This window comes from Nothobranchius furzeri, chromosome 2, assembly GCF_043380555.1.
Source record: "Nothobranchius furzeri strain GRZ-AD chromosome 2, NfurGRZ-RIMD1, whole genome shotgun sequence".
Lineage (NCBI taxonomy): Eukaryota > Metazoa > Chordata > Actinopteri > Cyprinodontiformes > Nothobranchiidae > Nothobranchius > Nothobranchius furzeri.
The window spans coordinates 75,065,687-75,209,865 of NC_091742.1; the positions used below are offsets into that span (position 1 = coordinate 75,065,687).

General features: G+C 42.3%; 4 protein-coding genes and 1 long non-coding RNA gene across 9 annotated transcripts in view; 3 read left to right on the plus strand and 2 right to left on the minus strand.

Moving 5' to 3' along the window:
- Nucleotides 1-21,463: 21,463 nt before the first annotated feature.
- On the minus strand, nt 21,464-95,070 carry LOC107377035 (galactose-3-O-sulfotransferase 3). 2 transcript variants are annotated; one of them, XM_015946409.3, is made up of 3 exons: nt 94,955-95,070; nt 31,449-31,547; nt 21,464-26,586 (listed from the first exon to the last, which is right to left on the minus strand). In XM_015946409.3, the coding sequence occupies exons 1-3, from the start codon at nt 95,005-95,007 to the stop codon at nt 25,275-25,277; spliced, it is 1,464 nt and encodes a 487-aa protein (XP_015801895.3). In that variant the 5' UTR covers nt 95,008-95,070; the 3' UTR covers nt 21,464-25,274. The 2 variants fall into 2 exon arrangements, with proteins under 2 accessions (XP_015801895.3, XP_054603456.2); XM_054747481.2 differs by lacking the exon at nt 94,955-95,070 and adding an exon at nt 83,317-83,630.
- LOC129165133 (uncharacterized) lies at nt 92,588-94,948 on the minus strand. The gene is made up of 6 exons (XR_011519052.1): nt 93,784-94,948; nt 93,503-93,646; nt 93,190-93,264; nt 92,996-93,117; nt 92,854-92,923; nt 92,588-92,740 (listed from the first exon to the last, which is right to left on the minus strand). It is a non-coding gene; the product is annotated as an uncharacterized lncRNA (long non-coding RNA).
- A 10,036-nt stretch (nt 95,071-105,106) lies between the features above and the next one.
- ccs (copper chaperone for superoxide dismutase) lies at nt 105,107-112,308 on the plus strand. Of its 3 annotated transcripts, none has more exons than XM_070548938.1 (8): nt 105,107-105,259; nt 105,450-105,522; nt 106,939-107,076; nt 107,352-107,526; nt 110,759-110,819; nt 110,971-111,048; nt 111,121-111,232; nt 111,898-112,308. In XM_070548938.1, exons 1-8 carry the CDS (start codon nt 105,131-105,133, stop codon nt 112,002-112,004), a joined length of 873 nt encoding a protein of 290 aa, XP_070405039.1. In that variant the 5' UTR covers nt 105,107-105,130; the 3' UTR covers nt 112,005-112,308. The 3 variants fall into 3 exon arrangements, with proteins under 3 accessions (XP_070405039.1, XP_070405038.1, XP_070405040.1); XM_070548937.1 differs by having other exon boundaries at nt 111,121-111,224; XM_070548939.1 differs by having other exon boundaries at nt 111,121-111,256; nt 111,898-112,090.
- A 3,099-nt stretch (nt 112,309-115,407) lies between these two features.
- Nucleotides 115,408-144,179, plus strand: part of rbm14b (RNA binding motif protein 14b) — a 43,319-nt gene continuing 14,547 nt past the window's right edge. The window contains exons 1-4 of the mRNA XM_054747480.2: nt 115,408-115,849; nt 118,481-118,833; nt 120,033-121,068; nt 121,216-124,860. Coding sequence (XP_054603455.1) covers nt 118,485-118,833; nt 120,033-121,068; nt 121,216-121,516 — 1,686 coding nt within the window. The 5' untranslated portion in view covers nt 115,408-115,849; nt 118,481-118,484 and the 3' untranslated portion in view covers nt 121,517-124,860. The remainder of the gene's footprint in view (nt 115,850-118,480; nt 118,834-120,032; nt 121,069-121,215; nt 124,861-144,179) is intronic.
- The window catches only part of actn3b (actinin alpha 3b), a 43,579-nt gene continuing 25,436 nt past the window's right edge, over nt 126,037-144,179 (plus strand). Inside the window, exon 1 of one of the 2 annotated variants that reach the window (XM_070547957.1) lies at nt 126,037-128,901. In XM_070547957.1, coding sequence (XP_070404058.1) covers nt 128,767-128,901 — 135 coding nt within the window. In that variant the 5' untranslated portion in view covers nt 126,037-128,766. The remainder of the gene's footprint in view (nt 128,902-144,179) is intronic. The other variant, XM_015946403.3, reaches the window with a different exon arrangement.

The following is a 144,179-nucleotide window of genomic DNA, read 5'->3' on the forward strand; positions in this document are numbered from 1 at the left end:
CGCTTCCCAAAACATCCAATTCATCCCTCCAGATAGGGCCAAATAGGAAGTGAAACACAAAAGCAGTGCAAAACCTACAAAGTCACGCAGATTTCACATTGCTTAATTAGTAAAACAATACATGATTTCCTGTAAAACCTCGGTAGCCAATTTAAACAGATCAGAAAACAAATCACAGATCCTGTTGGGTACATGCAGCTGTCTTTCTCCTTGTTTGTAATTGTGTGAACTACTAAAATCACACATGGAGTTGTAACTCTCCCGTAAGTCTGTGACATCGCAGGAACAGCTGTGTGGAAAGCTTTTGCTCCTGTTTTGTGTCTGAAACACTGATTGGATGGGAGCTTGCTGGTAAAGCTCTTGTATTTTGTTACACGCCACTCCCACATCTGGTGGAAAAAAAGGGGTGACGTGAACCAGGAAGGAAGCACAGGAACAATCCAGAAATATTACACAAAGTCACGAATCAAAATGAAACAAAGGAAAAACCAGAGTTACAAAACAGATTAGGATGAGTCACTGAGTAATGAACTCAGGTTTGTAATCTTACATTTAGTCCAAAGGTTATTTGAAGAAGATGGAGCAATAAAATTAAAAGCTTTTTACACTAACACTTCTCGGGAGCAACATATCACCCTAGTCCTCTCCTTGCTTCATTGGCTGCCTTTAAAAATCAGGATTCAGTTAATTATAACTTTTGTTTTTGAAGGTATTCATGGTCATGTATTTCTGTTTTTATTGTTCTGTTTTATCTATCTATCTATCTATCTATCTATCTATCTATCCATCCATCCATCCATCCATCCATCCATCCATCCATCCATCCATCTATCATCTATCTATCTATCTATCTATCTATCTATCCATCCATCCATCCATCCATCCATCCATCCATCCATCCATCCATCCATCTATCTATCTATCTATCTATCTATCTATCTATCATCTATCTATCTATCTATCTATCTATCTATCTATCTATCTATCTATCTATCTATCTATCATCTATCTATCTATCTATCTATCTATCTATCTATCTATCTATCTATCGATCGGTCGTCAGTTGGTCAGTACGTGGGTTGATAAGTTGGCTGAGGGCAGCACTAGAACATGATCATAATGGTTTTGACCATTTAGCAAATGGTCTTGATTTGACCTCTTGGCTCCAGAACCTCCTCTGACCTGCTGTCTTCTGCAGATCCATCATGACAGAAAAGTTGTTCATTAGGTTTCTTCCTTTGTGTTTAAGGACCTCTGGTAGCAAATGCAACACCTGGACAGTCTTAAGTATTCAGTCTAAAGGCTGAGGTTTAAAAATTCCTCATGGACTTATTTTGGTAAGATCCAGAGAGGTTCCATCAACCAACCAATCAGCCAGGTTGCACCATCAACCTAAAAATCATGTCTGCATAACATAAAGGAACACACGTGAGCTTAGAAAACACTGACTAAAAATACCCAAGCCAAGAACCAAACCCAGCCCCCAAAAAACCCCACAACTGTGACAAATACCTACATGTCATTTCATTGTGATCTCTATCTGAAATGAGCTTTGTTGCTAAACTAATTTACAACAAGAACAAAGTTGACGTCTGTATTTAGTCTGCTCACCCCCACAGAAATCTACAGAGCCCCACTGATGACATGTCCGTAGAAATCACCTCAGGTTGGTATAAGAGAAGGGCAGGACTATGTTAAAGGTTCCTGACAGAATAACTGTTTCTGATACTCCATTACTGTTTAAAGGAGGTTTTTACCCACAGATATATGCTCATATTACAATATTTCAGGTTTGTTAATCATAATAAAACTATGATGTTATTAAAACAGGGTGCTTCCATGTGGCTTGTCACATTTTTGTGAATACAAACAAGCAGAGTCCAGCCCCCCATACCTGGTGTGAAGGGCATGGTCTAAGATGTTCTGCTTGTTAGCGTAAATCCCTGATCTGACATGTGCTTACGTGTCTGTCTACAGAACAGTGCTGATAACTAAGATAAGAAATACAAAATTCATATCCAGATATCTCTGTTTTATTGCAGTTTCTGGCTTCTTTATTCAAAGACATGACATCTCCATCCGTCCATTTTCTGAACCCGCTTGTCCAAGTAGGTTCGCGGGGGGGGGGGGGGGGGGGGGGGGGGGGGGTCTGGTGCCTATCTCCTGAGGTCAATAGGCAATCAGGCGGGGTACACCCTGGACAGAGAGCCAGTCCATCATAAAGACATGGCAACCGCTGACGTCGTTAGGTCCGTTTTAATCACAAGCCCCCCTATCATTTTGGTTTATTTTATTTTATTTTTTTCAGTTAACTATTTTTTATTTGTTCACATCTACATGCTCAACAAAATCACGACATGTGTAGTTGGTACATGAGTTTTTTAGTCTGAAACAGAAATAATAATTAATGAATATAGAACTACACCGTCGCACACAGGAAGTATCAAGAAAGAACTTCCTCCACTTCCCGCAGCTTTGTTGACAAGTCAGGGGGCGGGGCGATACAGCAAAACCTATATATCGTTGAGCAAACCCTGCTCAGCACTTATGTAAGTCACTCAACATCACATTAGGGTAAGACAGCAACAGCAGCACACCGTTAATATTTCAAGGTTATAGTTCAGACTTCAAAGAGAGGAAAAACCTACTGCACCGTTATGCTAATGCTAACTCCGCTAGCATGTTTACATGCCGCAAACCATCATGAAAAGCTTTGATGTCAAGTAAAATGGTCGGAAAACTCCCCTGAAGTGACATGATTAACGAGCCAGCCAGTTCATTGAGTGACAGTGCCACCAACTTGAGCGTACAGTAATGAGTCTGCACAAACAGAACCTGCTCTGCGCTTGTGTGCAGCAGCTGCAGCTCTCTCTGTGGGCTCAACTCTGTCTCTGCGCATGCAAATCTCTCCCTTCTTTCAACAAGTAGCCTCTCCAACAGTCAATCACGGACAGCTCTGTTTTATCCAATCAAAGCATGTCCAGGAAATACTGCTTTACAGAAAAACACCAATTTAACAGCTTATTAAACTGCTTTCTGCTGCTGGTTAGCTACCAGTCACCATCCACTGCCTGCAAAATACTTTGTTGTAATTCATGTGTCATGATTAGGGTGACCATATTTGACTTCCAGAAAAGACACATTGCCCATTCCTAAAACTGTTAAATTGCACTCTTTTCAGTAAAAGATGTCACGATCTGCCCCTTCCCTCTTGACTGTGTCTCTCTCCTGCCCCGATTAGTCCAGATTGTTTTCACCTGTCCCTCGTTAACCTGCCCATGTGTTCCCAATCAGCCTCCTGTATTTATACCACATGTTTTGCTCCTGTTCCTTCGTCAGATCATTGTTGTTTGTTGTCACCGTTGTGTTTGTTCCTGCCGTTCCCGTTCTGTAATTAAATTCGTTTTTACGTTCTCCGTGCCTGCTCTTCTGCCTCCGGAACCCACCACCACACATGGTCCACCATCTCCAGCCACACACCGTGACAGAATGATCTGACCAACCTGGACCTGTGGTGAGCTACCATCTGTTTTTTGGAGGATTATTTTTTCTTTTTCTCTTTTTCAGCGGAGGGAGATTCCGGCCTGGAGTTGTGTATCTCGGCGCATCCTACCTGTTCTCGGGGTGGTCGAGCCCTCTGGGTGATTCTGGCGCATCCTAGCTGTTTCGGGGTGGTCGGAATCATTTCTCCTCTCCTGCTGTTTCGCCCCGTCCTGCTTTTTCCCACGGAAGCTGCGGATCCTGGAGTTTTGGTGAGACAAACACCCCTGCGCATGCCAGCGTTCTTCGGAGTGGTAGGGCTGGTCTTCCTGCTCTTTTCCTGCTTCCCTTCACCCGAGCCTCCGCCGATGACCCAGCAAATCGGGAAGTGCACCTGCTCCGACCAGATGTCGAGTACCTGCCGCCGAGCTGGGCTTCCTCACGTCGCTCCTGCAGTCCCACCCACTTCCTGGTCCACGCCTGCGGGGCCTACGCCTGCAGGTCCTTCTGGCTGCAGCCTTTTCTGCATCCTGCTACTGCAGCCCAAACCAGAGCTCATGAACTCACAAGGACCAGAGTTGTGCCGCCTATTTCAGAGGCCCCTGCTCTGCCATCCAGGACTGAACTCAAAGAGCCCGCAGAAGCCAGAGTTGTGCCGCCTATATCAGAGGCCCCTGCTCTGCCGACCCAGTGCTCGAGTTTCCAGTATCCGAGTGTCCGAGTTCCTGAGTCTACGTGTCCCGAGTCAAGTGTTCCTGTGCCCCGTGTTCCAGTCAGCCCCGAGTCAAGTGTTCCCGATTCCACGTGTCCCAGTTCCCCGAGTTCTCCGAGTCCAAGTGTCCCGAGTCCGAGTGTATTCGAGTCCCCAGTCAAGTCTTCGAGTCCCCAGTCAAGTCTTCGAGTCCCCAGTCAAGTCTTCGAGTCCCCAGTCAAGTCTTCGAGTCCCCAGTCACGTCTTCGAGTCCCCAGTCACGTCTTCGAGTCCCCAGTCACGTCTTCGAGTCCCCAGTCACGTCTTCGAGTCCCCCGTCTAGTCTTCGAGTCCCGAGTGTTGTGTGGCCTTGTGGGCGTCTGGTATCCGCCCCTTGAGGGGGGGGGTACTGTCACGATCTGCCCCTTCCCTCTTGACTGTGTCTCTCTCCTGCCCCGATTAGTCCAGATTGTTTTCACCTGTCCCTCGTTAACCTGCCCATGTGTTCCCAATCAGCCTCGTGTATTTATACCACATGTTTTGCTCCTGTTCCTTCGTCAGATCATTGTTGTTTGTTGTCACCGTTGTGTTTGTTCCTGCCGTTCCCGTTCTGTGATTAAATTCGTTTTTACGTTCTCCGTGCCTGCTCTTCTGCCTCCGGAACCCACCACCACACATGGTCCACCATCTCCAGCCACACACCGTGACAAAAGAGGACTTTTAATTTCAACATATAAAGTGTTTCTTCTCTGTTTGGTTAGACATAAATGAGCCCTTGATGTGTAAAAGGAAGTGAACAGTGGAAATGTCCCAGGAAAAGAGAAGGGTTAATCAACCTAATTAAATATAATTATATAAAGTCCTCTTTATCTGAAAAAAGTGCAATTTTCCTGGCAGTATTTCCTGGACATGCTTTGATTGCATGATGGAGAGCTGTGCTGTCTGATTGGCTGACGGAGAGGCTACATTGCTTTAAAAATTGCAAATTGAGCAACAGTAGGGAGAGATCTGTGCAGGCAGAGACGGAGTTGAGCATGCAGAGAGAGGGTTGCACATGACTGCAGAGCAGGTTGTGCTCCTGCTGATTGATCACTGCACGCTCCAGTTGGTGGCACAAAAATCACTCCACACTAAAAACCTGAATCAGAATATGGCCAAATGTGTATATTATTGACCATTTTTCTATATTATATATTTTTTCTATAATATATATATATATATATATAATATAGGTACATATATGTATCTATAATATAGTAAACAGCCAGTTTTATAATGTCACATATATTCAAAAGCTACATCAAAACATATATTAAAACCTATATGTTTATGACTTCTTTCCATGTGGGTTGTCAGTTGCTTAATATTTCCTATGTTTACCTATGGTAAAGAAAGGAGATATTATACTGATCTAACTTTAACATAAATTTTGGCAGCTTAATGTGACATTATGGAAAATGCCATCATCATGAGCAACCAAACATAGGCTATATTAGGCTAACAGTTGTCCATATTCTGTACCATGTATCCACCAATGGCTGTTTCAATTATTGTGAGTGAAATATAAATGGGATAGTAGAATTTTTTTGGCATTAGAAATTGAAAATGTTTTTCAATGTGTTGGCTAGATGGATATACGAAGATTTTTTTAAGAGAGTGAGTGAGGAACAGGAGAGACCAGGTGGTTGATGCTGAGGAGATCTGCATGGTCAAGGTCAGTGATCTACAGCGAAAACAGGGGCGAGCGCACCGTTATGAGCATTTACCTGAGCACAAAGTTCCCAAGCAAAATTGAACAGTTTTCTGTTTAGGAGTGAACAGGTAAGAGACATTGAGAAAAAAAACTATAATTATCATCTGACCTGCAACCTTATGTCAAGTTGTATCTGTATAGTTGACTTTCTGTATTATAAGTTCTACTACTTGCTGGATATTTTTATATATACTGTTATTTTGTCTTGTAATTGTTAATTACACACTCCTTTATTCCATATCATAGCAGTGTTATTCATATATTAAAACTGTCAACTGCACACTCATTTGGCAGAATAAAAGTTTGACAATTATTCATTTGTTCTTTATTGTCACATTTCAGTAACAGTTATAATTAAACAAGTTGTAATTAAACAAATTAAATAAATGACTACATAATTTCCCCCGTTAAGTGCAGTAGACTGAAATGAATAGCTTTATTTGGAAATATAACATATCTAATTTTTAATGGACTTGCATAAAATCTTTCTTCAACATAGACCCCACTAATTAACTGATTAAGTGTTATTTTTTATAAAAAAGAAGAGAGAAAATGCACAAAGGTAGGAAAGGAAAAGAAAGTGATAAAATAATAGGTTTTGTTAAATGTTCTTCATATAATGAATTAATTGACAAAGTTTTTGCAGGGTGTGACAAAAAACGTTCAAGGTCAAGCTCCTGGGGCTAAGCCCCCCCATATCTCAATCCTAGTGACGTCCATGATGGCAACTATACAAGATAAAGTAAAGTGACTGTCCTTTTGGGTGTCCTGAGACCATTTTTGCCCATAACACAATGGCTGATGGATTTACACCCTAAAACACGAGGTTGTTTTAATATCGCTGCTAAATAACAAACATTCCATTAAAAACATTCATGAATCTGTTCATCAATCTTTTTCTCCTCAGCTGACCTCACTGCCTTCCAGGGAATGCTCGGCTCTCGCTAAAGCCTCACAACTTAGCTCATCTATAACCAATCTTTACTATTCCTCTTGTCTTGGAGACGGAACAATTTTTGTGTGTGGATAATAAAGTGTTATTATTTTTATTGGAGATCAGAGCTTTTCTGTGTGGGCTTGGGGTGAATCTGGTGCACAGAGGCAGGATGTACAAAACTCATCATCTAAGCAAACACCAGGACTGTAGGTGGAGGCTGCAGTCCAATCAGCAGCTGAATCTTGTTTTCTGCCTGAGTCTGAAAATGATTTCATTTTCGTTTTACATTGTTTAGTTGTGCATGTACAGCCAGATAGGCGACGCAAGAAATATTTACCTCATTTAGCTGAGTGTTATGTCCAACACTCCAAGAATGACATGTTTCTTCAAAATTTTAAATGTGGACATTGACTGCTTGAGCTGTCCTTGTCTGACTTTTAGGAATGTATCTCATGGCCCACAGGATGAATATTGATAAACCTTAAAAAATATATTACTTGGATGTTTGTCTACAACGGAATAACCTTTGGTGTCATTCCAAGTCGAGATGGCTGCAAAAGCTAATCTCAAACATTCATCCATCCAGGGGATAGGTGGAGAAAATGGATAGAAGGTCACAGGGGCAGAAGCCTAAGCAGGGAGTCCCAGACTTCCCTCTCCCCAGCCACTTGAGCCAACTCCTCCGGGGTAATCCTAAAGTGTCCTGGCCAGCCGAGAGACATAGTCCCCCCAGCGTGTCCTGGGTCTTCCTTTATGTCTCCTCCTGGTTGGACGTGCCTGGAAAACCTCACCAGGGAGGCGTCCAGGAGGCATCCTGACCAGATGCTCGAGCCACCTCATCTGGCTCCTCTTGATGTGGAGGAGCAGCGGGTCTACTCCGAGCCCCTCCCGGATGACCAAGCTTCTCACCCTATCTCTAAGGGAGAGTCCAGCCACCCTGCAGAGAAAACTCATTTTGGCTGTCGTATCTGGGTCAATATATAATTGCAGGAGTTTTCATGTCCATCAGATTTTTCTTGCAAACATGTTTATTAAAATTAAATTTTAAAAGTCCACTATGTTCGTCATGATCTTATCTTTACAAATGCCATAGATACTTCTTATGGAAATAATAATTAATTTATAAAAAATAACTAGATATCCCTGAAATGTCAACTAAATAACCGTCCGAAATGAATTACAATCACCATCTTATTTGCTAAACAACAATTTAAAATACTCATTCAAAAACTGTTTTAATTGTATTCTTTACATTAAGTTGAGGTAATTATGACATATATGTTTTTGGGCAATATGTCACATTTTAAATAGAAATTAACAAATTGAACTTGTGTCTGAGAAGTCACTGTCATCCAAGTTACCCACAGCAATACACCCCTCAAGGAAGAGTGTTTATTCCAAATCACATAACCTGCTCCACATGATGTAATTTCCTCCTGAAGAGACAACTGGAAATACTCCAAGGTATGTTCTCTCTCCACTTCTTCAAGTAAATATTTAGAAACTGAGTAACAGTCAAATATATACCTCAGCAAAAGTTTGTCAAGAAAATCATCATGGATCTAAGCAGTTTGAGGACAAAATATAAAGACTGTTTACTTCATTACTTGAAATGCAGGGTTTCAATTGAACAAAATATGTATTTTCATAATTAACTGGGGGTTTTCGTTGAAAAGGTAGGCAAATAGACACATATTCTTCCAAGAGTAATGATTTTTTTAAATGTATGACATTTAATAAAAGTTCAAACTTATAGGTTTTGTCCGTAACATGGTTGACAAAATAGTGAGTAAACATCTCGTTTTTAAAAATAAATATCTGAAATCAATTATGCCTGGGCTTGGCAATGACTAAAAACAAAATATTTCAGAGATGCTTTATCAGGAAAATTAATAATGTTTTGTAAAGAAAGATGTTTTTTTCCAAAAATTTTCTAACTCTAAATCTCCCAAAATTATACATTGACCCATCTGCAATCTCGTTCCTTCAGTCACTACCCATAGGTGACCATAGGTGAGGGTAGTAACGTAGATAAACCGGTAAATCGAGAGCTTCACCTTCTGGCTCAGCTCTCTTTTCATCATGACAGACCGGTACAATGCCCGAATCACTGCAGATGCAGCACCAACCCGCCTATCGATCTCACGCTCCAGTTTTCCCTCACTCGTGAACAAGACCCCGAAATACTTAAACTCCTCCACTTGGGGCAGGACCTCATCCCTGACCCTGAGAAGGAATTCTACCCTTTTCCAACACAAGACCATGGTCTCGGATTTAAAGGACCTGATTCTCATCCCAGCTTTGGCCACCAAAACAGATCCCCTCAACACCTTGGCTGCGTCTAGAAATCCTGTCCATAAAGGTTATGAACAGAATCGGTGACAAAGGGTAGCCTTGCAGAGTCCAACGCTCCCCGTGAACGAGCTCGACTTTCTGCTGGCGATGCGGACCAAGCTCTGACACCGGTCATACAGGGACCTAATGTATGTGTCAGTTTTACAGATTTTGAGCTATCATTTCAGAATGCTGTGGACAAACTAAAAACGTCACATTATTGCTACGGTGGTAAATTATTTAAAAAATAGATCCTACAAGTCCTGTCCAACAGCTGATTTTTATCCAATGATCCATCGTAATGAAATGATGAAATTATCTTTTTCATTTATGAATTTTTTTTTTGCTTCTTTAATTTCTTTTCACACTTTTTTCTTTTTCATAAGTTTTTGTTATAAAGGGGTGTTTAAAGTGTCAGTTTTGCGAATCAGGTTTTGAAGCACGATGATAACAATAAGCTCACCTGCACTACAGGTGGTCAAGAACAGAAATCAGGACTGAGAAATTATTTTCCTTTACTCGTTTAAGGGTGGAGGCTTTGAGTTCACACATATAACTGAATCTGGAATAAAGCCAGGTTTTTCTTTCATCAAGCTATTTAGCTTATTTATGAGTTTAATTCTGTCTTTACCAGACAGGTTTGAATACACCCCAAGAATTTCATAACTGATCAAGCTGGTGACCGAAATCAGACCTGATCTCTCTCCCTTCCTTTTCATATGTAAACAACAAGAAAACAACATCATCTGTCCCTCCAGCAAGAACAAATCTTGATCATGGTCTCGACCATCTGGTGTGGGTGATCCGTTTCCTCTCATCCTGGATCCTCCTGTTTCTTCATCACCGCATCTGTTAACATGAATGAAGTTTTCCACAGTGAAAAAAATCACATCACAACCAAGCAGAAAAAATGAAAACAAGTCATTGTTAAAGTAGCCGTGTGGTTTTGATCTGAATCCTCTCTGTTGGTGTCACAGGTCACATCACCATGGAAACAAGCAAAGAAAAAAAAAGAAGATTTTAGCTTTGGTTCAGCTTAAATAAAGAGTGCTATTAATTAGAAATGGGCAACAAATTTATGAGATCATGAAAAGATGCAGGTGTGGATGGGAGAAGGCAACCACTTTCAGAGGTCTGAGGATTCACCAGGGAAAGACGAAGTAGGAAAGGATTAGCCATCAGCAGCATTGCACTGCAAAGAAGAGCCTGAAGCCAAAGTGTTAAGCACATTGCTGAGCATTCCCATGTTGCTGATGGAAGGCAGGTGGAAGAAGAGGAATAAGAAGAAGAAGAAGAAAAAGAAGAAGAAGAAGAAGAAGAAGAAGAAAATATCATTTCTATAGCGCCTCTCAAGATAAAAATCACGAGGTGCTTCACAAAAACAAAAATAAAAAATATAAAAATTGTAAAAATAGAAAAAAAGCATTTTGAAAATGTTTAAAAATATATTTAAAATGAGCAAGAATAAGCAATTGCGATTTAAAAGAAAAATGTTAAGAAAGAGAGATATGGAATAGGAAGGAGGGAAATCAGTGGATCCTGAGGAAGGTGGAATTGGTGGGGAAAGCAGAATAAAGAGAGAGTGGTGAAGAAGGTCATACAAAAGCCAGCTTGAACAAGTGAGTTTTCAGCTGCTTTTTGAAGGAGACCACTGAGTCCACTGATCTCAGGCTCAGGGGGAGAGAGTTCCAGAGTCTGGGGGCCACAGCAGCAAATGGTCTGTCACCTTTGGTCTTTAGCCTGGTGCTGCACAACCAGTAGACTTAAATCACTGGACCTCAGGGACCTGCTGGGGGTGTAGGGACTAAGAAGATCACCAATGTAAGATGGTGCTTGTCCATGTAAGGCCCTATAGACCAGAACCAGGATCTTGAAATGAACCCTGAAGTTGACTGGCAGCCAGTGAAGCTGGAGGAGAAGCGGGGTGATGTGGGTGTGTTTGGAGGACTTGGTCAGAAGCCGAGCACAGGAATTCTGAACCACCTGTAGACGGTTCAGGGAGGTTCTGCTCAGAGTTGCAGTAGTCTAAGCGTGAGGAGATGAAGGTGTGGAGAACTTTCTCAAGTTCAGAGTGTAATGATCTGAAGTTTGTATATTTATACACTGTAATTAGATCTAAGTAATTAATCAGAAGTGGTTGTTTTTATCATCAGGGAGTTTACTTAAACACTCTGTATTGACTGAGAGACAAGAAAAGAGAGAGTTGGGATCGTTTAAGAATCTTTAATTTCTATAATTATAAATTCTTACAATCTACCAGGACTATCTCAATGATGAATGCATATGGATTTGGATGTTTCGTGTTGGTGTGTGTGTGTGTTTTGTTCAGAATCTCTAGGCTGACGTAGCGAATCTGGTTGTTGTGACTAGGCTACCACGAGGCTTCAGAAGCTGATGACATGAGCCGCCATATTGCCATGACCACGTACCGTATATGGAGCCTCCCGTGTAGATCAGGAATTGCCAGGTCCTCGGACCTTCAGAGGTACTGGAGCTGGTTGAAACAGCAGTCACAGCACTACAAAGCCCGTCTGAGGATAGCTCCGGTAGTAGTCGGCAGGCGTCAGCAAGTTCACTCTTATTTTAAAGGAACGTCGTCTCGTTGATTCAAACGACGGAATTATCCAGCTTGACAGTTCTCAGCTTAAAATAGGAAGTACAGCTGGCCAGCCTGTACTCCTCTTTGCGGTGATGGATTGAGAGCTGGTTGAAAACAATGTTGAGAGTATGATGTAACTCCTTTGGAGCTCGGATCGAACAGAGCTGATGTTAACGTGGAACCGAATATAAAATGGTGTTGCCTTCTTTTATATCTCCCAGCTGTTTATAAATCTTAGTAAACCGGATTGGACGACTTTCATTAAACAACCCAGATTCTGCCCTACCACAGACGAAAGTTCTGATTGGTTGGGAATAATGTGTCATAAGTTTCCATGGTAATGTATATCAGTCTGTCTGGTGCAGTCCTGTTTATTCATTCAACACATAACTCATGACAACTTTATTTCACAGATCATTCACCTGATTATTAATGATCAACATATGCTTTGATTAGCTTATCACAAATAAAGTACTTTAATTAAAGGAAAGCGTTCTTCTTCTCTTCTTCTGTCTCTTCTCCTGGAATGTAAACATACTGAACCAAGCGTCCGACCTTGGCGATGTTACTGTGTGAAGGGGCAGCTGTTAAGGGCAGACCATTATAAGATCCATAACGCTACAAGAGCGAGACAGAATGGGACTCAGCTTAGCAATGTTCCTGAGATGGAAGAAGGAAGAGCGAACAAGAGAACTGACATGAGAATCCAGGGTGAGAGCTGGGTTAAAGGTCACACCAAGATTCCTGACGGAAGGTTTGGTGTTGGAAGCAAGCTGACCAAGAGAGTCTCTGACTTTAGGAACCAGCTTGTCTGGGGCACAGATGAGGATCTCAGTCTAATCTTCATTCAGCTGAAGAAAGCTCCCAGCCATCCAGGTTTTGATAGAGTCTAAGCAGGTGTGTAACAGCTGCAGTTTAGACATCTCATGGGGCTTAAAGGAGATGTACAGTTGGATGTCATCTGCATAAAGATGGTAGGAGATTCCTTTGAAGGAGCTCAGGATGTGCTGAAGAGGAAGCAGATAGAGGAGGAAGAGTAGAGGCCCCAGCACAGAACCTTGTGGGACACCATGGGTAAGAGAGGTGGTGGAGGACCTAAACTTGGAGACGGCCACAGAAAAAGAACGCTCAGAGAGATAAGAGGAGAACCATTCCAGAGCAGATCCTGATAGGCCTACCCAGTCTCTCAGCCTCTCCAGTAGCAGGTGATGGTCAACAGTGTCAAAGGCTGCAGTCAGGTCCAGCAGGACCAGAACAGAACAGTCCCCTGCATCACTGTGAGTCAGAAGGTCATTAGAGACCCTAAGAAGAGCTGTTTCAGTAGAATGAGCTCTACGAAAACCTGACTGGAAGCAATCATAGATGTTATGTTCATCAAGAGCAGCTGTGAGTTGTTTAGTCACAACCTTTTCCAAGATCTTGGAGATGAACGGAAGTTTAGAGATGGGTCTGAAGCTGCTGTGGAGAGAGGGGTCGAGACTCGTTTTTTTAAGAAGCGGGTGGATTACAGCGTTCTTAAAGTAAGCAGGGACCTGACCAGAAACCAGAGAAGCATTAATTATAGAGAGCACGCTGGGACCGATGGACTGAAAAGCACTTTTAAACAAAGATGAGGGTAAGATGTCGAGAGGGCATGCAGAGGTCTTCATAGAGTTAACTAGTTTGGTTAACTCAGGCAAAGAAACAGGAGCAAAGCTATCTAGGATGACGGGTCGGGTTGGAGTCGGGAGAGTCAGTGATAAGGCTGAAGGAGAGATGCTTGATCTAACCTTATTGACTTTGTCCACAAAGAAAGACAGAAAGTTCTCACAGTCTGTAACAGAGTGGATGGAGGCTGTAGGAGAGGCAGGAGAGACAATGCTGCTGATGGTGTTAAACAGCACCTTGGGGTTCCCTTTGCTCTGGGACACCAGGTTGGAGAAATAGGAAACCCTAATGTCTCTGACTGCAGAGGTAAAGGATGTCAGAAGATCCTTTAGGTGCAGCAGATGGACATGGAGATGGGTTTTCTTCCACAAACGCTCAATTTTTCTGCATTGGCGCTTCAGGCTGCGAAGGCTGTCATTAAACCAGGGAGTAGGGTTCACTGCAGGAACTGATCTGGTTCTGACAGGACAGATATTGTCCAGAATGGAGAGGCAGTGCTCATTGAACTGAGAAGTTAAGGAATCTGGGTCGTTATCAGAAGAACAGGGAGGATCAAAAGCAGCAGAAAAATTGCTAGCTGTGCTCTCATTAAGAAAACGAGAACTAACCATATGGCGAGCAGGAGGTGGGGACGCAGAAACTGACAAGTTAAAGAAAATGCAATGGTGATCTGAAATATAAACGTCCTCAGGACAAACACTGTCAGCATTTAGACTCAGGGTAAAAACAAGGTCTAGCGTGTGCCCCCTGGTGTGTGTGGGGCTAACATGCTGGGTAAAGCTGAAGGAGTCCATAAGGCTGGAGAAATTCATGGCAAAGTGATCAGAGGGATCATCAACGTGGATGTTAAAGTCGCCAACAATCACCAATCTGGACAGCTTCACAGTGGAGGACAGAAAGTCACTAAACTCCTGAAGGAAAGAACTGTTTGGACCAGGTGGATGATAGACCACAGCACAGTAGAACGGGTCCTTACGCCCGACTTTAATCAGCTGCAGTTCAAAGGAAGCAAAGTGACCAGAGGTTGTAGAGCTACATGGAAGATGGTCTCTGAAAACAACAGCTAGGCCTCCACCATGACCAGAACCCCGGGGCTGGCTAAGAAAAGATTAACCACTCAGGCAAAGTTCAATCAGACCAGAATAATCAGATGTTTGCTGCCAAACTTCAGTCAGAAACAGAAAATCCAGGTTTTTAGACAGAATTAGATCATTGAGCAGGAAGGTCTTATTGTTAACAGAGCGGGAATTTAATAGAGCCATACTGAGTGAGGTGGAGGAATCAGAAACTACAGAAACTGCTGGAGTTAGTGGACGTAAATTAGCAGGGTTAGATCCATGGTGTTTATAAAAACCACTTATGGAGGGAACAGGAGGAGAAACCACTGAGGAATGAGGATAAACTGACCTTAAAAAACTTGGACGGAGAAACTGCGCTGCAACGCGGCCTGGCAGAAATGCGGAAGTGGCGCTCAGGTCACCAAACAAAGGACAATAAGCTAGAAGATTGCGCTGATGTTTACCAGATAAACCACGCTTTAAGAGAAGTCTTATTTTCACCTGGATTCCTGCTTGTTTACCTCTTTTCCTCCTACGTTTTCCCGGGACGGGACAAACATCGCTAAAGGTGTGCAGCTCTGGATCTTCGATTGCTTCTGGGCCAGCACGCCGCTCAGGTAAACAAACAGGATGGTAAATCCTCGGTGCATCTAGGGCGATCGTGAACGAACGGAAGGACAAAAGAGTCTGGCGATCATAGGGGATGGTAGCAGAGACACTACTGAAGAGGATCCCAGACAGGAGCAAGGTGGAAAAGAGGAGGTTAGTGGAGAAAAGTTTGAAAAAGTGTCCGGTGACCGCGGCGAAGCCAAGCACAGACGCCATCTTGCCGACCGCAAAGTCGGCAAGATGGCGGTTGGAGGGTGCAGGATGGTTCCTGGTGGAAACTCCTCCCTCTGAAGGTGGTACAGGTAGAAATATAGCCCCAGATCATCAATGAGTGGCAAACCCCAACAACCAAGAGTGAGGTCAAAGAAGACCATTCTGTTGGTTGAGCTCACAGTTCTGTGGGAGGATCCCAATGAATGGATTATTCCAAAACCGATGGCATTTTCACATCAGGCCCAGTGCTCTTCACAGCAGTGTATCCTCGTGCTGCTGCGGCTGGAGGTGCAGCCAGAGTAGATGTTTACCCCACTGTATGCAGACTGATAATGACTCACGCTAGCAAGTAGCCACCGCTGGCTGACTCTATCTGACAATCAGAGGCTCGTTTTATAGGTAGGTGTGAATTTCAACCGACCAGTCAGTCGGTAATGGGTGTGTTGGGTCGGCTTCACACGGAGCTGACAGCCAGGGAGGAGGTTTGAAAACAAGAAACACACACATTACCCAGATGTGAAAGCCCTACTAGTAGAGAGTTGGCTGGAAAGCCATCATGTGCCCAGTTGAAGTGGGATGCAGGGGCTTTGCTGGGTCCTCAACGGTTTGTCTGCTCTTTGACGGGATGCACAGGAGCAAGGTGACAGAAAGCCATCAAATAGCAGGCAGAAGGAGAAAGGATCGGAGTTGGGGGTCAAAGGGCATCAGAGGACGTAATGGGGTAAAGGAGCGAAACATTGATGACTGTTGGTCTTCAGCTGATGACCCACTTATGCCCAGAGAGGTGGTTAGAGGAGTACACCTAAGAAAACGGGCCATAATGGTCTACATTTTTTAAGCTAAGAAAGAGTGGCTGAAATTGCAGTTCCACCCTCATCCACTAAGGGCTGGCAGCGTAAGTGAGCAAATCCTCATCAGAGATGCGCCGAGCTGCGGGGAGGGGACCATACCGATAGTCGGAACCCAGCTCCACCAGCATGTTATATTTCAACCCATTTTCTAAAATGCAGCTTTATGTTAAATGCACTGGGTTATACCCTATTACATTGAAATGTCATGGTTAAACAGTACATGTTAAGATCGAAGCTCAGCTAGTGCAAGAGCGGCAGTGACCTAAAATACATAAATATAATTTTACTTACCGAAAAAAATGAAGTGGAGACTCCTTGGATGCTCTATTAGTGCAATTAATACCACAGCAAGTCATTTTGTCCAACAATTGCACAAATAATAGTCAAAAAAGAACGCACAAATGCTACAACTAATGGTCTAAGTTGAGGGATTGAAAATCGCGCAACAGTTTTCAGGCGAGGCCGAGGCTCAGGCTGAGGCCTTTCCAAGGAGCTAGCTCTACGGTCAGGTGGGTCTGATGCTCATTAATTAGTCAGAATTTTAGGCATTTAATACACTTAAACAGAAGAGGGACAAAAAAAATTCACCCCCCTCAGAGTTGTCATGAGTATAAACTAGATCTATTAAACATAAAACATGTTTTGGAACCAGGCTGTAAACATGTTTATTTCTGCTATGAAAGTGGTATTTTTAACATGGGAGTCAATGAGGATTTGCTCGCTTCTGACACCAGCCCCTAGTGGATGAGGGTGGAACTGCAATTTATTTCATTTCCGCATTGGCCTCACTTTCAGAACCGAATTGTGGGGGCTTGGTTTACATTCATGACAACTCTGAGGGGGTGAATTTCTTTGCCCCATTTCCCAGGGCAGCCGACGCACGGGCCGGCTCCGATGCCATGCTGGTCATTTGTGGATTTCTGAGGGAGATCACAGAAACACTGCAGCTTTTAGTTGATGCTGCTTTACTTTTGAGTTGCTCAAACGCATTTTTCTTGCTAATAGTTTGCTGGTAGAATGGGAGAAATTTCTATGTGTTTACATTAACACTGCTTGGTCTAAGATGGGTTGAAATTGGTTGAAATATAACGTGTTGGTGTGGCTGCTGGGTATCTGACCGAGGATCAGCGAGTCCGCCGTTCTCGTCTCCAGTCGGGAGTGCAACACGATACTGTGAGCCAAGTCCCAGAGGCTCATGCGTTGACAACGATGGGCTCGCGAATTTTTGACCATGGTGGACGAGTGAAGCCCAATATCCTTGGTCAGCTTATGATTCAACACATTCTCACACCCTAAGTGTCGGAAACAAACGCTTGGTCAGCCACCCTCCACGTCAGACCCCAGACGCCAAAAGTGCCCTTTTTCGTTACTTATGTGCGAAAAGGGGTTTTCCCCTTTTGTAACTGCAGATCCCAATGCAGCGTAAAACTGACGTGATTAGATATCCGCTGATGCGGCACAGAATCAGCTCATTTAACTGCACCTAAACCTTAACGTTTCACTATTTATAACCTTCCCCTCACCCTCATCCTAACCTTAACCCTCTTGTTACCTAAAACGTTACTCTCACTGTGATCAAGCGTTTGTTTCCCATGCATTCTGACTCTGACAGTCAGAGTCTGACTGTCAATTTTCGTATTTGCCGCCCAACTACTTTTAACCTCCACTGTGGTAGTTGAAACCTCCCCCTTGCGTTGGCTCGATCCAAACTCGACCAATGACGAGGCGGCTCCCGCCGTTCACTTCATAGAGCCAGCTTTTAGAGCGATCAACTCATCACTAACGTGTTCACTAGCCAGATGGTTAAGGTTAGGATAGGGGTGAGGGGAAGGTTAAATAAGAGGATAAGGTTAAATAAGAGGATAAGGTTAAGGTGAGGTACATTGAGCTTGTTTGGTGCCCTGGCTGCGGACATCCCATCACATCAGTGTAACGCTGCATTGGGATGCAACGGTAGCAGACATCCCATCATGTCAGTTTTATGCTGCATTGGGATCTGCAGTCAAATAAGGGAAACCCCCCTTTTCGCACATAAGTAACGAAAAAGGGCACTTTTGGCGTCAGGGGTCTGACGTGGAGGGTGGCTGACCAAGCGTTTGTTTTTGACGTGCTGGGAGTGAGAATGTGTTGTATGATTTTATTAATAAGCAGACTGGAGGTGCCTTTAAGTTGGAGTCGTTCTACCGTGCTTTTCTTGCAAAAAACGCCCAGAAAAACTCTGCTTCAGGTTAGCATGTAGCTAATGTCCCGCTGATCTCTGCCCGTGGAGAATTAGTTGATCTGAAAGGCCAGGGCTCCTGGTCACAGCGGTCTGGCTCTGTTTGTAATTTAACCGTCCCAGTCCATATTAGATCTCCACAGGCAACCAGCATGACTACAGCCTCGTACTGAAGCCGGTTGGCCGTGCAGGTGGGCTACCCCGCAGCCAGGGACCGAACTGTTTTAAATGAGCCACAGGAAAAAGGAATCAGAAAAATCAGGGTTTTACTTACCCAATTTAACAAAAAATACAAAAATGACAAAATGAGGCCCCTAAAAGAGGTCAACTTAAGTAGGTCCCCGGTGCCCTTCTTAACTTCTTGGGTTAGCAAAGGTAGCTTAGCTAGATTGGTTTAATTTGTTCCTACCCTGTTCCAAACACAACAGCCCCACCCCCAGCTCCACCTCTTTACCCATTTTTGGATTGTCTGGGCATGACTCAGTCAAAAGATCTGAGGTGTGAACCTCCCATTTTTGGCCCCAACTCTTCCCCCAGCGGAGCAATGGGCGGCTTATATCCATATTTTTATATGTCAGTGGGCGCGACAAGCAGCAAAGCTTTGCAACCCATACCTGCACTAGTATATTTGAATACATGAATCTGATTGGTCAAAGCTTTGGGGCTTCATAACGGGAATGTGCGGCTTCCTGGACTCCAGTAACCTAAATGCTGCTTTGACTGCTGAGTTCACATCAGAAAAAGTTCTGATTTATTTTAAGCAGCAAATGAAAATGCTTAGCTGCATTTCCTCCTACTGTATTTTACTCCTAAAACATGTTTGGAGTTGATTTCAGGACCTCCTTCTTCTTCTTGTGCTTCAGAGGAAGAACTCATATTCCTGAAGATCAGATGCTCTAACAGCCCACCCTACCAGCCTCCTGTGATCCTACTTTTGTTCCAACACACTCTGACTCACAGACGGCAGGAACACGCTGAAACCTCTGTGCTGCCCTGCCTCCTTTTGCTGTGTGACTCACAAAGCTGGACCACTTTTAGCTTCAGTCACCACCACAGCAGGCAGAAGAGCTGCAGAGCTGAAATGAAGCAAGAACGAACAAATCAGACTAATAACTGTCATTATGTAGAGACACCTCAGGAGTATGACGCAGCAAACCTGCTCTAGGTCAGAGTGATCACTATCTACCAAAATGACCCTTGGGTGGGGGTTTACCCCTTTTATTCCCTCTAATCCTGCTAAAGTCAAGAAATCAGGTATTACGTACTTTAGTCATTTTAATTTGTTTTTTAGATTAAATCTGATGGTAAAATCACTAGAAAAGGACTTTTCATTTGTCCTTTTATATCCTTTTAACTCTGATTCCACCAAACATTCATCCCGTTATTTCTGTTGCTACCTGATGTCCACGTTTACACAACTTTTCTGCTCCAACTCTGCTTCATTAGAGGTCATTGTTGGTATGAGTGTTCAGTTTTATTGTAGCTCCTCTTCGGAACAATAAAAAAATAACAGGTAACATTCAGGTGGTCTGTAATAGTGCAATCATTTATTCTTTTTTTTACCAAACTAAAGCTGTGAATAGTTTAAACCCAGAGTTCCACTTTCTCCTTTTAATCAACTATAAAACAAACAGCAGCTAAAACAAGTTTTTATCAGCATCAATCTCTGGTGATGGATCAAAAACACTAATTAAAAATACATTCTTCATAAAACATCTTCACTCAAATTACAGTCTGTGTGTAACGGCTGTCTGCCTATCGAGGGTCGGGTTCTCTGAGGAGGTCAAATTCTCCACACAACTGTGTCTTTGTGAGGCGACTCAGCAGCTACAGGTGAGCAGCAGTGTCATGGGAACTAGCTTCTCAGATTTTAGGACTTTGAACCTCAGTTTGGAGAAACAGAATTCTTCTGAAGGGATTGATGAGCTAACGGCTAGTCACAGCAGGGCCAAGACCATATCATGGTTGCATTAACCCTCTCAGGCTCAAAATAATTTTTGATAAAAAGACAAACAACTAAGTCCTTCGGGGGTACTACTGAGTTAAAAAATACTCATGAAATATGTATGTGGAGTAACCAGGTAGGTAGGTTTTAACAGTTGCAAATCTGCAGCGCCTGCCTCCAGAGGGTTAATGCAATACTAATTTAGTTTTCATAGTACCTCGAGCAAAATTGATTTTACAGTTGTCAGTTTTTTTGTTAAAGTGGACATTTGCTACCAAAAACGTTATTTAAAATTAGCAGCTTGCTGTGGAATTCTGACAGCAGCAAAATAAGCTTTATTAAACAAAAATAACATTTGCATGAACATCAATGGAATATTTTAAATTTAAGGGCAGTAATCCACTTTTGGTCTTTGACCTGATCAAAACCAATCTTGTCTTCTCTAAACTGAGGTTGTTGAAGGAGCTATTTTTGACCTTAACATCCATTTCTATTTTAAAAAAGCATTAAAAGTGTGCAGTGTTTTATTTATGAAAAAATAATGCATAATTTAAAGAGTGTTACCTCTTATTGGTCATGTGTCATAAAACCTGAGCTTTGACTAATGCTGTGAAAGTTTGGTAGGGAAGAACAGTGGTTTAATAGTCTACCCATTTCATTTATCCTCTGGAATTACATTTGCAGTGAAAAAAGTATTCTTTATTGATTAAATAATATGTCTGTTTAGTTTCAGATGAGACGATTCCTTACTTTAGAGGACATGCAGCAAGCCCTATTGGTGAGCTAAATGTAGCTAAATGGAATAAACAAAGCATAAAAATTGTAATGAACATCTTATTGTCTAGCAATTTGCTAGTTAATGGGTATAATTTTAACTAAACTGTGAAAAGCAGCAGAGATGTGAGAAAAGACAACCACCTCAAATTAGCATTGTCATGGCAACAGCAAGCCATAGCAACGTGCTGGTGGATGATTGTTTCAGTCTCTGCCGTATCAAACAGACTGCTTAGTATTTTGTTTTTGAGAAAAAGCAGAGATTAAAGTCTCCTTTGGTGCCTTTAAACATGCTGAATAAATCAGCATTAAATAAGAACATTTGCATCACAAAAAACACTCATCACCAATGAATTCAAATGAATCCAACTTTATTCATACCATCCATAATTACAAAGTTTTGTGACCCCTTGTTCTGATTGTCTCCAGCCATTTGTTCTAATTCACCTAAAAACATGTAGTCCATCAAATATTTAATATATTAGTAAATAGTCATTAAACAAAAGAGGTTTTTAATTCACAGATAAATCCTTAAATCTGAGAAAAGATGGTCATGAGAAATAAGGGAAGACAAAATGTAACCGCTTTCCAAAACAAAATAACATTCTTTTTCTTGTCCACTTTAGCTCCATTTTTCATGCACATGAAAATGTTCCGATATAAATAGAAGAAAAAAAAAGATTTTTACTGGAGACAATATAATCTGAACGTAGCATTTTTAAAATCCCTTCAAGCATTTTCATAGAACCAGTGTCCATTTTCTAGAGATTACATCAGAATTATCTCATTCTTCAGATGGGGATGGGGGGGGGGGGGGGGGGATTATAAACAAAAAAAGAGAAAAAAACATTCTTCATTATGAGTCCCAGTCAGACAGACATCTACCTTCTTTCATGTATTTACCTCCTTTTTGCATAAATTACAATAAAAAGATTTAACAGGCGTTAGAAAGCATTTGTATCAGTAGTAATCCCCTACACACACAATGGCAGTACCTGAACGTCGCTTTTTCTATAAACACAGACCCAAAATGTTCAAATGACTTAGTACGACACATAATAAACTGGTTTGGTTATCATGCAGTTGTTTACAATGTGCTTATTGCAAAAAAACTGTTTCTCAAACTTTTTAAATATATTGAGCTGATTAATTTTGAATCTGTGCAGTAATGTCTTGTGGAATAAAACAGTTTCAGACAATGTAAACAATAAGTTAGCATCAAACATTGCAAGTCCTGTCATTTTGAAATCTTTGGATTTTTATTTTTATTCATACACACCAAAAATATACCAGTGTTGCAGATTTACAGCATTTTCATTTAATGTAGTTTTACAACAGATTCACATCAGAATGAATAAATTCAGTTTTACTAGAAAACAAAACAGGTTTGAGCTCACGGTAGTGAACAAATGGCAGAGTATCACCATCAGGATGAGGACAGTAGTAAGCATCTCTTTCTTTCTGTCAAATCTCACAAAAAGAACAACAGAAAGGTGTCCAGCCGTGAATATCCTCGTGAGCTGATTTTCCTCTAACAATGAAAAATCGCTGTGTCATGGTTTACTTTTGTAGTCATCCACAGCTAAAAATGGTCCCTCGTGTAAATTTGTATACCAACCTAGTTGAAAGCTGGTGACTTTGTCCTTTAAATGAGATTAATTAAGTGTAAGAGGAAAAAAAACCAAGCCCCATCCTTCCCAATACAGTGTTGCGTACCTTAAAGAAAACAAATTCAAACATCTAAAACCATTGTGTTTTTAAATAAATAAAATACATTTCTGTGCATCTTCTATTTTCAGAGCTGAGGTTTCCCAGTTAATCACGTATGTGTCCATTTAGCGTCTCCATCCCAATCCCCCTCACTGGCAGCAGTGGTTGTTGTAGTTTTCGGTTAGGGTCTTCTGCTGAATGATAGACGCCAACCACAATATTATTGTGTGGTCGAGCCATTAAGAGCCGCTGCTTTCAGATGAGGTCTCTGTAGCTGTGCATTATGTAAAACATGTACAGAATGAATATTTGATACTGCTGCCATATGCCTTATATTTAGTCTGCGCTGCCTGAAGTGGTTTATGGTAGCCAACGTGTGAGGGCATTTTCATTTTCTTCATTACAAAGGTTAAAAACACCATGTGACTGATAATAGCACATTGTGTAGTTTTAATAAATCTCACATTTATTTGGTGCCATGCTAAGATGGCAATGTGCTGGTTTCAAGGTGTACCACACTTTTAATAACAAATTAATTCAGTGGTTACAGCTTTGCTAAGGAGACCATGCAGGGAATTCATCTGTTCACACCTGCTTTATTTCTATGAGCTGTTAGCTCTCTATTTATGATGGCTCAATGAGAACCCCTTTGGATATTTCTCGTTTTGAAAGGCCCCAGAAAGGTGTTATTTCCTGTCCTGAAGCCAGCTGATGTCAGCTAGCTAAACAGTTGGTCAGGTTCCTGAACTCAATTCCCACAGAGCGAAACTTTTAAACGTTCTGTATTTTTAAAAATGGAAAGATTTCATCAGGTTTTCCCAACATGTGACCAATTAAGACCATACCATTGAAATATACGTAACTCTAGACAAGGCACCTCTGCCAACTTTAGTGGTTCAATAGTGATGCTGCCATGTTGAGTTTATGGAACCAGAGTCCATACATTAGCGTTGTAGGGATAAAAGTTCCATCTACTCATCACCAGCGCACACTCATGTGTGTATATGTAAAAACAACCCGAAGGATGGGGTACTCCCTTTTTAGCACCTTAATATCGGAGTTTACCTTCGTTCCCTTTCTTTTTGTTCTACACTTTCCAAACTTGTTAGGTCTCGTGTTTGATGAACATAAAGTACTTACAAAGTAGTCAAACTTAGGTTTTGTATTCACACTAGCTGCACAATCAGGTTTACAATTATGACATGAACAGACACACACACACAAACAATCAAAAAGCCAAAAATACTAACTGTATTGTTATGGCTGGAAATACTAGAACATGTAGATCACAAATGCACTCTCCACCTCTAAAACTATCTTAGACCTAGTTACATGTTTGTGTAGGAGCAGAAAACATGGAGTACATAAATGCCAAGGTAGGCAGACATGTCGTCTAGCGTCACCAGGCTTTGAGCAAACTACCAATTGTCTGAAAGTGCTTTATAGCTTAGGTTGAGCAGCTTCTACTTGGTTACGCATGTTCTTAATGCCATATAACCTTAGAACACGGGCCACAGGAGTTACTGTGAGAACACAATTAAATATTTAAACACTGTGGCCCACATGCTTCAAGTCTTTGTTCTGTTGAGTTCTTGTTTAGCGTGACTTTGCTATGGGTTTCTAGGGAGTTGCTGGTTTTCTGATAATTTCCTATTAGAAACATACAAATTTTATTGCAGTAACACCTATTTTAAAAAAGTAAACCCCAGACAGAGAAACCATGGTTTTTTTTTGTAAGTAAAGTCTTTTGACAGTGCAAGACGTGATCACAGCTGATGGCGCCGAGGAAAAGCAAGGAGCACTAATGGTTTACGCTTTAGAAAAGAAGAAGAAAAGTTGTTTTGTGCAGTTGGGTTTAATGGTTGGAGGTGAACTCATTATCTGGTCTTTGAAGGCCTGACAGCTGATCTCTTTGTGTTACTATGTCTATCAAGGACTTCAGGTGGCATACATTACCAAGCAATAGAATGAAACTACGGTCAAGAAACAGAAAAGAATAAGAAGCAAGTAATATGACACCATACCCATCTACTCTGCATTACAAAAGAACCAATGTCACCATCTCTTCATTGATCCCTACATGCACATACTGACTTCCTTCAGGGAACATCTTTTACACAAAACCCACATTGATCCACTGTAATCGGACTGCAGAACTACGTAAATTAGTTAGATTCCTGTGTAGTTCAAGTTGTGACTTCTTCTAGTCTTCCATTGCTAATACTGTCTCACAGACCAGACGAGGAACGGGTTATGGCTCAAGTCCAGAAATGACAAACCCTTTGCCTTCATTTAATTGTATGACAAAGGGTTTCTGGAAGGAACAAGAAAGACACCACACATTTGCTTCATTCTCCTAAAAGAACATTTGGTTTCCAAAGTTCTCTAAAAACCAAGCATCATTGTCTTGTGAATCAGGATGAGTAAAAGTATGTAGTCTGATGGGCACTTTTATTCAGATCTGAAAGGCATTGGTGTTTGAGGATTGATGCACTGACTTTGAGATCCCAACACCTGGTTTTGAAGTAGATTTGGACTTGCTTGTTGAGGTGGGGCCTTGAGCATTTGAGGGCAGCGGCAGGTTGCGTGGAACCTGAGTGTGACGAGGCAGGGTTGTGTGTATGGTCTGCTGAGCATTGTTTAATTTATGTGGAGTCCGATTTTGAAAGCTTAGTCGATGCCGGAGTAACTGGGACTGAAGAAGCTTAGGTGTATAAGATATCTCCGGCATGATGTACTTTAGGCAGAGCTCCTTTGCCTCCTGGCTGATATTTGATGGGAGGTCATAACCAACTATGCCAACTTTTTCACTGGGCTGCCAGGGGCGCAGTTCTTTGTTTTTTATCTCAGAGGCTGAAAGCTGCAGTGGCGTTTGCCCACCAAAACAGCTCTTCATTAGCCTCTCTTGGGCTTGTTGAAGAAGGTGCACCTCCTTTGCCACGCAGTCTAGTCCCAGTTCTGACAGTTTGACCCACAACGAGGCATTAAAGTAGTCATAAAGATGTGCATCTATGGAATTCCAGTCACGGATCTTTTCAGGAAGACCCGGTGAAAGACTCTTCTTAGAACTTTCCATCCGCATATTAAGTTTAACATACAGAATGTCCTCCAAATCCCAAGAGAGGAGATGACGAAGAAGAACTAGAGATTCATCAAAATACTCAGAAATCATCACCAAAGAGAAAACTCTCTCCACCTCTGCCACAAAGGCTTGTGCATAAGCCACGTCTCTTTTTGGCCGATCTTTGTTACCGCCCAGGTCAAAGGTCAAAGTGTTATGTGCGTACATGGAATACATCTCTTCTGGCCGGTAGTACCGTAAGGGGTCTGCTAAGAAGGCCTCTAGGGAGCCATTGGGGACCCTCCTGAAACTTTCACAGTGGTGGCTGTAATAAGTGAACAAAGATTCAAACATAGAAGCTGGCTCCCGTAGGATAGTGATGTATATCGTATTGTTTGGCATCAGGTGCTGGAGTGCAGTCTTATTGAAGCGCATGTGGCTGGTGATCATATTTGGTGGCAGCGTATGTGGATGTACAAAGTGAGATGAGAAGAATTGTGGGTAGCAAAACTGGTGACCACAGTTTGGTTTAGGCAACGCCATCATCAGGTTGTTGAGCTCAGCGAAACGAAACAGCATGTTCTGCATGGTGGAGCTGGCCGTCTTGTGGGTTTTAAGGAAGACTATGTTAGTATGCTTAGGCTTCAGACCTGAGGCAAGGCGAGCATGAAGTGTTGGGCAACCAAGATGCAGATCCTCAATGGTCCTTAGGGCAGAGATAGAAAAGAACATGAAGTCATGGTAGCAGCACAAAAGAAATTCCAAACACTGGAAAACAATGGCAGGTTGGACAAGGTAAGAGTTAGAACACACAACAGGTATTGATAGAAGGTAAACACAATAAGATATGGGGAATAATAAAGGCAGCATTGGCTAATTAAGGTCTTCTATGCAGTTGCACCTGAACATTTACAAACCCTTAAGCAATGTTTATTTTTCTGCATTTAAAATAGCCCAATGAATGGAGATAGAAAATAAAATGTGAATTACAGTTTGAAAATTACAATTCAGTCTACTCTCCGTTAAAGGGATATTCCACCCAACATTGACATTTTGTCTGTTGACAGTTGACATATTTTGTCTGTTGACATTTAGAGTTGTGGTCTGTTGGTGTGCAGGCAGCTTTGACTGAGACAGGAAGAGACTGAACAAGCTAGTTCACAAAACTAGCTCAGTTCTGGGTAACCCACTGAATACAGCTGAGGAGACGTGTGAAAGGAGGATGCTGGTGAAGATGACCTCCATCTAAAAATAAAAATAAAAAAAAAACCTCCCACCCACTGCATTCCACTGTGGAGACCACGGACAGCTCCTTCAGAGGCAGACTGAGACAACCCAAATGTACAACAGAATGCTACGGTAGATCTTTCATCCCCTCTGCAGTGAGTGAATAACTCGTCAGTTTAACCGGTACTGGCATTTTCCTGTTACACAAGAACATCATCCCACTGTCTTCATGACCCCGCGGGGTGAGGTGGTGCTCACTCCTCACCCCGCCACATGGACCTCAAGTGATAAACCATCAATCCTGCTCAATGGTCAACTTTCTTTGCGGGTTCACCCATGAAGACAGTGGGAGGGTTAAATACTTGTGCACCACCGGATTTACATAGTATTTCTGTGTCTCTTGCAGTGTACATAGATGTACCTTTGCTGCTGTAACAAGTGATTTTCCCCATGGGATCAATACAGTGTTCTATTCTATTCTATTCTATATTTCCTAGCATTAGATAAAAAGGGAAAAAAACAAATTTTAACCAGCCCAGTCATTCTCCTGACCCAGCTGTGCTCCTTTCACTTTAGCTTAGCATAAAACACTGTAAGTGGGTCCAAGTAGCATTGTGAGTAAAAAAAGTCTAAAAATTACTCAGTGGTGATCCCAATTCTGCTTGAAGACTTAATTAGACTGACTGGAAGTGAAAATGATCAGTAACGTAAAATAATCACAGGCACCATTTTAGACTTGGGAAGCATGGTTGAGGGGAAAATCTTTTGTTTATTTTTTTATGTTGATGGTCCTGGAAAAGGCAGTTCAAGCAAGCTACAATTTGATGAAACAAAATTCTGGTCCAACCCCCTTTCTTCAGAACTCCCTCCAAGTCACACCTTCAGAATGCAGGAGACTCGATAGATACTGTCAAACTAAAAGCATAAGATTATCCTAACTTTTCAAACTGTTGTTGACAAGTTTTCTGCCTTATTTGCTGCCATATGTAACGCATTTAACAGCTATGTCCGGGCTTCTGGCGTATTCGTCGTTGTCCACTGCTAGTCGGGAGTTCTTGTGGACTCTGTCCCCTCTAAAGGTTTATGAGACATACGCCACTAGGATGTAGATTGGAGATCCAATGGGCTGAGTTCAGGTTACGTAAAAGGATAAAAATGTAGTAAGCTAACCAATATAGCTAGCTTAGTTGTGGCTTTGCCTCCTATTAACTGTCGTTTGTGCACAAAGGGGTACACGTAGAGGGGGGGAGGGACAGTCTGATTGATGGATCAAGATCTCATCATTAAGAAGAGGACCTTCCCAATGACTGGATGAGGTTTTCCCAGGATTGCTCATTTCAGAGATGATTACAATTATTTATTTTATTTATTTATTTATTTATTCACAAAACGTTTAATTTATTGGTTGCCATCGGAAAAAATAGATAAATAAAACATTCCAAGCAATATGGCAAAAATGCTCCAGAAGAACATCTCCTACTCCACCTTAATATTTTAATATCAAATTGATATGCCTGTTTCTAAGAGCTTTACTTCTTTAACAAGATAAGTACATTAGTATATTAGACATAGTACATTCGTACAACCAAAAAGACCTGTTGTGATGAATCCTATGCATGTCATTTACAGGTTGTAAGGGCCAATTTTTTATTAATATTTAAAATTCAGAAATGAAATTTAGGGCTGCACAATATTAGGAAAACCTGTGATATTCGATAACAGTGCTTAATACTGCGATATCGATATTACTCGCGATACATGAACAAATATTAAAGTATGCAGTGTTGATGTCGTCTGGCGTGTGACGTCTGCTCTGGGTTCAAAGCAAACAAAAACTAATGTATGAATTCCATTACAACATAACATTTTTAGTGCAAAAATATGCAGATGCACCTGCTACTGTATTAGCAGCAAAACAACAAACTGCATGCAGGCAGTTTCTCAGTGACTTTAAAACATCACCATCACCATAAAACTTTTTCTGATGCTCCAAATACAGAAAAACATCCCATACCAGTTTTTTTTTGAATAAATAAAAAAATCTGAAAATAAGTTTAAATGTTAAATAATAGTTAACATCACTTAAATGCAACAGCAAATTCTCTCATTGCTACTGAACATTTTCTCCACTTATGTGGTTATGATATAAGGCTATTGGGAATTATTGCTGCAATTGGGAAGTGATCTGTGCAGGCCCAAACTAGGAGAATATTAAGATTTTCTGAGGGAAAGAGAAAAACAATTGTCTACCTTTCAGAAGAGGAACTGGCAAAAAAAAACTACATGGAAAATATGTGAAAACGTTTGTTTTTAACCCTAAATTGAACAAGTTTACCTAGATCTTAAAAAGCAGCTCAGATGATGAAACTGCAACTATGATTCTGATAACAAGCTAACAAATTGAACTAGCTCCTCTTAAGATAACCGGCTAGCAGAGCTTCTTACTGACAGTTTATGTGCAGCAGCAAATCAACTATCCTGATTAACAAGGTTATAAAAGCTCATAAATGAAAAATCACTTTGATGTGTGGGGGACTTTTCCAGGCCCTCTTTAGCAGGGTGGGACTGGGAGGAGAGTGCTGTAGCCTTTTAGCTGGAAGCTAACCGGAGCCTGGGACTAACATCACCACCCGGTGGAACACTAGCGACACGAAGGTGGGTTGGTTCACCGGCACGTGTCGGAGTCAGCCCGGTAAAAATGATTAACGGCACCGAGCGGACTCACGTTCACATTTGAAAGCAGCGCTGATTCCAGAAACCTCAGCACAAAGTGCGTTCGTTGCTCTGAACCAACATGACGAACAAAGGAACGGCGCCGCTAATGTTCGGGTGTTGCTTTCCATCCTAAGGTCTAGGTAGGGGGCAGTCGTATTACGTGAACTGACCCATCTGATTGGCCGCATATCAGAAGGGCTACATTTGATTGGTCAAATAATACTTCTGCGTAAAAAACAGAGCTGGTTTACAAAAAGTTGATGTATGACACGGATGGAAATGTTGAACCAAACATTTATTGCCGTTTTTGAAGTGCTTTGCGATGGGCCTATCGCACGTCCTGTTATCGCGATGACGATAATTTTTCAATATATTGTGCAGCCCTAATGAAATGTATAATTAATGTATTACCATGGCCGTTCCTCAATACCCAAGTACGCTAGTACATTCTTGTGTACTTGAAAAGTATATTCGTGGCAGGTAAAGCAGGAAGTGGGCTGCATGGTGGTGCAGTTGTTAGCACTGTAGCCTTGCAGCAAGAAGGTTGCAGGTTCGAAACCAGGCTGCAGCCTTTCTGCATAGTTGCATGTCCTCCCCACGCATGCGTGGGTTTCCTCCGGGTACACCGGGTTCCCCCACAGATCACAACATCCCCTATTGGTTAACAATTGTATATCGCTTTGGATAAAAGCGTCTGCCAAATAAATAAACATAAACGTAAAAATAAATTCCATTCTACTGATTATGGGAGGACAAGGACGGAACTGTGTCATGGCAACAAGTGCTGCGTGTTGCTACGGTTAAAAGCACGACCTGACATGAAAATAAAAGTCTACTTTAAACCTACATTAAGCAGAGGAGGAAGCCTCAAGTTTCACATTTCCAGCACCTACAATGCAGCTCTAATCCTAATTCCATCACAGTTTCAAGCTAGGAACCAAAGAAGTCCAGTTGCCTTTATTTGAACTTCTTTGGATTAGCATGCCTGTATGACAGAACCTTAACCAGCATAGTGGGTTGGCTAATTAGGATTTTGAGGGATCGTATAGAGTCTGAAAACAAATACACACAGCAAACTTTACAGGTTACACAAAATTATTTACAATATCAGACAACTTAGTATTTCTTTATTTGTATTTCTGACTCAAAACTCTACAGTTATGAGCATTCTACTCTACCGTTTGGAGTATAATGGTTTGCAGGGCATTGCATTAATGGATACTTTGCTGCACCAAGTCTACAGAAGGATGCATTGATGCATCCTCAATACAATGGGTGAGACAACACATCACATCACATCCAGGGACTTTGACTGAACTTGCTATGATGCATGCTTAGGAATGGAACATCTCTTGGGCCATCGTTGATGACGTTTCACGAGGACATGAGTACACAAGTTCAGACAAGTACACATATTGAGAAACAGCCTATGATTATTGCATAATTATCTAAACCAAAAAATGAACAAGGTAATATATAAATTTACTAAATGACTACCAGCACAATGGTACCATGACGGTAATGCTCCTATATGATTATTATTATCATCATGAAAGAAAATGACATACACTGCCACTGACTGTGTTCAGCTATTTGTTGAAATGTTGGGGTGTGTTTGTCACTCACCAGCTGAAATTATGCAGCAGAAGACTGACAGTACAGATGAAAAGGAGGACCAGAAATATCTTCTTCTGTGACATCTTTAGCCAGCTCATTTCATTTGGACTGTGGAACACAGAAAAAACTGGTCAGATGAGGGAGAAAACAAAAGTTGTAAAAAAGCATGAGAATAGTAAAGATTAGAGTCAGCTGTGGTTAATGTTTATTAAAAAATTAACCAGATTAGAATTGAAAATACAAACAGGAGAAAAGATGAAAAAGACAAAAACCAGAAGGGTGAAGATGGGAGGTGAAGTGAACAGGGAAAGAGCAAACAGGATAGATATTTAAACAGTGTGATGAGAATTTATTCAAGAATGAATGTTGGGATCCATTAGCAGGACTGTAATGACACTTGGCTTTGTTACTCAGTAACAGCATGGTAAATTATACCTTTATAACTATCCAGTGTTATTATTGGCCTTGTGCAATTACCTTTAATTCAATACAAAGGTGTGCCTGTAAATTAGGTTTAAACAAGAATAAAAGAATAAAGACTCCACTTCTGGAAAAAATCTGCATCATTTTAATCTGGAAAGGTTCCACTTAGATCCCAAATGCATGACAGCAACGACGGTCATCTCTCTCTTGATTAAACTATTCTGTTACCATCATTGCCTATTGATGAGAACAGAAGCTCTCCTTTTTCCTTACTCCTTGATATGCAACTAAGTGGAGAGGCACAGTGCATAAATTTTACTCATCGCTGCACAGCTAGGACCTACAGACCATAGAGTACCCTGGTTTACTGACATGAAAACTGTTAAAAAAACTGGTGATAAATTGACCTAACATAACCAATCTTTATCCGAAATGTTGGTATGTCAGGAAACAGACTTGTTTTAGATGTAATTGCCGTGGTGCTAGAATTTCAGGCGTGGCACTGCTTTAATGCTTCACTTCTATTCAACGACCTGATCAGTAGGTAATTTCCTTGTCTTCTCTGTAGCATCCTTGCGTTTTCACTGCCAATAAATAAACGTTCAGGTGCTTGTAGATTAACCGTGTGTCTGTCTCTCCCGAGACTCGTACTCCCGCATTTGGGTCTATCTGACACGCTACAGCCGAACCTGCTAACCAACCCTGGTGACTCACAATCATTCCCGACACGGACATTGATCCTTGTGCCACTCTGTCACATCATCCCGCCCACCAAACCAATAGAGCGCTGTGATTGGCATGACAATACTGTTCAGGCCAATGGCAGGCCTACTGAGGCTCATTTGCAGCATGGCTAGACCATCATGCAGAGCCAATTCATTTTGCTTTGGCAACTGACGTTCCAGATTTCCAGGCTAGGAAAGCTCAGTTTCAAAATAAAACCACGAGTAAAATACATTTGAACTTTGGCCAGAAATTATAAAGTAAATATGTATCGGGTCATGGGGGCAGTAGCCTAATGGGCCATTCCCATCTGTACTGGGTCGGCCCGGGCCGGGTAGCCCCAGTCGGCCCCAGCCTGGCCCGGTTGATTCCACACATCCTTGCCTTAAGCCCTTGTGGGCTGATTCTACCCACCAATCAGAGGCTTGCTCTAATGGAAGGGGTGAATTTGCTGTCAGCAGTGGGTGTGTTAGCCCTGGTCGGCCTGAAGCAGACCCCCTAGAGAAGAGGGATGGGAATGAGCCTTGGTTGGCCCGGAAAAATACCAGGCCACCCAGATATGTAAACAATCTACGCTACCCGGTCCGGGCCGACCCGGTACAGATGGGAATGGCCCATAAGACTTCCCTCTCCTCAGCCACTTGGGCCAGCTCCTCCGGGGGAATCCCAAGGTGTTCCCTGGCCAGGTGAGAGACATAGTCCCTCCACCGTGTCCGGGGTCTACCTTTAGGTCTCCTCCCGGTTGAACGTACCCAGAAAACATCACCAGGGAGGCGTCCAGGAGGCATCCTGACCAGATGCCCGTGCCACCTCAACTGGCTCATCTGGATGTGGAAGAGCAGCGGGTCTACTCCGAGACCCTCCTGAATGACCGAGCTTCTCACCCTTATCTCTAGCCACTCTGGAGAAAATTCATTTTGGCCGCTTGTATCCGTGATCTCGTTCTTTCGCTCACTATCCAAAACTCATGACCATAGGTGAGGGTAGGAACGTAGATCGACCGGTAAATCGAGAGCTTCGCCTTCTGACTCAGCTCTCTCTTCACCACGACAGACCGGTACAACGCCCACATCACTGCAGACGCAGCACCAATCCGCCCATCGATCTCACGCTCCAGTTTTCCCTCACTCGTGAACAAGACCCTGAGATACTTAAACTCCTCCACTTGGGGCAGGACCTCATCCCTGACCCGGAGAAGGCAGTCTACCCTTTTCCGAATCAAGACCATGGTCTCAGATTTAGAGGAGCTGATTCTCATCCCAGCTGCTTCACACTCGGCTGCAAACCGCTCCAGCGAAAGCTGAAGATCACGTTCTGATGAAGCCAACAGGACCACATCATCTGCAAAAAACAGAGACCTGATCCTCAAGCCACCAAAACGGATGCCCTCCACACCTTGGCTGCACCCAGAAATCCTGTCCATAAAGGTTATGAACAGAATTGGTGACAAAGGGCAGCCTTGGCGGAGTCCAACTCTCACTGGGAACGAGTCCGACTTACTGCCGGCAATGCAGACCAAGCTCTGACACTGGTCATACAGGGACCTAACAGCCCGTATCAGAGGGCCTGGTACTCCATACTGGTACTCCATACTCCTGGAGTATCAAAATCCAGGTTGATATTTCTAATTATAAAACTTTATTTTGTTCCACAGGACTAATTAAGACAAAAGGGACTTTCCTCATTCAAAACCATGAGTAGTCTGTCTTACTGTAAACTCACATGCTGAATAATGACTCAGAATTTTTTTATGTCACTAGTGAACAACACGCTCTTGCATAACATCAGCCGTTTCCTCTAGAAGCACAGACATACGAGAAGGAAGACATTGAGAAGAGGTTTGTCACCTGAGCACTTTTACCATCACAACTATTGTCCTTTCCGACTGTTTGTGCAATCAAATATAATCAGTTAGACCTGTTCTTATTGTGTTACTGAAATAGTTAACACACCGAAACACGATTCACCAACTAACTGTTCAAACATACCGGGCTGTGAAGCCAAGGGTGTTAATGCAAGTGGGGCAAAGTTACACTGATCTGTCTAGGAAGGCGTGTCCTGACCAAGCCCCCACAATGCGGGTCTGAAATTGAAGCCTATGCGTGAGTGAAAAAAATTGCAGTTCCAACCTCATCCGCTGGGGGCTGGTTTCAGAAGCGAGCAAATCCTCATTGACTCCCATGTTAAAAATACCAATTTCACAGCAGAAATAAACATGTTTTTGGTTTAATTGATCTAGTTTACACTAGGGTTGTCACGGTAACCGGTGTAGCGGTAAACCCTGGTAAAAAAGTTGACAATAAAAACAACAGTCTTGTTTTTAAAAAAACTAAATTATCTCGGTGGGTTTACCATGGCCGTGGTTTAGGCGCAGAGACCCTTACCAGCCACCGTCGCTTCTGCTGAAGTTCCCGCGCACACGCACTTTTTAGTTTGGACACAAAACTTTGAAGCTGAAAAAATGGCAGAAGGAGGAGACGGCTAAATAGGAAGTATGGGCATATTTTGGATTTCTGAAAAATGCTGAGGGACAGTTAATAGAAGACTGCTATCCTGTTTAAAGAACGTGCAGGAAAAAAAGTGTCTGCAAAAGGCAGCAACTCTTCGAATCTAATGGCACATCTGCGTGACCATCACCCACGTCTCTACAGCCAGTGCAAGGTAAGTTAACATTAGCATTTTAGCTTAAATGCATGACGTGAGGACTTTTGGTTGAGGGAGAATGCAACGAGTCACTACATACTGCAGCCGCAGCGTCCTCTGCCAGCATTTAAACCGTGTCACGGACACCCCTATATTAAAATGATGTTATGCATTATGGCTCCCATAGCGCAGATGAGTTGGTCGCCACTGCTCACCCTATTATTATGAATTTAATAATAGTTACTGCTTGATGATATTTTCCCTAATCTGCAATAATATGATATATCAACGTGAAGGACACAAACCAAGGACGATAATTTTTTCCTGATTTTAGTTGTCTGAAACTGTAACACATTTCTGGCACTATAATTAGTACATCGCCTATAGGCCAGAATGGCCTATTTTGCAGACATCATTGAGACAAACTCCAATAATCCTAAGATTCTCTTCAAAACGCTAAACTCAGTTCTGGTTTATCAGGAGCCTTGCACCATGTCTCCTACAGCTGCTGGAAACTCTGAAGCTTTTCACAAATTCTTTGTTGATAAAGTGTCGGGCATTAGAGCAGTCATTTCTGATAACTCTGTTGACCCTGTTCCAGTTCCTCCATTACCACCCACCCTGAGCTCCCTCAATACAGTTTCATACTCTGAGCTGAGTAAGCTAGTTGCGAGGCAGAAGCCATCTGGCTCTCCACTTGATGTTCTACCGCCTTGTCTCTGGAAGGCTGCCTTTCCGTGCCTTGGCCCTTCACTTGGTCAGATTATCAATGGGAGACTCAGCACAGGTGTGGTCCCAGCTGCTTTGAAAGCAGCAGTTATTCGGCCGACCCTGAAGAAACCTGGTGCTGATGTCACTGTGATCGAAAATTACAGGCCCATCTCTACCCTGCCCTTTACATCTAAACTGCTTGAGAAAGTCGTTTATCAGCAGCTGGTCTCACATTTAGCTGACTCTGATCTGTTTGAGGTTTTCCAATCAGGGTTCAGGTCTGGCCATAGCACAGAGTCTGCTCTACTGAGGGTCCTAAATGACATCTATCTATCACTAGATCAGGGAACATCTGTGCTGCTTCTGTTATTAGACCTGACAGCAGCCTTCGACACAGTTGACCACGTGATTCTACTCGATCGCTTGGAACGATGGGTTGGGATCAAAGGGTCAGCTCTGGACTGGTTTAGATCGTATCTCCAAAACAGGACATTCTGTGTTAAACTGGGTGATGTTTTTTCTTCTTGGGAGGGGCTCCGGTGGGAGGTCCCGCAGGGGTCGATCCTTGGTCCACTTTTGTTTGCCATTTATCTGCTACCTCTGGGGTCAATCTTTCGTAAACATGGCCTATCATTCCATCTGTATGCTGACGATTGCCAGATTTACTCTCCATTGTGTCAGGAGAAAGGTCACTCTATTCAGTCCTTTGTCTCCTGTGTTAATGAGGTGAAGTCTTGGGTAATGTCCAACTATCTACATCTGAATGAGGGAAAGACAGAGCTCATTGTTTTTCACCCCAACAGCAGGAATGTGGATCGTTATGCTGATCTTGGCCCTCTTTCTCCATACTCAAAACCAGTTGTTACCAGTTTGGGGGTGAAACTTGATGTAGGACTTAAATTTGATGCTCACATCAATTCTGTGATCCGGTCCAGTTTCTTTCACCTGAGACGCCTTGCTAAAATCAAGCATATACTGTCGAGAGCCCACCTGGAGCGGGTACTGCATGCCTTTGTAATTTCTCGGCTTGACTACTGCAGCTCTCTCTACGCAGGGTTGTATCAGTCAACACTGCGTCGCCTACAGGTGGTGCAGAACAGCGCTGCCAGGTTCCTGACTGGGACCAGGAAACGGGACCACATCAGTCCAGTTCTGGCCTCCCTGCACTGGCTTCCGATTTCCTATCGCTCACAATTCAAAATACTCGTCTTTGTTTATCATTTCTTCCAGGGTGGTGCTCCCCCCTATCTGGCCACACTCCTGAACAGACATTCCCCATCACGCGCTCTGCGCTCCTCTGACCAAGGCCTGCTCGCTGTCCCTCGGTCTAGGTGTCGTACCCGTGGGGACCGGGCTTTCTCAGTCCTAGCACCGTTACTCTGGAACCAGTTGCCACCCTCAGTTAGGCTGTCCCCTTCTCTGCCAGTCTTTAAGAATCACCTAAAAACACACCTCCTCCGCTTGGCGTTTCCAGAACATGTTTGATTATGGCCCTCTATTATGTTGAATCCATTCCACAGTTTTCATTGGTACACTCAATCCATCCACTCAATCCAATTGTGTTTCACACATTTGTATTTTACCGGAATGTTTCATCTATCTTGTTATTTCCATTTTGTATTTTTTAATTTGTATTTTGTAATTTGAATTTCTTTTATTGTTGATTTATTCAGTATAATTACTTACAACTGTACCATGTTCAGCGCTTTGGGCTTCCTGACAGGGTTGCGGAAGGCGCTTTATAAATAAAGCTTTGATTGATAGATTGATTGATTTAATACCCTCGAAGTGATCAACAACGCATAGTTATAATGAAATATTGGAATGAATGGGAAACATGCCTTGAACTTCCTTTAAAATGCCCTGTGAGAATACATTTTTTGCCAATCCTTTTCTTTGGAGTTAGCAAAAAAAAAAAAAAGACATAGGCAAACACATCGTACTGTATGTATATTGATATGAATAGTTAAATAATGATAATGATTCAAAACAATAATGACATTGATATTTTTTATACATTTTATTTTTGTTTACAGAGAGGAGCAGTGGGACAGACAGCGAGGCAACGGAGTACCGCTACTGGATCATCAGTAACAGACACTTGAGCAAGCATTCCAAAAACAGACCGATTATGTGCCTGCATCCCAAAAGGCTCAATAACTGACTGCAGCCATCGCCTATTTAATAGCAAAAGACATGATGCCTTTCCGGATAGTCGAGAGACCTGGCTTTCTGAGGATGATGAAGGTTGGCGTACCTCATTACAAAGTGCCTACACGCAATTATTTTTCTCTCGTCTCTCTCGTCTCGTCTCTCGTCTTCCTCCGCTTATCCGGGTCCGGGTCGCGGGGGCAGCATCCCAACTAGGGAGCTCCAGGCCGTCCTCTCCCCGGCCTTGTCCACCAGCTCCTCCGGCAGGACCCCAAGGCGTTCCCGGACCAGATTGGAGATGTAACCTCTCCAACGTGTCCTGGGTCGACCCGGGGGCCTTCTGCCGGCAGGACATGCCCGAAACACCTCCCCGGGGAGGCGTCCAGGAGGCATCCTGACCAGATGCCCAAACCACCTCAACTGGCTCCTTTCGATCCGGAGGAGCAGCGGTTCTACTCCGAGTCCCTCCCGAATGTCCGAGCTCCTCACCCTATCTCTAAGGCTGAGCCCGGCCACCCTACGGAGGAAACTCATTTCGGCCGCTTGTATCCGCGATCTCGTTCTTTCGGTCATTACCCAAAGCTCATGACCATAGGTGAGGATTGGGACGTAGATCGACCGGTAAATCGAGAGCCTGGCTTTCTGGCTCAGCTCCCTCTTCCCCACGACAGATCGGCTCAGCGTCCGCATCACTGCAGACGCCGAACCAATCCGCCTGTCGATCTCCCGATCCCTCCTACCCTCACTCGTGAACAAGACCCCGAGATACTTAAACTCCTCCACTTGAGGTAGGACCTCTCCCCCGACCCGGAGGTGGCAAGCCACCCTTTTCCGGTCGAGAACCATGGTCTCAGATTTGGAGGTGCTGATCCTCATCCCAGCCGCTTCACATTCGGCCGCGAACCTACCCAGCAAGAGCTGAAGGTCAGAGCTGGATGAAGCTAGGAGGACCACATCATCCGCAAAAAGCAGAGACGAGATTCTCCTGCCACCAAACTCGACACACTCCACACCACGGCTGCGTCTAGAAATTCTGTCCATAAAAGTGATGAACAGAACCGGTGACAAAGGGCAGCCCTGGCGGAGTCCAACCCTCACTGGGAACAGGTCCGACTTACTACCGGCTATGCGGACCAAACTCACGCTCCTCTGGTAAAGGGACTGAATGGCCCTTAACAGAAAGCCACCCACCCCATACTCCTGGAGTGTCCCCCACAGGGTGCCCCTGGGGACACGGTCATAAGCCTTCTCCAAATCCACAAAACACATGTGGATTGGTTGGGCAAACTCCCATGCCCCCTCCATCACCCTTGCAAGGGTATAGAGCTGGTCCACAGTTCCACGGCCAGGACGAAAACCACATTGCTCCTCCTCTATCTGAGATTCAACTATCGATCGGACCCTCCTCTCCAGTACCTTGGCGTAGACCTTTCCAGGGAGGCTGAGGAGTGTGATCCCCCTATAGTTGGAACACACCCTCAGGTCACCCTTCTTAAAGATGGGGACCACCACCCCGGTCTGCCACTCCCTAGGAACTTCCCCCGATGACCACGCAATGTTGTAGAGACGTGTCAACCATGACAGCCCTACAACATCCATAGCCTTGAGATACCCAGGACGAACCTCATCCGCCCCCGGGGCTCCGCCGCTGTGTAGTTGTTTGACTACCTCAGCAACTTCTGCCCCCGAGATCGGACAGTCCATCCCCAGGCCTCCCAGCTCTGGTTCCTCCTCGGAATGCGCATTGGTGGGATTGAGGAGCTCCTCAAAGTATTCCTTCCACCGTCCGACTATAGCCTCAGTTGACGTCAGCAGCTCCCCATCCCCACTGTAAACAGTGTGAGCGAGTTGCTGCCTTCCTCTCCTGAGGCGCCGGACAGTTTGCCAGAACCTCTTTGGAGCCGATCGATAGTCTTTCTCCATGGCCTCACCAAACTCCTCCCACGCCCGGGATTTTGCCTCGGCAACTGCCACTGCTGCACCCCGCTTGGCTGTCCGGTACCTGTCTGCTGCCTCCGGAGACCCACAGACCAGCCACGCCCTGTAGGCCTCCTTCTTCAGCCTGACGGCTCCCCGAACCTCTGGTGTCCACCAGCGGGTACGGGGGTTGCCACCACGACTGGCACCGGCCACCTTACGGCCACAGCTAGCAACAGCCGCCTCGACAATCGCAGAGTGGAACAAGGCCCACTCGGACTCAATGTCCCCCACTGCTCTCGGGACGTGGTCAAAGCTCTGCCGGAGGTGGGAGTTGAAGACCGTCTTGACAGGTTCTTCTGCCAGGCGTTCCCAGCAGACCCTCACTATGCGTTTGGGTCTGCCAGGTCTACGCGGCATGTTCCCTTGCCATCTGATCCAACTCACCACCAGGTGGTGATCAGTTGACAGCTCCGCCCCTCTCTTCACTCGGGTGTCCAAAACATACGGCCGCAGGTCAGATGATACGACTACAAAATCTATCATCGACCTGTGACCTAGGCTGCCCTGGTACCAAGTGTACCGGTGGGCATCCTTATGTTCGAACATGGTGTTCGTTATGGCCAAACTGCGGCTTGCACAGAAGTCCAATAACAAAACACCGCTCGAGTTCAGATTAGGTGGGCCGTTCCTCCCAATCACACCCCTCCAGGTCAAGCTGTCATTGCCCACGTGAGCATTGAAGTCCCCCAGCAGGACAATGGAGTCCCCTGATTGAGCACTATCTAGCACTCGTCCCAGGGACTCCAAAAAGGGTGGGTACTCTGAACTGATATTTGGCCCATAAGCACAAACAACAGTCAGGACCCGTTCCCCGACCCGAAGGCGCAAGGAAGCTACCCTCTTGTCCCCCGGGGTAAACCCCAACACACAGGCAGAGTGTCTCGGAGCTAACAAAAAGCCAACCCCAGCCCTCCGCCTCTCACCCGGAGCAACTCCAGCAAAGTAGAGTGTCCAACCCCTCTCCAGGTCTCGGGTTCCAGAGCCAATGCAATGTGTCGAGGTGAGTCCGACTATATCTAGCCGGTACCGCTCAACCTCTGCCACAAGCTCCGGCTCCTTCCCCGCCAGCGAGGTGATGTTCCATGTCCCAAAAACTAGTTTTCTTGTCCGGGGATTGGACCGCCAAGGCTCCCGCCTTGGTCTGCCACCCGATTCGCATTGCACCGGACCCTTCATGTTCCTCCTGCGGGTGGTGGGTCCACAGTTGGACGAGCCCATGTATCCGGTTCGGGCTGGGCCCGGCCGGGCCCCATGGGCGAAAGCCCGGCCACCAGGCGCTCGCTCACGGGCCCCAACCCCAGGCCTGGCTCCAGGGTGGGACCCCGGTAACCCTCCGGGCCGGGTACTCCGACTCTTCATTTTAACCGCCATGAAAGATCCTTCGAAGCGTTCTTTGTCTCACCCTTCACCTAAGACCAATTTGTCATGGGAGACCCTACCAGGGGCACTAAGTGCCCCAGACAACATAGCTCCTAGGATCATTAGGGCACTCAAACTCCTCCACCACGATAAGGTGACGGTTCAAGGAGGAGCAATTATTTTTCTAAGACTGAAATCCCAAAAATGTACAACGCAGTCAAAGCTGATGTTAAGAAGAGTTTGGCTAAGGGTGAATTCTTTGCTGCCACTACTGACTTCTGGACCAGTGAAAGAGGGGGTGGTCTACCATACATCAGCTTTACAGTTCATTATCTCACCCCAGACTGGCAACTGGAATCCCACTGCATAGAAACCCAGTTTTTTCCAGAAGTTCACTCTGCTCAAAATATTGCAGTTTTTTGAAAATATGTTGGAGGAGTGGGCGATAAACAAGACAGATCTGGTCTCCATAACCACAGATAATGCAACCAACATGAGCAAGGCCTTTGAAGAGTTTCCAGATGTGTGGCTTGGATGCTTTGGTCACAATTTGAACCTGGCAATCCCAAAGGCTCTGAAAATACAGAGAGTTGAAACAGCAGTAAGGACCTGTCGTCATCTTGTCCAAGGCTTCTCACGGAGCTGGAAGAGAAAGAGGACTGAGAGAAAAGCAAGCTGCCCTCACCTTGCCACCGCTGGCTCTCATCCATGACGTTGTGACCCGATGGGGATCAACATACAAGCGGTTTATCAGCCATCAGCAGGCAGTCTGTGCTACACTGGCTGCAGAAAGAGGAGCTTGGCATCTGATGCCCAAGGACACTGACATAATTGTCATGGAGCAAGTCTGCCAGCTCCTTGAACCACTGAGCAAGTTTACAGATGCACTTTGCTCAGACACACAAGTAACTTTATCAGCCATTAAGCCAGTCCTTGACCACATCACTGGTGATGTCCTGGAGGAAAATGAAGAGGAACCAGCCCTGACCAAGCAGATGAAACAGGCAATGAGAGAAGACCTAAACAACCGGTACACAGAGAAAGCAAAAGATGTCATGCAGATGGCTTGTTTCATTGACCCCAGGTTCAAGAATAACTTCTTAGATGCCCTCTGTGGATGATGTAGTTGACCGCTGTGTTCAGGAGGCCTTGAAGCTGACCCCTGTACAAGTCAGGCAGGAACCACAAAGCACCAGCAGTAACTCTACAGCAGCATCAGGAGGGAATGGCCTTGCTGGGTTACTAAAAAAGATTACCTCAACAAGGCAGCAGCGATCTGAAGAGGGTTCAGGTCCAGCCACCCCCAGAAGATAAAGTGAAGGAGGAAGTCAAAGTCTACATGTCTCTGCCATCCATTCTAGCTGATGATGATCCACTGGTGTGGTGGAGGGGCCATGCATCAGAGCTGCCTCATCTTGCCAGGCTGGCAAAAAAGCTTATGTGTATCCCAGCAACTAGTGTTCCATCAGAGAGAATATTCAGTGCCAGGGGGTACATTCTTTCCTCTCTTAGATCACATCTTAAACCAGACAAGGTTAATATGTTGACATTTTTGCATTTCAACCTGAAGTAAGTGGTCATGCATACATTCATGATGCTAGTTGCTGGATGAAGCATCTTATTTGTTGATGAAGAGAAATATACAATTAGTTCCTTGTTATTGATTTGTTTACTTTTTCAATGCCATTTATACTTGAACATTTAGATTTGATTACATAGTGTAGTAGTTATTTTAGTAATTTGTTTAAAGTGGCTATTTATTTTAAATACATATTTTTTTAAGGTTGACTTGTACAGTGCTCAAGACAAGTGTGGACTGGAGTTTTAGATTTTCATTTTGATAATGAAGAAAACAAGTATATGAGAAAACAAGTGGTGTTTCTTTGATATGTTTACATATTGTTTTTGTTTTGAATGTTTGGATTTGTATCATTTAAACCTGCACTGACTACTGTAATATGTTCCAGAAAATGAAGCTATTTGTTCCTTTACTTGTGAAAAGTTGCACTTTTGCTAAGGCTTTGTGTCATTTTAGGTTTAATAAACACTGTTAAACCTTTTCAAAACTATTTCAGTTTGTGTAGAACAGGACTATCAATGCTTTCTGAACATATGCAACACCGTTTAAAAAAAATACCGCGATAATACCGAAAACCGTGATAATTTTGGTCACAATAACCGTGAGGTTAAATTTTCATACCGTGACAACCCTAGTTTACACTCATGACAACTCTGAGGGGGGTGAATTTTTTTGTCACTCTTCTAAGGCCTAGTCCACACGTAGCCGGGTTTTTTTTAAAAACGAATATCCGCCCCTCCAAAAACTTGCATCCACACCACCGCGTTTTAAAAACAAACTCTGTCCACACGTACCCGGATAAATACGTTGTTAAGGACATGCCAGACCTGTAGGCGGCAGTACTTCCCCCGTTCTTAACCTCGTCCTTCATCTGTGGTCTTCCGCAAGGAGCAGTAATTCCGCTTGCAAAAACAAACAAGCAGAAAGCGCTTGGACAATTGATGGATCGGGTAGTGACAGAGCACAGCTCTGAGGGCATCCATGCTGTCGGCTAGTGTAAACACAGGTCGCACACGTGATGTCAGCATTTTGTTGTAGCGGAAAGTGACGTTGCGGACCTTAAAACTCCGGTTTTGTCTGTCCAAACGCAGACACCCAAAACGGAGAAAACGCAGATCTTCACTTTGGCCGGAGTTTTTAAAAAGATCCGTTTTCGTGTGGATGACAGGCCAAAACGTAGATATTTTTCTACGTTTTGGCAGATCCCCGGCTACGTGTGGACAGGGCCTCAGTGTATTAAATGCCTAAAATTCTGTATAATTAATGAGCATCAGACCCACGTGACCACAGAGCTAGCTCCATGGAAAGGCCTCAGTCTGAGCCTTGGTCTCGTCTGAAAACTGTTCCCGATTTTTAGTCTCTGAACTTAAGACCAGTAGTTGTAGCCTCTGTGTTTGTGTATTCTTTTTTGGATATTATTTGTGCAATTGTTGGACAAAATGACTTGCTGTGGCATTATTGCACTAATAGAGCATCCAAGGAGTCTCCACTTCATTTTTTTCAGTAAGTAAAATTATATTTATGTATTTTAGGTCACTGCCGTTTAGAGCTGTTGCTTAGCAGCAAGAAGGCCCTGGATTCACTTCCCAGCCTGGGATCTTTCTGCATGAAGTTTGCATGTTCTCCCTGTGCATGTGTGGGTTCTCTCTGGGTACTCCGGCTTCCTTCCACAGTCCAAAAACATGACTGTTAGGTTAATTGGTCTGTCTAAATTGTCCTTAGGGGTAGGGGTGGGTGGGTGGGTGTGGGTGTGTGGGTGTGTGTGTGTGTGTGTGTGTGTGTGTGTGTGTGTGTGTGTGTGTGTGTGTGTGTGTGTGTGTGTTGCCCTGCGATGGACTGGCTCTGTCCAGGGTGTACCACGTCTGATTGCCCATTGACTGCTGGAGATAGGCACCAGCCCGCCCCCCGCGACCCTACGTGGACAAAGCGGGTTCAGACAATGGATGGATGGATGGAGGTCACAGCCGCTTTTGCACTAGCTGAGCTTATCAAAGTAGCTAGCTAACTACCATTTTAACATGTACTGTTTAACCATGAAATTTAGACGTAATACGATAAATTAATAGGGTATATGTCGATGGGTATAAAACCCAGTGCATTTAACATAAAAATGGGTTGAAATATGACATATTGGTGAAGCTCTCGGAGGGAGACTGTGTTCCATTCTTCCACCCGGTTCTCCCTAGCGGTCAGCCCGGCGCATCTCTGACCACTTCGGCGCCTGTCTGCTGTGCGGGCTGGCCACTTGTGGAGCTCTCGGACTCTCAGAGAGACCTGACCACAGAAATACTCTGAGTTGGTTGATAGTGCTTGATGTTTGTCTCCAGAGGTCTGTATGCCATCAGATAAACTTGGCTCGTTTTTTATATTTTTTGCATATTTGTAAAATAGTTGTGGTGGGGAGCAACTTATAACAAATAAATAACTTATTTGTCCACAAAGAGCTGCGACCGGGTGCCCAGTTCTCATGGGAACTAGTGCAGTTTAATAAAATGGAAATTTGTTAATAAAAATAATTATTAAAAGGTTCATATCCTATCCAATAAAGCGATACTCAAGTGTTTGGTTTCATTTTTTTTAATAAAGTATTAGGGCTGCACAACATATCGAAAAATTATTGTCATTGCGATAACAGGACGTGCGATAGGCCCATCGCAAAGCACGTCAAAAACGGCGATAAGTGTTTGGTTCAAACATTTCCATCCATGTCATACATCAACTTTTTGTAAACCAGCTCTGTTTTTTACGCGGAAGTATTATTTGACCAATCAAATGTAGCCCTTCTGATATGCAGCCAATCAGATGGGTCCATTCACGTAATACGCCCGTCCCCTACGTAGACCCTTTTAGGATGGGTGGAACGCAAGACCCGAACTTAGCGGCGCCATTCCCTTGTTAGTCATGCTGGCTCAGATTAACGAACACACTTTGTGCTGATGTTTCTGGAATCAGCGCTGCTTTCAAACATGAAAGCGAGTCCGCTCGGTGTCGTTAATCGTTTTTACCGGGCTGACTCAGACACGTGCCGGTGAACCAACCCACCTACCTCCATGTCGCTAGTGTTCCACCGGGTGGTGATGTTAGCCCCAGGCTCCGGTTAGCTTCCAGCTAAAAGGCTACAGCACTCTCCTCCCAGTCCCACCCTGCTAAAGAGGGCCTGGAAAAGTTCCCCCACACAAAGTGATTTTTCATTTATGAGCTTTTATAACCTTGTTAATCAGGATAGTTGATTGGCTGCCGCACATAAACTGTCAAGTCAGAAGCTCTGCTAGCCGCTTATCTTAAGAGGAGCTAGTTCAATTTGTTAGCTTGTTATCAGAATCATAGTTGCAATTTCATCATCTGAGCTGCTTTTTAAGATCTAGGTAAACTTGTTCAATTTAGGGTTAAAAACAAACGTTTTCACATATTTTCCATGTAGTTTTTTTTTTTGCGAGTTCCTCTTCTGAAAGGTAGACAATTGTTTTTCTCTTTCCCTCAGAAAATCTTAATTTTCTCCTAGTTTGGCCCAGCACAGTTCACTTCCCAATTACAGCAACAGCCTTATATCATAACCACATAAGTGGAGAAAATGTTCAGTAGCAATAAGAGAATTTGCTGTTGCATGTAAGTGATGTTAACGATTATTTAACATTTAAACTTATTTTCAGATTTTTTTATTTATTCAAAAAACCCTGGTATGGGATGTTTTTCTGTATTTGGAGCATCAGAAAAAGTTTTATGGTGGAGGTGATGTTTTAAAGTCACTGAGAAACTGCATGCATGCAGTTTGTTGTTTTGCTGCTAATACAGTAGCAGGTGCAGCTGCATATTTTTTCAATAAAAATGTGATGTTGTAATGGAATTCATACATTAGTTTTTGTTTGCTTTGAACCCAGAGCAGACGTCACACGCCAGACGACATCAACACTGCATACTTAAGTATTTGTTCATGTATCGCGAGTAATTTCGATATCGCAATATTAAGCACTGTTATCGAATATCGCAGGTTTTCCTAATATCATGCAGCCCTAAAAAGTATGCATTTTGTATTACTCTTTATCCTAATTTTAGACCTTTTACTACAGGCCATGATAAGCTATTAAGTATTTTAAACCCATATGCCTAAGTAGTTCTTTGTATAAAGTTTTCCTCTAGGTCATCCAGAGAGGCTTGACCTTTGGGTAAGCAACCAAAGTGTGCTGGACTCCCAATTTACACTCCCGCTTGTGCAGTGAACACGTTGAGAGTCATCACTTCACCACGGACTCCAGGGTACAAACACATTACTTCATATTTTGTTTAAGATTGACAAAATTGAAGCATTAGCTGTATAATATACAGATGTTACATTGCTGTGTAACAAGAAAAAAAATTCCCCCTCCCTTGAACTGTCTGTGACTGGGGCTGTTTAGATGGGGAAACAATCACGTTATAATTTCCATTTAATTCTATAGATATTTATTCTGATAAACAAATTAATTTTTTTAAGTCTTTAATGTGCAACTTTATGTATTGGGATGAATGAAAAATATTCATTTTAAACTAAAACGTTAAGAATTTAAGGAGAAATTAACAAAATAATGAACATTCTACTGGTGTCAAATAAATCAAACTGTAATCGTCGTCATCTTCCTCCGCTTATCCGGGTCTCGGGGGCAGCATCCCAACTAGGGAGCTCCAGACCTTCCTCTCCCCGGCCACCTCCACCAGCTCCTCCAGCAGGACCCCAAGGCGTTCCCGGACCAGATTGGAGATGTAACCTCTCCAACGTGTCCTGGGTCGACCCGGGGGCTTCCTGCCGGCAGGACATGCCCGAAACGCCTCCCCAGGGAGGCATCCAGGAGGTATCCTGACCAGATGCCCAAACCACCTCAACTGACTCCTTTCGATCCGGAGAAGCAGCGGTTCTACTCCGAGTTCCTCCCGAATGTCCGAGCACCTCACCCCATCTCCAAGGCTGAGCCCGGCCACCCTACGGAGGAAACTCATTTCGGCCGCTTGTATCCTCAATCTTATTCTTTCGGTCATTACCCATAGCTCATGAGCATAGGTGAGGATTGGGACATAGATCGACCGGTAAATCGAGAGCCTGGCTTTCTGGCTCAGCTCCCTCTTCACCACAACAGATCGGCTCAGCATCCGCATCACTGCAGATGCTGAACCAATCCGCCTGCCATTCTCCCGATCCCTCCTACCCTCACTCGTGAACAAGAACCCGAGATACTTAAACTCCTCCACTTGAAGTAGGACCTCTCTCCCGACCGGGCATTGGCAAGCCACCCTTTTCCGGTCAAAAACCATGGTATCAGATTTGGAGGTGCTGATCCTCATCCCAGCCGCTTCACACTCGGCCGCGAACCTACCCAGCAAGAGCTGAAGGTCAGAGCTGGATGAAGCTAGGAGGACCACATCATCCGCAAAAAGCAGAGACGAGATTCTCCTGCCACCAAACTCGACACACTCCACACCACGCTGCACCTAGAAATTCTGTCCAAAAAGGTAATGAACAGAACTGGTGACAAAAGGCAGCCCTGGCGGAGGCCAAACCGGGAACAGGTCCAACTTATTACTGGCTATGCTGACCAAACTCACGCTCCTCTGGTAAAGGGACTGAATGGCCCTTAACAGAAAGCCACCCACCCCATACTCCTGGAGCGTCCCCCACATGGTGCACCTGGGGACACGGTCATAAGCCTTCTCCAAATCCACAAAACATGTGGATTGGTTGGGCAAACTCCCATGCCCCCTCCATCACCCTTGCAAGGGTATAGAGCTGGACCACAGTTCCACGGCCAGGATGAAAACCACATTGTTCCTCCTCAATCTGAGATTCAACTATCGATTGGACCCTCCTCTCCAGTACCTTGGAGTAAACCTTTCCAGGGAGGCTGAGGAGTGTGATCCCCCTATAGTTGGAACACACTCTCAGGTCACCGTTCTTAAATATGGGGACCACCACCCCGGTCTGCCATTCCACAGGAACTGCCCCCGATGACCACGCAATGTTGCAGAGACTTGTCAACCACGAAAGCCCAACAACATCCATAGCCTTGAGATACCCAGGACGAATCTCATCCGCCCCCGGTGCTCTGCCTCTGTGTAGTTGTTTGACTACCTCAGCAACTTCTGCCCCTGAGATTGGACAGTCCATCCCCAGGTCTCCCGGCTCTGGTGCCTCCTCGGAATGCGCGTAGGTGGGATTGAGGAGCTCCTCAAAGTATTCCTTCCACCGTCCGACTATAGCCCCAGTTGACGTTAGCAGCTCCCCATCCCCACTGTAAACAGTGTGAGCGAGTTGGTGCCTTCCTCTCCTGAGGCACCGGACAGTTTGCCAGAACCTCTTTGGAGCTGATCGATATTTCTTTCTCCATGGCCTCACCAAACTCCTCCCACGCCCGAGATTTTGCCTCGGCAACTGCCACTGCTGCACCCTGCTTGGCTATCCGGTGCCTGTCTGCTGCCTCTGGAGACCCATAGACCAGCCACGCCCTGTGGGCCTTCTTAAGCCTGACAGCTTCCCAAAACTCTGGTGTCCACCAGCGGGTACGGGGGTTTCCACCACGACTGGCACAGGCCACCTTGCGACCACAGCTAACAACAGCCACCTCAACAATCGCAGAGTGGAACAAGGCCCACTCTGAGTCAATGTCCCCCACTGCTCTCGGGACGCGGTCAAAGCTCTGCCGGAGGTGGGAGTTGAAGACCGTCTTGACAGGTTCTTCTGCCAGGCTTCTGCCAAGAGAAATCTACTATAGCTTCCTGTTTTTGATATGTTAAGTTGGAGGTTATTGTTTTGGCACCAAGTGACTGCTTGGGTGACCTGTTCACGGTAATGGTGTTCTTTTCACTTATCTGAGCAGAGCCTCCCTGAACCGTCTACAGGTGGTTCAGAATGCCTGTGCTCAGCTTCTGACCAAGTCCTCCAAACACACCCACATCACCTCACTTCTCCTCCAGCTTCACTGGCTGCCAGTCAACTTGAGGGTTCATCCTGGTTGTGGTTTTTAGGGCCTTACATGAACAAGCATCATCATACATTGGTGATCTTCTTATCCCTACACCCCCAGCAGGTCCCTGAGGTCCAGTGATCAAAGCCTACTGGTTGTGCAGCACCAGGCTTAAGACCAAAGGTGACAGATCATTTGCTGCTGTGGCCCCCAGACTCTGGAACTCTCCCCCTGAGTCTGACATCAGTGGACTCCTTTAAAAAGCAGCTGAAAACTCACCTGTTCAAGCTGGCTTTGGTGTGACCTTCATCACCACCCTCTCCTTATTCTACTCTCCCTACCCATTCCACCTTGCCTAAGATTCACTGGTTTCCCTCTTTCCTATTCACTCTCCCTTTCTTAGCATTTTTTATAACATTTATCTATTTTTGCCTATTTTAAACATATTGTTTTTTTAAATCTTTTGTACATTTTACATTTTTTGTGAAGCACCTCGTGATTTTTAGCTCGAGGCGCTATAGTTAGTTTTAGGCTCTAACCTCTACAATGAAGAACTGAGGCGATATTGGGAGGGGTGGAGGGGAGATGGAGCAGCTGGACTGCTGTTCAAGCCTGTCATAGAAGTTGTTCAGTGAGTCTGGAAGGTTACTGTGAGAAGAGGGGGAGGGAGGGGCTTTTTTATAGTTAGTCATATGATTTAATGTTTTCCAAGTTGATTTAGTATCATTTGATTGGGTTTGCTGCTCTAATTTTCATGCATTAATGGGTTTGGCCTTTCCTATAGATCTAAGTTCAAATTTAGCCAAGTTATGTCAGAATAAGATTATTATATAATGTCAGATTCCCATCAGTCGTGTGTCTTTTATTGGTTTTAGCACAAATTATGCAAAAAGCAGTTTTTCCATTGGCATAATTATTTATTGGGTAAATTATTTTTGGGATGAGGAATATGTGTGGACGACGGTCCCCCGTTCTGCTAAGTAGATGCTGTTCGTACGCAGGGTCAGAGCTGTTCTTATATTTAGGAACATTTCTACTCACAAGTACAAATTGATAAAGTTGTTTACCTTTTACTGACAATGAAAAAAAAATTGTAGAATTTTTTACTTTCATAAAGCACAGGATACTGAAACAAATAAAAACATCACATCATTAAAAGTTTAATTTAACTGATGGTAATAAACTAAGGTTATGATGAATATCCATGCTGTAAAATAGCAACTGACCTGCTTATAATGTGCATTTTTACGGTCTGTCACAGTTTTTAAGATGTTAAATCATAAGTTTTTACAACAGCAGTTATGACACTGCTGAGCGGAGTTTTCAAATGCACCAAAACCAATTTAGAAAAGATCGGGTTCCTAGAAATAAACGTGGATTGCAGACCTATGATTAGTGTTAATAAAGTGCAAACAGCTGTGATCACAGATTCAAGTTAGCTGCTATATAAAACCGATTTGTGAATTCTGGGAAACTTGTTTGAAAATCTTAAACACAGCCACTAGACAATTCTGTTTTTTAGGGCCAATACACCTAACTGTCACAATGAACGATTTACCTAATTAGTGCTTTAGTGATGCTTCATTCAAAGACTGAATATGTTATAGATACTTTAAATCAGAGAGCATCTCTGCCTTTGTTTTTGGCAAATATATTATATTATGGTCATGCCCTGCAGCGTGCGTGCGTGCGTGTGTGTGTGTGTGTGTGTGTGAGAGGGGAAAGTGGGGCAGGAGAAAATGATAAAGAGGCCTGACCCAGAGAACAGAGAGAAATATCAACGTGTCCTGAGACTAAATGGGAATGTAGGATCGGCCACTTTATGGAGGAGTTTATTGATGACATGTTTTGGGATCATTTCTAACCAGGTAGAATCTTCTAAACAAATCCAGGGACAGAAACATCAACACAATATCAAAATCAAGCACCAGTTTTCCTTTCCGGGTTTTCTTTTCTCTCTTTTTGTTCCCTTTGACCCCTTTCCACTATCAGAACTTTGCAGCATGAGCATGTCTCCGCTTCGCTGGGCTGGCCTTAAATAACCACTTTTCAGGACATTTCAGGAACCAATGGTGTACCTGCAGAAATGTCCCGGTAGAGTTGCTGCGTGAGACTTGTGATTAACATGTGATGATTAGGAAACGGCCGGCAGATGTTGTCAAACAACCAGCACTTGTAAAACTGGAAGAGTTGCTGGTGAAGATTGAAGTTAAGGAAAGAGGTGTTGTCACTTTTAAATGACTGCTTGTACACTCTCAGCATGGAAAAATGCGACATGATTCAAAATATCTGGTCATTGACTGGCTCATTTTACACCACAAAACTGCTCTCCCAGATTGAATTACAGCAAACTTAGACTGAATAAACATTGCAACAGGGTCTGACTGTTTTGGGCCCTGGTCATGGGAGCCATTTTAATCAGGAAAGCCAGGGACACCAATATCTATAATTGACAGATTTGTCCTCACCAATAATTTTAGTTGAAAGCGTTGGTCAGACCATTTCAAAAACCTGCTGTCCTCATCGATCTATTACACTGCAGTGCATATTGTAATTAACTATTAAACGAACAAATACTTAATATGAATTATAATCAATAATCGTCCCCAGCAAGCTTCAAACCACCTTCAAGTTTATGGTTACTGTCTCCAGTAATATTAAAGAGCAAGTCACCCCTAAATCAACTTTTTTTTCTGATAAACTATATAAATGTGTCTAATCATGCTGCAGACACATGTAGTCAATAGTTTTGCACTTTATTGCATTTTAGTTAAAATTTTAATTTTCTGCCTAAAACTGTCAGTGTTGGGCCGTTGTCAGGTAAAAACTCTGCACTGCATTTGAATTTAAATCTGCCATCGCTATTGGCTAAGAGGTAACCTAGGACATTAGCTGGTACCATATAATGTCACAATGTCGTTGTGAGCCTGTGTGTGTATTTGTTAGTGGCTGCGCCCTCTCGGTCTGCTAGGCAACAGCTTTTGTTGCATTTTTCAAACAGGAAGTGGGAGTGGAGTAATACTCTGGTAGGGGGTGACTTGCTCTTTAAAAACAAATTGACACTCCTTGATATCTGTCAGGTTTTTTTATTGTAAAATAAACTCTGGACTGTTGTTTGGTGGCTCAGAGGTTTTACTGGTTGTTCTTGAATAAAGAAAGATAAAGTTGTAGACTACTGTAACGTAAACTGAGACACTGAACCATGACCATCACACCATACTGCTGTTGTATGGGAGCTATTACAAAGAGAAGAATATTTAAGAATGTAAAGAAAATTTAATGTTTTCTATAACCCATAAAACATGAGTAAGTATCTCAATGTAATCATATCAAGAATAAAAGCAGGTTTTACATGTGATGATACAAATGTGAAATAAAAAAAGGTTTGTCTATCTCAGTGGTTCCCAAACTTATTTAGCCGCGCACCCCCTTCTATGTCCCGACCATGTCGACGCACCCCCCAGCCCCCACATCAGGGCATATATATATATATATATATATATATATATATATATATATATATATATATATATATATAATCAGACGTCAAGCTAAACAGACAGGGTTAAAAAAAATATGATCGACCTTTTTCCCCATCACTTTAATTTTTTAAATAGTAATTAATAAACATTCGATACCATTACGATTTCCTTTGATTTTATTTTAAATAAATATTTAGAGTGCCCAGGTAGCACATAAACAATGCAATTTAACAGTTTTCTTAAAGTAGGAACGTTTAACCTGTGCGGCCAGAGCGCTCTCCTTCCTTCTGCTCTGCGTAAACCTGAGCTGATCACCTACTTGTGCGTAATCAAATGTCTATAGGGGAAAAGATGGAAAAGCCATGAGGTTCACTTTTGCCTCAGACAGACTTATTGCTGTTTTATGGTGTGACTGAATCTGTGATCCGCTGCCACGCGGACTGGAACAACAAATGCTGCAACAGGGGTTGTGGTCAGGTTCGGAGTCACTGGCTGGAGCGGACCCAACTTTAATACGTCATCCCAAAATAGAAGCTAATATCTTAATTTGACCTGGAATGAAAAATGTTATAAAACCTCTTACAAGTTTTTATCACAGAGGCAGCGCTCATTTCTGGGGCGCCGGAGTTTGCGCAGCGTGCGCTCTTATTGAATCTGCGTGCGTGTGTGTGTGTGTGTGTGTGTGTGTGTGTGTGTGTGTGTGTGTGTGTGTGTGCGCGCGCGCTAGGGCACATGTGGAGGACACACACGTGCGCGCAAAAATGTACTTGTTTTCAATTATATTTATTGTGCCCACTTACTTTTTCTTAGGCCCACCCACAAACGAGTTTCTACAATAATGGTGACATATGACAGACTTCTCTGAGCTCCGCAGCCATTACACTTTTCACCTCGCGCACCCCCTAGCGGCAGCTCGCGCACCCCCGGGGGTGCGCGCACCACACTTTGGGAATCCCTGGTCTATCTGATACACTTCCTCACTGAAGTTATGGGTGGCTGGTACTGCAACTCATTTTGTTCAGCTGCCAAATAAAACACCTTCATTTCCACATAGCATGTTTGCTACAGTGTTGTGGTTTGATACGCAGTACGAGTAGAAAAGGTTATAAAGTTTCCTTGTTCTAAAAATGTGCTTCCTGCAGCAGAACTAGCTTCCAAATCAAATGAGGGAAAGATCTCAGGTGTTACAGAAGTTATTTATTTGTGTTTAATGGGAAAGACATGATTTTTAATATTCTGTGAATTTAGAAACAGAAGTGAAACACAAGCGGAGATGTGACTGCTAAGAACTAAACAGCGATAGTGATTACAGCAAAGGAAACAGAAGTGCTCTGGCACCTCCTTTCCACGAGACATGAATGCGTTGTGAAACAGCAATAAGCTGCCATTATAGTTGATGGGTTCATTTCCACCAGCTGCAAAGTGTCACATTTTGGTCTCGTCCCAGAAGCATAAGGAAGGGTAGGTAGGCGCTGTTGCCTAGGCAGGTAAACATCTTTTTGTCCGGGGGGGTGTATTCAGAGGTTTGGGGGTGGAGGGGCCTACTATGTGGTATTCACTGCACTTGTGCATTTTCTTGTCTTATAGATTATATATAAATATATTAGATATTTTAATTCTCCTTCTCCCTGGGCTGCCACCTTACCATGGTGGAGGGGGTTGAGTGTCTCGATCCTAGGAGCTAAGTTGTCTGAAGCTTTCTGCCTCTGGTAGGGTCACCCATGGCAAACAGGTCCTTGGTGAGGGATCAGACAAAGAGCAGCCCGAAGACCTCTTATGATGAATTATATAAATGGAAACCGTGTTCCCTCGCCTGGACATGGGTCACCGGGGCCCCCCTCTAGAGCCAGGCCCGGAGGTGGGGCACCTTGGCGAGCGCCTGGTGGCCGGGCTTTCACCCATGGAGCCCGGCCGGGCACAGCCCAAAGAGGTAATGTGGGTCCCCCTTCCCATGGGCTCACCACTTGTGGGAAAGGACAAAGGGGTCGGGTGCAGTGTGTGACGGGTGATAGTCGAGGGCAGGGACCTTGGCGGTCTGATCCTTGGCTACAGAAGCTGGCTCTTGGCACATGGAATGTCACCTCTCTGGTGGGGAAGGAGCCTGAGTTGGTGTGTGAGGTTGAGAGGTTCTGACTAGATATAGTCAGACTTACCTCAGCGCATGGTTCTGGATTTGGAACCAGTTTTCTTGAGACGGGTTGGACTTTCTACCACTCTGGAGTTGCTCCCACTGAGAGGAGCTGAGCAGGCGTTGGTATACTAGTTGCCCCCCCCCCCCCCATCTTGTTGCCTGTACGTTGGGGTTTACCCCAGTGAAGGAGAGGGTAGCCTCCCTCCGCCTACGTGTGGGGGTATGGGTTCTGACTGTGGCCTGTGCTTATGCACCTAACTACAGTTCAGACTACCCACCCTTTTTGGAGACCTTGGAGGGGGTGCTGGAGAGCACTCCTTCCGGTGACTCCCTCGTTCTGCTGGGGGACTTTAACACACAGGTGGGCAACGGCAGTGAGACCTGGAGAGGTGTGGTTGGGAGGAAAGGCCCCACTGATCTGAATTCGAGTGGCGTTTTGTTTTTGGACTTCAGTGCCAGTCATGGATTGTCCATAATGAACACCATGTTCAGACATAAAGGTGTCCATATGTGCTCTTGGCACCAGGATACCTTAGGCCGCAGCTCGATCGACTTTGTTGTCGTTTCATCTGACCTGCGGCCGCATCTCTTGGACACTCAGGTGAAGAGAGGGGTGGAGCTATCAACTGGCCACAACCTGGTGGTGAGTTGGCTCAAATGGTGGGGGAGGATGCCAGTCAGACCAGGCAGGCCCAAACGTATCGCGAAGGTCTGCTGGGAATGTCTGGCAGAGTCTCCTGTCAGAAGGTGCTTCAATTCCCACCTCCAACAGAAATTACAAAATGTTCCGGGGCAGGCGAGGGACATTGAGTCTGAATGTAGGGATGCACCGATCAGGTTTTTTGCTGCCGATCACCGATACCGATATCATAGAATGCTGATCACCGATACCGATCACGTTCATTGGCCAGAAATTTTCTACAACATTATAATGAGTGCTACAAACTACATAATCTGGGAATAAAGGAAATGTAACCTAATCTAAAATGGTCTGTATGACCCCCAAATTCCACTACCTCCGCTCCGCTCCGGTCCGCCCCCGCCTTCCGCAGCCACTCGCTTCCGAACTCAGTTTTTACTGGTACCCGCTCTACAACGGCTCCGCTCCGGTGCGGAGACCTGAGGGGGGCAAACAAGCATGCGCGGGATTTTCGAGATCTTGCGATACAGTCCGAGCAGTAAACGCGGAAGTTAGATCCAAACACCCGTTGTGTGGGAGAAACATCGGCATGAGCTGTTTAATCTGCCCATCATTTGTGTTGATAGATCAGCAGTGTTTGGATCAACAAAGTGTGACTACTTTGATAGTAGAAACTGTATTTATGGCTTATTTTTGTGCATTTAAACTTCAGCCGCCATTGATAGTTAAAAGTTGTAAAACCTGTGCATATGAAACAAAAAACACCTTTTGTTTATCGATTTATGGTGAAAAACGGAAATTGTGCTCGCTCCTTTTCCTGTTGGGCCGTTGTGATTTCTGTCCATTTACTGCGGAGGTGCTCCGGCGTCCGGCGAAAATAGGATCGATTCTATTTTTGCCGGACGCCGGAGCACGGCCGCAGTAGTGGAATTGCTCTGATTGACTACAACGGGACCGATTTTTCTCCGGCGTTCGTGTCGGAGCGGAGCGCAGCGGAGCGGAGGTAGTGGAATTTGGGGGTTAGGGTTGTCACGGTGTGAAAATTTAACCTCACGGTTATTGTGACCAAAATTACCACGGTTTTCGGTATTATCGCGGTATTTTTTTTAAACATGCTACATTTTCACACAATTAAATAAACCCTGTATATCAGGAAAATATTGTCCTCAGTTTGTGTCTAAATTTTGCCTAAAATGTGTTATTTTGTAATTAAGTTGTTTATTTGTTTACATTTTCCCCTTCAGTCTTTAAAATACCAATATTTGCCCATAACTTCTTATTTTATGTCTGTTTGATGTCATCATTTTAAAAATATTAGATCAGATGATACTCAGTACTCAAGTAGCCTTCTAATCAGATACTTTTTTACCCTTACTTGAGTAATCCGTATATCAGGAAAATATTGTCCTCGGTTTGTGTCCTTCCAGTGAGCTTTGCAGAAGTGGGAAAATGTCATCAGGCAGTAATCATTGTTAAATTCATAATTATTCTCGGAGAGAGACCAACTCTTATCTGCCCCTGGGAGCCCCGTAATGCATAGCGTCATTTCAACATGGGGGTGTCCGCGACACGGTTTACATGCAGGTAGCAGCGCTGCGGCTGCTTTATATAGCGACTCGTTGCCTTCTCCCTCAACCCAAATCCTCGGATCACGCATTTTAGCTAAAATGCTAACGTTAACTTGCCTTGCGTTGACTGTAGAGTTTTGGGTGATGGTCACGCAGATGTGTCATGAGATTTGAAGCGTTGCTGCCTTTCACAGACACTTTTTCTGCTCGTGCTGCAAACAGGATAGCCGTCCGTCTTCCATAAACTCCCTCGGCATTCTTCAAATATCTAAAAGATGCCTGTACTTCCGACTTTGTCTTCTTTGAGGGATAATAAATGTCCTCCTGAGCGCTGCCGTCTCCTCCTTTGACCATTATTTCAGCTTTAGCTTCAAGAAAGTTTTGTTGTAAACAAAGCGTGCATGTGCCGCCGGCAACTTCAGCCGATGATACAGTGGCTGGTAAGGGTCACCGCGCCTACACCGCAGCCACGGTAAACCCACCAAGATAATATAGTTTTTTTAAAAACAAGACGGTTATTATTGTCAACTTTTTTTCTTTTTTTTTTTTAACCGGGGTTTAGCGCTACACTGATTACCGTGACAACCCTACCTGATCGGTTTGCTCTGATCTATTTTGAAAATTCCGATCAAAACCGATAGGGGCGCTATCGGCCGATTACGATCAAAAGCCGATCCATCGGTGCATCCCTATCTGAATGGACCCTGTTCCTGCCTCCATTGTTGAGGTGGCCAACTGGAGCTGTAGCCACAGGATCGTCGGTGCCTGTCGTGGTGGCAACCCCCGAAACCGCACCAGCGGTTAAGGATGCTGTCAAGCTGAAGAAAGAGTCCTATCCGGTCTTTTTGGCCTGTGCGACTCCAGAGGCAGCTGATGGGTACCGGCAGTCCAAGCAGAACGCATCTCGGGTGGTCGCCAAGGCAAAAACCCGGGCATGGGAGGAGTTCGGTGAGACCATGGAGCAAGACTTCCGTACGGCTTCGAGGAGATTCTGGTCCACCATCCAGCGCCTCGGGGGGAAAGCAGTGCGCTACCAACACCATCTATAGTGAGGACGGTGTGCTGCTGACCTCTACTCAGGATGTTGTGGATCGGTGGGCAGAATAATTCAAAGACCTCCTCAATCCTACCGACACTTCTTCCAGTGAGGAAGCAGATTCTGGGGACTTTGGGTTGGCCTCTCACATCTCTGGTGCTGAGATCACTGAGGTGGTTAAAAAGCTCCTCTGTGGCAAGGCTCCAGGGGTGGATGAGATCCGCCCAGAGTTCCTTAAGGCTCTGGATGTTGTGGGACTATGTTGGCTGACGTGGCTCTGCAATATCGCATGAACATCGGTGGCGGTCCCAATGGACTGGCAGACCTGGGTGGTGGTCCCTTTACTTAAAAAGGGGGACCGCAGGGTGTGTTCCAACTACAGGGGGATCACACTCCTGAGCCTTCCTTGTAAGGTCTATTCATGGGTTCTGGAGAAGATTGTTGAACCTCGGATTTAGGAGGAGCAATGTAGTTTTTGTCCTGGCCGTGGAACACTGGACCAGGTCTATACCCTTAGGAGGATCCTGGAGGGTGCGTGGGAATTTGCCCAACCAGTCTACATGTGTTTTGTGGATTTGGAGAAGGCGTTTGACCGCGTCCCTCGGGGGACCCTGTGGGGGGTACTCCGGGAGTATGGGGTACCAGGCCCTCCGATGCTGGCTGTTAGGTCCCTGTTTGACAGGTGTAAGAGCTTGGTCCGCATTGCCGGCAATAAGTTGGGCTCGTTCCCAGTGAGAGTTAGACTCCGCCAAGGCTGCCCTTTGTCACCGATTCTGTTCATAAACTTCATGGACAGGATTTCTAGGTGCAGCCAAGGTGTGGAGGGCATCCGTTTTGGTGGCCTGAGGATCAGGTCTCTGCTTTTTGCAGATGATGTGGTCCTGTTGGCTTCATCAGAGCGTGATCTTCAGCTTTCACTGGAGCGCTTCGCAGCAGAGTGTGAAGCAGCTGGAAGGACAATCAGCTCCTCTAAATCTGAGACCATGATCTTGATTCGGAAAAGGGTAGAATGCCTTCTCCGGGTGAGGGATGAGGTCCTGCCCCAAGTGGAGGAGTTTACGTATCTCGGGGTCTTGTTCACAAGTGAGGGAATACTGGAGCGTGAGATCGATAGGCGGATTGGTGCTGCATCTGCAGTGATGCGGGCGTTGTACCGGTCTGTCGTGGTGGAGAGAGCTGAGTCAGAAGTCGAAGCTCTAGATTTACCGGTCGATCTACGTTCCTACCCTCATCGATGGTCATGAGCTTTGGGTAGTGACCGAAAAAAACGAGATCGCGGATACAAGCAGCCGAAATGAGTTTTCTCTGATGAATGGCTGGGCTCTCCCTTAGAGATAGGGTGAGAAGCTCGGTCATTCAGGAGGGGCTCGGAGTAGACCCGCTGATCCTTCACATCCAGAGCAGCCAGTTGAGGTGGCTCAGGCATCTGGTCAGGATGCCTCCTGGACGCCTCCCTGGTGAGGTTTTCTGGGCATGTCAAACCGGGAGGAGACCTAAAGGTAGACCCAGGACACGGTGGAGGGACTATGTCTCTCCCCTGACCAGGGAACGCCTTGGGATTCCCCCGGAGGAGCTGGCCCAAGTGGCTGGGGAGAGGGAAGTCTGGACCTCTCGCCTTAGGCTACTGCCCCCGCAAACCGACTCGGATAAGCAGCTGAAAATGAATCCGGATAAGCAGCTGAAAATGGATGGATGGATGGACGGACGGACGGACGGATGGATGGATATTTTAATTATTCTGAGCATGTACGGTTTTTCGTTGGGTTAGGGTTAGGATGAGTGAAGTATGGTGCAGTAAAATCCCAAATGTCTCCCAAGGGGGGCAAATAAAGAGCTTTTGACTTTGGATGTGTTGCTTATGATTTGAGTATTTTTCATGGGCTCTTTCAGAACACATCCAACTCTGCAGTTTAGATTTCCAGTCGCTTAATTAGTAAAAATTGTGCATGATTTTATGTGAAACCTTTGTAGCTGAGGTAAACAGCTCAGAAAATAAACTACAGATCTTTCTCCTTGCTTGTTACTGTGTGAACTTCCAAAATCATTTAAAATATGTAAAAAGTGATAAAAACCAGATCAATTAGTCAGTAGTTGGAAGTCAAGAATAGCAAGGAAAGACACAATAAGCATGTCTGAGGTTGGATTTGAAGCCTACATAGTCATTGTGATATTTACTGAACCAGAGAGCCACAGCCAGAGTCTGACCCAGGTTTGATCTCATCTTATTAACAGGCCCAAAAAAAATGCAACCTGATTTATTAATGATTTTTATAACTGCAGGTCAAATGGAATGAGATTATGAAGCTGATGAGTACTACTGTGTGGTATTCATGCTTTATCCTCCTCTTCCTACTCCTGCTAGTCTTTCTTCGTCATTTTGTATCCATGAATCACAATTTTCAGATTTGGGTTTAGTTCCAGAACAACCACTTCATATTATTTATGAAAAGCTAGAATTCCTGACCAGTACACTCCTCACATTCCGCTGTAACTGAATTATGATGATAGGAAGACCCAAACCCTTGAGGATTCCAGGCTCCAACAAACTGGTCCTACTAATCCAGAATAATTTACTTCTGCTTTGACACGTTAACATTTTTAAAATGTGTCCTTTGTGCTCACTTCTTGTGTATATAAGATTCTGTATTATTAACACTTTTCAACCCTTTGCATGTTTTATCTTTCTTTCTGCAGTGGTATGTGTCTCATAAAAAGGGCATTTAAACACTAGCATTCAATAACTCTTACATTAGATCAAAATCTTGACTTTTAGAGGTTTGCAGACTGGTAGAATAAAATATCTCAGCTGGAGTATATTTTAGCTTTAAGTTTATTATTTCTCTTTAATTCTTTGAACACACAACTATTTTTATCTGCATATATGGATACCATTAAGATTAAATCAATGTTGCAAACAACCCTACAGGTTATTGAAATTATTAATGCCCTCCTTAACTGTTAATATATGTGTTAGGATTTTCACTACACTATTCTTTTAAATCTGCAATGACACATTTGGAAAACAAATTAGCTTAAAAGTCAACTGTCTGACCATCCGGTTGTTGGTCTCGCCGAATCACTGCACTTCCCTGGGTCCTCCATTCATTACGCACTTGCATATTTAGCAGCAGAACACCACTTGTGTGAGAGGTTCTCCACTCAATATCAGAGAAGGAGAAACAGCCGACTGCTACCACTTCAACTTTAGGACAAACTACCAGAGTCCCAAAAAGAAAAACACCATTTAAAGTCACGGACAACAAAAGACGTTTGAACATAAAAAAAAAACAGCGACTAGTGTTTAGCACTATCTAGTTTCTCTGCCAATGCGGGTTTCTGGTTCTGACAGAAGCATTTCAGGGACGATGCCTAAGTGGAGGAGTGAGTGTTCAGAGACTGTTTGTGTTCAAAACCTAGCTTGTTCTGTAAGTCAATAAAGCAGTTTTAAGCTGCTTACATAGAGTTACTGTTGAGTTAAGTTGCTATGTCCCTTAGCCACCTTAGCCTGGAAAACCTCACCAGGAAGGCGTCCAGGAGGCCTCCTGACCAGATGCCCGAGCCACCTTAACTGGCTCCTCTGGATGGATCTGTTTTTAGGTCCGACGTGTTGTTACCAGACGTACAGTGTGAGGTTGGGTCGCATCTGAGAACTGGGTCATAGAGTGTGAGCACATGACTCCTGAGATTTGCCCTATGAGGAAGTCAGTTCAAAAGGTAGTCAGAATGGGAGCTTACGTTTTCGATAACCACCTCCACAATCAAATGTAATGCACGACTCGCTGCATGATTACCCAGACTTCTGCAGCAGCTCTTCTCTGCTTTTATAGCAGCACTGTCCGCCTGTATCACTTGCATATTTAGCTGGTATTTTTTTTAATCTCTGTAAATTAAAGAAATATTCATAATCATATTTCATAAAAATGTCATGCATAATTTATATTATTATTATTATTATTATATACCTTTGTATAGTAATGTTTTTGATACATTTCTATGCCTGTGCATTTTAATAATAGTCTATTGTGATTCTAGTGTGATAATAAAACCACTAAATGACACAACTCTGCCACCTGCTGAACTAACTCTGTAGCTGCATTATTCTTCAAATATAAACATCGGACACTTGTGTTTTCTAACTCAATGAGTTATCTAGTTTGATAAAGTAATTTCAGTACTGATGGAAATAATTTTGATTATGATAGTTTTAAATAATTGAGAATAGACATCATCTTTTGTTTATTATAGTCTTTGAGATTTATTTTGTTCTTTGATATTTAATTATTCATTCGTAATAACCCCAGCACTTGTCAAACACCCACCAATGTGTCCTCCCACCTTCCTCTTGTACTTTCTATCTTCATTTTCTCTAACTCCTTATATTTAAGAGCCTTCTCAAGTTCTTATTAGCTTGCAAGAGCAAGCTGCCATCATTAGCATAGCTTGTGTCCCCTATCCAATTTGCCAGACTTGTTATCCCAAATAGACAAAGGTTTTTCATGTTTTCTTCAACCCTTTCATTAAATTCTAACACAATTCATTTCCTGACACTTTGATCTTCTCTCTCACTGCCTGATCCCTCAGCCCTGCAATTTCTGACTTGTCCTTCCTTTGCCTCAACTTGCATTCACATTTAATCACGTGTCCTTCATTTTTTCCTTTAAACAACACACTTCCTCCCCACCCTCATTGCGCAGTACTCGACTACCATCAACAAGCCTTCCAGTTCACTCTAAATTCCAACACCAACTTTAGCTTTCCTTGATTATGTTATCTTGAGGTTGTCGTCACCATCCTCCTAACTTAAAGTCTGCCACTTTCTTCCCACTCAAACCCAACATGCACAGTCAACTTTTTGAAATCCAAAATTAAGTGCTCATATGTCCATAAAATAAATGTTCAACCCTTTTCCAGTAGAGAATTTCAGCCATCGTCCTCGCTCAGTAAAAAGTGATTAGTCCCTGGTAAACAATGTCCCCAAAATAGTTCATCTGTCGGGTTTGAAGAAAGTTCTGTTCAAAACCAGAAAAGAAGCTGGCAGGTCGCCAGCAGGCTGATGTTATTTTGAGATGTTATCTAAGGACGCTCATTGAGTCTGAATTTAGGAAAACTCTAAAGTTAGAAACGTGCGTTTCTGTGTCTTTACTTGTGCTCTGCCCCCTGGCATTGAGCTGAATACACACACACACACACACACACTCCCTTTAATGACCACAGACTGTACATATAGAAAGAGGATTACTTAAATGACCAGGCTAGAAATCCCTTTGGGGTGAAGTCTGCCCGCACCCCCCACCACCACCACTATAAGCACATCTACAAATGCAGAAACTATCAAACTCAGGTCCGGTACTGATCCAAGAAGATTTTTACTTTATTAACCTCTAAATAGTCAGAATGCTCAAAATCCAGTTTTATTTCTGGCACATGAACGCATCATGGCTAGCTGGCTTTTACTTAAAAAAATTTAAAAAAAAATAATGACTTTGAGCAAATATATTTTCATGTTAAAGTGGCAGTGTGTAGTTTCCTGGCAACATGTATACATTTCAGGTTAGTTTTACACCATCTCGCCGTGATGGTCACTAGTTTGAAACACATTACGGTAAATGCTGTTACCTGTGGAGCAGAAAGTATGCAACCTCAGCATGACTCTTCAAACTTTGATGGTCCTTCAGTTAATTCTTAGAGAATGCAATGTCAATTGTAGATTTTTGGTGCTGTAGTTTCTGGATCTGCTCGGGGTCCTGTGCCTGCCGAAGGCATCATTGTACTACAGCTATACCTCTCGAACAAAATATATTGCATCTCTTTATTAATTCTGTTGTTTCACATAGGTTTTGTAAAGAGTTTAGCCATTTTGTCATTATTATTATTATTATCATTATTATTATTATGTTATTAAATTCATGTTTCTTAATACCCAAATGTTTTCGAACATGGTAACATCATAAAGTTGTTTATCCAGCCAATCATCTAGTGTGCAGGACCCCAAGCTGGCCAGAAGGAAACATGGTGTCTAATTTGGCATCTCTCAAAGACACTACACCCACGCTGTATGTAATTTGGTCCAAATTTTTATGGTTATATGTTACGAAGCCACAAAAATTTTTCAACAACTGGACATCATTTTATTCATGTAGGATATTTCCAGAGAATAAATGTAAAAATACACATAGTCACTTTAAAGCTGGGTACATAGTTTGAAATTTTAAAAGTTCATTAAAAAGGCCTAAATTTTACTTTCCAAGGCCCTCCTCTGGCCTCTAGCAAAACAATTTATGTGAGCCTAAAGCATTGACTAATAAGAGTTGTGTATCCACAAGAGGGAGCTGTCAATCTAAAATAATGTGCCCCTGCTGTGTGACACACTGACACACTGTTAGCATTCAAGCTAGGTTGCTGTGCTAAGCTAACTCAAACTGCAATGAATTAACATCAGTCTGTAAACTTTAAACTAACTGTGAAAGAGGGAGGGGAACAAAAAGGGATTTACCTTTAGTGTACAGGGTATCCGCGGGTCCTTAAAAAAAGTCTTAAAAAGTCTTAAATTTGCTTTTCCAAATTTAAGGCCTTGAAAATCCTTAAAAATGACAAATAATCCTTAAATCCAGTTTCCAAAGGTCTTAAATTACCAAATACCCAATAAACAAGAATTTCTAGTTAGTGCTCAGCATTTTTTGTGTACGATGTTGGCGTAAGCGGAACCGTACACATTCAGTTGGTTGTGAAAGGGGGCTGTTTTTAGATGAGCACATTAGCTGGTTAAGCTAGTGGGAGCTTGCGCCATGGGGAAGTGCAAGTTTAATTGTAACTGGATGGCTAATCCCACGTTCACGACGTGGTTAGCACCGGCTCCAGGCAATAGCTGGAAATTATAGCTTAAATTTAATTTAATTAATTTGACCAAATGGTCAAAGTGGCCTTAAAAAAAGGTCTTAAAAAGTCTTAAATTTGGCTCCCTTAAACCTGCAGATACCCTGAGTGTATTGCAGCTCAGTGATTAGCATAGCGTTCGGCCTTGCGCTACATCAGACTATTGTTTTAGCCTGTTGTAGCGTTATCAAGGGTGTGCTAGCATCATGAGTGCAGGTTACTTGCTGGTTTTAGATGTTTCCCTTATTTAACTCCTCAGATTTGATTAAAACGAGTGATAAGCAGAGCCTGCAATACCTAATGGAATCTGAGGAGCTAATCGACAGTTAAAATCAGGTGCATCTGAGCAGGAACATACAGGAACATTGTTAGTGCTACAAGACAATTGGTGGGTTTTATTTATTTATTTTGTGTATTTTGTCTGAAGCATGGCTTTAACCTCCTTCAAAAGGGTGAGGGGGAGCAGGGGCAAGAACTATATCCGTTCAAATTTCTAAATCGTCTCTCCTTGACATCATGCTTCTGACCCCAGCTTTAAATCAATTGGGAAAACCTGATACCTTGAAACTAGTTCTACAAAAAGAAAGCACCAAATGGTTGGTTGTTAAGACACTTGGAGCTGATAAATAGTGGTTAGATCTTGACCACTATAATTTATTCTCCTAGAAGAGCAGGCTCTGATTGATGCGTCTTTTTGTGTGGTATTGGCCTTGTGTTTGTCGGCCTGAGAGAGGCATATCGTTTCCTCGAGGGTCATGGGAACAGCACCAATCGAAGAACGATGGGACAAACGTACAACGACCTGCGTATTCAGAGCTCTTATCAGGACCTAAATACATCAAACGGCTCTCTGCACCTGCATTTTTGCTTAAAAAAACGTATCAAGGAAAACCAACATGTGAATTGTAAAACAATCAGAAATTATTATGTCACCATAAGATTATAATCACTACTTGTCAAAACAGCTTCCATAAAAAGCTGACAAGCAAATATGTACAAAGGCACTCTTGCTCTCTAAAAACCTCTAGAGGAAACCGTGAGAAAGAAAATTCACTGTAGATTATCATCAAGGCTTTGATCTCCCTGTAGATGCAAAACAATACTGTAGTGCTGAGTAAGGCTGATGGAACAGGAACTTTACTGTCAACTTTAACAGTTTTGTAGGTGGCATTTGGAAAGTGAAGTTAAGTATGAATACAAATAGCCATGTAGCTACAGTCGACTGCCTTCACCTGTTCTCCAGCACGTCTGTGGTTATGTAACTAATTATCTTGGCTCACGCACCGCTGGCTTCATGGTTTGTTGAGGAAATCAGTTCACCTCAAGGTCCTCTCAGCAGCTACAGTGATTTTCATCAAACTTCATCATTGTCCTCACTTTTTGAAAGTGTTTGTGAGCAAACCATTGGTTAGATTTTAATGAAACTCCAGAAAACGTTTGCTGCATGTACACCTATATCAGTTCATCAACCGTACTTACAAACAATTCTGTGCATATTTTGTATTTTACGCATTGTGTTGTATTTACCATTTTGTACTTGTGTATGAAAATGTTCCTAAATATAAGAACAGCTCTTACCATGTTTACGAAAGGCTTAAAATATAGTGGTAGAACAGAGGAACCGCAATACTGAAAGTCTCAGTTATTCCGAAATTACTTTACCCAATAAATAATTATTTTTAAGGAGAAACAACTTTATCACATAAGTGGTGTTAGAACCTATAAAAACACCTGTGACTGATGGGTATCTGACATTGTAGCATGGCTAATATTGTGTTATTGGAACCATTTTATCTGTGGATAAAATTAAAGGAACTATTTTAGCTTTATCTGGATGGGACCTCTCCTCTGTCCCAACCGCGTTTATAACCTCTGCAACTTGTTTGGTTTTTTTCTACTTCGGTAGCCAGTGCCTCAAGTTTTCCTTTTATTGGTATTGTTTTTTTTTTTTAGAAGAATGCAGGGAATCCCCTCTCAAGCTAAGGACATGGTGTGACCAAATTCAGTTAATTGAGGGTGTTTCTGTAGGTAAATGACTGAACGAACATGAGCACCTGGGTACGCAAACATGGGATTTATCAACTGAAAAATGTAGAGGAACATGCATGTAAGTGGCCACTGCATATTTCATAAATCAGGATTTGGTTGAACAAACAATCTAAATTTAATTCCAGTAAGGAATATGGGAGAATTTCTACCAACGTTTGATAAACGAGGGTCCGGATTCCCGTTTGGAGTTAACCCAATTTAATCTGGTCACCACATCTAATCTGCATAAATAGCTATGACTTGGTCAAATTTATTTATACTGAGATAAGACATGTTGTGGTAGTTGTAACAGACTATGATAACATTTTTTTTTCTAGAGATGTACAAAAAAATCAGCTGGTGATTGAAATCAGTCAGCAGTTTAAGTGGTACTTGACCAAACTAAAGCAAAAAAAAATGTTTTTTTTTTATTCGGTTGCCTAGGACAGGTACACCTACTTCCGGACCATGAGTTCCCAGAAGACCGAACAAACGAATATAAGTCAACGGGGCTAAAAATGCTATTTTCTACTCTTGTTTGTTATGTGCCATGGATTTCACATATGATGCCCATAAATTTTAAAGATACATTCTGATGCCAATTATTTTTGGATGGGGAGAACTTTATTTTAGGTTTTGTGTGAAAATACATCCAGGACTACAAATGCACATTCCAAATTGATGTAATGGATCCAAACACGGAGCAAAGCAGAGGAAAAACAATCGCTGCAAGTCTAGCAAACTTCAAAGCCTTCCTTCAAGACAGGAAACAACATCGATAAATCTTGTACATAGAGACCACTCCGAGAACTAATCAGGGACATAAAATTGTATTGGTTTAGTTTGGAGTGCAAACAAATGGACTACCTGTTGAATGCAACATTTAGCCAATTAGAAAGCGAGGTGATGGAAGTGCGCAGCACTCTCCTCTTCTGCCAAATTTGTGTACTCTAAAGTCACGTTTAACCAAGAGAGGTTATGCGAGATTTCCCATCTGACCGGGGAATGTTTGCATATGAAACTGGTGTTTGTGTAGCGTGCGTGTGTGATTTTTTTTCTTGCCACATGATCTGAAAATCCAATTTAAAATCCTGATTAAGATTTTACCAAAATACTTATAACTCCATAATACTAACACATAAAAAGATATTCGTTTAAACTGGTATGAGAGGCAACATTCATTTTGTTTTTTCATGTTATTGTTAAAGGATTTTAGACAAATGCAAGAGAACAACTTTATATTTTTGTTGTTGTCAATCTCAATATATTTATAGCTATATTATGTTAGAGCATTGTTAAAAGGCATGAAAAAAATGTTTAAACTAACCTGTTTTCCTAATTTGCTATTGCAGCTTTAATTAATATGAACGTATTTTACTTTAGTCATATGAACCTGGCTTGCAAAAAAATTGAGATAAAAAATATCTATCATCTTTGTTAATATGCAGCTCTTCATGTTCATAGATAATTTATATTTCTTTGAGGTTACAGCAGAAACATTAAAGAACTCTTAAAATAATGTTTTAGCTCTGATTTTTGACTCTCAGGAGATTTGCAGAGTAGTTCTTCCTGATTCATAAGTGGTGTTTCAAAGGACCATTCAGCACAGGCGGAAGATAAAAGGCTCTGCTGAGTTATTAGGGAAACATTTTGGCCTGTTCTGGAGGTTTTTTGGGTTAAACTGATTTCAGCATAAAGTGGAACTGAACTTCAGTCCATTAAAATGCATTACACCTACTCTGTTGTCTATAAATACTCTTACTTCTAGTTTAAGAACCATTACCTTCTAGAAATCAGATGTAAACAGTATAACCCTAAATAATGACTGAACAGTAAATGCTGCAGCCCAACAGAAACACTTTAATAATAAATAATGCACTTGGTGCAGAACAGCAGGGCCGTCCAGAGACAGGACTTTTGCTCACATAATCTTCGTGCTCCGGCCCTTTTTATAATCCACACTCTGCTGGGATCTAGCTAACGGATTTCTACAAGTAGATGAAAACATTTGCACCAAAAGCAGCTCCCTGGAGTCGGGCCCACACCCTGGTATATTTTTTAAAAAAAACGCTCGTCCATCTGTCTTCATCTGGCAGCAGCAGCTGCACCCAAAACCACACAATTAGAGCTTTCTTAATTCTTCACCAGGGATTAAAAGATCAGTGCAGTTCATTCTGAATTACCTGGACATATTTTTCAGCTTTTGTTCCCTTTTTAAGATTTAAGAAGACAAACTGATGCAAAGATAATCACTAATTAGTCTTGTATCAAACCAATCTGACTCATAGAAATAATCCCAGATGACTTTCTACAACCTTCTCTATTATGACTCACATCTGTGGAGAAATAAATCAGCGTCTTTGTGACTCTACATAAAAATCTGTCTAATCAGAGACCACCGTTATTAGGCTTCGTCGCTGCACAGGTAAACAAGAGTGGCTAACAAATGAACATTTGTCTCCAAATTGATTATTTGAAGATTTCAAGGTGTTTTGTGTTAAAAATATAAACAACCACTTCAGTTTGGAAAAATAGCATTTTCATCCTATAGGATTAATAAGCTACTAGTGCAAATTCAGTCAATTAAAGCATGTAGTGAGGATATTATAACATAACAAAAAACTGTATTTTCTTGATATTCAAAATTAATGTTGCATACAATATTATTACAAAATAATTAATAAAAAAATAAAAAAATGCACAATTCATGCATGAAAGCGCCGCACATCAAAGCATGTTTCAATAAAATAGAATTCAGCAATCACACATTTACATTTCTGAGGTGAGTTGAAGTTACTATTTAATCACTCATTTGTCAATCACTCAGCCATTTTAGCCAGCAGATTTTACTAGGAAACAGTTAAAGTGACCAGCTTAGTAGCAAACATAATCACGACTGACACACACACACACACAATCATAAACCGCTTCCTCTCAATATCATGAAAAAAGGACAAGGATCACCATCTGTGCTCATGCATGATTTGTCTTTTATGTGCACAGCTCAGCGCTCCTTATTATAAATCGCTGGACAAAAACGCGACTCTTCATCCTCAAATCCACATCTGGAGGACTTCTGCAGCTCATCACCTCTCATTAATGCTGGAGCTCATTTCGTCTGAGTCGACTTGGCATGTTAAATAATCACAGAAGGCTAAGGAACTAATGTTCAGCTAAGATTATTGGTGCTGGAGAGAAAAGATAGCCAAAAAAACACATTTTTAGATTTCAGTTTCATGAAGACGGTCAATAAATTTACAAGCACTTGGCAAAAGAATACGCAAATAACTACCTTTCAGAATAAGAGAACTTCCCCTGAAAACCTCTCACAATAAGGCCTATGTGCAAAAGAAGGAGCCAAACCTTTAAAAACTTTCACAATAAGAGCCTCTATCTTAAATAATAGGAAAAGACTTTTTCTCTGGAAACTTTTCCAACTAATTCAGAGTGCTGCGGGTCCCCTCTCCTTCTGCGCTCGTGCCTATGAGGGGCGCGTCCACTTTATGTCACAAAGTTGGCAAGGAAACAAAACTACACTCAAGTGAGCCTACTTGAACCACGTTGTACAGAGCTGTTTTGGCTCATGGAAAACTAACAGTGCTGGTAAAACCCTTGGTGAAGTACTTTGTCCAGAATCATTGTAGCATATTTTAAGCTCATTATCAAAGTATTGTTGTTATTAAGATAAGTTTCTTTACAATAATCATGATACAGAAAAATAATGTCCTCCTCATTTACCAGGTTAGTAACCATGTTGGTTCTCTGTGAAAAACCAATAACAAACCTACTATTTGCCTCGTCTGGCTACTTTTGTCCTCCAACAACCCGAAGGCGACTGTGATAAATGAAGGAATTTATATGATATCATGTTTATGTTATATGGCTTTTGTTCCCAGCGGTAAACACTGCTGCTTTTCTGGCTGCGAGTCCTTACGACTATGATCTTCTGGCAGCACAGAGCTGTACATCTTAGTCTAATACCGTATAAATAAACCCCTGTTCTCAGACACTTGGCCTTCAAAGGTCTAAAAGTCTCTGATGTTTACCACAGATGCACTATGATGTTTAGTCAGTGCACTTTATCAAACTTATACTTGTTTGTTTACATGTGAGCATTGAATTACAAGTCTGTGTTGAAGAGTATTCCCATTTATTCTCCTCTCATTCCCATCATAAGTCCCTTTTTTGCTATTTTCCAAACTGAGCACACATTAATCACTGATTTCCTGGAGAGAGATCAGAAAGAGAAGCAGTACAAACCGACTGATGGACGAGAAAAACTAAATTATTTTTCCATTATCCATCCATCCATCCATCCATCATTTTTCATCCGCTTATCCGGAGTCAGGTCACGGGGCAGTAAGGCGAGAGGCCCTGACTTCCCTCTCCCCAGTCACTTGGCCCAGCTCCTCCGGGGAATCCCAAAGCGTTCCCTGGCCAGGAGAAAGACATAGTCCCTCCACTGTGTCCTGGGTCTACCTTTAGGTCTCCTCCCGGTTGGACGTGCCCGGAAAACCTCACCAGGGAGGCGTCCAGGAGGTATCCAGACCAGATGCCCGAGCCACCTCAACTGGCTCCTCTCGATGTGGAGGAGCAGCGGGTCTACTCCGAGCCCCTCCTGGATGACCGAGCTTCTCACCCTATCTCCAAGGGAGAGCCCAACCATTCTTCGGAGAAAACTAATTTCGGCCACTTGTATCCGCGATCTCGTTCTTTCGGTCACTACCCAAAGCTCATGACAATAGGTGAGGGTGGGAACGTAGACCGACTGGTAAATCGAGAGCTTCGCCTTCTGACTCAGCTCTCTCTTCATCACGGCAGACCGGTACAACACCTGCATCACTGCAGATGCAGCACCAATCCGCCTATCGATCTCACGCTCCAGTTTTCCCTCACTCGTGAACAAGACCCAGAGATACTTAAACTCCACCACTTGGGGCAGGACCTCATCCCCGACCCGAAAAAGGCATTCCACCCTTTTCCAAATCAAGACCATGGTCTCAGATTTAGAGGAGCTGATTCTCATCCCAGCTGCTTCACACTCGGCTGCGAACCGCTCCAGCGAAAGCTGAAGATCACGTTTTGATGAAGCCAACAGGACCACATCATCTGCAAAAAGCAGAGACCTGATCCTCAGGCCACCAAAACGGATGCCCTCCACACCTTGGCAGCGCCTAGAAATCCTGTCCATAAAGGTTATGAACAGAATCGGTGACAAAGGGCAGCCTTGGTGGAGTCCGACTCTCACTGGGAACGAGCCCAACTTACTGCCGGCAATGCGGACCAAGCTCCGACACCGGTCATACAGGGACCTAACAGCCCGTATCAGAGGGCCTGGTACCCCATACTCCCGGAGTACCCCCCACAGGGCCCCCCGAGGGACACGGTCAAACGCCTTCTCCAAATCCACAAAACACATGTAGACTGGTTGGGTAAATTCCCACGCACCCTCCAGGATCCCCCTAAGGGTATAGAGCTGGTCCAGTGTTCCACGGCCAGGACGAAAACCACATTGCTCCTCCTGAATCTGAGGCTCAACAATCCAATCCAACTCTTCTCCAGAACCCCTGAATAGACGTTACCAGGAAGGCTCAGGAGTGTAATACCCCTGTACACTGTAAAAAGAAAAAGTTGATCCAACTAAAAAAATTGCTTCAATTGGTAACAAGCAATTTAATTAAGTTTACCAACTTAAATTATTAGTACAATTTTAATAATTTAGGTTGGATAAACTTAATTAAATTGCTTGTTACCAATTGAAGCAATTCAGTTAGGTTGATTAATCTGTTCTCTTTTTTCAGTGTAGTTGGAACACACCCTGCGGTCCCCCTTTTTGAATACCAGTAGGACTGCCCCCGATGTCCATTAGATATTGCAGAGCCGCATCAGCCAACAAAGCCCCACAACATCCAGAGCCTTAAGGAACTCCGGGCGGATCTCATCCACCCCTGGAGCCTTGCCACAGAGGAGCTTTTTAACCACCTCAGTGACCTCAGCACCAGAGATTTGAGAGGCCAACTCAAAGTCCCCAGAATCTGCTTCCTCACTGGAAGACATGTCGGTGGGATTGAGGAGGTCTTCGAAGTATTCTGCCCACCGATCCACAACGTCCTGAGTAGAGGTCAGCAGCACACTGTCCCCACTATAGATAGTGTTAGTAGCGCACTGCTCCCCCCTGAGGCGCTGGATAGTGGACCAGAATCTCCTCGAAGCCGTACGGAAGTCTTGCTCCATGGTCTCACCGAACTCCTCCCATGCCCAGGTTTCTGCCTTAGCGACCACCCGAGCCGCGTTCCGCCTGGACTGCCGGTACCCATCAGCTGCCTCTGGAGTCCCACAGGCCAAAAAGATCTGATGGGACTCTTTCTTCAGCTTGACAGCATCCCTAACCGCCGGTGTCAACCAGCGGGTTCGGGGGTTGCCACGACAGGCACAGACGATCCTGTGGCTACAGCTCCAGTTGGCCACCTTTTCTATTATTGTTATTGTAACAAATGTATTAAACGAATCAGCTTTCACAGAAGATTCTGAAACCTTTATCAGCTTCTCCAGGCTTTCCAAAGTCATCTGACCGTGAAACACTAGGAGATGCAAATTTCAGCATGATGGTGGTAGTCTGACTCACCTCTGAACCTCATCCCTGCCTGGAGTTTCTCTAAACAGCTTTTGGCTCTAAAGAAACTGACTTAAAAAAACGCTGAAGGCAGCTATAAGATGATGCAGCGTTTCAGTTAGAAGTTTTAGTTTGTTGCAGAATAGTTAACAGAAACGTTTTAGTTTATTCAAAGTGATTACGTAGAGGAAAAGTTCAAATCAGCTGGATTTTGGATGATTACTAACATAGTTTTAATGATACTCATCACCCAGCCCTAAGCACACTAAACCGATAAAAGGACAGGCGCATCAATAAACATTTACTTTAAGAGAATGTTGACTCATTTTGACAAATGTAATAAACGATTTCTCATAAAAAAAAGAGTGAACAATTGCCAACAGTTATATAGCTGGTTATAGCAGTTTACATGTCTTTAGTATCCTGTTTAGTTATCAAAACATAGCTGATGACATATTTTTTCAAAAACAGTTAAAACTAGAATTAATCTGCCGATTTGACTATCGAACAGTTGTTTTTTGTTTGCCTTTTAAGAGTGTTATGTCAAAACTTCAAGGGACCCCAAAGTGAGTTAAGGAGGTGTTAAGTGCTTGTGTCGTAACCAGAGGGTTGCGGAATCAGGCCCATCTCAGTGTCGCCGTCGTCGTGTCCTTGGCTATGACGTTCATAGGCGTCATTTTAACCGGGGACGCCGGGGACATGTCCCCGGCAAAATTTGTGATTGGCTGCTGTGTCCCCCCCACTTTCAAAAAAGCCTGCTGATGAGGATTTTTGTTTTACCAGCTCAGATCTTATACCAGGGGTCGGCAACCTGTTCCCATCAAAGAGCCATTATTACCCGTTTCCCACGGTAAAGAAAACACCGCAGTAGCCGCAGCGTTGTGGGCGGGGCCTACCCTCAGACAGCAGAGCGCTGCTCACAACAGGTGACAGCAGCCGGGGGCATCACACCCGTGGGGGATTCAACACCCACACTTCTCCAGCTGTTTTGCTCACCTCCACACCAGTCTGGTTTCTTTATGTCGCACTCTCTCTGTTTGCCTCATCTCCTTCTTCACCTCCCGCTTCTAACAGCCGATGTCGGGTTTCCAGGAGAGCAGGAGAGGGAGGGACAGAAGAGCTCGACTGAATTCATAATTTTACATCTTGACATTAGCTGTACAAAGTCTGAGTTTGATAAAGTGAAGAACAACAATTTGCAGAGGTTTATAACAGGCGCGGCGCCAGGTTTTCATTTTTGGGTGGGCCACGGTAATTTTGGACGGACCTTAATAAGCAGTGACTTAAGTGAAGCAGGCAGGTCGCGCTAGAAAATTTCGTTTAAAAAGACGTCATAAATGTGTTCCCCCGTCATTTTTATTTCTAAAATATGAAGTAAAAACTCCCAATTTAATTTTCATTCATTTGTCATTAATATGTAGTCTACACCCGTGCGTTGGACCATCTTCCAGTAAAAGCAAAGCATCCCCACCTCTCCAAATGTAAAATGTGCATCAGCCGCTAGTTAGGCGAGCCGCGCGCTCCGTCAGCTATCAGCCCAGACAAGAGCAGAGCACCTAAAGAATAGAGGATAATTGTGTCTGGATGTGGATGGAGATTACATTTTACAGCAGTCTGATCATCATTTAAATACGTAAACCATCACCTGTCTTCTAGTCCACGCTATCAGCATTATTTTAATTGGTGTGTGTGTGTGTGTGTGTGTGTGTGTGTGTGTGTGTGTGTGTGTGTGTGTGTGTGTTTTCCACTTCAAACACTGGTCTAACCAACCAGACCAGCGTGTCCAGTAACACATTAATGTTACAATTAAACTTGATTAACCCCAGAGCCGTGCGCACTGCACTGTACTGACTGTAAATGAGGGGAAATGATTTAATCGGATCCTTTTCTTTTCAACATGGTTTAATGTAAAGTTTCATTCAGTACAAACTTTAGTTACACCAATCTAACGAGACAGAGCCTGGATTTGTATTCTGAACAGTTTAAACATGTTTAAAACGGAGACGTGCGTGACGCGTCTAAAATTCGCACCTGCTCCGCTATTATGGAAATTAAACTAACAAGATGAATAACATGAAATTATTTTAGGCACAGACAACATCCCCCACACTTTTGAAAAGCTTGCAACGGCCTGATCGCTCGTGTACGTCTTAATTATCTTTCATTAGACGATAATCAATAAAATGATTTATATAAAGTGGATCCAGAAGTTTGTAGCCCGTCTCTGCCTTCAATTTTTGGTATTTTTCACCCTGTTAGTGGTTTTACTGAGCAGGTGCCACTTTTGTCATACGTTTCTTTTTAAAACATGTTTAGACTGTTCAGAATACAAATCCAGGCTCTGTCACGTTTGATTGTTGTAATTAAACTTTGTAGGTGGGGGAGGTCAGAAAGCAGCTCAGAAGCGCCTATATGATTACGCACAAGCGTGAGGCGTCAACCCAGTCTCACAGTAAGACCGGGTTGGAACTGTTCAGGTTTACGCAGACAATCTTTACATGTAGAATTGGCTTACAGATGTAAAATTAATGCAGTAAAATATAAAGCATTTTATTTAAATATCCATTCATTATTTTACAAGCAAGAGCCGCATGCGGCTCCAGAGCCGCGGATTGCCGACCCCTGTGCTAGCCTACTTTATTGTCCCCAGCAATTTTTAAACACCACTCAAGTGTATGGTTATTGTCCCCAGCAATTCTGAAAACAAACTGACGCCCTTGATGACGTTTAACCCATGTTGCCTGCTGGTCGGGGGGACCGGTGGTGTCTGTGTACGGCAGCCTCGCCTAGGTCAGTGCGTCCCAGTGCAGCTGAGGCTACATTGTAGCGTGTGAATGTGTGAGTGGATGAATGACGGTGTTGTAAAGTGCCTTGGGTGGGTTGTAGAACCATAGAAGGCGATATAAAAAATACAAGCTATTATCCCTTTTTTTTTCCAAATAAGGAATTATTTTAACTTTTTAAAGAACAAACATTCTACCTTGGAGAGGTTTTCATTTCCTTTCTTTTTTATTGCCGTTATGATAAGACCTGTTGTTTTCTTTTTTGGTTGTAGATTATTACAGATATAAATGGAGCTTTTTTTAATACAAATAAGCAAAAAAGTGGCTATATCCATCAGTGAGCTGGGGATGTAAGACAATACCAATACACTGAACCATCGTGATATTTCGTGTTAAGATGCTGAATCACTATTTAAAACCAGTGCGTCAATCTTCTGTTGAATTACAAGCAAACCTTTATGGCAGGGCTATTTAATTCCAGGCCTTGAGGGCCGGTATCCAGGACATTTTAGTTTTAACCCTGCTTCAACACACCTGATTTCAATCAGCAGGTGAATAACAGGCTTCTGCAGAGCCTGATGAGCTGCTGCACAGGGGATTCAACCACTGAATCGAGTGTGTCAGACCAAAGACAACACTAAAACGAGCTGGATACCAGCCCTCGAGGCCCAGAATTGAATAGCCCAGATTTACGGTATTTATTTTGTGTGGTGCAATTAAGACTGCTAGACGGCAGCAATTTTTACTGAGATCTCACAGTAACACTGGATGTGTCTTGGAAGTGTCTGCTCTGGGTTGTTCAATGAAATCCAGTCTTAAAAATCGCAAATGTCTGGATATTAGTCTTGCAATACAGGTCCTTCACAAAAAATTTGCGAATTGTGACAAAGTTCATTATTGTCTGTAATGTACTGACAAACATTAGACTTTCATAAATATTAGAATCATTACACACATTAAATCAAATCAACTTTATTTATATAGCACTTTTCATACAAAAAAAAATGCAACTCAAAGTGCTTTACAGATTAAAATGGCCCCATAGATCCCACATTCCCATCCCAGCCCCCCTCCCCAAGTATAAAACAATTAAAAATTACAGTTCCCCTCCCGCACCCAACTTCCAAAAGTGGACATACAATCACCCGCACACTCGTCCATGCACACACACACACGCACACACACACACTCGTGAACACCAGAGTAAACAATAGGCTGAGTTCAGATGGGTCAGGTAATGAACGACACATCATCAGCGGAGCCATCTGCCCTGGCAGCAACAGATCCACGGCAGCAGCCAAGACACCGGCCCATGACGCCCAGTGGCGTAGGGCAGAAACCCCCACCAGTGCCCGGGCACTACCCGGGGAGCGCCCCGGCCGCCTCCGCCCCTGACCACCGGCCCCAAGGCAGAGGGCTCCGCAGAGGAAACACTGGAGGATTTAAGATATATAACATATAAAATAATAAAAGCTAATAATGATAAAAAGTAACTGATAAAAAGTGATTATAAAGATAGTAAAAGAAAACATAATCATATAAAAACACTAAGATGTAGATAAAATGATAAAAAAAAAATAAAAGATAAATATGTACTTATAGATAAATAGTGATCAGTTAAAAGCTAAGCTAAAAAGGTGAGTCTTGAGCCTTTTATTGTTTCTAATATTGATGATTGTGGCATACAGCTCATGAAAACCCAAAATTCCTATCTCAAAAAATTTGCACATTTCATCTGACCAATCAAAGAAAAGTGTTTTTAATACAAAAAAGTCAACCTTCAAATAATTATGTTCAGTTATGCACTCAACACTTGGTCGGGAATCTGTTTGCAGAAATGACTGCTTCAATGCGGCATGGCATGGAGACAATCAGCCTGTGGCACTGCTGAGGTGTAATGGATGCTTCGCCTTAAGCTCATCCAGAGTGTTGGGTCTTGCGTCTCAACTTTTTCTTCACAATATCCCACAGATTCTCTACGGGGTTCAGGTCAGGAGAGTTGACAGGCCAATTGAACACAGTAATACCATGGTCAGTAAACCATTTACCAGTGGTTTTGGCACTGTGAGCAGGTGCCAGGTCATGCTGAAAAATGAAGTCTTCATCTCCATAAAGCTTTTCAGCAGATGGAATCATGAAGTGCTCCAAAATCTCTTGATAGCTAGCTGCATTGACCCCGCACTTGATAAAACACAGTGGACCAACACCAGCAGCCGACATGGCACCCCAGACCATCACTGACTGTGGGTACTTGACACTGGACTTCAGGCATTTTGGCATTTTCTGCCCAGTCTTCCTCCAGACTCTGGCACCTTGATTTCTGAATGACATGCAAAATTTGCTTTCATCTGAAAAAAGTACTTTGGACCACTGAGCAACAGTCCAGTGCTGCTTCTCTGTAGCCCAAGTCAGGCGCTTCTGCCGCTGTTTCTGGTTCAAAAGTGGTTTGACCGGGGGAGTGCAGCACCTGTAGCACATTTCGTACACACGCCTGTACACGGTGGCTCTGGATGTTTCTACTCCAGACTCAGTCCACTGCTTCCGCAGGTCCCCCATGGTCTGGAATCGGTCCATCTCCACAATCTTCCTCAGGGTCCGGTCACCTCTTCTCGTTGTGCAGTGTTTTCTGCCACATTTTTTCCTTCCCACAGACTTCCCACTGAGGTGCCTTGATACAGCACTCTGGGAACAGCCTATTCAATCAGAAATGTGTCTTACCCTCTTGCTTGAGGGTGTCAATGATGGCATTCTGGACAGCAGTCAGGTCGGCAGTCTTGCCCATGATTGCGGTTTTGAGTAATGAACCAGGCTGGGAGTTTTTAAAAGCCTCAGGAATCTTTTGCAGGTGTTTAGAGTGAATTAGTTGATTCAGATGATTAGGTTAATAGCTCATTTAGAGAACCTTTTCATTATACACAAGTTTTTTGAGATAGGAATTTTGGGTATTCATGAGCTGTATACCAAAATCGTCATTAGAAACAATAAAAGGCTTGAACTACTTCAGTTGTGTGTATTGAATCTAATATATTTGAAAGTCTAATGTTTATCAGTTCATTACAGACAATAATGAACTTTATCACAATATGGTAATTTTTTAGAAGGACCTGTATATCCTCTTCCTTGTTTTGTGATCCATTTTGTTTCACCAGATTCTAGTGGTTGCACACCCCTTCTATCAGCTGTTCTGGATTATTAACATCAACACTGGCAGAAGAGAAACGCATATTAACAAAAGTTTTTGTGAGGAAATGTTTCCATGAATACATGACCTGCATTTGATATAGGGCCTTCTGGAGTCCAAGAACACCCAAGGCACTTTACAAAACAGTGTGGTGATGAGGTGCAATCTAGCCACAGATGCCCTGAGGCACACGGACAGAGGTGAGGAATAAACCTTTTTATATCCTCAACACATTTTTAAATCTGACATGCAAATGCTGCAGTTCACAGAAGGACTTGGTCTTTTAGCTTAAGCTTAGGATTTTACCAGAGATAAAAACAGAATAAACAGCAGCAGAAATAAGCAAATAGCACATCTTTAAGATGGAGAAGAGCATGCTGGATATGGTCCTGACTACAGAATATTATCAGAAAGCCTGGGCATTTCACTTGCAAATACAGCAGGTGACTGAATTGTTTTTTCTGTGGAGGTTTGGTCATGAGCAACATGGTTTCACCACTCAGGAAGGCATGCGGTTGAAAATTAAAGCAAATTTCTGCCATTTGCACTCCAAATGAATTTGTCTTTGATCTAGTGTGTATGACGACCCTCGTGTTGTGCAGGCGCTCATGATTACTACTGAGAGGACCGTAAGACAGGAAAAAGAGAGCGGGGCCAAAGGTCAACAGAATTGTGGTTTTAAATAGTGTTTATGAAAAAGATTAATGACTTAAAGAAATCTGATCAGTGTAGAATGTGATCGTTAGATAAAACCCTTGTGTTCATCATCAGCATCCACCTCACTATTGGTGGTGAGCTGATTTATTACAATGACATCACTAATGATGACTAAAGCTTTTAAATTAAAATCAATATTTCATTTAAAAATAAACATTTTTTTCAGGGGGGGTTTGTACGTCTTTCTTGGGATCTTGTGATTGCCTTTTCTTATTCCATTTTTTCTTACTTCACATTTAAAGTATTTTTTTCCAAATTTTTATTGTTATCATTTTTTTGTCAATTTGTAGTATTTGTTGTCCTTGTGAAGCACCTCAGAATTTCTGTCTTGAGAAGCGCTAAAAATAAAAGAATAAATTTCTTCTTTATTACGATTTTTATATTTATTAATTTTCACAATGTATTATTGTGTTCTTGTTTTTTAGTCATTTCTAATCTTATTTTGCCTTAATGTATATATTTTTGCATAACGGTGCTTTTTGTTACCTTTGGGTTGAAATGAGCGAATGTGACATGTAGAGGTAGTTTAATGGTGCAGGACGAGGCAAAAGGAGGAATTCACCCAGGATGCCATTTATGATAACACCACCCCTGGTTTTCTACTCAAAGCCCAAATTATTCTTTTTTTTTTTCTTTCTTTTTCAATGTACAAAAAGCCTGTTTTTGGTATCAGATGTGTTCTTTGTTTACGTTGTTATTTACATTTTCTGTTGTCTTGTATTTGAGCCAGTTTTTAATGTCGTTTTTTGTTTTATGTTTATTTATTTGGCAGATGCTTTTATCCAAAATGACGTACAATTTTTACCTATAGGGCATGTTGTGATCTGTGGGGGAAACCAGAGTACCCGGAGGAAACCCACGCGTGCATGGGGAGAGCATGCAACTCCATGCAGACTGCAGCCGAGTTTCGAACCTGCAACCTTTTTGCGAGGCAAAAGTGTCCCCACGCAGCCCATTGCACCAATTAGAGTTTGGGATTCATTTTTCTTTATTTTAATTCCCTCCCTGTTTTCCCCTCTCAGCTCCACATGCACCTTGAGCGGCCGTTTCCCACGTCTAACGCTTAGTTTTCCTGCTTCTCTTAGGATTTTTCTGATGTTTATGTTTAGTAGTTTCCTGCGTTCTTGATGACATCTCAGACATTTGTTTTCATTATTTCTTCATTTCAGCTCTGACTCCTTGCTCAACATTTGGGTCATTTTTTAAAGCCTCGTGACACTTTTATAACGACCCAAAAATTTTAAAGAATTATAAACAAAATGTATTTAAAATAAATCACCTTGCAAATTGACATGTCTGTTAAATGTTTTAAAAATAACTTCGAGGTAATTAAATATTCTATTAGTGTATTTTTTAATATAAGCATTTTTTTATTCAAATTTCCTTTTATTTATACTATAACAGATTTTCTTTTGTGATCTTGATTTTAGAACTCATTCATGTTTTCTCATTTCGTTCTGGTTCTTTAACATTGAATTCATTATTTTTATTGTTTAGCATATTTATTGCAGAAAGCTCATACTTGGAGTTCCACTAAGTTGTTTCAAAGGTGTTTTTATAATCAACCTTGGCCTGATTTAAATTTATTTATTTATTTTTCTTCTTACAAGGTTTGTATTTTTTCCAGTGCAGCTGGTACCAAATGGTCCAGAAACAGGTACCGGCTCTTGGGTACCATCTTTGGACTCCAACCCATTTAATTCAGACTGATGGGGCAACATCCAACTGAACAGATGGAAAAAGTTCAGCCGACCTAAATCCAAGAAGAGCCAATCCACTAATGGGAAATGTTCAAATCTGTGTGGTGGAAAATATTGGTATTGGAGTTCGCCAGCAAACTGTTGTTGTTTTCTTTGTCCTTTTGGGTTTCTTCTGCTCATTTTTAGACACTGTTTATTCGTCTTTGTGTTTAGGTTCCTCTCCACTGATGCGCATCCCTCATCACCTCCTCTACATGAGAAGCTTGTTAGAGGACATAAATGTTTCCTCAAGAGGTCTCAACGCCAAATCTGGGCCACATCAGATTGGATTTTTTCTTTTGGACAAGGGAGGGCTGATAAAAATCACTCCGCCGGTTCTCCAAATGACACACATGTCCACAGTAAAAGCATTGTGTCCCCGAGTGTCAGGATAAATCCGTAAATCCGCTTTTATTTAAAAAGAAAACAGCAGCGACTGAGAGGGAGCAGGAGAAGAAAGAAGCGCCACAATGTGGGAACACAGGAGATTAATATAAAAACATCACATTGGACATGTTACTACAGCAGCCATGTAGGGAGGAGATGCTGCAGTTACACAATGAGAGCGGACCGTTAACCGTTACCAACCTTCATCCCGGGATGTGATGAGATATGACGGCCGTGGCGGTGATTTCGCTCCGATAGCCGGACAGCCTTCGGTCTTGTTCACTACTCAGCACGGAACCCGCCGGTCCTCCTCCCCGCCTGCGCGCGGTCCTTCATGTGGGTTCGGTGTCGGTTTAGAACGCAGTTGGATCAACGTTCAGTCGCGCGCCCAGACTCCTCGTGCTGTAAAAAGGGAGGCGGATGCCTCGCTCCGATATTGGATTTTCTCTCTCCCTCTCTCTCTCTCTCATGCGCGCGCGGTGGTGACGCATGGGCGCGTGCTGCATGTCGGTTAGGGGGTGTTAGCATGTGAGAGTCCATGGTTATGACGTGGTCATGAAACACACACACAGCCCCAGTACTTTATATGATGAGACGTGTGCTGTTTAACTGCAAAATAAATAACACATTTTCTCAACTGAAAATAAAGAGTTGAGAGGAAGAAAAAAAAGATTTGTTTTTCTGGTGCTTTGTATTTTAAATCCAGCATATATGTTTTGACAATGGGTAAATACGATGGTAAATACTAAATCTTGTTTTTAAATATTTAATTCATTAAAGGGATACTATGTCACTTTCATATTTTTTAATCATTTTCTTGAGCCAGTATGTGCTAAAATGACCATTTACAGGGTTAATGAAATGTCACTCAAATCGCAACTGCCCCCTATAGCCAGAATAACGCATTTGCAACGTATGAGTGCTGGTCCAGTCTACTTGCCTCAGAAAAAAATGGAGCTGACATAACTGGCACTGCAGAGGCTGGGGAGACAATTCGGCTTTCAGATTAAGGCGTTAAAGTCAAAACTGCCTAGTCTCCCTTTAAAGGGGGGGAGGAACAGTTGTCCAAACCAAGTTACGTGGAAAAAGTGTAATAGCCGTCATTACATTATTTGGATATCCGAAATCAATTCAAGTCCGTCATTACCACCAGATATTTAGAACTAAGGAGCAACTTCAAAAGAACCTGTCTGATAACATGAAGCGGGCTAAAAGATCTCAAAAAGCAACACACCAACATCTGAAGAACTGCACGTGTCCCCTGCTTAACATTAAGAGGATAAGTCATGATTCAATATTATGAATGAGAATGGGCAAAACTGCCTCTCTTTGAATGGTACTAAAGCCTGATTTAACATCTAACATTTCAACAACTAGTGCCTTCAGAGGCTTAAGGCAAAAACTTAGATGTACTAGGCAAACTATCAAAGTCCACTGCAGAGGACTATCTGTCCAAAGGATTCAAAAATATCTGACAGCTCCTCCTAGGTGGTGTTAATCCCAGGTTATCCACAAAGTGCTTCATTAGCTATTGCACTTAATTCCTTCTCCTATTCCCATTTTAATTAAGTATTTAGGAAGTTGTCAGCTGCGCCTTTTTAATGATTCTGCATTTTAAAAATAAGAACGTCATACTATTAGTGAAGCATAGTCTGGGACTAGGCTGCTGCTTCTGGACCCGGATGCCTTTCCGTAAAAGTCCACACTGATAGATATTAACACAAAGAATTTCTCCATTTATGAAAATATCTTCATCTACATTTCTCTCAAACTATCACTGCATCCTAATTAGTTCTTTAAAAGTTGCTCTTCTAACATTTTTTTTAATCCCAGCTTTTGTACTAAATGTAATATTCCCCCCATGTGTAGGGTCTCAGTGCTCAAACTGACAAAATACAAGTAGAAATAACAAAACATCCAAAAACCAGTTTTACAGTGTAAAGTCTTTGTTGAAGCTATTTAGTTTATTATAAGCTTAAGTTATAGCCTAGTTTATTTTCTTTATTTTACGCTAAAGTTAATTTGTGTTGCATTATGCTTTATATTATTTTGGTTAATTAGTTTGTTTAATGGTCAGGTGTGGGTGATTATTTGTATAAATAGGTCAAGGTGGGAGGAGCAGCCAGAGCTGCGAGGGGACACGGTTTTTTACCACAGAGACGGAGAGGACGCAAAAAATCTGTGCTCTTGCTTCTTGTGAATAAACCACCACCAAACGCAATTTTGGCATGGACATTGTTTGATTTGAAATCTTTTTACCCGTGCGTAAAGCCTAAACCTTGACGTAGCCCAGTGGCCATTTGAAAGTATTTGATTATTTTCTTGTTTAAGTTTTATGGACAAATAACCACTACAGTCTAAATGAACAAGAAAATACCTCATTCATCCTCAGATGATTTCACTGCTTCAGCTCACGAGGAGGTGGGTGAAGGGCTTTATTTCCCCTGTGGTGCAGACAGTCATTTAGTCTGGGAACACAAAGGCTCTTGTTTCACATCCCTCTCTGTTTGCTGCTTTTAAGAAATCTGTCATTTTTTACTTTTCCTCTTTTTAAGCACTTGCTCAGGTCAACAAACAGTTGAGTTGCTCAGAATGTTCCTCAAATACCAGCCATAGTAGCTTATGGCTATATTAGCATTTATCATTTAAATATTTATACTGATTCATCGTTGTGTAAACTGCTGGGTTTATAGCGATGCAGTCGCTGAGGGTGGATGGGGATCTGAGGGCCCTGCGTGGGGGGAGAAAAATACAGCAGAATGAGAACCATGACAGAGTTTCTGGCTCTTGTTCCAATGCAAGAACAAGTTAGAAGGGTTGCATCAGCATGAGGCATTTGAAACAAAATACTGATGCAGGTAAACTGTTAATTACATTTTCAAGTAGAAGACAGAATTTTGATCATTTCAAAAGTCCTACAACCATTAGATGTCACATCATTGCAGGGCTGCTGTAGCCTGGCAAGCCATTTGTAACTATTCAGTCTGGCCTTGACCCATAGACAGAGCTCAGTTGTGGGGGCGGAATCAATGGCTGGCTTTCAAACTGTCTTTGCATTCAATTGGTCAGGTCAGAGCAATGAAGGTCACATATTCAGAGACAGAAATCAGTCAACGGGGCAGTCTGCCATTCACTGTTGAATAAGAAGTAGATAAAGTATCTCTATAGACCTAACCAAGTCTACAATTAGGGATGCACCGATGGATCGGCATTTGATCGTAATCGAACGATAGCGCCCCTATCGGTTTTGATCGTAATTTTCAAAATAGATCAAAGCAAACCGATCAGGTAGGGTTGTCACGGTAACCAGTGTAGCGCTAAACCCCGGTAAAAAAAAAAAAAAAAAAAAGTTGACAATAATAATAACCGTCTTGTTTTTAAAAAACTATTATCTTGGTGGGTTTACCGTGGCTGCGGTGTAGGCGCGGTGACCCTTACCAGCCACCGTATCATCTGCAGAAGTTGCCAGCGGCACATACACGCTTTGTTTACAACAAAACTTTCTTGAAGCTAAAGCTGAAATAATGGTCAAAGGAGGAGACGGCAGCGCTCAGGAGGACATTTATTATCCCTCAAAGAAGACAAAGTCGGAAGTACGGGCATATTTTAGATATTTGAAGAATGCCGAGGGAGTTTATAGAAGACTGCTCCTGTTTGCAGCACGAGCAGAAAAAGTGTCTGTGAAAGGCAGCAAAGCTTCTTATCTCATGACACATCTGCGTGACCATCACCCACAACTCTACAGTCAACGCAAGGCAAGTTAACATTAGCGTTTTAGCTAAAATGCGTGATCCGAGAATTTGGGTTGAGGGCGAATGCAATGAGTCGCTATATAAAGCAGCCGCAGCGCCGCTACCTGCATATAAACAGTGTCGCGGACACCCCCATGTTGAAATGACGCTATGCATTACGGGGCTCCCAGGGGTAGATAAGAGTTGGTCTCTCTCCGAGAATAATTATGAATTTAACAGTGATTACTGCCTGATGACATTTTCCCACATCTGCAAAGCTCACTGGAAGGACACAAACCGAGGACAATATTTTCCATAAATGCGGATTGCTCAAGTAAGGGTAAAAAAAAAGTATCTGATTAGAAGGCTACTTGAGTACTGAGTATCATCTGATCTAATATTTTTAAATGATGACATCAAACAGACATAAAATACGAAGTTATGGGCAAATATTGGTATTTAAAGACTAATGGGGAAAAATGTAAACAAATAAACAACATAATTACAAAATAACACATTTTAGGCAAAATTTAGACGCAAACTGAGGACAATATTTCCTGACATACAGGGTTTATTTAATTGTGTGAAAATGTAGCACGTTTAAAAAAAAATACCGCGATAATACCGAAAACCGTGGTAATTTTGGTCACAATAACCGTGAGGTTAAATTTTCACACCGTGACAACCCTAATACAGACCATTTTAGATTAGGTTACATTTCCTTTATTCCCAGATTATGTAGTTTGTAGCACTCATTATAATGTTGTAGAAAATTTCTGGCCAATCCACGTGTTCGGTATCGGTGATCGGTATCGGTGATCAGCATTCTTTGATATCGGTATCTGTGATCGGCAGCAAAAAACCTGATAGGTGCATCCCTATCTACAATGTCCAAAGTTTATGCCAAAGCCGTTTCAAACAAGTATCGTTTCTGAGCTGTTATTGTTTTGGTCTTTTGCAGCTCTGTCGTCCTCATACAAAGACAAAGCTCTGCTATGAAGGTGCTAAGCCTAGAATAGAATAAGGCCAATTCCAGCAGAAGCAAAATAATTTTGCTTTTTTGACAGTCTAGAAACACCACATTGGAACCTCCAGTCCCAGCTTTGTGGCTGGCCAATCACAGCACGTTTATTTAGGAAAAACGATGTAATTTCGTCTTTATCCCTGCTTCTTCCACGATGTTGACTGACATCTGCAGCAGTCCATTCACAGTACTCAATTGGTTTGGTGGGCCAATCACAAGCCTATATCAATCAGGTGGGCGGGATGTTAGTGCGAAAGAGTGAAACTAAGATGGCAGCTGCTCTGTAGCTAGGATAAAGAGTCAGGCGTCACACAAGCTTGTAAATCTTTACAAAAATGCACCTTCAGTCGATAATGCAGTTTCACATACAGCATATGTGCATTGCCCCTTTCACACATAAATTATGATGATCGTAATCCGTGTTTTTATTCATTTGTCAGAATGAAAATTGTCAGATTTTCAGTTAACAACTGAACGATTTTATTAAATTTCACCCCAGATATAACCAGTAGGTATTCTTGCATAGCACAAACGCTAGAGTCCAGTGTGGTGGCTCATGTACAACCATACCATCATGGGTTCAAATAGCTGTTTACTGACCAGTCAGAGTTAAAGTGTTAAAAGTGTAACTGAATGAGGAACTCAAACAATACAAAACATTTATACTTGTTTAGTTTTCCTCTCAACGTTCTGCTCTTTTGGCTGGAATTCCAACTGTTTGGAGCCGACAGTGTTCCGAATTTCACTAGTTTTGTAATAATCTGATTAAAGTGAATTTAACATTAGTTTGTGACAGATCAGATTGGTTTGGGCGTCGTATTTGGTAGCCATTACATTATAAAGCCACAACCTGATTTGGCTCATTTTAATGGCAAATTGAGATCAATATTGACCAAAAACAGCCTTACAAGTTTTATTTTATCGAGTTTGCAGATTTTTCTAAAGCCCAATAAACAAGTAAATCAGTTTTAGCGTGGTTATGGGAGCAGTTTCTGTCCACTTTTTTTACGTGTGCTTGGGATTAATGTGGTTTTAGATGTTTTGTAGGAATCAACTCCCCCGGCTTTCCCTGACCTGCCGTCCCGTTCTGACACCAAGATAGGAGCCAGAGGAGTGAGAGAAAGAGCTGTTCTCATGTTTCTTCCAGCAGACTGCTGGGCCTTGGCTCTGACTAAAAGAAGACATGAAGTGTTCTCACTTTGTAAAAATTTGCATTTCCGTTATGACTCGCTTTGCTTACAAACTCCAATAAACTAATAAAGCAGATAATGACACATAATTTTCCTCTCTTTCCAAACAAGGAGGCACTCCAGTGTATCTGTAGCAGACAGCTGTCAAATGTATCCAGTAATGTGCTATTTTTAAATATTTTACTGCAGTTGATGGGGGTTTTACAAAAGGTCCCTTGTCTAGTTACCATCTATAAAAACAGCTGTTAATTTGCTACAGTGCGTTCCATTACTGTTGCAGCAAGTTGTTCACTTTTCAGCTCATTTAAATGCACAAAGGAACGTTAATATGTACATTCAAAGCAAACAGTTTTGTGATTTGCGGGCCCTCGAGGCAAGAACAAGCACGAGGCCTCCTTCATGCATTATTCGCTGGATTTGCGTAACAAGAGTGTTTGGTAACACTGAGAATGCTAATTATTATGGATGCAAGCACTGACCTGGTGTTTTCTCCTGTCTCAGAGCATAGACTGTTTCCAAGATGCAATAAATAGCCACAAAAAAAACTGTAGAAGATGTCAGTTTTTGAAATTCTCTTTGTGAAATGTTCTTTTCCCTTCAGCTTAACACTGTTTAAAGCAAATTGTTGTCCGACACTTATACGCTGAACTCTTAACCCATTCAAACACTGACAAAACAATTAAATTTAATATTTTTATGAATTTCTATGCAAAAAAAGCGTTAGATATTGGGAGTGATTGTAGTTTCAAAGATGTTAATAAATGATGCGTTTTCCATCTTTAAATAAATGGATAGAAGTTTGTTACATTGTCGTTAAAGACAACAACGGTCACTGAAGTAACTCAAATCTGACAAAAGCAATAAAATATTTCTTGATCATCATTTAAGGAAACTCAATCGTTGCGTTTGAATTGTGGTTCAAACAAGTAATACAAATAACAATGTGGGCAATAATGATTGTCTACGTACAAAAGATTAACGATCATCTGACCACAATGACATGTTAAACTAAGGTGTGTTCTGCAATTAGGATCACAGGTGTTTTGATGAGTAATTCCACTTGTTTAAATGGGTAATGGTGCTGTCTGGCATCAGGGTGTGTGCTAAGCATAGGTTGATATTTTGAGTAGACATTATAGCGTACCAAATGGCCAACCATTTCACCAAAATGACCACAAGTTCATTTTTAACTTAAAGGCCAAACTTAATCATACAGGTCAATCAGACACCATAACGCCGATATGAAGGCTATGAACTTGAGCCAATAATCTTAACTAATCCTGCAGTATGTCACGAGTCCTCAAGGCTGCAAGACTATCCTCTTTGAATAAAGTCCATCTTCTCTGGCTCATCAATTACTTAAAACTTCATAAGTTCATATTTTATTGGATGAACAATATGTTTAAATCCAAAGTGGTTTAATAAAGTGTTCTACGGTGACACACTGGTGGTGATGAGCTATGATTGCCACAGCTGCGCTGGGGCACACTGAGAGGTGGGACCTACCGAGCACCGGTGCCACTGGTCTAGTTCACTGGGCTACACAGCAGCTGCATTCTCTGGTGGGAGCCAGAATGGAAACTGCAACCTTCCCATTACTGGAAAACCTGCTCTAGCTCATGTGCTAATGCTGGAACTAGGAAAATGGACAACATTTCTCCAGTGCTGGCTTCTCTTCACCGGCTCGCAGTCTCAAACCAGGCAGTTTAAAATTCTGCTTTTTGTGTTTAAGTATTTCCAAGGCAGTGCCCCCACCTAGTTAGCGGAGCTCTTAAAGCATGTTCCCTCAAGGTCATTACGGTCAGTTGACCAAAAATTGCTTATCGTCCCTCGCACCCGATTTAAACCTAGTTGTGATCTGGCTTTTTAAGTTGTTGCACCCTCTCTCTGGAACCAGCTCCCAATCACAAACAGTCCCCATCACTGGCAGTCTTTAAGAGCAGGTTGGACTTATTTCTATAGGATGGCTTTCTCCTAAAGCTTTTGGTTTCTGGTTTGTATTTTTTGTTTAGTTTAACTAAAATTTAATTTTCTTTTTATCTCATTGGTATTTCATTGTTCTCACAAATGTTTATGTTCTTATTTTGTTTAAGGTTTTTATGACTTGCTATTTTTATCCTTGTTACCTTTCTTGTCCAGTGCCTTGGGCCCCCTTTGAGGGCGGTGGAAAGCGCTATATAAATAAAACTTGATTGGGGATCAGAAATGTTGCTCGTCCTCTGTTATGACATTTTAGCATGCAGGTAAGGTGCAAAACGTCTTAAAATCTGCCCCAAAAATCGGCAGCACATCTCCACATCGGCATCAGTATCAGCCATAACCCATATTGTCAATATGTTTGGAGTACCGCACAGAACATGGACCACAGAAAGCTCAGGAAAGAGTCATCTCGGCAAATTAAAAACGATTATAGACAAGACTGCTAAGAGAAAGACTACAAGACCATTTCTGAGCAGCTTGATGTCCCTCTGACTACAGCTGGACAGATAATGAGGTCTATGGTGTACGAAACTGTAGACAACCAATGTGCACACAAAAGGAAATCTAATAAACCGAAAAGACGCATTATGAAAGGAGCCAAGAAGAACTTCCAAAGAGATTAGCAATAAACCCCAAGGTCAAGGCACATCATTGTCAGAGCAGACCATCTGTCTCTGAATCATAGTGGAGTTAATAGAAGACTGAGGAGGACGCCGTGGTCGAAAGCAAATCAAACTCCATCATACCCCTGTCCTTCAGATAGATGAGAACGTGGAGTCACACCAGCTCCATGTTCTCAGATTCAAAAATGAAGAATCCAGACAAAAGAAGCATGGACCTACTGAGAAACATGGAAGCGGTTCTGTTCTGGGGCATCTTTGCTGCATCTGGACCAGTGTGTCCTTAGTAATCTCACTGGTTTCGTTCTGAAACAAAGTGATGCCCATGCATCAGAAAACTGGGTTAAAGGTTATGGGTCCTCCAACAGGAACACACATCCAAACAAGCTTTTTATTCATGAGCCAAAGGAATTGTCAAGCCTGCCCCAGTCCTTTTCCACCCACATAAATTTTGAAAAATGCAACGAAGACGGATGGGCAACAGGGCGAAGCAAGCCTTTTTCACTCTGAGCAGTTATTAGAAGTGGAGGACGTTTCTCCCCCCTCCTTAAGCTTGGTTTATGCTTGACGCGTCCGCGAAGTTCGCACGGCTCCGTGCGGCAAAAATTGCATCATTTTAACAACCACGCCCCTCCACGGCCCAAACTTTCCACACCAAGCACCTAGGAAATTTTCTAATCGCGGACGGTTATGTTTTTTTTTAACTAAATCTCAATTTATAATTTCCTGTTTTTGTTCATGTCCATAAATCTTTATACAGTTAAATTTTAAATGATCTTTTAATAGTGAGGTGCCAATATAATTCATCACATTAGAGCTACGGTAGTTAAATGTGCAACAAAGTATTTAATAAATGTAATTTATAAATATTCATTAAAATGTAAACAAAACTGGAATAAAAAAAAAAGACATTTTGGCAGCACAAAGAACTTGTAAAACACATTCAGCATTTATTATAATTGTAGGCAGACAGGAGACAGAGCTGATGCATTGAAGGATGGCCAGAGGCTTTCCAGGAAGACACGATGGTTCTCTCTCTCTTCTGCTAGAGGAGCTGATAGGTGTGAGGACAAATTCATGCTGTCAAAACAAGATGACAAGAGTTAACAGGTGATCAGCCAGGCTAATGAGGCAGAAAGAACACAAATCCAGGACAGTGTACAACTATAATAATAATCTGTGGTGTTGCTCACCTTATGTGCTCTTATAGAGTATTAACGTGTGCCTGCCTCTTGGTTTAGTGTCTAAATTTTGCTGAGTGTCCTGCAATAATGCAGGTTATTAGTTAATTTACTTTTGATAGCAAAAACAAAATTTAATGTAAAAGTTATTTACCAAGTGAATCAGCTCACACGTCACCACCAAGTGTCACAGGACCAGAATCAGCAGCCTCCTTCGTGATGTCATGATGTAATCTAGCTCCAAGCTCACAGCAGCAACACACGTGTAGCAATAAGCTATGAAACAAAAACGGTTCATGTTAAAACGTGAAGGCTGTAATGAAGATTACATGATTAAAAACAACTCACCTTTACTACAAATGCAAGGCTTCATGTTAGGCTGCAACAATCAGTCTGAACAGCACATTTCTTGGGTTAATTTAGCTTGAAAGAAACAAATTATAACATCAGTGTTGTGGGAGGTAGTTCCAGAGATGAGAAACTTGTAGAGAGTGAAGTGAGAATGGAGCTACAAGTCTTTCTGTTAGAAGTTCAGAATGACCGGAGGTAAAATGGGATGTTAGTGTAATTCTGGAAAGCTTCTCTCCAGTGGTGATCAGACAGGCTGAGATGTGAGAAAGAGAATAAAGAGTACAATATTCTTATTTATAATAGTGTTTACCTAGAACAGTTCATAGAGCTTGTACCATCATTCAGATGGAAGCTGCTCTCCACCACACCTGGGTCTGTCTGTTCAGGAGTGTAGAGCTGCTCTGGGTGGAATTCCCATCATGGTCCCAGTGTCAGACACACTACTACTGGGAGGCTATGTGAAATATAAAGAAACAGCAAATATATTTAGTTGTTTTTAAGAGCAGCAACACACGTGTGTAACAATAAGCTAAAATTACATATTAAAACCAGAAGGTAAAGAAAGACTGATTGTTAAAAAAAATAATTCACCTGTGATGCTTCTAGTCTGGACCGGTGCAGGCTGGTGGAGGACTACATCAGCCTGACAGGTTAATTGGGCAGATTATGCATAAAATAAAAAAAAAAGTTAATGTGGGAGTTTAGTAACTTAGATCATGTACAAAACAGACTGTCCAACATATGTGCTTCATAACATTGCTGGTGAGTGATCGGACAGCTCTCAGAGCTAACTCAGAATCAAACATGTTCTAATGAGAACCGGACTCAGCACCAGTTCAGATTGAACCGGGTCGGCACTGATGCAGAACAGGAGGGACACTGAGGAGTAGCTCCTCCTGCAGCTAAAAAGCGGACATTACTAATTGGCAGGAAAAAAACTCAACCAGAACCCATCTAACATTACACACACGCACGCTCTAAGCCTGCGGCAGTACTAGCTAAGTTATGTGAACCACGTCCACGTCTTGCTTTTTAATTACAAATACAGCAAATATAGCTGCAAAATTACAGGTAGGGAACTATCTTTAGAAGCTGTTATTTAGCTTACTCACCTCAGATTGGGCCCAAAATCTCCGTTTTGAGGAAGCAGCAGTCGGCGGGATCGGACTAATTACTGGAACGGCTTGGACTAATTTGTGAAACGCTAATTAAACCAGCATAACCCGGTTCAAATTCCCATCAAGTTGGTGAAAGACTCACATGTAAGAAAAAAAAAACACTAAACTACAATCCAACAGCCAAGCTACTAGAACTAAATAATTATAATGCTAGAAGCTTTGCTGGGACTCTTGGCACAACGCTAATGCTAACTACAGCTAACTTGCAGCTAATCCGAGCCCTGCCTGCTACAAGGCTGGTTTAGACCGTGATACTTTTATAAATCTACAACCACAGAGCTGATACGTAGTACTTTTCTTTAGCCATTGGCTAAAACAGACTCAAAATAAACGTTCCATACTTTTGAGCTGAAGAGGGCGCTAGACTGACGTTCTTAGGCAGAATTTACAGTTTTCAAAGAAAATGCATCAAAATGCTACACGTCTAAAACACTATTAGACACTCATTTATACTATTCATCAGCTAAATAAAGTTGATTTTGATGTGACTTGCTCGGTGTGCAGAAGTTTTAATGAGTTACAGAAATTGCTCAATTGTCTCAAAAACTTGTATAAAAAGTCTGATGAGTCAGCATAAAACTTACCGGGGAAATGCATGCACGGAACTGAAGAGCACACAGGGAGAAGATAGCATCATGGTGATAATAGAAGGATCTGACAGTAATGAAGTGGGATGTATTCGTCTTCTGGGAGAGTGATTACTGACAGAGAACAGCTGAGGTAGACGGATGTAGGGCAGGTGTACATAATGAGCGAAGTAACTGGGGAGATGAGGGGAAACAAAAAAAGCAATGGGAAAATGGCTCAAGGGTCTATATAGATACAGAAATAAAACACTGAAAAGAAATAATGAATATAAAAAATGGAACTTTTGTGAAAACGATTATTGGGACAGTCTAAGAGGTAAATGCATTTTTTATCAAGTTCCTTTTCATTTTACATATTGATCTATATTGTATTGTATGGCATCATGAAATGTATGGTATTTTATTATGTCACATTGTTTTGAATCACACTGTATGTCACATTGTCCCATTATTTTGTATAATAGCATATCACATTGTATTAAATCACATTTCATTATACTGTTTTGTGTCACATCTTGATCACGGCACCTTGATAAACAGACTTCATAACTTGGTGGCGACCTCTGGAACGTTTCTAGACAGGTTCAGGTCATACCTTTCTAACAGTGTCTATAAACCAAATCATGTCAGATTCTACCAATCTGTTCTGTGGGGTACCCCAAGGATCTGTTTTGGGTCCATTCCTATTCATACTATATATACACGTGCTTGGTCAGATAAATGATTCATTTCATGATGTCTCCGTATGTACAGTCTATGGATGTCTCCTATGTGGGGATGACATTCAGTTACACAGCTCCTGTTATTTTAACTCTGAACTACTTGGAAAAGACAGAATCTTCTAAAAGTTCCAAAGACCTGATGTAGAAGACAAGGTGCTTGCCCTTTCCAGACTGTGGCATCTTGGTTATAGAATGAACTTACTTTATTTTGACATTGTATTAACAGTCCTCAAGAAGCAGCTTGTTACATCCCCAATAGGAGGTGTTAAAATGTGAAGGAGGGGGGTAACATAAGAAACATGATATTGGGTTTAAATGTTATGAAAGGTTCTAAAAACAAGTGCAAACAGATGGTGAGCATTATTAAAATAATGCTAAATGAAAAACCCACTATAAGGTTAAAAGACAACTTATCAACTATATAAAAATACCTGGTTTAAACTTTATTAAAAGTTTCAAACTGAAAAACACAACAATGCTGATAAAAGTCTAAAAACCAAAACAGAGTTAACCTTATAACAAGCACTCTGGATCACTCAAGAGTTAAAACTACAGAAGTTAAAACTCATCTACTCGAAGGTGTTGTATACAACATAAGGCCTGGAGGACAGCAGAACCCCTGCCCTGCTGCCTCCCAGACTGCTGAAGGCACCGCCTTTTTGTCCCAGGTGAGTGTCGTCAGAGAGATTCAGGTCAGCTGTGCTCCTCAGCAGCCTGGAAGAGAGGAGGATGAGGGGCGGTGTCTGGCTGATCACTGGGGCTGGGTGATCCTGGCTCCTGCACCTGAAGAGGCCAGGCTGGTGGCTATAACACAGCTGAAGGCCCTTTTATCTAAATTTACTTTTACCTAAACCTTTTGTGTTTTCTTTATCTTTTGTGACTCATTCATTTCCCTATCTTTTTGTTTTTATTGATCTTTGTGAAGCACTTCAGGATTTTTCTTGTTGTGCTATATAAATAAAGTTTACTTACTGACTTACTACATCACCTTAATAGGTGATTCTGCTCCCCATGGGGCCGGCCTGATTATGTTAGAAAATGAGGATGTAAATCTTATTACAGCAATCGGATTAATCAAAGCAACAAACAACATGACAGGGACAACAACGGGACAGTCCCACCATACATCGCCTAAGATGAAGTACCTCTGACTACTCATGTCTCAAAGAAAAGCCCAAGTGTAAACTGTATCAAACAAGAGCCACCACCATGTTTGTAGTATTGCTCCGTCGCAGCTCTGTTATCGTTAAAAAAAAAAGAAGAAGCAATGAAAAAAGCTCTGCAGCAATGGTGCTAAACTGCCCAATGTTTTTCTACAAACAGAGCTCTGTGATTGGTTGGACCTACAATTAGCCAAGCCAATGGTAGACCTGCTGAGGCTATAATGGAGCATGGCTAAACTGATCTGCAGAACTAAATATTTTGTTACACTTTTTCTAGATTCCTTGGCTAATAAAGTGTACAATTTGTATAATACTGTTGTAGTGACTATCAAGTCCCACTTTTAGTCACCCTCGGGTGCGGGTGGAGGCAATGACTCGCTTCAACAATATTGTCCAGGCAGAACGCGGGTTTGGGTTTATTGTCCCATTTATTGAATATGTTGACGATCACAAGCTGGGTCCACAATGGCTATTTCTTGTCCAGGTTTATGTAAATGATGACAATTATAACAGCAAATTAGATGTGGCATATGAAACCAAACGAAGCGGTAAAAACCGTGTGACCTCCCGTCACCCAAAAAACGCCAGTGCACTGCAGCCTCAACACCTGTATAGGCTCCACAGTGCCACCAGTGGTTAAAGGAAATACAAACCATAGTGCAATAAACTGAAATGTACATAAAACATTATCAAAATAAACTTAGACCATAATATAATCTAAACCAAAACAATATTGGCTCCTACAACTGTAATGTATTCAATTGTATTGGATCAAATCAATTTGTTTTGTATTTCATCATATTTGGAGTGGAAAATATACATGCATGTAGATATGTATTATACTACGTTTTATTATATTATATCCTATTGTATTTTTATTTGTATTACAGTGTTTTTGTAAATGTATTGAAAAGCATTTGTTGTATGGGTGGGGTAAATATGGCCATCCATGAGTGATCTTTATTAAAAGCCAGCATGATACACTTAGTCTGATGACATGTGAGACTTAGGGCTTATGAAGTTCATCCAGCATCAACAGAAGTAGACAGAAATTCAGAAAATTTTGATTGGTCCTACTGGCTTCTGAAACCTGTGCACATAACCTTTTACAATAGCACCCACTCTGTATTCTGAGCCTTTATGGAAGCGCAGTACAAATTTCCTGAAGTGTCGCTTTAATGGTCTCTATCCAGACAGCCTCATGGGTTTGAGGCTTCAAATTCTAATTGAAGTCTGTCTGAAGGTTTCTGTCTTGGTTTTTTTTAATCATCATCCATCACCGAGAAGCCGTTACTCATGTGCACAAATCTAAAACGCTTAGGAAAACTTTCTGTAACCGAAGCCTCTTCCTGCAGCCCTTCCATTGCATTTGTGACATGACATCATGAACAATGAGCTCAGGTGTAATGATTTAATGAGTTGTTGTGCTTGAAACCCACACTACAGCTGCAGCACATCCCCTCCTCCAAATGGGTTATTATCCTTTGGAGGAGCATTAGTCGTTTATGAGGCAAAGCTCACTCAGTTTTCTATTGATCCTCCCTGTGATGAACTGCAGAGTTTGTCCAAATGCATTGCTGGCACAATAGTGCAAAATACATGATTGTTTTTCTTGTTTGGTCAGCGATATTTGCAGAGGTGTTCTGTGCTGATTTACAGACAATAGTGGAAGTTTTGGGGGTTTATTTGATGTTTGGAGCCCTGGTATGATTTCTCCACGTATTAAAGTAGTCAAATCACATGCATGTCATTTCTGAGCTGTTTGGCTGGCTGTAGTTGCAGATTGAGATGACGTGAAGTCAGCATAGAGTCTCAGGGGTTGTGTTTTCCAGTCTCTGGCTGTTTTGCAGAAGTGGACGGAAGGGAATGAGGGGGTGGGGGTGACGCCATCCTCTAGACACGCTTCACTTCATCTTCCATTTGAGATGTCAGAGTGCAATCAGCAGACATGAGAAGCACTCTGGCTAGGCCGTAACATTGCTTTGACCTCTGTGGGGTCCCTAATGCCGCTAACCGGCCCCACCGCTCCCGCTCTCTGAAGCTGAATAATTCAGCATCGTGAAGTTGTGAACAGTGTTGACGGTAAATTATGAACAGGGTCAATAAAGCTTTCTGAAATCACATCCCATTGAAACATGTTTTGGTACTGTGCCTGTATGTCCTGTAGCTTAGCATTCATGACAGCACCAAACAGAAGCTAGTGAGAATGGAAATCAAACTTTTGATGATCTATCATATTACTTATCCTCAAGGAGCTACAAGAGCTGTATCACTGTCACTGGAATGTTTAGTATGTAAGGCTAAGAGATAGTCTTATCCAGGTATAGTAATGTCATTTAGCCTACAAGCTGTCAGGAACAACCTGTTAATTTAAAGATCAAGTTCACTTGTTTCCTCAGTACATTAGCAGTGGTCTCTAGTATAAATGAATGCCTTGTCAGTCATTCAATGTGGGGGAAAAAGCTCTGGCACTCCTGTTTCAGGAAGTAGAAGTGAGCCAGACCAAAGGGGAGCACAAGACATTCTGGAGTCTTATTTCCTGACATCCGAACATCTAGTCTCTGTTTGGCTAACAGCAACACGACTCTATCACTTACTCTGTTTACTTTGCAACGTTGATGTTTTATCCCCACAAATAACACAAGCCTGTGTGGTGGTGTTGCTAATGCTAATGGTTAGCTTCTACTAGCCGAGATGTGCTCTGCTCTCCTCTGGATGCTAAATTATGTCGGAGGGACCGGTGGCGCCAGTGCTCGGCAGCTTCGCCTCTGTCAGTGCGCCCCAGGGCAGCTGTGGCTACATTGTAGCTCATCCCCACCAGTGTGTGAATGTGTGTTGTAAAGCACCTTGAGGGGTTCCATGACTCTAGAAGGTGCTATATCAAAATACAGGCCATTTACCATTTACCATGTTACGAGCCAAGAACGATAATTTACAGTGTCACGTAGCTTTGTCTGAATTTCCTTGTCTCATCTCTATCGTTGGCTAATGCAGGTAATAGGTGTAAAAGACAATTTTCATGTTTAGCCTGCATGTGAAACTCACATTGACCAGTAATATTTCAAAAATAACAAATAGTTTATCAGTGAACTTGGACTTTAAGATATTTTGTGTGTAATTTCAGTAACGACATTACTGGTGGTCAAATTGCTGTAGTGCTTTAACCCTCTCAGGCTCAAAATAAGTTTTGATGAAAGGACAAACAACTACTGTAAGTCCTTCAGGGGTACTGCTGAGTTTAACAATGCTCATGAAATACGTATGTGGAGTAACCAGGTAGGTAGGTTTTAACTGTTGCAAACCTGCAACGCCTGCTTCCAGAGGGTTAACATATCAGACAGTGTCCAAATGCATCTTTCCAAGTGCATGTATGAAGGCTCGTAACGTCACAGCAAAACGACAAGGCCAACCAAATTCAAAGGATACTCAAAATGTGCTCTTTCTCACTGAAATTCAAGAATAACTCTGGGGCATATATACTGGCAAAAGCTATCCCAGGATTCATTCTGGGCTGAACATGAGATTATTGTTCTTGTGATTATGACAGATGAAGCAAGAGAGGATTACAGTTTTAAATTTTAGTAAATTGTTTTCTGGTGGTAAAAAATTAAAAAGCAGTTGGGTTGTTGGACTTCATTTCCTCATGTAAGGCATAGCTTTGGTTTAGCCATGTCAGGGTTGCTAGGCGACAGAACATATGCCGAGGTAGGGTGGGAGCAAATATGCACTAGTCCAAGATGCCCCTGTGGCTAACTTTTGAGTTTAGCAATTGATGAAGACCTTTCCTACATGGACCAGGTTGGCTGCGTCCGTACAAGAATGCTACCCCTGAATTTGGCCAGACCCAATATCCATAATACACTATTACACAATGAATGAATGAATGAATGAAGAACATGTAATGGGATAATGGAATAAGATGGGCCATGGGGAAAAGAATGAGGCCTTTGAGGGCTGCATTTGGAGGAGCCTTGGAATTTGGACAGACTTTGTCGCATAGCTGTGATGTAACCTTTCAAATGCAGCCCCTGAATTTAGACACAGCTAATGCCTCACTTGATGCAATGGCAAAAAAGTTGCAGAAAGTAGCTAAATGATGTCATCACATAATTTTCATATTCTACTGAATGCTGTAGGAGGGAGAAATGGAAAAAAAGGGTAAAAATAAAACATCTTAAATATGATTAGAACCAAAAATGCACTTGTTTCTGTTGATAAGAGTGTAAGCCTGACCGTGCATGATTCGTTTGCAGTCTGGATGCAGAGACATGAACGTCCCCTGTAGTAACTGCAGCATGGAGGAGGGTACTGGGCTGCCTGTGAGTGCTTTGGAACAAGGAAAGAGTCCACTGCAGAAACGACAACATTCATGTTGAAACGCATCCTCTGTGATACAATCCCTGGTAAGACATGCAACAGCTTATTTTACTTTAGTCATGCAGATTTATAAAAATTGTAGCATAGGAAGTATGTAAATTAAATAAGCTAAGGGTATTTATTCAAGGAAAATGTGAGAAACGTCATCCATTTCAACAAAAGTAGCTGTGTAGCTCTTATTAAATTTAAAGCTGTTGAGGTGCCTGATATTTCTAACTAAATGTCCTCCAACAAGAAGATTCAGACAAACACTCTTTTCCTCCAAAATGCCTGATTAACTTCATGTGGTTCTGGGTGTGTTTTGGCATCTATGCTGCCAATTAGATGTGAGCGTTTGACTTATTTGTGTACAATTTGTGCCTTTCGGGGCTCTCAGCTTGTGTGCGGTGGAGAGCGGCTCTTCCTTGCTCTAAAAATAAAGTCTGGCAGCATTAGCTTTTCTGCTCGGAGACTGAAACAGGAGCTGCTTCAGCCTTTTCCAGTATTTAATAAGGATTTAACGCAGATCCCAGGTCAGCTCTGCGGTAGCGGAGGTTGAAAACATAGAGCCTCGTTTTATAGGCGTAGATAAAACCCTCTTCTGTTCTGAATGGGTCAGTTAACATGTTCTGTCAGCGCTGCCTTACACCCCAACACACACACACACACACACACTTTCATACACTTCTTGTCTTTTTTTGTTGGTGTTGTATCACTTCTTTCTCTTCTTACGTCTTCTTGTTTCACCACCACTCTACTTTCCTCTCCTCCTTTGTCCCCCCTTTCTCTCTAAATCTGATTAGTACAGTGATACGGTTTCACTTTCCAGCATTCTTGTGTGTGTGTGTGTGCGCACACTAATGGAATCCCTCTCCGTCGGGCTCAGGTGTTGCTCCACCTCTCCTCCGGCTCCTCCGGCTTCACTAAACAATGAGTTCAGTGCTGAGGATCCACACGGGGCAATGGGTCTAAAGCATGCAGATGAATAAATTAGCCTTTGCTGTGTGTGTATGTGTGCCTGCGTGCGTGCGTGCGCGCGTGTGTGTGTGTGTGTGTGTGTGTGTGTGTGTGTGTGTGTGTGTGTGTGTGTGTGTGTGTGTGTGTGTGAGAAGGAGAGAGAAGAAGAAGCAGTGCTTCTGTGTTTTGAGCCTGTCACACACTCTGTCTTTCTCAAGCCTTTTACAGCTTCTGGTCATATTACTCCGGATGGGGTCAAAGGTCAAAGCCAATGAGCCGTCAGATACAAGGGAGGCTGTGTTCAGACCGGTTCAGACTGAGCAGCTGCTCAACGTTCCTCTCTTTTTTTACCGACGCGTTTGAGAACACTGACAGCTTCAGCCCAGATTGTGAAACGCGTCGTCGACAATCGCCTATCTCTTTTACAGAGACAAAAAAATGTGATGTCAATCTTTTGGCACCCATTAGCCATGTTTCCACTGCAGGAGTTATGGAACATTTCTGGGAAGGAGAAAAGTGACAAGGAGATATGAAAGCTCGGTGTCACCGTACAAAATCAGCCCTTCCTTACTGAGGCATCTACTACCACTGCTTCAGCAATGAGTGGATTATTTTTGTTGGAAGATTACAATCAGCAATCTTAAAACCGCGTCACTGCTGCTTTTTTCTTTTCCTTCCATTCTTCTTAACCAGCAACTCTTCCAATTTTACAAATGTCATTTGCTTCTGCGTTAAAACCAATTAGATTGAGTTAACCATAAGTCCCACCCAATGATTCTTCCAGGCCTTTCCACAGTTCAGGTTCTACATTGGCTCCTTGGAAAATGGTCCTATTGGGGCAGCCTGGTGAAATGGAGACATGTGCATGCTGCAAAGGTCCAGTAAACTTACCTGGAAGTTCTGATGGTGGAAACAAGCCAACTGGTCTCATCTGGGTCTCTAAAAAGAAAAAGCTCCAGGAAGCCGTCGTCATTACTGGCCATGCTGTGCCTTTCATTGGCTTTCATCCCCTGACTTCCCCCTTTTCTCCTCTCTCTGTGTCCACTCTACCTGTCTCACTGCTCTCAGCTCTAACTTCTGCTTTAGTTACAAACTAACTGTAACTCAAACATTTACTCATAACCTAACCATGAAATACGTCTAAATGATTATCACTTAACTAGACGCCTCCATTGATTCAGACTGTCATTTTAATTTTACATGATAAATAAAAGTCTTAATTGTTTTCATCTTAGTACCTATTCAAACATTACACACAACCATACATTTTAATCTTCTTTAAGTAATAAAATGCCTCGGTTGCGTCCATCTCTTCCTGTCACGGGCAAAGGGGATTCACTGGCTGCCAGTACACTTCAGGGTTCATTTCAAGATCCTGGTTCTGGTCTATAGGGCCTTACATGGACAAGCACCATCTTACATTGGTGATCTTCTCAGTCCCTACACCCCCAGCAGGTCCCTGAGGTCCAGTGATCAAAGCCTATTGGTTGTGCAGCACCAGGCTAAAGACCAAAGGTGACAGATCATTTGCTGCTGTGGCCCCCAGACTCTGGAACTCTCTCCCCCTGAGCCTGAGATCAGTGGACTCAGTGGTCTCCTTTAAAAAGCAGCTGAAGACTCACTTGTTCAAGCTGGTTTTGGTGTGACCTTCTTCACCACTCTCTTTATTCTGCTCTTATTCCGCCTATCCCGTGATCCACAGATTTCCCTCTTTCCTATTCGTTTACTCTCTCCCTTTCCTTACATTTTTAATTATAATTTTCTCATTTTAAACATGTTTTTAAACATTTTTTATATCTTTTTTGCATTGTAAATGTTTCGTTTTTGTAAAACGCCTCGTGATTTTAATGTTGAGAGGCTATAGTCCTTGTCCTTACCGTCACCTCTGTGCTTGGACACAGAGCTCTGTGAACAGCCAACCTCTTTTGCATTTGCTTTTTGCGTCTTACCCTCCTTGTGCAAGGTGTCAATGGTTGTCTTTTGGACATTTGACAGGTCAGCAGTCACCACGTCTGAATTCCTTCTTCCTCACAGCTATAGCAAGTAGTCCCTGGTTTTCAGCTTTATGCGTCACATCAGGCAGATAACCATGTGTGTTGAAAACATCAGTGAACCAACAATAAAGATTCTTCAGTTTACTTATCACTTGCTGCCAACAAATAAAGGCTAAATGCAAGGTTCAGTAAGTGTGTGCATTCATTTGACCTTATCATTAACAAAATGTATTGCGAACCACTGATAAAACTTTAATTATTGGATGTACATGGATTACTCATCTTCTACTGATTATTCCGAGAGGCAGGGGACACCCTGGACAAGTTTATCACAGAAATAAATGGAAACAAACAGGACACAACAATTCACTCACTCACACCTAGGGACAATTTAGAGTTGCAAATGAACCTAACAAGCATGATTTTGGCCTTGTGGGAGGAAACCGGAGAACCCAAAGGAGTGCATAGGGAGAACATGCAAACTCTGCACAAAACAGGCACAGCTGGGATTCAAACTGCAACCTTCTCAATTTAATTCAAAACAGCCACCATAGCTAGTCAGCTGTATAAAATATGTTAAAATAAATAAATAAACAGAAAATGACTAAATCTTAGTTGGTGTCATTACTATCAAAATAAAATGTTGTGTATGTTGTGGAATGTTAAAAATGTTTTATCGTTTTTTTTATTTATATTTTACAATTATCTGTTTCACTTTTAGGTTGTTGTTGATGTAAAATAAACGTCATTGATTTTTTTTACATTAAGGAAACATTCGAAAATGTTTGAAAGCTACAATAAAATAACAAAAAATCTATTAGTAGGATCAAAATATCAGCATCATTTCATTTAAAGTGAACCGGATCTAAATGCAAACTAAAAACAGAAAAATCTATTTTTACTAAAAACGTGTTTACTAAGTTGCAGTAACAAGGAGTTGACACCAGATGGCGGAACCGCGCGCACACGCCGCTGACAATCATGGCGGCAACGATCAGCTCAAGGTTTACTTCCGTTTCCAGAAAAGTTGGGAATGCTCTGTTTACGTCTGTTTTCATCGCCCGAGCGGCCACCTTCAGCCACAACATGGACACGGACAGACCCACCAAGGTTTGATAGTCATCTCAGACACGTTTTAACGTGTCGTTTTGTTCATTCGCAGTATTTCACTGCCATTAAATCAGCTAAATGCTTACTTTTTTTTTTACTTGTTTAGTGTTCATATTTCCGGCTAAGCTAACTCAGGCCACAGTTCGTTGCGTTTTGGACATTAGTTTAATGACGAGTTTTTCCTCCACAGCTGGAGTTTGCGGTGCAGATGACCTGTGAGAGCTGTGCTCAGCAAGTCAGAACTGCTTTAGAGGAGAAACCAGGTGAGGAGAACCAACTGTTCACCTAAACATGCAGCTGGACCATCACTGTCACGTCTACTTCCGGTTTTACTGTGTAGCTACAGTCTCGCGAATTTAAAAATAAAAAGCAGAACAAACCAACAACACGAAGAGTTAATTAGTTACGTCATTTTTAACTAATCGATATCAATGCTAATCCTTCAGTTAAAGTTCAAGTTTTTGACACTTGTACAATAATTAATAAGCATTTTGTGGACTATTTATTTGATTTGTGTAAGTTCAAGAAAAATATTTTTATATTTTAGTCTTTCAGTTCTCATACTAAGTGGACAAAATCACTGAAGTGGACTCACAAGTCATACAAACGTTCCCCAACCTAAATAATATGTAATATTATCAATTAAAGACCAAGTCAACCCCTACCAGACCCTTAAAGGTAAAGTGGAGGATGCTTCTGAATTTCTGGAAAGACCCGCCCGCTCCTCGTTTTGGAAAAAATTACATGCATGAGATAGAACACTCAGTTATCCTCGTTACAAGTAGCGGCAGGCCTTGCAGCTAACTTCTTCTAGCAGTAATCTGAAACAAATTTCTCCAAATAGTAGGGCTGGGCAATGTACCAGCTACCGTCATAGTGTACCTCTTAACCAATAGCGATGGCAGATTTAAATTCAAATGCAGAGTTTTCACCTGAAGAGGGCGCAACACTGTCGGTTTTAGGCAGAATATTTCAGTTTTAACTAAGATGCACTAAAATGCCAAATTACTGACCACACCTGTCTACAGCATGATTAGACATTCATTTATATAGTTTCTTAGCAAAAACTAAGTTGATTTGGGGTGACTTGCTCTTTAATGTTTTAATATTACATATTAATACCTGAGCAGTTAAGATGCTGCAGGTTTTGATTTAGTTGTGGTAAAGATATGATAAATGACCCGCACTTGTATAGCGCCTCTCAGAGTAAGGACTCCAAAGCGCTTTACACTACAGTGTATCATTCATCCATTCACACACACATTCATACACTGGTGGGGATGAGCTATGATGTAGCCACAGCTGCCCTGGGGCGCACTGACAGAGGCGAGGCTGCCGAGCACAGGTGCCACCGGTCCCTCCGACCACCACCAGCAGGCACGGTGGGTTAAGTGTCTTGCCCAAGGACACAACAGCCGGGATCGAACCTGCAACCTTCCGATTACTGGACAACCCGCTCAACCTGTTGAGCTACTGCTGCCCCAATAAAGATAAACACTTCAGTGGAATTGCCCTTTAACCAAACACTGAAACAGAAGCTAACTTCAGTCTCATCCATCCAATGAATGGTATAACTTTTAACGCTTTGGTCAGAGCTAACAAGCTAACTTTTTATCAAATAAAAACAGGATTTAGTATGAAGCGGCACGATTGGCCACAACCCTGTGTCATGTCTGCAGGAGTGAAGTCGGTCCATATTGATGTCGGTAAGGAGGAGGTTCTGGTGGAGTCTGTTCTCACCAGCGTAGAGGTCCAGGCCCTGATCGAGAGCACCGGGCGCAGAGCTGTGCTGAAGGGCATCGGGGGATCAGAGAAAGGTGAGGAACAAGGAGAGCATTGAGGAGTTCAAACACAAACGGAACAGAATGTAGAAAAAGCATTTTCTTTTTAAATAATGACAAAACTGTTCCACCATATCTCACTTTCCATAATCTGATCATGATAATCAAATCATAAAATATAATGTACAACGCTGCTTCAGCTCATAGGGCATCGGGGGATCATTTGTTAGTTAAGGAATTTGCATGAATCTGTAGTTTATGTCGACATACACATGTGGAGTTCTCCTTTGGCATCCGTGTGTTTACAACAGACCTGGGTGCAGCGGTGGCCATGTTGTCTGGAGCAGGGTCGATCCAGGGCGTGGTGCGTTTCCTCCAGCTGTCTGAACACCACTGTGTGATCGACGGGACCATCGACGGGTTGGAGCCTGGAGCTCACGGGCTTCACGTCCACACCCTGGGAGACCTCACACAGGACTGCCTCAGGTGAGACCGCCGTTTCAGCGACACTGCTGATGTGGGGATTCATTCCTACATGTGATTTAGACTCTGATCAAAGATGACACAAAAACAGGTCTTTTCAAGTAACACTAATGAAGAAAAGTCTGATAATGGTGCTGTCTGTAATTAGTTATTATAGGTAGGGTTGTCACGGTATGAAAATTTAACCTCACGGTTATTGTGACCAAAATTATCACGGTTTTTGGTATTATCGCGGTATTTTTTAAACGGTGTTGCATATGTTCAGAAAGCATTGATAGTCCTGTTCTACACAAACTGAAATAGTTCTGAAAAGGTTTAATATTGTTTATTAAACCTAAAATAACACAAAGCCTTAGCAAAAGTGCAACTTTTCACAAGTAAAGGAACAAATAGCTTATTTTTCTGGAACTTGTTACAGTAGTCAGTGCAGGTTTAAATTATACAAATCCAAACATTCAAAACATAAACAATATGTAAACAAATCAAAGAAACACCACTTGTTTTCTCATATACTTGTTTTCTTCATTATCAAAATGAAAATCTAAAACTCCAGTCCACACTTGACTTGAGCACTGTACAAGTCAACCTTAAAAAATATGCATTTAAAATAAATAGCCACTTTAAACAAATTACTAAAATAACTACTACACTATGTAATCAAATCCAAATGTTCAAGTATAAATGGCATTGAATAAGTAAACAAATCAATGACAAGGAACTAATTGTATATTTCTCTTCATCATCAACAAATAAGATGCTTCATCCAGCAACAGGGTGTCTGTGACACGGTTTAAATGCTGGCAGAGGACGCTGCGGCTGCAGTATATAGTGACTCGTTGCATTCTCCCTCAACCAAAAGTCCTCACGTCATGCATTTCAGCTAAAATGCTAATGTTAACTTACCTTGCACTGGCTGTGGAGACGTGGGTGATGGTCACGCAGATGTGCCATGAGATTTGAAGTGTTGCTGCCTTCTGCAGACACTTGTTTCCTGCACGTTCTGCAAACGGGATAGCCGTCTTCTATTAACTGTCCCTCAGCATTTTTCAGAAATCCCAAATATGCCCATACTTCCGATTTAGTCTTCTTTGAGGGCTGATGGATGTCCTGGGCGCTGCCGTCGCCTCCTTCGGCCATTATTTCAGCTTCAAAGTTTTGGTGCCGTTGCAAATTAAAAAGTGCGTGTGCGCGCAGCGGGAACTTCAGCTGAAGCGACGGTGGCTGGTAAGGGTCATCGCGCCGAAACCGCGGCCACGGTAAACCCACCGAGATAATATAGTTTTTTAAAAACTGGACGGTTATTTTTATTGTCAACTTTTTTACCGGGGTTTACCGCTATACCGGTTACCGTGACAACCCTAATTATAGGTTTTAGCTGCTTAACGCTCCTTTAGCAAACAGAACACCAGATGTTTGAGAAGATTTCTGCTTCAGACTGCCTGAGGCTTGTGTTGCCATGGAAACCGGCAGATTGTAAGGAAGTGTTTGTTGTGTTAATTTAAACATTTTGTGGAAGAAGTTGTGATTTATGCTGGGAAAATGTTAAATCTGTTATTTAGAACGGGAGAAGGGGCTCCCGGGTGCCCCTCTGGGACAGAGCCAGCTCGGTATATCATGGACTCCTGGAAACAGTGGAACTTGATCTGCCTCTCTCAACTGTCAGTAGAGGATTCTGAAGATGTCTGGATATTCATCATTTTGGTGTCGGAATTCCTGCTGTTTGGCCTGAGCGGTTACCTGGCTTACCGGAAAATTAACGAGCTTTCGAGGAATATTGGCTCAATCCCGGAGCTCAGGGATGGATTACATCGTGCTTTGAACGCACAAACTCATATAATTGTCGAGATGAGTAGTAAGCTTGGAACTTTGGCTAAGATTCAGACTCTGGCACAAAAGGTGGATTCCATCAAGGAGCGAGTTGATGGATCAGCTCAGATTGGAATAGATTGATTATGCCATTATTGGATCTAGAGGGGTTGAAGAAGAAGGGGACGGACGGACGGACGAAATTTTAGGTTTTGTGTGAAAATAAGTCCAGGACTACAAGTGTGCTTCACAAAAGTGACGTCATCAAACCAGACACGGAGAAAACTAAGGGAAAATGGCTGTAAGTTCAGCAAACTTCCCACAGGAGGAAAGAACCACCATAAATCTGGTCATTTAGTTAGTAGCAGCTGCACTGAGGAGAGTAGATTGTGTGGTGATGTCACATATGTGACGTGCCGATTTCTAGTTTGTAGTCATGCTAATTATGAACTTTTACAAGCTGATAAATCTCAAAGTACGTGACTGGCATGGTCAAAACACCCGTCATTACTTTTCATGTAAATAGCAGCACAACGTTTGTGTGATCCAGGACGTGAGGAGAAGCGGATTAGAAAATAGTGTTTTTAGACCCGTTGACTTGCATTTTCGTTCCTCCGGGTATCCGTGATATGGAAGTGATTTAGGCTTTCTATTAGTGAATGCAAAAATACAGTAAACTAAATAATTCAACAGCTCGTGGCTGCCCCAGGATGCGCCTGACTTTAAATCAGCTTTACTAAGGACAAATATCGGTCTACCCCTAGATTCAGTACTGTTCTGTTATTAAATAGCCAAATCCGTTCGTTTATAGTTTTAGCTACTACATTTAAACCTTATTAATATTTGTCACTAGCTGCTTGGGCTGCTGCGACCTGACTCCAGTTAAGAGGCTGAAAATGGATGGATGACAGTAACATGTTCGTAAAAGCACAAGGGTTGCTTTTTTATCATTTAATTTCTTTGGGCTGACAAACGTTTGACTTCTGAGATTAAAGTCAGAATAATTTTTCTTTTCAGCTGCCCTAACCCTCTACCGTTCAAAATCATCAAGCAGAATAAAACTTTTGTTAAAGTGGTTAATAATCGTATTAATGGAGCAGCCACCAGAAAATCCTAAATGTTGTACATGTATGGTGGCGCAAAAACAAAATGCTCCATTAAGAGAATAAAAGCGGATCCTGAACAGCGAAGCTTATGCAACAGTTACTTGTTTAGCCCCTACATAAAACAGGTGTGTGTTCATTCTTGATTACACTCAAAACCAGCATTTTTTTCTTATTTGTAACTTAAAATATGAGTTAAAAATAATTCAAACATCAAAAATCTGAACATTTGTGTCTGTTTCCATTCAGGACAGCCTGCTGGCATCTTTTGGACCAGTTCCCTTGCTTCAGCAGTGAAACATCTAATCAGATTGTTTTGTTTGCAGTTGTGGAGAACACTACAACCCATTTGGAAAACAGCATGGAGGTCCGGGTGACGAAGAAAGGGTACGGATTATCTTTCCTTGATAAGATGTAGATCAGTCTGGCTTTAATGGTTCAATATTAAATAAAATAAAATCTCTCAAATTCATAGCTTCGGCTCAGTCAGTCGTCCTGCCCCCACGTGTAGTTTATGTGTGCTGGATTGTTCTTCCAGCATGTAGGAGACCTGGGAAATATAGTGGCAGGACCAGACGGACGGGCTTCCTTTAGATTGGAGGACCGTCAGCTTAAGGTAACACCATCACACAGGTAGAGGCACGTTTCAGTGCTGTGTGGAGAATAACGACGGACCCTTATGCCGCAGGTTTGGGACGTTATCGGTCGATCTCTGGTAGTGGACTCTGGGGAGGACGACCTGGGCCGGGGAGGCCACCCTTCATCCAGAGAGACGGGAAACTCCGGCGAAAGGTGCATGTGTGAGATAACGATTCAGTCTTAATGTGAGTCGTGGAGGATGGCTGCTTATACTGAGCCAGGATTCTCTGGAGGTTTCTTCCTGTTAAAAGGGAGTTTTCCTCTCCACTGTCGCTGCATGCTTGCTTAGTATGAGGATTGCTGTATAGTCACTGACACTAGTCAGTGACTTGATGCAATTTGCTGGGTTCCTTATATAGGAAAATTATTTCTGATTGGCTTAATGAACTGTGAATTGGAATGTTTATTATGTGAAGTGCCTTGAGACGACTCTTGTCGTGATTTGGCGCTATATAAATAAACTTGAATTGAATTGAATTAATGTGGGGATTAATTATTGGTGGGTGTTAATATTTTTGCCTGTTTGTGTTTTTATTGGATGGATTTTAGCTAAACCCTTCATCGCAGTTACATCTAAAACTGATTAACCCGGTTCAAGATGGCTGCCACCGCAGTTTAAATTGTTTTTATTTATCCAATAAAATATCCAGTATCCACTCGTGTGTTTGTGGATGATAAGGTGCTCTTTAATAATGTCAAGAGTGAACTTGGATAGGATTAATAATGAGTAGCTGTGTGATAAAAGCTGATTTATGAGTCCACAAAAGCTGCCTCCCATAATTAGACTGGTTACTACTTGGTCATTTATCTCTGTCGCCCCCTGCAGGTTGGCCTGTGGGATCATCGCCAGGTCAGCTGGCCTTTTCCAAAACTCCAAAAAGATCTGCGCCTGTGATGGCGTCACGCTGTGGGAGGAGAGGGACCGGCCGATAGCGGGGACAGGCCGGAGCAAGGCCGACCGTGAGACGCCGGCAGCACACCTCTGAGTTTCAGACGCATCGGGTCGTCCCGTGTGGTTGGACGGGTCCGAGCTAAAGGAGAAACGCTGATGTCCCAGACAACTGGACTTTAATGTCATCTTTGTGATTAAATATTTAACGACCTTGCATTAAGTGCCTTCAAGAAAAAGCACTAAAGGGCACTTTTTGATTTACCATTGATAATTGGTCGTTTAAATAGTAAAGCTGTTGTATAAAATCAGTCCACAGCTAAAGTTTATTCCAGGTCACATGTTTAATAGTTACTCATCATAAGAGCTAACAGAGCTACACTGAGTTTACAGTTTAGCAGTAATCTGAGAGATTGTAGTCATTAAAAACAGTTTGAGAGGAATCAAATCAGTCTAAAATGTTTGGACTTAAACCTTCAGAGCCTTACATTTGCATCTACCGCAGTATGTGAATTCCTTTTATTGGAGAAATCCTGAACAAAACCAACTTTGTAAATGTGGCTCGCATCAAAAGTACGATGAGCAGCAGAGTCAGATTTCATCCCGGACCTAAGGACGACAGCACGAATGAGAGATTTATTTGTAGTTTTTTGGTGAAATTGTGAGATTTAGAATGGCTGCTGCGGCGGACTCGACAGGGTGTTTTGTTTTTTACACATTCCCATATTTTGATCTTGTGAAGCTTTAAAACCGTTTCCCTTCAGACTGAATGTAACTTGATGGCTTGAAGTTAACTATTGATTGTGAACATTTTTATAGAAAGTAATGATGCCCTCTCAGTTATGAATGTGTGATGTGTTGTGTGTGCACTTATTTTTTGGGAATAAATTATTTGTTATTGATTGAAGGAGCTTGTCCAAAGTTATTGCTGAATTTCCGTACAAAACATTTAGTGAAACTGTAAAGGTATGAAGCACTGAATAAAAACTTTTTTAGTTATGTCTGATTATAATCAGGCACTCTGGGCTTTGCTTGCAGACTGAACATGAAAATAGTCTCCTACACCTATCTCCTGCATTAGCTTCTGATAGAAAATAGACGGTGAAAATGCCTGACAGTTGTATATAATCTGAGTCAGCTTTTTTAACTGCATGATGATGTCAGAGATGGTAACATGTTGGGGTGTCAACTTTTTTTTGCCATTTCTGGAGATGGATGCGCCATCATCCTGAATTTCTCATTTAGCAGCTTTGGGAGTGTAAAATATTCACTCACAGGAGACTTGAAGCGCTTCTTAAATGGAAACTGAGTGGTCCCAGTGGTTGTTGACACTGGTTCTGCTGCATACATTTCATTTTGGTCCGCTAACTACTTTTTGTTTGTGGTGTTGGTTCGGAAAAGGGTAGAATGCCTTCTCCGGGTCAGGGATGAGGTCCTACCCCAAGTGGAGGAGTTTAAGTATCTCGGGGTCTTGTTCATGAGTGAGAGAAAACTGGAGCGTGAGATCGATAGGCGGATTGGTGCTGCATCTGCAGTGATGCGGGCGTTGTACTGGTCTGTCGTGGTGAAGAGAGAGCTGAGTCAGAAGGTGAAGCTCTCGATTTACCGGTCGATCTACGTTCCTACCCTCACCTATGGTCATGAGCTTTGGGTAGTGGCCGAAAGAACGAGATCGCGGATACAAGCGGCCGAAATGAGTTTTCTCAGAAGAGTGGCTGGACTCTCCCTTAGAGATAGGGTGAGAAGCTCGGTCATCCGGGAGGGGCTCGGAGTAGACCTGCTGCTCCTCCACATCAAGAGGAGCCAGTTGAGGTGGCTCGGGCATCTGGTCAGGATGCCTCTTGGACGCCTCCCTGGTGAGGTTTTCCGGGCACGTCCAACCAGGAGGAGACCTAAAGGTAGACCCAGGACACAGTGGAGGGACTGTCTCTCACCTGGCCAGGGAATGCCTTGGGATTCCCCCGGAGGAGCTGGCCCAAGTGGCTGGGGAGAGGGAAGTCTGGGCTTCTCGCCTTAAGGTTGGTTTATGCTTGACGCGTCCGCGAGGTTCGCACGGCTCCGTGCGGCAAAATTGCATCATTTTAACAAACACGCCCCTCCACCGCGCCTCCGCATGGCCCAAAATTTCTGCACCACGCACCTAGGAAATTTTTCTAACCACGCGGATGGTCGGACACGGAAAAACATGGCGGACCGGCAAGAACTAGTATGGCAGAGGTTCGTAATTACAAACATTTGTATGATTCAGTTCTCAAAGATCACCGTGATCAACATGTCAATAATTCTTGGAGAGAAATAGCTCGCACTGTCGGAAAAGACGAGGACGCGGTTAAAAATGCTAGAATGCCATGTTGTAAACAACAGTAATTTTTACTTCTACTATGGTGTAGTGTTGGATGCATGCCGTAGAGCTCCATGCTGCCCCGTTCAGTTTGGGAGAATATTGGCTCACCGCAGAGACGAGCCGCATGAACCATAAACGCTGCAAGTTGTGAAGCGCGTTCCATCCGCGAGCCGCATCACCAAGCAGAAAGTAAATGCGTCAAGCATAAACCAAGCCTTAGGCTACTGCCCCGTGACCCGACCCCGGGTAAGCGGATGAAAATGGATAGATGGGTGGTGTTGGTTGGTGGTTAAAAGTCAAACCGGTTAATCCCGTCAACCCAAATGTAGATTACCTCAATATAAGTGACCTAACATTGTATTTACTCCCAGTATCATTCCAGGAGTGCAGCGGTGTGTTTTTCATTGCTTTAATCCTGGCAGTGAAGAACATCATATATGACATCAAACAGCAATATCAATTTCCTCCTTTTTCTGTTTAACTCATTCACTGCCATTGACGACAAAAGTCATCATTTTAAATCCAACTGTTCACTGCCAATGACGACTTAAGTCGTCATTTGCATTTTTTTTTTTACTGTGGGCATTGGAGCAAGCCCCCATACCGTGAGAACATACATCTCAGCTCTAAAGCCGATCATCCGCATACGTCACACGTCACGTGATCAGGATCAAAAATCCATGTGTTAGGAGATTGTTTTGGGCCGCTACTGTGAAAAAAGTGAGGAGCGAACCGGAAAAGCTTCTGCCGATCACAATCTAACAATGAAAGAACAGATAACGCTTGAAACGCGCGGATTCTTCCTGATGTAAGAGGTGAGTATCCACTTGGTTATTTTGGCGTCAACATCATCCTGGCGCGCAACGTTCTGTGACTCTTAAAAAAACAGTAAAAACGTTGAGAAACGCTGGCAGCGAAGGACTTTACCGATCAGGAAACGGCTGGCAGCGAATGAGCTAACAGTGAATGGCATAAATAAACTGTGAAGTCTGGAGGGATTTTGTGATCTTTCCCAGTGTGTACTGGCACCCAACGAAAGTCACAAGTAAACAGTTCCGCTCCGCTGATGCTTCCACGGTGAAGTAGGGGTAAGACTAGCCATTAGCTCGTCAATCTGGTCAAAACTGATCTTTATTTCTCCTGACTGAGGGCCTTCGTGTAAATAATTATGACAATTTAGCAAAAATAAACACAAAAAAAACCCACACAAACTGACTACCTATAAATGCTTACAGTATGCTTGAACTTATGGCCCAAAATGAATGAGCCTGGTGAACTTCATTGTCAACACGTCCTGCTCCTTTATCACTCGTGGTTTTGAGCACAAACTCCGCTGCCTGTATCATTTCTGAGGCAGTAATGGACGCAGCGGGGTTTGGGGGGCCCTGTGGGAGTGTATCGTGTCTTTAGGGGAGTTATTTCGTGAGGATTCAGCATCCTCCGGGTCCAGCAGCAGCTGCCCTCCCCCTCCGCAGCCTCCCCAGCAGAATGCCCGACGTTCAAACGGAAGCAGGCGCTACCATTTTGAAACACGGCACCGCTTAGGTAAGATGGTAGATCCTTTCAATTAATCGCCTCTTTTTAGCTATAGTATCACCATTCGGGCTCTCTGGGAGGTAATTGACCCCGGATCGTTTTTAAACTCGACATATTTCCTGACGTGTCGTTTTTCTCAGCGACGAACCGCGTAGTCGCGTTGGAAGCGGTCCGTGTTGCAACTGCTGCATTCGTCTCTGCGCGGAAAAACGTGACTGTTGTCCACCGTGCGACCCTCACCTGCTCTTTTAACCGCGCTTCTTTGTTAGCAGTGTAGGCTAAACGTGGGGAAATGTGTCATGTATTTCACTTTCTATTGGTGCTCGTTTAAAACCAGCATCATCCGTGAATCTTCACACGACAGCGAAAGTCTTCACATGTTTTCTGGCCATTTAACACCCCCGAGAGACTCCTAAATGCGTCTTTAGGTCAGTTTAGTTGAATTGATGACGGCAACAGTGGAAATGTGTTTACTCAGCGTAGTGCTGCGTCAACAGAAAGCCATATTCCCCCTCCAGTACTGCCTCTAATGAGCCCAGTGTGCATGCAGCAGCCATTCTCATACAATAAACACTCGTTTGTTTTTTTATTTGTTCAAGGGAGAAGCTCACTGGAGCCTAGACCAGAACATAGAAACGTCCTTCTCCGGTTTCATGCCCTTTGATTTACAGCCAAGCCATAAAAAAGTTGCATGGGAGGAGGAAAAGGGGCAGGACATCTCTCCAGTGTACGTTAGGCTTACAGACTGCATAGAGAGATGGGGGATATTTACATTTAAACACTATTCTGTATGATGAAAGTGACCGTTTTTACTCCGAGCCCAGTGGGATTTGATAAACACAAGCCTTCCCTGAAGTTATTCAGCAGAAATGCATGTTTTCCTGTGCTGAGGATGAGGGTGACTCATGGCTGTGGGGGTGATCACAAGCCTGCTCTCAAGTATTGGTGAATAACATCTTGAGAGATCCCAGTCAAAACGCCTTCGCTGCGTGTTCAAAAGACGCTCAAATCATTTCTGTCTTATCAAATTCATCAGTGGGACGCTCAAAGGCAAATCTGTGACCTGTGCGGTGTTGTGAAATTTGAATACAACTTTTCCTGCTTGAGTTCATGTGTGATTGTTTCACTGGGACAGGTTTGTGTTGCTGGATTTTTACCAGTTTGATTCTAAATGGTAAAATATCTAACCAGAGTTCTTTGATTTAGCATATACACTGTAAAACTTTGACTTACAGCATTGTGAAAACGTATTTGACCTTTGCAGATACTCTAATGTTGGGGTAGACAACTCCGTTCCCCTAAGGGCCGCTAATCCATCGTGTTTTAGCTGTTTCCCTGCTCCAACACACTTGATTCACCAGTTCAGCAGCTCACCAAGCTCTGAAGAAGCCTGTTAATCACCTGATGATTAAAATCAGGTGTGTTGAAACAGGGAAACAACTAACACATGCTGGATACCAGCCCTCTGGGAAGGGAGGCGTTAACCCCTGCTCTGTTTGAGATCAGCAAACAACAAGATAACTAGAGTAAAGAAAATTTAGTTTTGAAATGATGTGCTTGTTTATTACTACAAAACATCCATCTGAAACCAACCTCATCTGACCACTAACTAAAAAACTAACTACTGTAATGACCAGGGGGTAGAACTTTGTTGGAAGGGGGAGCGAGACACGATAGGATTTTGAGTCTCATGCATTAATATTGTGGGTCAAAAACAAGACTGTCACTTTTAAGTTATTGCATACTTTTAGGGCTGCCACAAAGTTCTATTTTAATAGTCGACTAATCACCAGTTTTGTTGACGTTTAGTCAAACTTTTGAGCTACGTTGCCGACTCACCATGATGTCTTCTTTCTCCGGTGATTCTGATTTGAAGGCTGATCTGGATGGCCACTACTGCTCATGTGCCTTGAGCAGAAAGGCAGAAATCAGCCGTGAACCGCATGTGTGCCGAACCATAGAGAGAGATCTGAATAGATCGCGGATCAATGATGATCCGTTGGTTGCACCCCTAGGGCGCGGCCACAATGTATCCCAAACACGTGGACACATGAGAGGTGAACGCCAGTGTAAATGACAAACAAAGCTTGGGTGCCACCTGGGCAGTAAGTCGTCAATTATTTACCGCCCAACGAGAAAATTTACCGCCAATGGTGCTCGGGCGGTTTAAGTTTTCACACCTGCTAATGAGAATTGAAGAAAATTTTCATGTTTAGCATGCATGTCCAACTCGGAGATACCGGTCATAAAAGGAAGACCGGAGGGTTTTCCACAATGAACGGCTTGTTTAAGGCCAGTCATTCTTTTTCAGGATTTCATGGTATAGCCGAATTTATGGTTCCATTACAGGAAGTCACTCAGGTCCTGAAGCAGCCCAAACCATCACACTACCACCACCATGCTTGACTATTATAACTAGTATGATTTCTTTTTTTTACACTGTAGTTTTTTTTTTGTAATAGTGAAACAAGGCAATTAAAATCATAATTTGATAACAGCATTGGGTTGTACTCTGATTGTCTTTGATATAGAAGTTTGTTTGCTGATGTGAAACATTGACGTATGACTAGCTGATACACTGCTGACAAGTTCATTAAAACTTCATTCCTTCAATTATCTTTTATCTTTTTTTTGATTCAGCGCCATGGATAAGAGCAACACAGTCAAGCTCTTTGTGGGCAACCTGGCATTAGACACCACCCAGGAGGAGCTGTCTGCCATCTTTGAACCCTACGGCCAGGTCGTCAGCTGCAGTGTGCTTCGACAGTTTGCCTTTGTGCACCTGCAGGGTGAGGGTGCAGCGGAGCGAGCCATCCGGGAGCTCAATGGACGAGAATTTCGCGGCCGTAATTTGGTGGTGGAGGAATCCAGGGGCAGGCCGTTGCACTCCACAAAGGTGTTTGTGGGTAATCTGAGCGGGATGTGTACCACCGAAGACCTCAAGCAGCTGTTCCAGACATTTGGGAAGGTTCTCGAGTGTGACAAAGTCAAAGGTAAACATTTAATCAATTTCCCTCTGGGATTAATAAAGTATTTTTGAATTGAATTTGAATTATTCAAAGGTATAAGGTTGGCTTGTTTTAGGGGTGTTCATAAATAGGTATAGCTCAGATATTTCAGCATGGTTTCTAAGGAAATGTTATGAATGATTAATACCTTAGCTGTTATAGAGATTACATATGACCAGACGGACAATGGATTTTATCATCTTTAAACAACTCAAAGTTGTAGTTTACATTAATGTTACATTATATTCATATCACCTCTTGTCGCTTTGTATTAGGGGATTTTGAAATCCCAACCAGATGTATTAAAGCTTCTGCCCCAAACAACCATAGAATTCTATAGTAAGGAAAATTTTATTTGGGGTTTACAAAAAAAAAAGCATTCTTCTCAGTTCTGATCAATTGAAGTTGTTATACGATGGCAGAAATCCACTTTACTCTTTTTCCCAGTTGGATTAGCCGTTAGCTTGTCAGTCAGGTCCAAACAAATCTCCACGTCCTAAATCCAAGGGTTTATCAAATCAAATAATCAAATCAAACTTTATTTATATAGCACTGTTCATGCATAGGATGCAACATAAAGTGCTTAACAGATTAAAATGACCCATATAACCCACATTCCCTCCCTTTCCCACACTTAAAACAATTGTGACAGTTTCACCCCAATCCACAAACCATTCCCAGGCACGCGCACACACACACACACACACACACTCACTCGTTCATATAACACATTAAAAGACCACGGTAAACACGGCTGAGCTCAGATTGGACAGGTAATGAAAGACACTCCATCAAGGGAGCCATCTGCCTCCACAGCAGCAGATCCATGGCAGCAGCCAAGACACCAATCCAGGGCGCCCTGGGAGGGAGGGTAGCAACCCCCACCACTACCTGGGCATTACCCAAGGAGCGCCCCAGCCACCGCCACCGACCACCGGTCCCGAGGCAGAGGGCTCCACAGAGGAAATACTGGAAGGATTAAAATACATGTAAAATAACAAGAGCTAATATGGAAAATATGTAAAATGTATGATGTAAAATATCCAATAAAATGTGATGATACAAATAAAACAACATAAATGTGTAACACAACAGTAATTAAAAATAAATAAATACCGAAAGTAAAACAAGCAAGTTCTTAAAAGAATTAACCAAGTACCGCTGCCCATTTCTTTTCTCAACAGGCTATGCTTTTGTTCACATGGAAAATAAAGAAGATGCTCTTCAGGCCATTGAAGCTCTGCACGGTACCTCCTTCAAGGGCCGTCCTCTGTCTGTAGAGCTATCAAAGGTCCAGCCCAGCAAGCAGGCTCCCACGGGGAAGATTCCATGTGTGAACTGTGGGAAGCAGGGCCACTATGCTGGAGAATGCCCTGTGGGGAAACCTTCTCTGGAGCAGTACCAGAGTCAGGCAGCTGTCCTGGCTGCTGCCGCTGCCGCTGCTGCAGGCCTACCTCTACAGGTCCAACAAAGTGTGCACAATTCAGTCTACAACACCTCCACCTTTGACCCCACGTATGCAGCTCTCACAGGGATAACCACTGGCACCCGTACTGATGGAAACCCAGTGAATCCAGCTGTTTATGGTGCTCTAGCGAGCCAGGTGTATGGTGCCAATGTTGCCAACCAGCTCTATGGGACTGTAGCCAGTCAGGCAGCTCTTACATCAGGCGCCACACAGGTATACGGCTCACTGACATCCAATATCTACGGCCAGGTGGCTGCGTCTCCAGCTGCAGCAGCAGCTGCGGCTGCAGCTGCGGCTGCTTACTCAACTCCAGTTTACACACAAGCTGTCGCCAATGCTCCCGTCTACCTGACAGCCACTCCTGGGATAGAAATGCAGGCAGCGGCTGCAGTCAACCCCGCCTACTCTGTAGCTCCAGCAATTTATGGCGCCGCCACACCAGCCTATGCTCACATTAGCGCCATGGGAGCTGCAGACCCAGCTACAGCCATCTTTGAGGCTGCCAGGCAGGCTCATTACTTTGCGCAGGGTCAGCAGGTTGTGGCTGAGCAGCAGTCGGTGGCTGCAGCAGCAGCAGCAAAATCTGGTGAGAGGGACCGGAGTCCCTTACGGAGGTCGGCTCCTCTGTTACCAGACCCTGTGATGAAACCGTTTATTTACCAGAGGGCCAAGCCACGTAGACCCCTGCTCCCCACACCAGCTGGCCGTGCATCTGAAGAGGCAGTAGAAGCTGCAGAGGACCCTATGGCGAGGTAGGACATGACTGTCGACGGATATGGACCGTGTAGTGCCATTGAAACGTTACCAGATTGTTTGGTTTATCTCTCAAAATCTTTCATTGTTGTTTTTTTGTTTTTGTAATTTTGTACTTTGTCCCCACATCTGCTCAATTGTTTCAGGTACTACGCAGAGTACTACCAACAGCTACAGCAGTACCCTCAATTTCAGTATGCCTACCCTCAGAGTGCTATGACAGCCATTGCTGGCATGCCAGGAGTCTCAGCAGTTCCAGCAATGTCTGCCCAGCAGGTTGCTACGTTGGATGCGCTCAGGCCAGTGGTCCCCACTGCTGCTGCAGTGGCAGCTGCCATCGCTGCGCCCAGGGTGTATGAGCCGCCGTTGCCGCCGCCCACGCGCAAGGAGGCCATCCTCCACCGACCCGAACTCTCCCTTCACACGCCTGAGCCCCCCTTCCGATAGTTGCACTCAACTGTCTGCCCCCACCTTCTTCCCTCTCTGCCCTCGAAAACCAACCCTCCCCATACCTTTTCCAATCACACTTGACCACCGTTTGTGTGTGTGTGCGTGCGTGCGTGTGTGTGTGTGTGTGCCTGGGGACACTGGAGTGTATTGGCCGGGCATTTGAAACTGGGGGTCCTTTGGTTTTTAAGCGTGCTTTACGAGGGACTTGATCAGCTAACCTTGGTCCGGTTTGCACACACAGTGCAGCCTGAAGCGAAGGCTCTCTCATCTGTTGTACGGGCATTCTTTGTGCTTCTCCTTTTGATCGTTTTTATTGTGCCAGTCTCACACTTGTGCCAGTATTAGGCTGATCCAGTCAGTCATTTCATATGCCTTTATTTCTGCAACCCAGTTATGATTTTCTAGGGCCAAATCTCCAAAAATTAGCATCAGCCATTCTCCAAAGGCCTAGATGATCGCTTTGGGCAGCTAATTTGAAACCTTTTTTGCCTTATGTTGATGAGTTTAGATTTTAAATGCATTCAGATGGGAAGTCAGATGAACACGTATTGTGTACTGGCTGCATTGTACCGTGTTCTACAGAACCAAGGTTAATGTGTTATGCGGGACGTCTGTCTTTGATGCGACATGGATGTAGTATGTGTGAATGCGTGATGCGCGGGCTCCTGACTTCGCAACGCACAACCGCTGCGGCTAAGGCTGCACCTCGCATAGTAGACCTAAAGCACACATATACGTACTGTAAAGTTTGCTCAGATCCCTCTTCGACCCTTTCTCTGAGTCCCATCCCGACTCCCACGCTGAAAGACACTGCTTCACCTCTTTCTTTTTCTAACTACAGCTGCCTACCTCTTACTGTAAATTCCAGTGTAGATTGTGTTCTGTTCTGTTTTATTCCACACATTTCACCCAGTTTTTTAATAATATTTTGTATTAAGTCCTCATTCGTGTTCAGAGGCCTTTTTTTTTATTGAAGTAGTGTAAATTTAGTTTGTCAGTGTAGTTTACCTGGGATTTTGTGTATGACTTGTTTACAAAGGATCTGTAAATTGTGTCCTTTTTACAAATCATTAAAAGTGACAAGGTCGGTTATGTGCCTATAAGCCTTGAGTGAAGTGCATTACGTGGAGCAATCTCCCATTTTTAAGTGCTTTTACTTTTTAAACCATGTGTAAGTAGAGTAACAGGAGTCCCGATGCTTTTGATCCAGAGAGCTAAAAGTGATGAAGCTTTCTCTTAGACTTGCACACCTGTATTATATCAAATGGTTTTATAAAAGCCACAAACTTGAGCTGCACGGGTTTAGCCTTTGGCTTTAAGCAGAAATGACAGTGATAGCACCAAGAAGTGAGAGGTGGGACAGTGTCTTCCAGTGCCCCCTTAAAAATGTTTATTTACCCTTTTCAAAACCAGATCTTCCCTAGATTTAAGGAGCAAAAGGACTGTCTTCTTTTTTTTTACGTTGCAGCATTTCGTAGGTGGTAGGGCTGTGCGAATAGACCAAAATCTCCTGTCTTAATAACAATAATTACCATAAATTCAGGAAATGTGTTATATAAAGTACAATTATTCTCCAATCTGGAAATGAAATGATCAAAATTGTACACTTCATATTCATGTAATAATTTAGTTTTTTTATTAAGAGTGTTGCTTTATTTTTAATACCAGAGTCTCATTCAGCATACACTATAGTCATGATCGAGTGATGTATTATACCCCCCACCCCCGGTATAAATCCAAACTTTCATGCTTTTTTGTCAGTCGCACTGACAAAACTTACCGAAAAGTTTTTCTCCCTTGTATTTGACATGGTATTATTATAAACCTTGGGCTAAAGAGGTAATTGTCTTATTTTTCCTGCAGTGGATCTCTTCTCCTCAGCTCTCCATAACATGCATCCTCCCCACCAGTCCCTTTCCATCACACAGCACAGAAGAGAAAGTCATTCAATAAAAACAAGTGAATAATATGTAGATTGTCAAACACGTGATGTATTTTATTACATCCGCATATTAACTAATTCCGTGACATTGCCCCACGTTTGGGAATGAGCTCTTTAGGTTTTTTTTTTTTTTTTTTTGGCTGGATCCTTCTGCTTTCAGTTTTGTCTAATCGCACAGCCCTAACAAGTGGGATTCGTCACATCTGGTTACCAGACAGTTTAAAAAATATCAAAACTTGTGTGAGGTGGCACGTTTGACATTAATGTAAGATTCTTAATTGGCTAATTCAATCTATCTGGTTCCTCAGTGGCCTAAAATAATCTTTTTTTTTTTGGAATTATTTGACAGCGGTCTAATGCACATACAAGTAGACCCACTGAAAATTACCCGACTGCCTCATTGTCCCCCCTCCCCCTCCCTCCTGTGGTTTATAGTGGTAAAGCGACTTTTGCATCTCACAGCGTAATCTCTCTGTGTCGTGAATATATGAACTCATACCAGTTGCATCCTTTGTAGAATTATGTGGTTTGCGAAATGTCTTGTTTGCCATGTATTTTTTAGAAAAGTATTTTAATGTAGTCTTTTTTTATTAGAAAAGAGAAAAAAAGGCAAGTTATTCGAAAAACAGCATGCTTTTTATTGAGAACATGTAATACTATAAACCTTATAATAAAGAATATTTGGCTGACTACTGTGGTAAAAGAAAGCAAAAGGGTTTGGACATTTCGCCTTCTTTTTGTTTATGTTCTTCTCCACTATCTGTTTCTTTTGTGTAAAATGACCACCAGAACCATTTGACTGGGGACCCAGGGGGAGACAGGTGTAGATGCTGGCCCAGCTTTGCTCTCTTTGGTCAGGGTAAGTGCGGGTAGGAGCTCCTTCCTCTCTCCAGCCTCTCAAACAAAAAAACGTCTTAAAAACGTCTTACTTCCCTGCAGTGCTTTTTTGGTTCATATTCAAGTACTGCTAAGTGCTCCTGATGTGGTAGTTAAAATTGATTCATATCCATAAATTACATTAATTTTGCTGAAATTGCGTTGAGAGCTGGGGAGAGGCACACAGATGGAATGGCCTGGGTGCATTTTGATCTGTGGAGCGGTCCTCTTTCTGGGGTTGATCGTTGTGCGTCTGGTCTGGTCTTGGTCTCTCCCCGCTTCACCGAATTTTCTCCCTTTCCGTGTGTCTATGTTCACTTTACTCTCAGACCTGCATGTGTGATAATCTTTAACTTCGCAAAGCAAAAAAGAGAGAGAGAAAGAACTCAATAGTCCAGCTCTGACTAACTATCTCAACTGAATTAGGTGACCTTGCTACCTGGAACGGCCAACATGAAGCCATGGGGACAACTTTAAGCGTGACACCACCACAACAAGAACTTGTTGTTCTCTCTTCACCAAGGTAAATGAAAAACGACCAAAAACAAACAAAAAGATCATAAAAGCACTGACCTCTCCTCCCCTTATCCATCCTCTTCCTTTGACTGTGCCTTGATAACACTCCTCCTCCCCTTGCCATCACCACCCCTCTCCAAGTTCGTAACCCCTCCTCTACTGCAATGGCAGTGTTTGTACCTGTAGCCTTGGGCTTCTCGTCAGTGGGAGTGAGGGATGGGCCGAGGTAGGGCGGGGTTCCGAGCCCTATACAAAGCTGATCCTGTCTTGCATCAGCATACAAATCAATGGATGGTGCCCTCTGTGTCCTGGTGTTTTGTTTGAGCTGGTGGATAGAGGGTGTGATGGTATGCTCGTGTGTGTGCTTTAGAAAAAAAAAGATGCGTTTTGGGTGCTGTTTCATCAGTGAGGCTTGGCAAATGCGGACACTCCCCACCCTTTCCCCTCGCCCTCTAGTCAAACTTGTCCACCGCCGTCTTCGCCGACCTCAACCCTTTCACCCTTCTTGTCCCCCCCCCCCCCCCCCCTTTTACCCCCACCCCGCTGTCCTTATGCGCATCTCTTCTCCGCCGTCCACCCACACAATGCTTTTTCCGCCGCCACCGCCGCCACCTTGGATCTCGGTTTGTGGCTCTGGCTCGGACTGAACTTCCCAGAACCACCCACCTGACCTAAACTCCCCATCCAATTTTGCTACCATAGAGGTCTGGGCTTGCCAATGGACTGTGTTATGCGCGGTTGCCTACCTCTGGACTCTGTAAGGTGACAGAGAGACTTCAGTGTTGGACAAAATATTTTGCTGAAACTGTTGAATCATGGGTTTGTACTCCATGGCTTTGGAATGGGTTTTAACTTCAGTTTCTTGGAAGAATTAGCTCAATTACATGTGAACTACTAAACTAAGGGGTTGACCCACTAGAATCCTCTCAGGCCATTCAGAAAGGTCCTATAAGAAAGGTCTTCAGTGATGAAGCCAGTCTAACCTGTAGATTCTCATCAATCTCAGGATTCCTATAGGACTTTTCTGGTACAGCTCCTTTCTGTAACTTGTATGAGTTAGAGTTTTTCCCCATATAGTGTTGCAAAATCGTAAATCTTTATACATGGTCCCTGATTCACCAGCTTTTAGTAATTCCTGAGTTGTCTGGTGTCTGCTCTGACAGCTGTATGATTGGAGTAAAACAAAGACAACCCTGCACTATTTCTGCCTAACAAACAACATGGAAAAATGAAGTGGACCAGAAAGAACCAAAGGGTTGATTCTGAGGTGAGTTGGCGGAATAATTTGTGCCACCAAAAGCTACTCCTTAACCTTGCCTACCTGATCGTGGAGGACCATAGTGTGTCCCAATAAAGTGTATTTGATCCTGAGGTATTGACATATTGGACATAAGTATTTTTTCATTACCTATGTGCAAGAATTACATCATTTACATACCCTGTTGATTCCATTAGAAGTCTTGCACCATGTGTAACATCAATATCTTGTGTTTTAACACCGCCCATTCACGTAGTGTTAGGAAATTCTTCATAGTCTAGCTTTGTTTCAGGTTACCTCTCAGTAGGAGGAAATGCTTACTGACTCTTTTCCCCAGCCTCCATGATCAGGGTACATTGCTTTCCAGCCTTTCCCCCCAACACCTTGTCCTCTTCACTCTCCTAACTCCTCACTGAAGGCTTCTTTCTGATGCTTGTAAGTCTGGGCTTCCCATGCTTGGGTGAATACAGCCATGCATCTCTAAAACCCCTGCTCTTGAAACCACAGTCGCACCATATTGCTAGCCAAAGTTCACCACAGCTTCCTACCTATGTCACCCCTCCATCCAAACTCCTTTTCCGTCTGTCATTGTTTTAATTAAAAATTCCTGTATGCAGATGATGCACATGTATGTTTATTGATTAGATAGGATCTCAAAGGTCATGTCTGTTTTTCTGTAGCAAAGCCCACTAAGATGTAAGTATGTGCATCTGACAAGTTCAAGCACAAGTCGTAGAGAATTTGAAGGCAGTAATTTATGAGGTTTTATTAATGTGACCTTTCTAGCTCAAATGTGAATCAGATGCTAGTGATGCCCATCATTTTTTTCCAAAGTAGACATCAACAGTAAAGCCTTACATTACACGTAATCGCATCTAGAGTAGGCGAAAGCGATGAGCAGTGTAGTTCAGCACCATAATTAGGGTCTTAAGATTTTTGTGCGACGGGATCGACAGGATTTCAGAATTGGACGTTAGAGATGGAATTTACGATGAAATGCTGAAAGTTGGGTGTCTCCCACTGTTTGAGGAAACACGACGATGTGCTGAGGTGAGGTGATGAAGTTCACTGGAGGCTTCTACCATCCAACTTATCTACCGTTTAGAACAAGGTTTCTTGTAGAATCATTGCCAAATGTCCTTAATGATTTTAAAGAACGTTTCAGCAAGTCTCGCCTGCACACGATTCACACGAAGTCCAAGAAAATACAACAACTTGAACAATCAGTAAGTCTCATCAAAACAGAGGAAGCATTAAATGATTTTGTTAAACTGAAAATCATTTGATGAACATTTTCCAAGTTGTCAGTATTCATGAAATTTTGATTATTATTTCATTAAATTGTTATTCATCCACCTTTTAAAGGACATCTTGTATGGGGGAAATATAGTTAACCATAAAAACCTGGAATAAAAGGTTTTTCATACTGCCCTATCACTGCATTGATTTATATTTTCATCCTTCTCACAGTATGCAGTTTATACTGTGAAACACATAAGTTATTACATGATTTCCTTCAATATAAAAACTCACTGTAGAATTATATTAATGGTGGGTGGATTGGTCCTTTCAGGGTTTCTTTCACATTGTGAAATAAGTTGATGGTCCAAGAAAAATGTAGTTAATTAAAATTCCAGATTAAATACAAGTCATTCTAGATTCAAAGATGCGAGGATTTGCTGAGTAATTTGCTGTTTTAACAGACTAGCAATCTGGATCGGCTCATTTCAAAGTAACTATGAGATTTAAATGACCGAATGTTAGGTCAAGTTTAGCGTCAACATGTTTACTGTGAATGATAAATAGACACAAATTATATTGTGTGGTTGTGTATGCATATGTATGCCTTTTGACCTATATTTCTGAAAATGTTGAGGCATTTATCAGCCTGCATGAAAATCATCAATAAATTTCTTTTCTTTTAATTGTGTCTTCATCTCTTTTTTCAACTGAATATCTGCAATAAGGTGAAAATGGGATAGTTAATGCTGCAAAAGTACTGACTAAATGGTTAAATTAATAGCGTCATTTTAGCAATGTGAAATGCTTAGCTGATGTAATTAGTTAGAGTTGAAGCTCCAGCCTTTTTTGCCTCCTTATCCCCAGTGGAGGGTCTGCTTTTGAACTGTTCGTCAGTGTCTTTTGTTTCCCCGTAGTTTCCAGATTAAATTGTAATTCATGGGGGAAAGTTGCCTTAAGCTAAAGAGACCTGGGTTTACCGTTGAGGATCACTAACAGCAACAGGTGCATTACACGGCCCATAAAACCCTCCGTGGTGAGAGAAAGTGAAACAGACACACTGCCACACCACTCACAAGCCTGTTATCCCTGCCCTCAAAGGCCTACCCCGCCCTTTAGGCCTTTTTAGGCTCAGAATATGACACTTAAGCTTAAGGTTCTCATACTTAATGGGGTGCTGTCACGTGTGCCACTTTTGACCAGGAAAGGAGCACCGGCCAGCAGGGTCTTCTGTTAGTGGGAGCACCACGTTCGCACAGCCACCTCTCGCCAGTGGAGACTGGTCTCTGCCGCCCCTAGCTGTCTCTCCCCCTCATCTTGAGGAGGTTCTAGCCCTCACTTCGTCGTCTCTATTGTTGATTTTTCTTTTTACTATAAGCTGAGGGGGACTTGAGAAGTCCTGAGAGAGGCGAAACGATGACAGCTGTTGAGACCCAAATGACATATGCCAACTCCTATACTATCACCCATGAAGAAACGTACATGACCCAGGAGGAAGACTGGGACAGGGACCTGCTCCTGGACCCTGCCTGGGAGAAGCAGCAGAGGAAGGTAGGGTTGGATGTGAAGGTTCTAAACAGCAGGCTAGGCTTATGCTGCTGCTGTGTGTGATTAGCACAGATTTACTCTTTGGGCATTTACCATCACATCAGTGTGTAGCTTTACAATGTATTTAAACACATTTAACAGTGTGATCAGGTGTATATTAATTTAATTTGCTCAAAGTCTTGAAAGAACTTCAAGAAACCAGTAGTGAGAAACTGAGCATCTGTGCCTTGGCTGTCCCAGCACCTGGCCCTTCAGTCCCACTGGAAGCTGTGTGGGCAGATATTTTGGGCCGAGGAACTTTCTCAGTATTGTCTTTCAGTTCCCCCCGATTGCCTTGCAGACTGACTAAATATAATATCACCCTCCCCATTCTTTTTCTGACATTTACGTCTTAACCTGAAAATTGCACACAGATGTATAAACCTGTATAATTAACTTCACTTAGTCCATGCCAAAGGAATGAGGACAAAAATGATCTTAAAGGTTCACAAAAAAAGATTAGTGCAGTCTAGAAAAAGGAGGTGCAAAAAGTAAAATATGAAATTTTCGATCAATTAAAAAAAAGTGACATTACTTCATGATGATACAAACATTTTTCTGGCATTATTAGTCTTACTGAGCTAGCTTAAGAGCAGGCCACTGTTGAAATGGCATCTCGCTGGCCCGGCAACTAGTCTGGCAGGTGTTTTTAATGAGCCACCAATTCAAGCCACACAGGTGACTGGAAATGGTTAAAAAAAGAAACTTTAAAAAAAACTAATATGTTGTCTATCAAACATTTCCTTGCAACACAAAGTGGATATTAGTGTGTTTTATCTCATACTTTTGGGTTGTTTAGCTTGTTTTCCGTTAGCTAGTAGCTACCTGGTTGCCATATTGGATGAGCTGCGACCTACCTCCTCCACAAAATTCCTGGAGTCCAGTCTGAAAATAGCTGCCCAGTAATAGCTGCCCATGGCACAAGAAAATCATGTTTGTATAGCTATTTATCTGCAACTGACTTATTTGATAATTAGAAATTTTTAGGGTGTAGGTACTAACTTTGGTATTATTTTGTTAAAACCCATGATTAGTAATTAAGTTGTTTATGAATTATGGTTAGAAAAAACAAATAACGCTTGTATTATTTGAGGAACGTGTGTATTTTACCCATGTAAGAAGTTTCAGCAGGAGTTGTTACTGCTATTAAAGTTGATGGAAGATTTTATTATTCCAGTTTGAATGTTTTATTATTACATTTATCACTCAGTATTTAGCAGAAACCAAAAATTAGAATCCTTAAAAATCTAGTTTGATCTTCAACTCTTTTGCTTTCTTCCATATTTTTGTTTTATTTAGTATGCCATATTTTATTATGTTAAATAATTTATTCAGAAAAAAAAAGATTAAAGTGTATGTGCAAACTAAATCACCCTTTGTCATTATCTTAATCCTTTGGGGTTAATATTTTTTTTCAACACTAGAGAATATATATATATATATATATATATATATATATATATATATATATATATATATATATACACACACACACATACATACATAAATACACACACACACTTTACGTCAGTTGTTGCAGGATGAAATTGTGTGAGCGAATGTTTGTTTTTTTGAGTTTAATCCTCCTAAATCTGGTTTAAAAATTCCTCAAAGATAACTAGATAATATTTCACGTTTTTCCATCATTTACAATGATGTTGTAAAAGCATTGTAGGTATATACCTGCAATGCTACAATAATATGCACCTACAACATATGTTGTAGGTGCATATTTTAAAAATATTTTATATGTTTCCAGATTATTTTATTTTTTTCTATAACATGTACATTGACAAGCAGCAGATACTTCAGTCACATTTTTATTCTCAATGACAATTATTCACATCTTATCTGTTTGTTTCTTATACCTTAGAAACACAAGCTGGGGTGAACGTGCAGAACTTTTCTGTCTGTTTAAAATGCCACCCCCCCTCCCAAAGTGACAGGCTGAGAAACCTCAACAGATGGTAGCAGAGAGAGGCTGGTATATTCACCCCGGGTTGGTTTCACAGACCTCCAAATAAACATCATCCTAAAAATAATCTTTTAACTTGCTTGGCGTCGACTTCTTTTCTACCCCTCCTGTCTGTCCCCTTGCTCTTTTCCCTTTGTCTTGCCACACTGAGCATTTTATCACACAAACTGCAATAAGTTGTCACACTTTGTTTTTATTTTTCATTTAAATTTTATGTTCTCTCATCCACCTGCACATATTTTAGTTTATTCAGCTGAAAACAGCTTTGGTCTGACCCACAAAGAAAAAAGCTATAAGCCCCTGGTCCTCCCCAGGGGAGTAAGTCACGGTACTCCGTGGCACTTCTCGGCATGTAAAATCCAGCTTAAGGAGCTGATATCAGCCCATAAATATAGCCAGTGCATCATTCTGCAGTGTAATGAATATGAAAGGAAAGCCTTGCAACACCTGTTGTACCCTCTATCCTTGAAATTTCAGTGGAAAAAAGTCGACCCCATCTGACGAGGTAGTAAAGTGTTTGTCAACACATGGTGATGTGACAAATTTGATACCAAACATCGAACATTAGACAGGATGTGTGTGTGTGTGTGTATGTCTGAATTGTGCACTTTGGTTCCCTTTAAATGATGAAGTAAATATTTTCATGGCTCGATTTGGACATAATTATGTCAAACTGGAGATGGCAGTAATTGTGTGGGTGTTGCACCTGGTGGAAGCTGTTGGGGGTGATGATGGATTAAAAGAGGAGTGATGGTGTCTGAGTGTTTAATCTGAGCAAGCCTGTTGTCCTTAAGCGGCTGCAACCCTTGAAATGAGAGAGTCGTTTGTCAGGTTGATTTCAGAGATAAGGAGGTCAAAGCGTGTTTGGGCAGAAGTTCTGCTATTAACTAGGGCTGCACAATATATCGTAAATACATCGTTATCGCGATATCAGCATGCACAATATGCATATCGCAAAGAACAGATAAATATCGTAATGAATGGTCAGCTCAAATGTTTGCTACACATTATGCATTCTGTCAATCAAATAAAAGAATTACATTTTTTTTAACAAATCAAATAGAGCTCTTCACCCATTTGGCCAATTGGGTGGGTTCTCATAGGTTAGAGTCCCGCCCCCAAGGCGGACGGCCCTTAATTTTGATGGTTAGCAAACACCTGAGTTAGCTTAGTTCTCCTCTTTCTGCTGATTCTGCTTTTCCCGGGATCCACTGATTGCTTTTTCTTGTTTATTTTCTTTTCCCCTTTCTTTTTCAAATGTTTTGCTTATCTCATTTTTATAACTTATTTTTATTTCTTTGTTTTTAGTTCCTGAGTTAAGTTTTTATTATCGCAAGTAATATCGTCATCGCAATATTAATCACTGTTATCGAATATCGCAGGTTTTCCTAATATCGTGCAGCCCTACTATTAACCCTTTGATGCATGAATTATGAAATCTTCAACCATTAATTTTGTAACAAATGTTTTCATTCATATTTAGGTGTGACTGAAACCAATTTCAACAAATCCAACCCTTTTTGTAACATTTAATAATTTACAAATAATTGATTGCATGTCCACCTCAGTGGACAGCGTGCGTTCTGAACAGGAAATATGTTGGTTGGACTTACTGAAGGTCAAATGGAGGGGCTCAAATGCAATGAAGTCTTCAAGAGCTGTGCTTAATAGCAAAAATAAATAAATAATAATTCTGAATACCTGTCCACCTGTCTGAGGCCCAGTACAAATGTAGCTGGGTTTTTCTACAGCTTAGCCTGTTATTCACACAAAGCAAAAACAAAAATGGTACCAAAACGCTGTACAAGGTAGAGATTTACAAATTCTCCATTGTCAGCATTAACGTGTAGACGTACACAAGTGGGGTTTTAGGTTTTGCTACATCACTGCCCGCAATGAAAATGCTCACATGTGCGACCCGTGTTTGATTTTACAAGCTCTATGCAGATGACCAGAGGCAAAAGGCGATGTTAAGGAGCTATTCCACGTCCAAGGAAGGTATTTTATTTTAGCAAAGACGATTATTTAGCTGAAAACGAGGTTGTGTGGACCCAAATTTTTTTCCTAGATAAGCGGGGGAAGGATGTTAGGTTGTACAAAAACCCAGCTAGGTGTGTTCATGACTTGACTCAGAGAAGGAAACATGTCCAAAAAAGGTTTGCATTAATTCACCACAAGAAACCCAACTTACAGCTGTTTGATTCTCCCAAAAGGTTATGTGGTGTTCAAGGTGGGCAGTCTCTTACATAATTATTTTAATCATCTTAGACCCAGAATCAGGCCTTGAATGCATCGCTGCCAAGATGCAATAAAAAAAATCCTAATTTTTTTTTTCATATTTCATCACTGAGCATTAGCAATAACAGCTCTCCCATGTGAATGTTTTTACTTCTAAAGTCAGAATTTAACAAGAAAATGGTCTAAAAGTATTCTGTTATGGTCAAAATTGAAAAATAGGAATCTGCAGGTTAGAGCTGTACAAAAATCTAATATTGTGTCCCGAAAACTTTAATCATGTATCTCTAACAATGTGTCTGCTAGGAAATAAAAGGAAATTAATTTAGTGCAGTGAAGGTTTCATATATGTTGGTTGTGTAATGGATTGATAAAGGAAATGGAAAATGTCAACACACCGGAGAAGTTCACTGGGGTGACCAAACTCCTCTTCGGTTTCACATTGGTTAGGAGTTCAGCTGCTCTGCGTCTAAGTGAACGTCTTAATCTATAAATATTCATTACACCATGTTATTGGCGACCTGTTAGAAAACTGTAAATGCTACATGGACACAAGAACACATAGAAAATGTAGGTCTGATGAAGAAAAACATGAATGTTAAAAAGAGAATCAGAATCAACATTTATCGTTTTTGCTCAGAAAATAATCTGTTATTGTTCTTAATTAACCAAAAAGATTTTTTTCAAAAACCTGATCTGCATAATTCCCTCATTAAAGAGAATAATCTTCCTAAAATGATGTGATTATATATTTCTAGGCAGATTACGTGCTCTTTTTCTCCATCTTTTACCGTCATAATTCTAAGTAATTATCGGTTCATTAAGCTTTTAAAAAAACTGCTTTTTGTCAGTGCCTTGCACCACATTTTCATCCAGATTTAGATGCAATCTGTGATGATGAATTATGTCATGCAGCACTTAATCTAGTTTGAAAAAGTGAAACAGAAGAAATAAACAAAGCCTTTAAAATAAGAGGTCCAGCATCACGTTCCGGTGCTGTGACTGTATCCATTCTGCCTAAAGTAACATCCCTCTTTGTGGGTGAAGAGAGGTCTAGGTGTTCTACATAATCTAATCTGCTCTGATTTCGTCTCATTTTGCTCTATAGATCCATTTGCATGCAACTACTAACGTTCTTCTTTAAGTTGTACCACACTTGGGGTGGAAAATGTACTCTTTTCTTACTTTATGAAAGCTAAATGTGGTGTGACAATTATAACTTTTACAGAAAGATGTTGATGTAAAGCTAGTTATGCAGAAATGTTTCCACAAAAACCCAATTCTGTAATATCGCTGAGGCACAAAACACGTTTTAGTTCAACATTAGATCGTAATTGTAGATAATTGAGCTGAAGTCAGCGTCCTCTGCTTAGATAGTTTGGGCCTTTAAAGTTTGGTTTTAGTATATTGTGAAATTACATTATTTTATGTTGATGAAAGAAGAACAACTTTTATTTAAAGAAACTGAACATAATGGCAGCTTCAATCCCAAGATGCTTTGGGTCATCTCAGATTTCTCCTATATTTCACTCTGCCAGCCCCACACCACACCTGACACCCCGATGCTTGCACGTCTCATCATACTTTCTCTCTGCAGCAGAGCAACATGAAGATTAAAATCATTTGTTTTTAAATGAGCAATTAACATTGAACAAATTTAATCTATTTGCAAGCCTAAGTTTATCTTAAAAAAGACATTATTCATATTTAACATAATTATGTTTTCTGTCACATGATGAATACACCTACATACGTTAAAAAGCATCTTTGTAAACATTTCCAAACTTTCATATTTTAATCCCTGTCATCTGTCTGAGATTAAATGATATTAATAAGTGCAGAGCGACATCTCTGTATTATGAGCTGCATGTAGAGAGTATCTGTATGTGGGTCTGCGTAAGTGGAGAGGTAAAGAGCCTGCACTCAGATCAAATAGCAGTTTCTATTCCAGAAGTTGTGTCCATGTATGGAGGCTTCTATAAACTGCTGTAGTGCAAGCACAGGAGTCCTGGGAGGCTGTAGAAAAGTCAAAGGAATATAAATATTTAGCTGTGTGTGTGTGGCATCACTAAAAACGTTCTGTGTTTTACTGGGATAAAAATGTAATTTGATATCTGGTTGATTGGCGTGTTTTATTTTGATGAGGTAGGGTCACAGTTCAAACAGAGAAGTTCTTGCATGGTGTGGTAATGGCAAAAGTAGACACATGATACAGCTGTGGTGTCTGAATCCATATGGTGAAAGCAGCGCTGATGAATGATGGCCGCCTTCTTTTAATGAGACCGATTCTCTGAAGGCTGGCTTGTTGCAGGAACCTACCTGGGTGCCTGTGCCAGTGGTTGTAATGTGTTTCGCAATAACAAGTGAAATTTGAAAATAGTGTTAAAACGTACTACGTGTTATCGTTTGAGCGTTTGAATTTCAGCATCGGTGTTGAAAAATGGACTTGTTTTGTAGGAAGGAGTACAACGATCGCACTGAAGCTAGCGGGTTACTGGGCTGCTACTCCTGGTGTCTGGTTAGAGACACGAAAAGTTTAAGCCACAAGAAACCAGTACTCCCCTTAGTCAATGGTTCCAATAGTAATGTTAAGCCCTGGCCCCTCAGTGCAAACAAAACTTCACACTTCATACATATTTTTCCCAGGAGTTGACTTAATGGTTGAATATGGAACAATTTAACAAGAAGTTATTAAAAAAATACCTCCACGTGGCGTTTAGAAGTGTGCAGAATGAAGGTATAGTATTTCCTTTAACATCTATATTTTAATAAAAAAATAATCAAACATGTATTTTGAGGGGCACAACATTGAGTTTATGTTTATATCTACCAGCCAATAGAGGACACCATTGCAGGTTGCCAAACGCTCCGTTAGGCTGAGCTGAAGTAGCTGCTTCTGAACAGAAGATGTTGTTATCTTTCTCAGAAGAGGAGCGACCATAAAATAACTAAAACCATAGTGAGTTTAGGTGAAGCCTACAACAGATGGACCCAGATAAAAAATTAAACGAATCGACAGCGAACCTGATGTCCTGACAGCTGGAAACCTTGTTCTATTGTTGCATCCACAATCTCCACACACTAGATGCTGCTTTGGTGTTTGTGTTCCATATTCAACCTTTAACTTGACCCACATGATTATTACCTTGCTAATGTGTGTTCAGATATTAGGATCTTTATATATTTTATGTTGAAGGTATTTATTTGAAGCTTTTAAAAACACTATGATTGTGCACAGTTGAGTAGGTTGGGCTTTCAGCTCTACAAACTGACAAAAGACTTTGGCTCCAAAAGTACGTCATGGCAGCTCCTAAGGATGCAAGAAAATACCAATACACTGAAATATCACAATATTTCATGTTATGATACTGAAACAAATCATTTAAATAATGTATTTATTCAAAATGTACATGCAAATATTCACTGTATTTTTTGTGAGATGCAGTTCAAACTCTGACTGCTAGGTGGCAGCAGTTTTTACCGCCTTCATTCTAGCAGAAAAACAAGGCTTGACGATAAAACTGGATGCTTCTTGGAAGGGTCTGGCCAGAGTTTCCTGAATAAATTCATGCTTAATTATCTATTATCTGGCTTTTAGTATCACTACATATCACATAGTCTCACTGCATTGTGATAAATATATCACCAGATTTTTGTCAATACACACTCCCAACATGCTTCTGTTAACAGAATATTTTGGCTTCACTTTTCAGCAAAGACAGTGTGGAAATGCATTGTCTCATTTTGACGTAAGTTGATGCTGAAGGCACAAATGTGACAAAAAAAACTGGGTTGGATTCACACTAAATTGGTAAATACAGCACTTCTGAGAAAAGTTCAAATATGACAGGGTCCCATATTGTATCATTGTATCATTTTTGTTAGTAATTCAAATATCGACCCTTCCCACAGCTGCTTGTTGTTTCTCATACTTTCGGACTCGTCATTGACAAGCTCACTAGCTTCAATTTAGTAGACGATAGGCCACTGGTCACTAATATTGCTTAATGTGGTTTAAAACACTTAAGCAGCGTCTGTTCATCCAGAATGTTTTGTTTCAGTTCAAATCTGCCCTAAAAACAGCAGAATCAACTTTTCTCTGTAAATGTCTCCTAACCTGTTCAGCATTATTGTTGCTTTAGATGTGAACAACTAGTGAGAGCAGCCTTTGGCCTTCAGAGGACACTCAGACTGAAAACAGAAGAAAACACGTTTCAAAAGTATTCAACCTAAACATTAACAAACCTTCTAGTTCCTCTCATACGGAGCCTGAAGTAGAACCACAAGGTCATCTCTGTGACTTGCTCTTTTGGCCAAATGAATGCTGTGAAAAGGTAGCTGGGTTGCATGTTACTATATACAGCCTTAGATCAGTTTCTCTCTCTCTCTCTCTCTCTCTCTCTCTCTCTCTCTCTCTCTCTCTCTCTCTCACACACACACACACACACACACACACACACACACACACACACACACACACACACACACACACACACACACACACACACACACTGGTCTTCATGGTCAACGTTTCTGCTCAGATGATTTAGCTGACCCTAGATCTGCCTGGACAGTTCTGCCTCAGAGAGCCAAGTAGCCTACTGAAATTAGACACAACCCTCCTCCTGTGTCTAACCAATCACCGTTCTCAGGTCAGACACACTCACATAAATTCTCCTCATCTGCTTAGTTGGGTTTATTGGTTCTGAGACCGGAACTTGGTAAATGACTATGACAGACATTCATCACGCTGCCAGCAGTTAACCTGTGCACTCACCTGTAGTCTCCACCATCAGTCACAATGTCAGTGTGTTCACAGGTTGACATGTGGAATAAAAGTGGCCAATGAAACACAATGAGATGGTATATAAGACCGAATGGGCAATCCACACAGAACATTGTGTTATGGGTGGGTTTTAGATTTTTTTTCTTTTCTAGTGGGCATGGATAGCATAGCAACGTAAAAATGATGACCAAAGCTACGTTGGTTTCATTATGACTAGGGTACAGCAAAGTTAGTTATTTGGCATTAAATCCTGTATCCCAAATGTTTTTGTATGTCTCGTACCACGTGCAGCTGTAGTCTCTACATGATTGATGCCACATTGGTCTTTACCAAATGATTTGTTTCTTCTAAAAACCTTGGTTGCTGTTCTTCTAAAATTTACTACAGATCAATATTTTACTTTAATTGTTGATGTTATCATTTATACCTGTCCTCCATTGCTAAAAGGTGCAAAATAGACAGTAATTTTTTTTGCCTGTGTGTGTGTGTTTGTTGGTTCTATACTTGTCTATACTACATACTGAGGACTAATGACATATACTTAACCTATAAAGTGAGGACATCAGTTGAAGTGAGGACGTCTAGCCTGAGCCTCGTTTCAGAGCTCTACTAGTTGGTTTTAGAGGTATATTGTGAATTAGGTTTCAGTTTAGGTTAGGATTAGTCCTATGGTTAAGAATAATGCATTCCCTAAAATGGATGGTAGTCATTGACGGGCCTCACAAGTATTAGAAAGACGTGTGTGTGTGTGTGTGTGTGTGTGTGTGTGTTTGTGTGTGTGTGTGTGTGTGTGTGTGTGTGTGTGTGTGTGTGTGTGTGTGTGTGTGTGTGTGTGTGTGTGTGTGTGTGTAATTTCATGAAACCTTCAGAGAGCACTAATTGGATGTACTTCTACAACTGACCACCTTATGGAGTCAGTCCGATTCATGGTGGCAGCCACAGCTAATTGGCTACACTGTACAAAAAATTGGTGGCAACTGAGTCAACAAGTCAGTCACAACATGATGGCAACAGGTAGCATGAGTTGGAAAGCTAGGCCTTTAATTTAACTTTAATGTGACTGATGTGCACGTGTTCCTACAGTTGAACTCCTGTCAGCATGTTTGGTTCCTTTGAGAAGTGAACACCTGCAGAGACACAGCTGGGTGGGTGGTTGCATCATCTGAACCTATCTGGCACTGGAACACAACGTGAGCCAAGATAATGGAGTAGAATATGGCACCATGTACGTCTCTGTGAAGTTGTCCCAATTAAAAAACAATGCAGACAGATGGTTGAGTCACTGCATCAAACAACTGTAGCTGTTATGGCTCAGTCAGTTCTGCATCCAGCTGGAGGAGAGGGCTGATGTCTGACTAAGACTATTTTAAAACTGTATCAGCAGCGTTTGGATGAGTTGGAGTTAGGGTGTCTTTAGGTTAGGGGTGCAGCTGAGGGGTTAAGGCACTCTGTCTGTTATATCTCTTATTTTTTATCTAAGGCACAAAGAAATCACAGTTTCTTTGAGTGTGCACACATTTAATGTGTGATAGCTACAATGTGTGCTGTGAATCCATATCAGATATGTTTTATGTAATTAAAATGTTGCCTTAAATGCTTTTCTTAAAGAAGTAGGGCTGTTTGGAAGCATGAGAAGAAATTTAGAGGAATTTAGATTTTAATTGTTTTTCCAGACTTTGCCGAGCCCTCAAAATGTAACTGTCCTGTTTTTGGTTCTATTTCACAATGAATTAATAATAGATGACAAATACTGAAATCTGGAAGAAAAAAAACAACAATCTGAAAAAACTAACTCTATTAACTCTACTAATTAAACCACTTCTTCCTACATTTATTGTAATATCCTTATTTTTATTTGCCGTCTTTTACCTGGACTAATCATTGTATCTCATTGGTATCTAGAACACACACACACACACACACACACACACACACACACACACACACACACACACACACACACACACACACACACACACACACACACACACACACACACACACACACACAACTGACAAGAATAGGAGTGTCAGGCCTTTTATCCTCTAAACACAGACACAAATCCACAGGTTTTGACTTGGACCTTGCACTGAAGGCCAGTGTTAGGCCTGCTGTCATCAGGGCTCTGACCCTTTAATCCTTTGGAAAGAAGAGGCGGGAAGAAGAGCTTCATGCCTGGAATTCATTTACTCACAGTTCTAACTCGAGTAACATTTATTTTTCTTACAATTAAATTGAAATGACTCGTTACAAAAAAAGTGACATCAGGAGCCCTCTTCGTTTTTTGATGTTTAATTTTGGACATTTTCTCACATTGGTTTCTTGTCACAAACATACCTGGGTGTCCCCATTCCCTGTCTTGACCCTTGATAGAGCTTAAATAAACTCAAGCATCTAAACTTATTTGTTATGAAGGAATAAACATATTTCTTCCTCTAATAAATGAGAAAAAGCTATGTATTGACTGATGGATACTTGGGGAGTTAAGTGAGTCCATGAAGGACAACAATTCAGTTTGGGTATGTGAGAATATGTTTTGTGTGTGATCAGTTCAGGGCCCCACGTCTTTTTGAGTGGTGCTTAGAGGGATGTATTTAGAGGAGGGAGTGGGGGAATCCTAAACACCGGTGACAGTTGTCCTCTCCAACATGCTCCTGTCATTTCATTCAGAGCAGTTGTTTACAGGAGAGCGCCCGCTAAAGAGTGATGCCACTGAAGAGGAATTTATTTTGTTTCTAACAGAAATCCAAATTTCAGTGGTAATTTATAAACATTTAGGCTAAATGTGTCAAATTATTTTGATGTCTGACAAGATTTTGATTTTATAGGATTTTATACTAAAATTAACTAATATTTCGTGTTAGTTTTATTAACACATTTTTACGGTCATACGAGTGTCGCAGCAGAGATGTTTTGATTTTAAAACAGTTTATTATTATTTATTTTATTCCAAATTTCAGGCACATGATCTTTAGTTTGGTCAAAACGGTTATAGATAGCCTTGCTGAGATGCTGATTGTACCCTTTGGAAGATGAGACAAAATAAACTTTTTAAAAATATATAATTTATGATTTGTGAATGGTTTGTGATTTCTTAAATGTGTTTATTAGAAAATGCTGAGGGTTTGAATGCCGCTGACCACCTATTCTTGTGCAAGTCTTGGGTGGTTGATGACTGATTTGTCGGAGTGATGTGAGGGGTACGTATTAGCATTAGCTTCTTTGGATAAGCAGAGTTTTCTCTCTTTCACTCCACTTGACAGCTTATTAACACATTAGAAGTTCTAATTGCATTTCTGACATCGACTTCCTCTGTTGTTGAATTACAAGCTGACCCAGTTTTGGTTCTGAGGACTAAAACTAACGATCAGTACTTTCAGAATCAGTACTGTAAAGCACAGTTTTTGTCCAAATTAATATGATCCCAAATTACTAAAGCCGGGCGTACACTGTGCAACTTTTTCACTCGCAGCGTTCAGCTTCAGCTCAAACTGTACGACTTCCTCGCAGAGCAGATCTCACGAGTCATGCGCTCACACTGTACGACCCAGTTATCGCATGCGACCTGACTGCTCACACTGTACGTCTGGTAGCAACACGTCGGCCCTAAAAATATGCTAAAAATAGCTGTTTTTACTCAACACGTCAGACTTTTTTGTCTTGTTTTGCCTGTTGTCCTTCAGGAGTGCTGCAGGAGGACACACAGGGATTTTTGGGGGTTGGATGAGGAAAACGAAATAAAGAAAGTAAACCTGTGTTTTGTGATCAGTTTAATTTGACATGAACACGACAAACACGCTTTCTTGACAATCTTTATGAGTAAAAAAACGTGTAGAAACAAAAACGAACAGCGTGTGTTATTAGGGAAATAGCGAGCGAGCGGCGTTGATGCAGGATTACGCATGCGCCGTGAGCGGTTCTGATACTTTTTGGGTCGCAGCTGCTCGCAGCGCCTCTTCAACAGTGCGATACCCTCACGAGGGACGAGCGAAATATTAAACACGCCAGAAGTCCGTGCAACCTCACAACTGCTGATCGGCAGCTGGTCACGTGGTGTTAATCGCCTCTCGTAACCCCCTGTACACTACACGACCGCTCGGCGCAAAACTCGCCCCGATGTCGTGGATTCTCGCACGACTGGAAAATCGGCTCAAAAAAGTGAAAAAGTCGCACAGTGTCCGCCCGGCTTTAAACGAACAAAAAACAGTTGTGGGGCAGAATTTAGAAATGAGCATTCTGGAAGTAAAAACTTCCACAAAATAATTTATTGCTAGCATGAGTTAGTGCTTAGCAATGGTGGGTTTGCAAATTGGAAAAGTGTTGTTATTTTTAGCTTTGCTTAGTTTTTGGCTTATCTATTGTGCATTTCTACCGTAGCAGTAGCAAAAGATTTTGCTCTGCAGGTTGGTCTAGCCATGCTCTGTTGTAGCCTCAGTATGTCTACCATAAGGAGCCTAAGTCTCCTCCCTTTCCGGTCTGCTCATGGTTCCTCGGAATAATGCAAAAAAGTGAATGCAAGTCAACGGGGCTAAAAACGTTTTTTTTTTTTTTCTAATCAGCTTTGCCTTACGCTTTGGATCGCACATATGTTGTTTTGCAATTCAAATGAAAACTAATGATGGGTGTTTCGACAGTCATGTACTTTGAGATTCATCAGCTTGTAAATGTTCATAATTAGCATGACTACAAACCAGAAATTGGCATGTCGCATCTGTGACATCACCACATAATCTCCTCTCCCCTTGCGTAGCTGCTACTTACCAGAATACCAAATTTATTGTGGTTATTTCCTCCTGTGAGATGGATTTGAAGTTAGCTGAACTTACAGCCCTTTTCCCTCAGTTTTCTCTGTGTCTGGTTCGATGGTGTTGCTTTCATGAAGTGCATTTGTAGTCCTGGACTTATTTTCACACAAAACCTAAAATAGCGTTTCCCTCCGTTCGAAAATAAGCTTGTTCTTGGTATCAAAATGTGTCTTTAAAATCCACTGACATCATATGTGAAATCCATGGCACAAAACAAGCAAAATTAGAAGGTAGCATTTTTAGCTCCATTGACTTGCATTAATTTTTTTAGTTCTTCCGGGGACCCATGGTCCAGAAGTTGGTGGGCGTGACTTAGGCTCCCTATTGGCCTGAACAATTTTAGGTCTATCCAGTCACTGCGCTCTATGTTTGTAGAAAGACGCTGGGTAGGCTTAGCACCATTATTGCAGAGATATAATTTTTTTATTACATTGATGGCAGAGCTGGAATAGAGCCTAATAACAAATGATGTGTCGGCTCAGGAACTGCCCACGTATCAAATATCTTTGGCATTAAACTTTGGATGGCTGGGTTTTGCTGACATGAGCAGATAGAGGTACTTCTTCGATGGTGTTTGACGTTGACTGATTTCCATAGTGATGAATATGTCACGTTAGCCATTGCTCTGATTGGTCCAAGTGTTGTCCAATTGTGTGCAGAGACAGTTTGAAAGACAACCATAGACGTTGCCCTACAACCAGACCATACAATATTTACATATATAAGATGACTTACCAGGCTAGATGCATTTCTGCTAGAAAGTAATCTTATTGTTTACATAACGAATACAATTTTGGTTATTTAAAAAAATAATAATGACAGCCAGAGTGTTTATTTTTAAGTAGCTGAAGATTGTAGTGTTATTAGATAAACAGTGAATCTAATCGCTTAGACCTCTAGTGTGAACAGAAAACATTAGAGCTGATTGTGATGCTAATAGAGATAAGTTTTGTTCTCTTGAAAGAAATATGATTTGTTTTTTGTTCCATAGACCTTTAGAAACTGGGTCAGCTCCTGTGTATTTTCTTTTAAACAAAATTATTATGATTTTAGGTCCTGAGGCCACACACAAGGATGACTTCTTGGGCTTTTATATACTTGCAACTACTAAATGTTTAAACATCAATGGTTGTTTTAATGTTTATGAAGTAACATTAATCCAACAGAGCAAGGACCAAATAAAAATGCATATTAATCAAGGTCCCAGGTCTCAGAATGGTAAATGGTAAATGGCCTGTATTTGATATAGCGCCTTCTAGAGTCCTGGAACCCCCCAAGGTGCTTTACAACACAATCAGTCATTCACCCATTCACACACACATTCACACACTGGTGGGGATGAGCTACAATGTAGCCACAGCTGCCCTGGGGCGCACTGACAGAGGTGAGGCTGCAGAGCACTGGCGCCACCGGTCCCTCCGACCACCACCAGCAGGCAACG

Excerpts from the sequence above, each read along its gene's own strand:
- LOC107377035 (XM_015946409.3), bottom strand. The coding sequence starts at position 95,007 with ATGATGCTATCTTCTCCCTGTGTGCTCTTCAGTTCCGTGCATGCATTT. Across the intron at positions 31,548-94,954 it reads TCCGTGCATGCATTTCCCCG|TCCAAATGAAATGAGCTGGC; the intron begins GTAAGTTTTATG and ends TGTGTTCCACAG. Across the intron at positions 26,587-31,448 it reads CTGCTGCATAATTTCAGCTG|GACCATTGAGGATCTGCATC; the intron begins GTGAGTGACAAA and ends CTCTGCCCTAAG.
- ccs (XM_070548937.1), top strand. The coding sequence starts at position 105,131 with ATGGCGGCAACGATCAGCTCAAGGTTTACTTCCGTTTCCAGAAAAGTT. Across the intron at positions 107,527-110,758 it reads CTCACACAGGACTGCCTCAG|TTGTGGAGAACACTACAACC; the intron begins GTGAGACCGCCG and ends TTTTGTTTGCAG. Across the intron at positions 111,049-111,120 it reads TGGAGGACCGTCAGCTTAAG|GTTTGGGACGTTATCGGTCG; the intron begins GTAACACCATCA and ends CTTATGCCGCAG.